Consider the following 120,359-nt stretch of genomic DNA (forward strand, 5'->3'; position numbering starts at 1 on the left):
TGATCCACTGTCCATTTTTGTCAAATTGTGGCAGACAATTGATAGAAAGTTCTTGTTACCTTGCATCAGTGGCAGAGGCATTGGAGCAACAAAGACACCCAGGTACCACAGCCGAACTTGTACTGAAAGAATTTAGTCTTAATTAAAATTGTACGCCAATGTCCCATCTTAAATGCACTCGTTTACTTGGCAAGACATACTCCATATTACAAGTTTATCCTGCAAATTTGGAATGTTTGCACATCATGTTACAAGCACGACATTCATACTGTATTGCAGCCACACATTACGGACAGCGATTTAAACAAATGCAAATATATTTTGAGTACGCACAAGAATCTTTATAAACAACAGACAGAACACTGAAATCTGGAACAGACTGAACAGTAAGAACTGGAAATTGAGCTTTTCACAGAATTGCAGGGGAGGACAATTATAGATATTAAGATTATAAATATTTTCTTCTTCATCCTCACGGAATTCTCCCACCTCCTCAGCAGTAGCATCCTGATACTCTGACACGAGGTCATTCATGTTGCTCTCTGCCTCCGTGAACTCCATCTCATCCATGCCCTCGCCTGTGTACCAGTGAAGGAAAGGTTTGCGCCTGAACATTGCGGTAAATTGCTCAGAGATGCGCTTGAACAACTCTTGGATGGCTGTGCTGTTGCCAATGAAGGTGGCGGCCATCTTGAAGCCCCGAGGAGGAATGTCACACACTGCTTAGCTTAATTTAGCACACAGCGCTCCCATATTCAACGTGATATCTTTTTTTTTTCTTTGTGAATTTTCTCTCTTCCATCAAAGACACTAGTACGTCATTACATGGGTGCCACCCAGTGTTCAGGCTGAGTCATCACAGTTGAATGAAATGTTCACTCAACATGTCAAACTTGTGTTGGCAAAACTAAAATGGACAATGGGAGATATTCCAAAATGTTCCTTGAAGCCTTGCTAAATTAAATTAAATTCTTTGCATTTCAACTTGTACAAACACATATTTTGATTGGGACTTTTTCCTGCCACTGGATATTTTAGCTTAATTGTAGTTATTTATTGATTGTTAGTTAGTTCATATTATTCTGTGTTCTATACAAAATTTGTATTTTATTAAAACATTTATATATATAGATATATATATTGTTATATATATATACATATATATATATATTTCTTTCACATATTGCAATATATTTACAGTTGACCAGGACAGCATACAATTAGCGCTAATCTGCATATATGCATAATGACGCCGATTGCTTTTTGTTATAGATCATAAATTTGCTGATCCGGCTGACATGGTCAGAGATTATCCTCCATGTGGCCCCTGAGCTAAAATGAGTTTGACACCCCTGGTCTAGATGATTTAAAAGATATCGTTCATTATAAAGATAAAGATAAAGATAAAGATGTCCTTTATTAGTCCCACAATGGGGGAATTTGAAGTGTTACAGCAGCAAAGATATAGATCACACAGAGTCGGCGGCGTAATGTAGCCGTTAATGTATAACATTAGCAGCAGACATTCATAAAAAGCATGCAAATATACACAGTATAAACGTATCTAAGTGTAAGGAAACACTCCTAATGCCTGTCCATTATACAGAGGGGGAAACACTGTAATGATAAAAACTACTGAATGATTGAAAATACTGCAATGATAAAGATATTACACTGATAAAAGTACTGTAATGGTGAGAGTACTGAAATGACAGGAAAATACTGCAATGATGAAAGTATTGTAATAGTAAAACTACCGCAATGATAGGAAATACCGTAATTATAAAAGTACTGCAATGATAAAAGTACTGTAATAGTGAACATCCTGCAGTGGTCGAAATACTACAGTGATAGAAGTATTGTAATAAGAATACTGTAATGGTAAACAAAATACATCATTGGTCGATGTTTAAGTACACCATTGGCTGAAAGTACAGTAGTAGTGTATATTGCATCCTAGGACTGCACAATTGCACTAATGCCCTCCTGTTTGTAGGCCTGACCCAATGTTCTTGTTAAAAAGTCTGACAGCAGTCGGCAGGAAGGAGCGGCGAAATCTCTCTTTGGTACAGCGAGGGTGTAAAAGTCTGTCACTGAAGGAGCTGTAAAGTGTTCTCAGAGTGTCATTGAATGGGTGGGCTGGTTTGTCCAGCATTGATGACAGTTTTGCCGTCATCCTCCTGCCCCCCACTGAGTCCACAGAGTCCAGGGAGCAGCCCAGGACAGAGCTGGCCCTCCTCACCAGTTTGTCCAGTCTCTTTTTGTCTCGGCCCGAGATGCCTCCTGCCCAGGAGACCACTCCATAGAAGATGACTGATGAAACCACCGAGTCATAGAAGTTCCTGAGGAGTGTTCCCCGAACGCCAAAGGACCTCAGCCGCCTGAGTAGGAAGAGTCTGCTCTGACCCTTCCTATAGAGAGCGTCTGTGTTGTCGCTCCAGTCCAGTTTATTGTTCAGATGAACACCCAGGTACTTGTAAGTTGAGACCCTCTCAACGTCTGTTCCCTGGATATTCACTGGTGCAGGTGGAGAGTGCCGACGCTTGCGGAAATCCACCATCAGCTCTTTGGATTTCCCAGCGTTGATTTGGAGGCGGTTCTGCTGACACCAGTCCACGAACCCCTGCGTAACCCCTCTGTACTCCCGATCGTCATCGTCAGTGATGAGGCCGACAATCGCAGACTCATCAGAGAACTTCTGCAGGTGACAGGTTGTGGAATTGTATTTGTAGTCCGAGGTGTAGAGGGTGAACAGGAAGGGAGCCAGCACAGTTCCCTGCGGCGCTCCCGTGCTGCAGAGGAGCACGTCAGACACACAGTCCTGTGTTCTCACGTACTGTGGCCGGTTTGTGAGGTAGTTGTGAATCCATGTGATGAGGTGGTGGGCCACTCCCGCCTGCTCCAGCTTGTCTCCCAATAAGGCGGGCTGGATGGTGTTGAAAGCACTTGAGAAATCAAAGAACATGATCCTCACCGTGCCCCCCGCCTTCTCCAGGTGGAAGAGTGAAGTGTGGAGCAGGTAGATGATGGCATCATCCACACTGATGCCAGGCTGGTATGCAAACTGGAGTGGGTCCATTGAGGAGCTGACCAGGGGGCGCAGATGGACGAGGACCAGTCTCTCCAGGGTCTTCATCAGATGAGACGTCAGCGCCACTGGTCTGAAGTTGTTGAGCTCCTTCGGATGGGGTGTCTTTGGAACCGGAACCAGGCAGGATGTTTTCCACAGCTGGGGGACTCTGCCCAGCTTCAAGCTCAGGTTGAACATGTGCTGGACGATTCCACACAGCTGGTCTGCGCAGGATTTGAGGAGCTGGGAGCTGATCCCATCTGGGCCTGCCGCCTTCCTCGCCTTCATCTTCCTCAGCTGGTTCTTCACCTGAGATGTTGTGAGGAACAAGGCTGAGCAGGAGGAAGTGGTGGTTGTCTGATGAGGCTGGGAACTGGAGCCTGTGGAGAGAGAGAGGGGCGAGCATAGGGGCATGAGAAAATAAAAATGGTACTTTAAATGTGGAATTTAAAGCGCCGACATTTGGTTAAAGTTAAATCCCCACTGCCAGTTTCTTCCACTCTTCAACAGCTAAATGCTTCCTCCATGTTTTGTCTGGACCCTGGCCTGGCCTACTTGACCTGAGTCATTGGATATGAGAGCCCACAGATGTAGTCTGGGCCTAAAACGTTTTGGGATTTGGAAATTAGTAGTTTCAAAATCCATTCTGTAACTGACTGTATGCCAATGTATCACATTTCAAATGTGTTCAGATCTCTTAGTCCTGATTAAAACACTACAGGCAGTTTTCCGGATGAGCTGCAGCTGTTTTGCTCTATGGAAAGTTCTGTTCAAAGGTCATTACAGTCAATATAGTCGACTGGAGATGAATTCTTCTGGACTTTGCAGGAGACAACTTTGAATTCTGTTGAAGTTTTTGAGTTGGTAAAAAGATGCATTGGTGACAGCTGTGAGGTGGCTCAAGAAAGTCTCACCTGAGTCTATTTGCACTCCAAAGTTACGAGCTTGGTCAGTGGTTTTCAGGAGCCTGAGTCTTGAGATGTTTACGAATGCTAACCCTCTTCTCTTTACTGCCAAACTGAAGGACTTCTATTATGTCTTCATTTAATTGTAGAAAATTCTCTCCCACCAAGTAGTCACCTGGTGACACACACAAAAAATAAAATTCTGCCTGTATACACACACAATTTTGTCGATCGACGTCAAAACGTTTAGGGATTGTCTACAATTATTCAAAACTTGCCTTAATGCTACGCTTCTGTTTTCTGCCAGGATGGTTTTGTGACGCGCTTTGGAGAGAAACGCAGCCTGGAAGGTCAACTGGAGGAAGTGTGCAGCTGGACCCTGCTGGCTTTAGTCTCTTAGCCATGTGGAGCCAACATTGCCACCTACTGACCACCCCCAGAATTACGATATTGCAAGAGTGCGTCGCTGTACTGTGAAGCGTTATATTGAATTTTAGAGTCAGGTCGAACCACCGTCAGAAGGTCTCTACTTTGTTTGCTCTACCATCAGTGTCAATCCATGTCACTTGTACAGTGCCTTTCTACCTTAGGTACTCATTTCCCCAGTTTTCTACTGATGTGGGTTCAGCATCTTGCTCAAGAATACTTCGACATCGTCATGAGTGGGTATTGAACACACGACATGTTGGTTGGGAGACACACTCTTCTACTCAGTCATGCCACCGCCAACTGTGAGATTACTTACCAATTGTGTATTAACAATAAATGTACTTGATCCAAGAATATTTCACACAGTATATTGATTGAAAAACACTTTTGAGGAAATCGATTGTTTTAATGTTAAAGCTTAACAATTTGTAGCCACAATCTGCACAGTGAGCTTTGGTTTCAAACTCAGACAATCAAAAATGAACACACAAACACACACAAAACTTTGGATTTGACTTGAGAGCAGAGTTGCTGGAAGACTTGAAATAAACTGCTTGTGAGAAACAAAAAATAAGATGAATCATGTTAAGCCATATCTTCATCTTCATCCTCACCAAATTCTCCCTCATCCTCCGCAGTAGCATCCTGATACTGCTGATACTCTGACACGAGGTCATTCATGTTGCTCTCTGCCTCCGTGAACTCCATCTCATCCATGCCCTCGCCTGTGTACCAGTGAAGGAAAGCTTTGCGCCGGAACATTGCGGTAAATTGCTCAGAGATGCGCTTGAACAACTCTTGGATGGCTGTGCTGTTGCCAATGAAGGTGGCGGCCATCTTGAGGCCCCGAGGAGGAATGTCACACACTGCGGTCTTGACGTTGTTGGGGATCCATTCAACAAAGTAGCTGCTGTTCTTGTTCTGCACATTCAGCATTTGCTCATCCACCTCCTTCATGGACATGCGGCCACGGAAGATGGCAGCCACGGTCAGGTAGCGACCTTGGCGTGGGTCGCAGGCGGCCATCATGTTTTTGGCATCAAACATCTGCTGGGTGAGCTCAGGTACAGTGAGGGACCTGTATTGCTGGCTGCCTCTGCTCGTGAGGGGGGCGAAGCCTGGCATGAAGAAGTGCAGACGGGGGAAGGGCACCATGTTGACAGCCAGTTTGCGCAGATCAGCGTTGAGCTGTCCGGGGAACCTGAGGCAGGTGGTGACGCCGCTCATGGTGGCTGAGACCAGGTGGTTGAGGTCGCCGTAGGAGGGAGTGGTGAGCTTGAGGGTGCGGAAGCAGATATCATAAAGCGCCTCATTATCGATGCAGTAGGTCTCGTCTGTGTTCTCTACGAGCTGGTGGACTGACAGCGTTGCGTTGTAGGGCTCAACAACTGTGTCGGATACTTTAGGAGAAGGCACCACGCTGAACGTGTTCATGATGCGGTCTGGGTACTCTTCACGGATTTTGCTGATGAGCAGAGTGCCCATTCCGGAGCCAGTACCGCCACCCAGAGAATGCGTGAGCTGGAATCCCTGGAGGCAGTCGCAGCTCTCAGCCTCCTTCCTTACTACATCTAAGACAGAGTCCACCAGCTCTGCACCCTCTGTGTAATGACCCTTAGCCCAGTTGTTACCAGCACCACTCTGGCCTGCAGGAAACATCAAGATTGAGCTACACAACACTTAAGTTATCTTGCAGGAGAGAATCTTGACGAATACAGAGAAAATTAAACTGCCTGATATTCAATTTTTATCTCAAGAAAAAAATCTCCCTCAAAACTACTCACCAAAGACAAAGTTGTCTGGTCTGAAGACCTGACCAAACGGTCCAGACCGCACAGAGTCCATTGTGCCTGGCTCCAGATCAACCATTACAGCACGTGGAACATATTTTCCACCTTTGAGAGCAGTGAGGTATATCAATTATTACCACAAGATATTTCAGGTATATTGTATCTTACCTGAAGCTTCATTGTAGTAGACATTGATCCTATCCAACTGCAGGTCACTGTCACCATGGTATGTGCCAGTTGGGTCAATGCCATGCTCATCACTGATCACCTCCCAAAACTAAAGCCAAAGCATAAACTGTTAAACTGTTGCAACACATCAATGTTTTAATATAGTCCTATGGCATGGAGACAACCACTCATCTATCTGTGATTAATTCCATTTGTTACCTTTAACACAACATGACGATGCCTTAGTTATGGAGGACTGAAAGTGCAAAAATGAACTAAATCAATGTGAATACAATAAATGTAATTCTTTGAAATTGTCATTAATTTTCATTCATTCACTCATTATATATGGAATTTAAAAAATCGGATAAATAAATAAATGCGCCATGAAATAGGGGTCATGAATCAAATATTATTTTTATCAATTAAATATGAAATTAATTAATTAAATTACCAATGATAATATCTAAAAATGAAATTATTTCTGTATTTAATTTAAATTATTTCATGGTTTCGCGTTTCAGTGTTAAATGCATTAATTTTATCCGTCAAACTCGTTTGGTGGGCAGGTCCTTCCTAACACCTGACTGGTTGGGCTGCTCAAGTCAAGGCAACTCAATTCCAGAATAATGGAATGATGCCAACCGAGTGTCTCGTGAAAATATTCCGATACACTGAGTGACGCTATTCACCTCTGCAATAGTTTGAATACTCAAGCAAAACAATTAAATGCCAGCCTCGACCGATCAATCAAGGTATAGCTAATGAAAGTCATCATCATAGCCGCCGTTTTTGCAACCACTTCGGGCCAACGCAATGGCTTTTAGGCTTCTTTATAGACAGGATTTATAGACACAAGATTATCCAAGATCTGAGTTCGTCAGTGTTTAGCCACGCCCTCTAACTTTGATGGGCGATTTGAAAGATAAAATAAACCCATGAAACACTGCAACGCGGGAACATGAAATAATTAAAATAAGAAATAATTACAGAAATAAATGTATAGAATTTTTACATATGATTGGTAATTTAATAATTACACATGTATTTATGTAATTGCATATTTCATAGATCAAAAATTGTATTCATGAATGGTAAATCTTGTATAGCGCTTATGATAATTAACTAACAATTTTAATTAAATATTTCATGGAGTATTTATTTAATTTCGGCACTTTCAGCCCTCCATACTTAGTTTCACATAAAATGGGACCAACCTAAAGTGCATATAAAGAAAATAAAAAAATGGGCAGCGCTGTTGCTTTATCTTCATAATGACGATACAAAGTCTGTATATTTTCTCAAAACATGTTTCCGGTAACAAAACAAATTATGCAACATTTGACAATATTTCAAGGTGTACTATCCTTTATGAGAAAAGTTCATGGGACACTTTCTAGAAACACATCAGAGCCGTCAAATGCAACAGCATGTCTAATGCTATGCGCTGCGCCATATGATTTGACAAAGGCCAGCTTCCAAAGTTGAAACAAATACAAGTTACAAGTTTGTCTACATTAATTTGGCCATTTTCAGCCTTCAAACAAACATGTTGAGACGAATCAGCATTAATCCAATGTTCCCCTACACTCGAAGTAAGCGTTACACGGGAAATATGGACAACACAAATAGTTGGAGGATGCGCTCGCTTTCAGAGTGTGAACAACTATCGTGACTGTTCGACTTTCGAGGTATTTAAATTAAACCAAGATTTATGATAGAAAAGACCTGCGTGGAGCCATGGACAATCATTCCCGTCTTTCAGAAGGCTCCGGGGGGAATCGAATACCAAATATCTCAAACCAGTAACACACTTGGACAACAGAAACAGGTATTGACTAACCTTAGCACCAATCTGGTTTCCACACTGACCAGCCTGAAGATGCACAATTTCTCTCATTTTTCTAGCGTGTCGAAGTAGAAGTTCCAAGCGATTCTAAACACCGGCGTACAAGCCTTGTTGATATCTACATGTGAGTGTGTGCGCGCATGTGGCGCGAGCGCCCGCAAGAAGTACACGCCCCTTGACTATTTTCTCCACACTACTCAGTGATTGGTTGACTGACATAAACAGATACATTAAACAAAGAGCATAAAGCAATAGCTTTAACCGCCTTGTTGTTTTGGCAGTTGAATGCGGTACTTTGGTTTTCTCCAAAATTAAGAAAAGAGGTTTTGAATGACAAATTTCGATTTGTGGGTTCTCTTTACAGGGTGCTAATATGTGCTTTGGCGGTGGTGGGTCCACAAAGTTCCCATCATGATTTCAAAGCGGACACTTGTAGGCTGTAGTTGGTTAACACAGAAGCGTGTTTATGCTTCACTCTGATCTACAAAATAGAATTTAAATAGCCAATAATAAACGGTTACATGAAACAACCACAAAAAAACAATAGTAGTCAAGTTGTGCATCAGCAATGGTTGAACTTTATATTAGGTAACTGTTAAATGGAAAGACTGACAAATAATGAAATATAAACCGGCACATTGGATAAACTGTCATTCAACTCATCAAGTTTAGATGCATCTCTATTTCCCAACTGTTGGTTTTGTGGGCTATTCCCACATTTTCCCCCAATACCTAAAATTAAAATGAGCAACAACTCTAGCTCTTTTTGTACAAGACACTATTCAGAGAATATCGCCTCACTTAAAACACTAAAAAAAAACATATTTACCATTTAGTACTATGTTTACATGAATAAAAAAATGGATGCACTTCACAGCTACACAAAAGACAGCTCAAATCCAAACTACAAGTTTTCCTTTAAAGTCATCCGCCTGGAAGTCTAACTCGCTTTCCCTGCATTCTCACTCTTCAAGGATCCTCCACAGTGCCATCCATCATCACAGCCATCTTGAAATGACCAATTATTCAAAAATGCTCCCCTTAATCATCCCCTTGCGCTCGCTCAGAGTCAGGTCGGGCGAGTAGGAATGTTGGTCTAGCACGGTGATTTTATTTGAGCATGTTGCGTATGTCAAGATGACCGACATATCACATCACGCCACACACCGAACAATGTCTGTCATAGTACTAAGACTGGCCTATGAGTGTCGTAATGGTGCCACACGATACATAGGCCTCCGGAAAAAATAAAGAACAATTGAATTAGTAGTAGAAATAGAAGCTAATCTGGTAAACACACTGCGGTTGCAAACTCTACTTGTCATTTCCATTGTGGCGATTGTCTTTGGAGACGTGTTATACAATCACTCAGCACAAGCAGTTGCTCTTCTATTTGTGTTTGGTACGAGTGCGAGCTTCAGGTTGGTTCCCAATCATTTACATTTGACTGGATTCTGAGCAGATCAAAATGTAGAAATTACTCTTAACACAGCCCGCACCACTGGATTATAGGTCAGGATAATCTTTTAGAGACATTTGATCATCAAGCCATTGGAGCCTTTCATTTCCAGGATGGGAAAATGCTTAGATTTGGACGAATTGTCAGTATGTGCTTACATTGTGACTTCTTAGAGGGGAATTCATCCCAAAAATGTTTTTAACAAGAATATATTCTATGCAGCCCCTCTAGCCAAAACACTTTGATTTAATATTGTGTTTGTGGTAAGCCAATGAGGTAAGCAGTAAAATCTAAATCAAACAATTAGTGTTTTGTTGAGGTATAATTTTTGTTGTTTCATTCCATCAAAGAGTTACTTTTTGGGTGGTTGTAATCGTTTTATTCTGTCTAATATATATATATTCCGAAATTCTATTAGTATGTTGTTTTGCAAAGTGGACACTGGGTGGCAGCACTGACCTGGAGCGCCACAGGGACTTCGCGACGTACTGCGGAAGTGATGCTCATTATCCAAATTGATGGAGAAAAGCAACAGGTGCCCGATTTCTGTGCATTATTTCTCATATTCACAGCGTACTCCACGACAAAGGATTATTTATATATCTGACAGCGATGACCTGGCCTACACATGCCTAAGTCTCATGAACTAACTTTTTACACAAGAACGTTATACAAAGTACGCAAATTAGTCACCATAGTAAAGATTAATGTACTAGAACTTTGTAGTTTCAACAGTGACAAAAAAAAAAGAATTCTGAAACTCAAGTCGTGCGGCACGGTGGACGACTGGTTAGCACGATGGCCTCACAGTGAGAGACAGCATCGGGCGTGGGTTCGATCCCGGCTCCGGCCATCCTGTGTGGAGTTTGCATGTTCTCCCCTTGCTTGTGTGGGTTTCCTCCGGGTACTCCGATATCCTCCCACATTCCGAAAACATGCATGGCAGGCCGATTGAACACTCTAAATTGCCCCTAGGTATGAGTGTGAGCGCGGATGGTTGTTCGTCTCTGTGTGCCCTGCAATTGGCTGGCAACCAGTTCAGGGTGTCCCCCGCCTACTGCCCAAAGATAGGTCGGATAGGCTCCAGCACCCCCCACGACCCTAGTGAGGAGAAGCGGTACAGAAGATGGATGGATGGAAACTCAAGTTTGGGGGAACGGACAATACGCCCCTCGCGGTTGAAGCATATTATTTCGTAGAAAACACTTTTATAAGTGCGTGATTCAGGCGAGGATCCATGTATGCAGTAATGTAAGCCTCTCAAATAATCGCGGTTTGCATCGCCATTCTGAGTATTTTACGGCACTAACGGCAGTATCGTGAATTGTTCCCCCTGTGGTGTGACTTGTTTTAAGTACATCCTGTTTTATTTTGAAAGTATTAACAGAAAGTGCCTCTGGTGTGATACGTAATTTATGAGATTGGAACAGGGTAAAAATAAATGCGTTCGAGTTACCCCAAACGTGTCGCCTGTATGCCTACGCCCTAAATCACGACACCCGCCAAACTTTCATTTTAGTTCTTTCTTTAATTTTATTGTCATCTATCAACGACACTCACACCGGCACTTAAATTGACATCTGAAATAAACACGTTGTCAAATGACACAAAGATGTATTTTTGCCTCAAATGGAACCCCATACATACCTGTTTAACGTTTGGCAGTTCAATCTTGAACGAAACCATGTGATTTTTTTTCTCATCAGTGGCTAAATTCGCTCATTTTCACAGCATAGTTTTGTTTTCTTTATAATGATGTACAACCAGCAACACTGAAATTCAGAATTATTACAAACCTAACTTTTACTGGCGATACCAACCGAGTGTGATATAGATACACTGCGTGAGTAATTTGGTGAGTAATGTGGTCAACAACAACATACGCGCAAAGTAGTAAAACGAATTGGGTTATCTGTTCATGTGTTTACATCTTTATTTTGCTGAGTTGTGTTTTTTCCGACTTTTTGAATGCATCACGCGATTGCTTGGGCTGCTTTGTGCGAAAAAGAGAGACTGACAGGGATCCGTAGTGCGGATGACGGAGGGAGTTGCACGGAGTTGGCCTCGGTTACGGCCAATTATCAAATCTAAACCTATTTTTTGTTGTTGTTTGTCATAAAGAACTGTGTTATTACTTTGCATCCTTGAAATGCATGATGAAGAAAAAAGCTGTGAAACTTTATAGATTAGTAGAGGAGTTGAACCTTGCCGAAAAATCCAAATCCAATTTCTTTTTTATTTATTTATTTTTATGATCATAAATATTAATTACTTGTATTTTCTTTGTACTGTTCTGTGATACTTTCTCGAGGCTTGTCTGTTATTTATTATATCAATACTGGGTCCTGAGCCCTCAAACGTACTCGTACATTCTAAATCAGCCTGACGCTTGCAAGAGGAAAAGTCCCTTCCTGGTGTTTATGGTCCCAGTGGCACCTCTGGATTTGTCGGCAAGGGATGCCATAAGAGAAACGTGGGGAGCTGCAGGTCAGTCCACGATCACACTGTTTTTCTTGGGTGTGCCTGAGGAGGGGCAGGTGAGAAGGATCCAGGACATGCTGGAGGAGGAGAGCAAGAAATATTCAGATGTCATCCAGATGGACTTTGTGGACAGTTACAAGAATCTCACAATCAAAAGTATGATAATAATGTACTGGTTGACGACCCACTGCCCCGACGCCACCTATGCCATGAAGGTGGATACTGACATATTTGTCAACGTATTCTTTCTCGTCAGATTACTGACCAACTCTCCCAGGAAGGATTACATTTCAGGATCAGTAATAGCAGACGGCAAGCCGAGGAGAGACCGCAACAGCAAGTGGTACCTGTCAGAGCAGCTGTATCCCGAGGGCAGCTTCCCGTCATTTGTGTCAGGTGCTGGGTACGTCTTCCCAATAGACATGGCCGCCAAGATTTCATTAGCTTCCAGGTTCGTCCGAAAGATCCCTCTAGAGGACGCCTATGTGGGATTGTGTCTGCGCGTGCTCGGTGTACAGCCAGTTTACTCAAGAAACTGGCTGAAATTCAGGAACCTCTTTGAAATCCGAAATCTGGATTATGACAGGTGCACCTTTGCCAGACTTGTTCTCGTCAACGGCTTTCAGCCTTCCCGCTTGCGACAAGTTTGGAAGGATTTCTCACTGGGCTATAAAAGCTGCTGAATATCAGAGTTGGATCTCAGTTAGAGTTTCAAACAATCAACCGTTTAAAATTGTATGCTGAGATCGTAAATATAGCCTATTTTTATCCCCTTTGTCAAAAATACACGGTCTAGTTCAGAAACACCATCTCCTCGCTGTTTGGATAGAAACCACGCATGCCATATCATGGTTTATATGATTTTTTTCTCCACTATTGATCTGTGCCCGTGTTGTCTATTATTTTTATGAATTGTCAACCAGTTAAAATGTTGAATGTAGTTGGAGAACAATCTATTTACATTCTTGGACACTTACCTGTCTAGGGTGGTGTTGTAAAACTTCACCTGATGATAAATTATTTGCTTTTTTGAAGTGGCACTGGCTCATGTTGACACTATGTCTTCCAATGACTTTATTCATCATAATAGAATTGTATATTTATATAGTATATAGAATAGTAATTATACTTGATTTTGGATTGACATGTTCATATAATATAGCATTAAGAAGAAGAAGAATCAGAATGCCCTTTATTGTCATTGTACTCAATGTGCAATGAGATTAGAGAGCTCCAGTGAAATACAACAATAATTGTGTGTCACCTGTAACGCCTGCCAGAGGGCAACAGGTCGAACAGGTGTGAGCTCGGGTGAGTAATGTCTTTATTGATTATACATACATATATATATATATGGATATGGATATATGCTATTGTGGACGGTTCTGCGCCTCTTTTATCTTCCCTCGGTGCCTGCTGGGTTTTTGTACTCCACACTGTTATTTAACAGTTGGATGAAGTCACCCATATTGTGTGACATTGCACTTTCTGTAAGGCCTTTACTAAAAGGCGTAATCACTTTATCAAAACTGTACACTTGACCAAAAAAACTGCTGCTTGCTCCGTAGCTGTGCCTTTTTTTTTTAAAATATAACTTGATTGCTGTTGTTTCACTCTGTGGCCATGTGGTGGCAGTGTGGACTGGGAGACTCGCGTCTCTGTATCAACTTGTGCTGTATTGACCTTTAAACTTGAGAGCATGGAAACTGATGCCTTTAAATTCTGCCTCTTTTTTTCCCTCGCTGCTGACTCTGGATATACCAAAGTACCTTATTTAGCAAGTTGCTGGATGTAGAAATAAATTAATATATTTACTTGATCAATCCCTGAGTGCAATTAGTTATCCTGCGCTTGACTGGTGAGCACTCCAGGGTCTTGCCCAAATTCAGCTGGGACAGACTTCATCTTTCCTGCTCTAACCCTTGTCAATATATGTGTTATCGAAAATGTATTAACGAATGAGCGCAAATTTGTAGTTTTACAGTACATTTGCCGTCTTTGACATAATTGCAGTGTTTTCTACCTGCAATGCCATGTCTGTTTTGTTTATGATGTTTCTATTACTGATCTGTTGGGGTGACTTGACAAATTTAGCCGAGAATGTGCTATTTCTGTCCCTATAATAAAAATGATTCATAACTTGGTCCTCAGGGGTGTTGTGACTGATAGGACGCAGAAGGACACAGAATGTAGGTACTGAGAGTATGGTATGGGCTGATATTTGTGCCACTAAAAACTGAATCTGAATATCGATTTGAATGTGAATTGCTTAACTTGAACATTTGAATTGAAAACTGAATTATTGAACTACATAAATAGATTCAAATTAAACAATTATGCAATTTATGTAATTCAATAATTCAGTTTCAAATTCAATAATTCATTTTTCAATTCAAATATTCAGTTATCCATTCAAATATTCAAGTTAAGCAATTCACATTCAAATCGATGATATTCAGATTCAGTTTTTAGTGGCACAAATATCAGCCCATAGTATGGGTCCAGTTCACATTCACGTTACAAAAATTCCAAACATACCAAAATGCAGCAGCACAAACCACATCACGTCACACTTCATCACAAGAATGTAACTCGGAAGTTGGCTGTTGAATTCACTGCCAACGACCGCGATAGCTGCCACATATTTGTTGTAACTATGAGAACAGGAAGTGAACGTGCTAAGACCGTGGTTCTCAAATGGGTGTTCGCGTACCCCTGGGGGTACTTGAAGGAACTCTCGGAGGCACATGAGATTCTAAATAAACCAAACATTCAAAAATCCTTTCAAAATATTTCTCGAATTAATGAAATGTTTCAGGAAAATATAAGGAAATAAAACAAATTTTATTTTCTGTCGGTTATTCAATTCCATTATTTTAAAAACCCAGATTCGCTCCCAAATGAGTATGGTTCGACCCATCTTGTCATGTGTTACCTGTCAATCACTTGAATAGTCAGCAATGTAGTCGTGGTTGTAGCGTAAATCTTTGGAACAAAAGCCCAAACCAGTGTCTGCAAAATTACGGATGTATGTTGAAGATTATATTTTATTTGGATTTACTCTCACAAGTTGCAACAAGCCAGAGGCACTGTTTTGTTTTTCTTAACTTAAACAAAAGCTATCTTAAGACGAAAAACAGATGTCAGGGCTGTAACAAGAGGTAACCCTGAATTCAGATAATCCCAAGATATGATGCAGAAGCCTCTTATGTGGTGTCTTTGCACGTAGCTAAAGCCATGAAGCAATTCACTATCGCTGAAGACCTGATAACAGATCTCTTGTATGATCCAAGATGATTATTCTTTTGTGGACGCATACAAATGAGATTTGAAAGGTTCCAAAGTCTAATAAATCAGACATTGATGGCATGTTTAAAGTTTTTATTTTTTTTAACCCCAAAAATGGTTTGCTGAAAAAATATTTCACAGGGGGTACATCACTGAAAAAAAGTTGACAACCACTGTGTTAAGATAACCTTAAAGGGACACTTCACTGACGTTAACATTGGCACGCATATAATAGGTTTGCATGTGAAAATGACGAGCACTAAAATGCTCCTCCCCGAAAAGAGTAGTGATTTTATTCTTTTTTTTTTTTTGTGATGAGATTTACGACAAATTGTAGAAAAGTGTTCTGCCAGTGGCGGGCCGTGCATTTGGCACGTAGGCCTTCATTCAAGTCATACTTTGTCTGACTTGAATAAATGAACCTCTTAATACCATAATTTATGATACCACGTCTGGAGAAATAATAGACACACATTTACACACTCCTGGGTGTTGGACGACCTGGCTTCTCTGGAATGGTCTGTCTTGAAAATTATATCGCAAGTGTATCTCCAATTAGATCCACGCATTTCCCTCCTTCGGCCATTGTGGTTTAAAAAAGCATGAATATATTTTAGATTTTCGAACGGTCGCCAGTTAAGACTTCCTGGTGTTGAGATTCTGCACTGGCCCCTCATGAGTGAGTATCCAATCACAAATCACCTTCAACGTAAGGCCAGCAAAATGGCCTGTCTGTCATCAACTCGTGATCTGATTGGCTATGGCAACTGTCTATCAACTGTAAAAGTCCCCTTGAGACACAGAACTGACGCCCGCACGATTGTATCTGAAGGCCTCGGACAAATAGTGCGTGCTACTAGTATCATGAAATCTGCCCGGCAACACGAGCTAGCTGAAACACAAGGATATAATATGACATCAATGTGAAGAACATTATCATGATTTCTTGATTATGTTGTGGAGCGCGGAGGTCATGGATTCGATCCCAGCTCCGGCCTTCCTGTGTGGCGTTTGCATGTTCTCCCCGTGCCTGCGTGGGTTTCCTCCAGGTAATCCGGTTTCCACCCACATTCCAAAAACATGCATGGCAGGTTGATTGGACACTCTAAATCAGGGGTGGGCAAACTTTTTGATTGGCGGGCCACGATGCGTTCTAAAATTTGACACAGGGGCCGGACCAGGAGCAGATGGATGCAGTGTTTTGGTAACCTCATTTTATCGGAGAAAAAAAATACATTTATTTTACATGAAAGTAAACAAAAGCATGACAACAAAATATGTCTTTGGCACCACAGACCACAGTATTTAGAAAATTAAACATTAAATGCCCCGCGCCAAGCTATCTTGCGCCGCAGCAGAACGGACTTTATTTGAACATTACATAGAAGTCCGTGCACAGCAGAAGAAACAAGCTACGTGATGGCAAATAAACAACTCCGCAAACAAGCAGCGTTCTCAACGAGGAGCCGAGCAAGGAGGCGCTAAGCGAGCTAATTGCTAAAATGAATTGCTTCGATGTATGCTCGACTTTTAACAGAAGTCTGACTCGAACCGCATTTGGGCGGAGAGCCAGCAGCTACGAACAGAAATGTTGTATTGCAACCATTGCATATCGAAACATCAAATAAGACGACGGCTACGTGAGCAATTTAGCAGACGCTCTCAGGCTGGAACTCCGAAATGGCTTACGTCATCACAATGAAGAGGTTCGACGTCCAACGTATTATAAACATAAAAAAAAAGTAGAGTAAACATATTAAATTTTTTTCTTTATGTTATTTATATAGAATTTTTTTTAAACACCCCTAGTTCTTTTTGTCTTTTCGATATTGTGTACATAATAACTGTTTGGTTTGTTCATGTTAAGTTAAAAAAAAAAAAAAAAAAACGTATAGTAAATATTTATCATCTCATCAATATTTGCACCACAGAGTACTGAGTTTCGAGATCCTAACAATAGGCGTTCTCAAAATGATATATAAATATATTTGATCAATTTAGCTTTGTTAAGGGATATTTTATTGACAATCTAACATAAATATACAAAGAACATGTACATTAGTATGAAATGTAAAAAAAAAAATTGTGGTGGGTAAAGGATTTTATACGATTGACTACAAGTTACATGTATTCAGTTTAATGCAATAAAGATATTTGCTGATTGTGCTTTGATTCGATGTGCAGTGGAAGGTCAATCTTCTGTTGGGTACAGACACGCAGGACTGTGCTGATTGGGACCCGAGCCCCAGATTTGTATTAGATCTCCTTGTCAGAAAGACTTGGGGGGGAACCAAAGTTTTGTTCCGCATCGACGCAATACTAGGACAGGTCTCATAATAAGGTGACACTTCCGTTCCTCTTGCGGCACCCGTTGGTGTGCGTCAACTGATTAAAAACCACACACTCACACATTCATACACATATCTATACACTTCCAATGATATGTGACTCCCCTTGTTGACATTAAAGCATTCAAGATATTCCAGTTTCCTGATTCTACGACCGGAATCAACGGTCCATACTGCCCACTTCAGCCAGTGTAATTTCTAAGATAATGTGGACAACACTGCATTACAATTAGTGGTCCTTCGAGCCGGATTGGAGCAAAGCTAAAGCACTATGGACCCTGCAGCGACTACGGAAGAGACATCGAGTCGGCCCAGCAGAGAATCCCGTCTGCCCCCTCATCTAATGGACAATGAAGTTGGCTATTCAGTCCCCGGATCACATCCTCCAATCACTTCATCCCGCTCCAGCGGCAGACTCAGAAGTACTTCGAGGAGATCCCATCGCTCTGTAACCAACTCCAGTTCTTACTCAGGGAGGCACACAACCTATTCCGTTGGCCACTATCCACAAGATGGACTCTCTCCAATCCAAGCGGCAATTCTGGATGAGAATGCGAAACAACTTCAGCTGGTTAATCTTCAAAGACAGCTGGCCGAAGATGCGATAGCTGAGCGCGAGCTCCAACAACTGCAAGCTCAAGCCAAGGCAGCGCAACAGGCACAAGAAGAAGCTATACAAGCAAAGGAGGCCATTAGCAAATGCCTCGAACAAAGCCGCAGACTACAACAATTAAGAGCGGATGTGGAAATAGCTAAACTGGTCACGTCAATGCTCAGCACGAACAGCACCACATCGAGCACCTATTAGCCGATTCCATCAGCTAGTCCTGCACCAGGCAACTTTGCACCTCCTCACGCCAACTCATATCCAACAATGGGCAAACAACAACAATCCCCCAATCTAGTCCAAACAGCTGCTGCAGCACAACCGTTACCTACGGCAGCGCCAACAACGATCCATGATGGAGCGGCTGCTCCAATACAAAGTGAGCAACTTAACATGACTCACGGCCCGTCATTCCAGCAGACAGGCCAAGAATAGGAGCATCCTCGAGCTTCTTCCATTCCCATCCAGGCTCCTACATCAGCACCTGCCCCCTATCCTGGTCTACAGCCACAACTCGGAGCAGATATGCTGATCGCTTCTGCCTTTGGCATCCCAAAGCCAACGCTACCAATGTTTGAGAGCGGTTGTGAGGGTGACTTTGCTCTGCTGAAGATGGCATTGGACAGTCTACTCAACAACCACACCCACCTGAGTGAGCAGTATAAGTATCAAGTATTACTAAGTCACTTGACGCTACCTAGTGCTCTCCAACTCGCCAAGGCGTATATGCACCATACAAGCCCATATACAGCTGCCCTCAACGCACTACAAGATAAATACGGTCAACCGAGGCAGCTCATCCAATCAGAGCTTGGTGCCATCCTGAACTCACCCGCACTCAAGATAAGTGATGCCAACAGTTTTGACTCCTTCACTCTCTCCATCCAAACTCTTGTGGGCATGCTGAGGACTCTTGAAGGCTACAATGGCATTGAACTTATGTGCAGGTCGCACGTCGACAGACTGTTGAGTATATAGTATAAAGTGTTTATTGGAACGCGGATAGCGGAAATTCAGATGCTGACGGACCTGGCAAACTGGAGGAATCAACGGTCCATACTGCCCGCTTCAGCCAGTGTAATTTCTAAGCTAATGTGGACAACACTGCATTACACTCCTGTTAGGAATAAATCCACTCCTGTGTGGAATTGCCGGCTTCCTGGTCATTTCTCTCTCAAAAAGAGCACGCACAATTGTTGATGAATGTAGGTCGTGTTTGGTTAATTTAATGGAGTCAGATAACTAATTTGAACATTTTGGTAAACCTTTGGTACATTTAAAGTTAATAATTCCAACATGGGGAGCGCAAATTGTTTTCTTCTTGGTAGGGGGGGCGTGACAGGAAATAATTGAGAACCACTGGTTTAAGTAAACCTTCTATAATTATATGCATGCAATTTACGATAGTCAATTCCGTTATAAAATATCCAACGTGGACAATATTGTAAAACTGTTTGGCATTTGCTTTTTCTGCAAGTGCTCAGTGTTTGAGTCTATTCATTTCCCACTGAGTAGGAGTTAATGCTTTGTGCCAGAGCTCCTCATTGTTGCACACAAACAAACGCACGCACGCGCACATATTCACACACACACACACCTCCCCCACTCTGTGCTGTCGTATGTCTGGACACATCTCATCAACACATGCAACTCCGAAGAGAGTTTGTAATCCACTTCAGAAAGTCATCACCAAATATATGTTTGGAGGCATAACAGTGAAAATTTGCATCCGTCCTTCGGCTTGTGTAAGTGAAGAATAGCCCATGAAGCAGCAATCGAGTCTGTTCTACCCCTCCTGCCTCCCTCCTCGTGGGTGGAGTTCCATCCACCGACGCACGGCTGGTGGAGCTGGTTCCTAAGACAACCCATGAAACATGCATCCCACTAGCGAGACTGCTTTCACAGCAGCTGCGGTAAACTGAATCCACCACTCGAAACCTGCGCGTGCGCGCGCGCGCGCGAGAGAGAGAGAGTGAGAGAGAGAGAGAGAGAGAGAGAGAGAGAGAGAGAGAGAGAGAGAGAGAGAGAGAGAGAGAGAGAGAGAATCTAGCCACACTTCCTGTTGTGACAGCAAACGTGAGAGGATATATGATGCAGAAACCCGCCACATAAACTTAACCTGCCGATTACACAAAGAATCATTCAGGTAAGTAAATTATTTGTTTTCATGTTTTCTCAGTGGTCATTAACCTATTATTACCTGGATAGTGATGCATGTAGGCATTGCAGATGAATAAATATCAAACGTGATCTTAGTACAGCGTTATAAAAATGCAGCCAATAAAGTTTTTCCTAAAGACTGCATACTTAATGTTGTGGAAGTGTGCAGAGGTTCAACATTGACTACGACCCCTGAATGCATCACAAGATGTTGGCTAACCATAAGATAATGAAATGTTTGGAGTCCCACATTTACAGCTTGTGTTACGTTGGTGTGTTTCCTGTTTTATGTATTTATTTATGTATTTGTTTATTTATTTATTGTATTTGGGCATCTTAAGGGAAACTCTCGCCACTAACTATTCCGAACAATTATGCTCATACTGTAGCTGGGGAAGCTGGTGATGCATTTGATGACCTTCCTACAAAACAGAAGTCCTGAGCTCTGAAGTTGACCAGAAACAAAAAGAATGCCACATTTGTTAAAAATAAATAAATGGTTATTCAAAATTATTCAACCAACCAACCACAAATTTGACAATTCAACAAAATAATTTTCTTTTCCTCGTATCTTTTGTCTTCTGACAGGTATCAAAGCAAATCGCTGACTAAACCAAATCCTCATGCCAAATCCAGGTCCAGAAAGTAAAACTCTGCCACATTTAGGCTTTAGCCACAGATGGTTTTACTGGACTGACCGAGTTTTTCACTTTCTGGACCTGGATTCTCGACTTCTGCCCTTATGCTGGTGACCACTGAGTTTTGATGTATTGTTTTTAGTGCCGCTTCCTTCGGTTCATGTTTTGTGGAGTCCTGTGACTGTGCTTTGATCATTTGCTGTTGCATGTATGTGGTTCCTCCTCAGTTTCTGCAGACGTCTGGGTTTGTTCCAGCTACCACAAGATGCATATGAATAGCTTACTAAATCAATTGAGTAAGTATTTTGAGATTAAAATAGTCTTCATTTTTTTCTTCAGCGAAAAACCTTTGCAAGATTTGTGAGGAAAATGCTTCTGCATATAGTGCAGTGTTGTGCAATTACTGTAAAAAAAAATAAGTTAAAACATTTCAAGTGAATTACTTATTGGTTTACTCCTTCATGAGACATGGAAAATTGATGGTTGCATTACTTATTTGGAAAAACGTTTTTTTTTTCAGTCAGATTTTGTGGGCCTAAATAACTTAATATTTATTGGATGGCAAATCACAACTGGTAGACAAACTCGGCCCTAATTCAAGTATTTTCTTCATTACTAAAATATTCAACAGTAAGTGCTTTAAATTCAATTTATTGTAAAATTAAAAAAAGAAAACTGGTACATTCATATTGTACACACTCCAATTATTTCGGACAACATTTAAACTTTAAAGTGCTTTCAAATGTTTTGTGCTGTAAATTGAATAAATCAACCTGGCATGTGCCATTGACATAGTCTAATAAGATTCGAGGGACCCGCCTACTTGTGGTCTGTTTGGTCCAATATGGTACCCCCTTTTATAATGAAACAGACACTTGACACAAGAAGCTATATTACAAAAACATCCATCCATCTGTTGTCCGAACCGCTTATCCTCACGATTGTCGCGGGAATGCTGGAGCCTTTCTTGGCTGTCTTCGGGCAACTAGTTGCCACTCTATCGCAGACTAACAGAAACAGTCTACACAAATATAAACTATTCTAATCTTACTTTTCGACGTAATTATTCTAGCCACCCATCGAATGTCATGTATTATATAGATTTAATTTGTACAGTATGAAGTAGATGGATAAAAATCTCAAGATGTTTTAGAACATTTTATATTTATTGCATATTATTGAGAGTTCCTGAATCTATAGTGGTGCCTTGAGATACAAGTGCCTCGATAAGTATTTGGTTTTAGTAGTTGTTTTGACTTCCGAGCTCAAACTTCAGATACGAGTGCTGTTTGGTCGCAGTAAATTCAAAACATTTCACTTCACAATAAGCAGAAGTTTTAGAAATAATGAAAAAAATTGACTTCAACCTGTTCGATGGCACTCCCAGTTGAAGTTTAATGTCAAACAAAACGTAAATCACAGAGAAATACACTTTGTCTTTAAATTAACCTAACATTATTGCCAAAAGAATCCCAGACAAGCAAAATACTAAGCAATAATAGAAACAACCTTTAAACAATGGATATTTGCACACAAATGGTGGAGTATCACATATAGACAGACAATATTACCAATACTCACAGGCACATATTGTACAACTGCAGGGGTCCTCAATCCTGTTCCTCGAGGGCCGGTGTCCTGCAGGTTTTCCATCTCTCCCTGCTGCAACACAGCTGATTCAAATGATCAGATAATCAGCAAGGTCTGCAGAAGCTAGATAACGATCGCTCAGGTGTGTTGCACCAGGGAGAGGTGGAAAACGGGCAGTACACCAGCCCTCGAGGAACAGGATTGAAGACACCTGAACTAAAGAAAATGATTACTGTTACAATGTAGTTGAAGATGAAGCCAATGCACACACCAGATGGAGCAGCACACTTAATTAAATTTCTGCTTTAAATCACAATACACAAACGGGTTAATGCTTTACATTGTATTCTATTTAATTATTATATAAATCTATGTTTTATGAAGTATAATATCATTGAGTGCAAATTTTCCTTATAAGAGAAAGATTTTTTTTTAAATTTTTTTGGTGCGGCAGTCTGGAACGGCTGAACACCATTTGGATTAATTTGTAAGTGGATAGGCTGTTAGGTTGTTGGGTGTGTGGAGGACCCAAGAGCAAAGAGGCAGATGGGTTTGTAAAAAAAGGTTATTGGTTTTATTTAATGAAGGCTGCAGTAGGTGTTGGCAGTTCCAGTGAGAGCAGTCCTAAGTCAAAGAAATGAATCCAAGTTGATGGTTCTTGATGGTAATTGCTTGCACCTGATCCCAGCACCACAGTCTCGTTAGCCCTGAAAGACACACACGGACATAAAAAGGGAGCCCTAACAGAGATAAATTGAAATTGTGTTATCGGTTATTAGCATGGTCATGGAATAAATTAATATATATATGTATATATATATATATATATATATCTCAAGACACCCCTGTATTTCAGAAACGTTTACTTGGAATGTGTAACCCTACTTCAACTGGTATTTCTGCAACCAAGTGTTTGGAATGAGTCATCATCACTGGTCAACGGCAGCATGTTTGGTTTGTTGCGCTCCGTCCATCCATCAACATTTGATTTGTTGGTGGCATGACACTGTCTTTATCCAACTCTTTCTGGTCGTTGATGGCCACTCATTTCATTGAAGCGTGCGCCGGTGACAGATGTTTCATTTGGCTGGATCAACTCTGACGTGGGGGAAGCACTTTATAAGCACAAACTATGACAACAGAGAGCCCAGACTGCTTGAGCATTTAAAGTTGTACATCAACCAAGAATGGGGAAGAATTTCACTGACAAAACTTCAACAATTAGCGTCTCGGTTCCCAAACACTTACTGGGTGTTAAAAATTGGTAATTATGCCCCATCCAAGCTTTGTTGCAGACATTAACTCAAAATGAGTGCATATTTATAATTTGTGTTTGTAAAGTAGATGATTGAAAACAGGATGAAAAGGATTTTCAATTTTCAGTCTTGATACAACACGCCACCCTGTTTCTTATAATGCCGTTACTCCCATAACTGTGTGCTATATACTCAAAAGTAAACATACTGTATTTGGATGAGAATTGCTTTGGGTTTGGTGAATGTCATTATTATGCATTGTTAAACGTTATTCCACATTAATAGCTGCAGTTACGTGTTGAATCCTTGTCTCTTATATCTCCATGCTGTAGTATGGCCTTGAGAAAGCTCGTCTGGTGTACTGCACTTGTCTGGAACTCAACTTATGTTCAAGTAGTTACGGAAAATACACAAATACTTGAAATTTGTCCAAAGCACAACAGGTGAATTTCCCAATACTCAGTAGCCGATCTAGGTCAATGTTTGCTAGCTAGCTTGATGGAAAGTTAGATACTTAATTCATGTTCATTCCATGAGAGCAATTAATAACCACATTTAAGTAATTGCAATGCAAAAAAATCATGAAATCATATAAATTGTAATGTTGCGTTAAACTGGGTAGTGTGAAAATAAAATTGACCATAACGGCATTTAAGTTAATAAAAATTACAAAAGAAAAAGGTGGTCGACTAGTTAGCACGTCCACCTAACAGTGCAGTCTCCGACCTTCTGTGTGGAGTTTGCATGTTCTTCCCGTACCTGCGTGGGTTTTTTTCCGGGTACTCCGGTTTCCTACCACATTCCCAAAACATACTTGGTAGGTTAATGGAACACTCTAAATTGTCTCTTAGTGTGAATGTGAGTGTTTGAGACCTTTTTTCCTCCATTTCAATGTTATGGGCATGCACAGGTCTCAGCAGTGTTTCAATGCATTCACACACCACCCATTTGCTCAGGCGAGGAAGTCCGGTGTTTACAAACCATATGCAAATGATTATTCATGTCAGAAACATGCTTAATAATTGATGATTTCAGTATTTATAAATGCTTAGCTCATGCTTATGAGTGTGTACTTTTTGTAAAGTGTTTCCCACAAATTTTATTACCAGCATTTTCAAAAAAGAAGAAGCAACGTTCCACTGTCAGGTGTCACCACAGCAAGTTATGATATGCTTAGCACAGTTTTTACGTTTGCATTTTTATCCAGACTGGGCTTGCTTAGGGTTACCAATTGGATGTTACTGTGCTCTCTGACCGGGTTTTGAACCCAATCATACGTGTCAAGAGTCCTCGAGACCCCCAACAATGTTACAGTAAATGTAGTCAGTACACAACACAAACGTGTTCAAAATGGTGAATCAGCTCCTCAGCCTGCAAAAATCAAATAATCGACTAAATCTGCTGGGTCAAAATAATTATATATTATATAATCCAATTTTTGGCAAATGAAACCCAATCTGCTCAAAATTCACAGATACACAATAAGTGAGTTCGGAAAACAACCCAGCATTTTCTCGTGAAAATGACAAACAAAACTCCTTTTCAATATCAAGTTATAGTGAGTGCACACATTTAAGTCGGTCTTCTTGTATTCTTACTTGGTCTGAAAAAAAAGTAGTACAAGTGCATCCTTAGTGTAATGTATAAAGGGGTGGTTGCGAATGGAATCTTAATTCCTCATCTGCAAACATCCACGAGACTGGCTATGACATGTGAGTTTAGTTGCGTCAAGCTGAGAGAAAAACAAATCAGTGTAAATTGAGACTCGGCGTGGTAATGGGGACAGGGAGAGGTCAGTGGTGTAGAAAGACACTGAACAAGAAATGTGAACTCTACCACACGGTGTTGGATGAGAGATTTTTATAGACCGGCATAATTTCTGAGGAACTGCACGCCAACGAGACCGACTGACACTGACGAGAGGCAACCTCTCGTGTTAAATACAATAGTAAAGTACAACCCAACTCAGTTTTTCCCCTGTTGCCTTTTAAAAAACCTACGCAAGCATGTATCCTAGTGTAGTGATGGGTAAATGAAGCTTCAAACCTGCTTCATGAAGCAGTTGTAGTATTTTTGGACTCCTGTAGATGGCACTCTCTGTTCAACATTGGGCTGAAAGCACACTGACTTGCCATATTTAACCCTTTATTTAAACCAACAGTGCCATCTAGAGGACTCAAAAATACAACAACTGGTTCATGAAGCGTATTTCAAGCTTCATTTTTCCAGCACTATGCTGGAGTACATTTTAGCATCAAAATGTTTAAAATTAATGAAGTAGATTCTATGTAATCAATGCAATCACTTGCAGTGCACTTACTAACTTTCATAGTTCTTGTTTGCCAAATTGCAGATGTTTACCACATCTTATGACGCTTTCCATGTTTCTTCTTCTGCTTGTAGGTGTGTTGCCTAAATTAGACAATATCATGCAGTGTTCACCTAAACCTACACTTTTAGTTAAAATGAGCAGGTATATTACACGCCAGTCATGATCTAGTATTAAGTTGTTCTTTGTCAACTTTATATGGAAAAACACTGACATAACAGAAATTTGGTGGGAGAGTAGGAGCAAAGTCTCACATGTCGCGGGCAAGTGACCACACTCCAATTATTGTCGCAGTCTGTTGTTCACCATTTGCATGACCAGGTCAATATTACATTAGTTCGGATTGGATTCATAGTCATTGACCCTCGCTAGAAGCTCGCATAGATCTTCACATAGTTATGGCCTCAGGCACAGCATGAAGATGATAATTTGAGATACAGTCAAGTTAAATGGTAGACTGTTTTTTTGCTGTCTGTCATTTCATTAGTTTTTAAAACTGTATAGCCAGACCATTTGGCTTCTGCTACATTCTGCCATGTAATAATTTATGTGCCCCGTTGAGGTGTGGAAATGTCTCGATGGAATGTGGTACTACTTTGAAATAAAAAAGAGAGAGTGCATTCAGAAATAAAAGAGACAATATACATCAGGGATGGGAATCTTAAATGATTTTCATCATTGCTACCGGGAGGCCACAGAAGACCATGGACTTCCTCACCAGATTTATGACAAAAACGCCATTCCTAATGAGGACAACATACATGCATGTGTCTCTTTTGTATCCAACCAATGCACATCACAGTGTCATCATACATTTCTTTTATCATAACACATTTCGCAATGCATGCATCAAAGATCTAGCTTTCAAAAACAAAGGGTTTGAACAATCTAAAAATAACCACAAACTGATTTCAAGTCTAAGGAAGTCAAGTCCAAAACCTTTAAATATTTTCCATGTGGCCTCACTTGCCTAAACATAGTATTCCTCCTAATATTGGGTTTTTGGAACATGAATTAAGCAGCAAAATCCACTTGTTTTTATCAATATCAGGGGACGTCAATTTTGCCACTTGCCATCGACTGAAAATCACATCAAAGTTGCTTAGAGCTGAGGTAACAACCAATCACAGCTTTGCTTCAGAAAACAGGTGAGCCATGATTGGTCATTACCTGAGACCCGAGCAACGATTATGTCATTTTGAGTTGACGGCAACTTTCAAAATGGCCTGGTCCCCTGAAATGGTTAGAAAAGGATGGATTTTGCTGCTTAATTATGTATTCCCCTTATGCAATATTAATCAGAATGCTGTCTGTAGATTAACGGGGCCACATAAAACGGATTATTCTAAAGAAAATTTTGGGGTTCACTTTCCATTTAGGTCAAGGAATTCATTGTGTGGATTTTTTTTTTTTACAAAAATTAATGCAATTAAAAATGTTAATGTTATTCAGGTGCTGTTTGTCCTGCACATCGTTCCAAATCTACAAAATAATAAGCCTACTCATGTTGAACATTACAATACAATACCAATTTATTTATAGGGCAAAAGAAGACCATATCTGCCATCGAGTGTTGAATGATGAAATTACAAGTTAAAACTATAGAGTGGACCCCTGCCAGTGAACAACGGAAATTATATAGATGGTGAAGGGGTTATGTCTCAAAGGGGTAAAGTAATAATGCAATGTGTTGAGATATTAATTTTCTTTATTTATTCATATAACTTATCTAGATTTTGTTTTACTAAGTGTATCTTTAGAATTGCAAAAGACTGATATCCTCAAGGACATTGCACTCAACTGCATTACCGCATTTTCACGACCATAAGGTGAAGTTTAAAATTCCAGATATTCCCCAAAATAACTGAGGGTGCCTTGGGTTTTGACTGAGACCCGCAGATTTTTGAAACATTCTCCAGACCAAGGGACATTATGACCCTTGAGGTATTTTGAGTAAACAAGAGCAATCTCTTATTTTTATTTCTTTTTGGGATATGAATGGCATTGGATGCATGTTTTGTGTCAATTTTATTTCTTTGTTTCATTGTTTTCTTGTATGCTGTTTTGGTTTTGATTTAAAACCGTGACCGTATGTAGTGACATGCCTCCCCTGACTGTGCTCGTGTTCCTTGATTGTTCGAAAGGTCTTGTACGAAAGCTGCAGTGCTGCCAGTGGCAGAGATGTCTGGTTCTTGAAGTGCGCGAGCATGGGCGCGCTAATGTGCTCAGTGTGGGTGTTAAATACAGAAATAACACCCACAACTGACGCTGCGCCTATTGATGGGTAAATGAACCTTCAAATCTGCTTCACGAACCAGTTGTAGTATTTTTGGACTCCTGTAGATGGCACTCTCTGTTCAACATTGGGCTGAAAGCACACTGACTTGCCATGTTTTAAATCCTTTATTTAAATCAACAGTGCCATCTAGAGGACTCAAAATTACAACAACTGGTTCATGAAGCATATTTGAAGCTTCATTTTCCCATCACTAGCTGGCGCATAGGGATATGGCGCCTTTTTTTGGTACGGTAATCTAAACATTTTCAATTCCTTGTATTTTCCAACCAAATGGCATGTTTTTGAAATTTGTAATTCATTTATTGCATCATGACCTAATTTATAGTAATAGTGATGAAAATACCCCCTGCCACCCTTGTGAGGAGAAGCGGAACAGAATGGATGGATGGATGATGAAAATACCACATATGAGTAACATAATCAAAGGCACTGACCAGCAAAATCTCCAGGCAGGGAAACAGCTTCCTTCAGTGACAGGCAGCTGTCATTGGCCTGTTCCATTGACACTGCAAAAAAACTTCCTCCTGCATGCCATGCAGCTTTTGAATTTCACCCTGGGATGGAAATATTACATTCCCTCAACTCTGTACTGTATCACTGTCAACTCTCCCGTGCACCTTTTTCTGGACATTCAATACTGTACAGCAATTTCGACTTTTAGTCTGTGTATTTAAAAAACAAAACAAAAAATGATATGGTTATTTGCCATATTCTTCCGATCTTTTGGATACATGATTAAAATTCAATATTTTCATACTTTTCACATCATTATCATCAGTATTAATAGTAATTCAGCCTGCCTTCTTTGTTTTGTGTTTTTCATTGTAGTGACTACTGGAATCCTAAATTTCCCTTGTGGATGAATAAAGTATCTACGACGGATATAAATAAAACAATACAATGGTGCTTAAAGACAAATAAAAAAAATGCTTATTTATATTGCACAATCATCTATGTATCTATAAAAAAAAAGTACTGATACATTCTATGAGCTTAGTGAAAATTCATGATCAATAACTAGTGTAATTGAGTATCTTTGTTTTGGCTGTGACCAATGTGTCTGGCGCCAGCAAGACATTTCAGCGAGCCTAACTTTAGCCCTGACCCTTGCTGATGTCATATTCACCAATTCATTATAGCACCGATCACTGCAGTCAAAGTAACTAAACTAAAAAAAATAAAAAAAAATGAGTATGAAATCACGGATGAGGAGCAATGAATCACTGTGCAGTGGACAAAGCAATTACAATAACGGGGGCTTGATTCAGGCCTGATTAAATGCTGAGGTTTAACGCATTTAGAATACCAAATACCAAAAGAAAGGAAACTCCGCCCATGCTCACAGATAGACTGTGTTTTGAGCTAGACTTGAAAACTCGGACCGTTTGTGTTTTTCCGTGTACCGGAACATTGTCAAGATCCTAATGCAGCATCAGAATGCATTAAGAGATTATTTTTCTGGTTTCATAACAATAATTCTCTTTATCTGTAAACACCTTTCTAGACCCTCAAAGACATGGTACATGAATAAAAGAACAAACAAAACAGGAAAAAAATGATGCAAAAACTCTTAACTCATGATATATGGGTCTCCTCAGAAGCGTGCGTACAAACACACATGTACAGTACGTAAATACTGCCAAAGTCACATCCGTGTCTAAAGTTTGGAACATTCCTGAGGGAGAGGACTTCTGTAGAAAACTGAAGTCCAGGGGTGAAAAATATAGCTTGTGTGTGAACTGGCGTTCACTGTGAGCAGCATTCCACATTGAAAAGTTGGACGTCAACATGGTGATGGTCAGCTCTGATAGTTGTTTTGTTGGTCTTTCGCATCTGAAATTCTCAGTTGGTTTTGAGCATTTTCTCTACTGTGTGCACGAGTCAGATTATCATCCTCAAGCCGGTTCAACATTCACAAGCTGTTGGCCTGAGGAAAAAATATACAAAAATTAGCTGTCAGATGTATTTAATGAAAAATCATTATTTTATCACTACGTTGCCTGAAATTTAAGATGAGCGGTAAACCCCAAATCCTGCCTTCCCAATCTTCAGAAAGTTTTACCATGATGTCACTGTGTTATATGTATTTTTCACCAGTTTATGATTACTGTGTCATATGAGCTGGTTCGGAAAGAGCCGACAGAGTGCCATAAAAATGCAGCCAAGAAGTTTATGACGAGTGTAATCGTAAATATTTTTAGTGTTATTTTTATTTTTGCTTGACGTGACAAAAGTAAATGCATAGTTGACTATTTCAGTTATTACAGCTGCTATTGGTTAACTAGTACATATGGCGTTTTCTTTTGCAGCATACAAAAAAAAACCAGTCCTAACATTAATAGTCACTTAACACTGCAGTATGTGATTCACCGAACCTACGGCTTTCGTGAGGCAGTTTAGAACCACAAAGTCCATAAATGTACAGTACGTTTACTTTCAATTGTCGAGGGCTTTAAATGTCTCATGACTCATTGTAAAAGTAGAATTTGTTTTGGAACCGAATAAAATATGACAACACGATGCTTGTCACGTGTGTGTTCAACGTGTTTATGCGTGCGAGAGAGTAACTTTTACTTTTGTAGGAGGGACGGACTCGTGAAAAGTAAGTAAGTAAGTAAGTGCTATAAAAGGACGAGGACGGACGGGATGAAGAATGATTATTTTATTAATAAAGACCTAGGGACGATGCCGGAATGGTGACCAGGTCTCTGACAGAGGTCGGATGAAGAACCGGCAAATAGGTTCAAGTGCGGATCTCTGGAAAGGAAGAAACAATGAAAGATAGTGACAGTAGAACAACTAGCGACAGCTTGATGATAATGCTTCACTTGTAAGTGCCTCACTGACAGTGTTGTAACTGAGAGTGTGGCATTTGTTTGAGGGCCGAATGAACAAAAGCAGCATGAGAAGTGGGCCTGAGTGGACACTGCTTGATGATGAAACCCTCGGTCAATTGTGTTAGCGTGTCAGTGTGCGCTTTCCACCGGCATCACTGCAAAGGCTCTTGAAGAAAAAAAAAAAAGAATTAAATTCTCTGTGTCAGTCACACCAACGCTTAGGGAAGACCCAAGTCAAAATTCCATTCTAGCAATGAAGTTGTCACTCATGAGAATATCATTCGGAGCCCAAAATTACAATTTTCTTCAAAAGACAACTGAATGTTTCTCTTATGTGTGGAATATGGAACATTTACAATGCTGTTAAAAAAATAAAAAAAAAATATATATATATATATATATATATATATATACACATTATATCGTCTATGATTTCTAAAAAAAAATTTGAATTGTGGACTCGTCAGACCACAGCACACTTTCCAGTTTGCGTCGGTCCATCTCAGATGAGCTTGGGCCCAGAAAAGCCAAACTGCGTTTTGGAGTGTTGTTGATATAGTGTTTCCGAGGCCGCAGAGTGCAGAGATTTCTCCAGATTCTCTCAATCCTTTGATGATATTATGAATCATGGGTGATTAAATCCCTAAATTCATACCAAACAATTCATCGAGAAACATTGTTCATAAACTGTTGGACTATTTGGTCAAGCGGTTGTCCACATCAGTCGACCTCGGCCCATTCTTGCTTGTAAACAAGTGACCCTTTTGAGACGCTCCATTTAAATCCAATCATGACACTCACCTGTTTTCAATTAACCTGTTCACCTGTGGAACATTCCAAACAGGTGTTTTTTTGAGTATTCGTAAACTTTCCCAGCCTTTTGTTGCCCCGTCCCATATTTTTGGGAACGTGTTGCTGGCATCAGATTTAGAATGAGAGAATATTTGTAAAACAAAACAAAACAAAAAAAAAAACAAAAAAATCACATTTTAATGTGAAGTATCTTGTCTTTGAAGTGTATTTAACTTTCATAAAACCAAGAAAAGAGAAATTTGTCATTCATTTACATCAAGATTCATCTATTCAATTTTGCCCTGCGCTATAATGAGATTACATCAACATCGAGGCTGGTTTGTGTTCAATGACCGGTTCTGTTATCCATTAGCCCAGCCTCTATTTTTGCTCTCACATTATTCACTGGCTTTGTTTCAGGCTGAATACCGTAATGTGATTTTCCTCATCTCTAGAGTTCAGTCTGTGGGACGGTGGTCCCTTTTGTGAGCCTCTCTTTCATCTAAGTGTGCTCTGAGTTATTGAAATGCACAATTTACTCTTTTCAATGGCACTCACTGGGTCACATATGTATCTTTTTTCTAACCAGGACCAATGCGGTCTATCCATAAATTTGATCAAATACACAATATAAATACATCATTTAGATAAAGGGTTGAGCTGGACGCCTTAGTACATACATCTTGACACATTTGGATGAAGCCCACACTGTTTGTCGGACATGTTGGAAAAGTAAGCCCAGACAACATTACACTCACAAGGAGTTTAAATTTATAGAGTCAAAAATGTCGGTTTTGCTGGTCTGTAAAACACACTCACACGATCGGAGATTGAAAATAGTGATGGGTAAATGAAGCTTCAAATCTGCTCATGAACCAGTTGTAGTATTTTTGGACTCCTGTAGATGGCACTCTCTGTTCAACATTGGGCTGAAAGCACACCGACTTGCCATTTTTTAAACCCTTTATTTAAACCAACAGTGTCATCTAGAGGACTCAAAAATACAACAACTGGTTCATGAAACTAATTTGAAGCTTCATTTTCCCATCACTAATTGAAAGCGGTCACCAAGTGCTCTCTTGGCAGCGGCCAACTTTATCTTCACCGATCGTCTGCCCGGACTCCAGTGAGTCCGTTAAACTTCCACCATGTAGCGTCTCCTGCAATAAATTTAAAGGGAATGATCAGAGCAGCTCTGATTAGCCGGGAATCAAGTCGCTGTGTTTGCTCCCACAAATGCACAAACGGCCATTTATCACAATGCATGTCTCAGAAAATACCCCAAAAAATAATACACAACAAAAAAATAAAGCTCCACTGAGGTGCATAGTTTGACTCGACTCCCACGAAAATGAAGCCCTTGGTGTTTAACAAATGGTTCAAATAAATCAATCGTAAGTTGGAAATCTTTTCCTTTAAATGTTGTGTTCAAATTTACAGTAACAAAATAAGACAGCATACGGTCACATTCTTTCAAGTTTAACATTTCTTGTCTCTCTCAGCGAGCATCTCTAGCATGTGTGATGTGGATGTATCAGAGCCCACCAGTCCCACCCTGTATGGTGAGTCTTCAGACAAGTACTATCATGTGGACCGTTGGCAGAAACTCCGCACCGCCGTGCGCAAATTGGAATTCTGGGAAAACTTCACCACTGAGCTAATTGGGAGTGGCTTCTTCTCAAAGGTCTATAAGGTATTCATTAAAGTGTCCTTCCCCACTTTTTTGCCATGTACCAGCCTACATGTGAGCCGCCATCAAAGCACGCTTTGTTCCAGCTATTAATGAGGACATTTTTACCATTCCGTGATTGGCCCACTCACTTTAGAAATTGTGGAGGCACAATACCATCCTCAGCTGGGACATGATGTAATGTCTATTGGGACCAGAAAAAGATGATTTGCATTCCAAATAGTTTAAATGCTTGATTAAATGAATCAGATGGATAGGACAGTATCATAAGAAAAAAATTGCATTGCTCCGGAGAGCCATATCCTTCTCATTCCAACAATGAGTATCGTTTCATTCTTCTACAGAGCTTGTTGATGTTCTGATCGTTTGAATCAGGTGTGTTTTGGGTAAAGAGAGATCTAAAACAGACAGGATATGACTTTCCAGGAACCGGCGTTCCCTACCCCTTGTCATTGATAACACAAAAGAGACTATTTATCATTCTTGAGACATCAATTGAAGCTATAATTGAAATTTCTCGACTATTACAAAGCTTGTAATAACCTTTTCATTTTTGCAAATCAAATACATTATTTGAGAAGCAATTGTAAAATTGAGGAGCAGTTTTTCTTTTTTGGCGAGTCAATCCCAAGGAACTGCATTTTATGGCTTATTTAAGCACTAAAAATATGACAATTTAATGTGGTGGGGGTGGGTGGGGGATTTAAGCACGGATGCAGCTAATAAATACTTTAGTATTTGAGTATCCTACTGAAAATTATGTTGGCTCAGCAAATATTCAGATAAAATATATTTTTAATTATTTAAAGAGCAATTATGAATAAAAATAGTAAAATAAAACACTTTAATTAATGAACAACCAATTGGTTTCCTTTATTAAAAAAAAAAAAAAGTGCAGTTCCTATTTATTAAATTCACATTGTGCATAGCCGAAAACTATTTTGTCAACATTTCAGTTTAAACTTTTGCATTTTGTAGTAGTAGTTTCGTGTGGTTTTCACACCTCCTGTCTCATCCCTGCCATTTCCATTTTTGAGGTGTGTAGTCGAGAGCAAGTTTTAACGCTTGGTTCGACCACCAGGGTGAGATTCCTCTTAGTCAGGCCCCCAGAGTGCTAGCTGCACTCCAGGGAGCCGCTCAAGCCTCCACACGACGGCAACGTGGGAATCTCGGTCGTGGAGGTTGCATTTTGTGTATTGGCAACATAAGTCATTAATCAGAAAATTATGCAACTTCACTTGAGTCACAAGCATTTTTGTGAGTGAAAAACTCTGTTGCAGTACAATTGGTTCATCACTGTGCATTTATGAGCTTGACAAGAAATTAGACAAATAACTTTATATTACTCGAACTCCTGGAGTGTTCAAACTAAAACTAAAACACCTCGTGAGGAAACAAATAAGTCCGTCATTTGACTTCATCAAAACGCTTGACAAATAAAGTCACATGGAGTACGACACTGGACATGCCTAAACTGAGCAAAACGTCTCAGCACAGAAGTCGTCATTGTGGTAATAAGCCACAAATTCAACAACAAACACTTCTGATATTTTGGCTAGAGATAGGAGCTAGAGTGCGCTGGTCGGAGAGTGGTGGGTGCTTTGCTCTGTTTCACTGGAATAAAAAATTCTGACGTGCCAGACTTTGTGTGGTGGCCGTGCGATGTCCTAGGTGCCAAATCTGCACAGGGATAATGTTAAGTTAGTGAAGAACACTAACATATATCGCACTGATTTGTCGAACCTTAATTGTTGCCATGTTGTGGGTTTATGCGGCTTCACACTGGCAGTCTTCGGTAAAAGGCAAGGTCTGTGTTCCAATAATTACACGCCGTGGTGGGCTTCTTGTGTTTTAATCTGCAAGGCTCCTGCACTTATGTCATCTTCCCGCACCATCAACCGAATAGCTTCTCTTCCGCCTTCAACTTCCTTTGCCAGTTTGACAAAAGCGGGTTGTTCCCCCTTTTCAATTTTGCCTTGTGTGTCTATATAAGGCGCAAAATCCACTTTTTGACCCACAAACTGACACACAGACACAGACTGCTTATTTTGATCCTTGCATCATCAGTACTGTACTGCCGAAAGGTCATCACCTTAACTTTTCATCAGGTGACACACACTACAAGCCGCAAGGTGATGGTTGTGAAGATATACAAAAATGACGTGGACCAAGACAGCATTGTACATGAAATCAGCCTTCTTCAGAAACTCTCTCATCCTAATATTGTCAGGTAACAGTCGTCCTCTTTCCCACCAACAATACAATACTGTACTTTGACAAGGATGCACAAAAAGAATAGAGTTTCGTGTTTTCTTTCTCATGTTGTCTTGGTTGTACCGCAACATAGTCAGAGAATGAAACTCTTTCTACTCGACCCACTCCACAGCTCATTGGTCTAAAGCTCATCTGATCACAAATACATACTAGCCATTTCAATCTGTACACCTCAACAATCTTATAATGACAACCAATACAAGACCTGTAGCAAAGCGTTTAGCTATACAATGCTAGATGCAACATCTGCTAAGATATGTCTAATATCGGGGAAGTGAGGTGTGAATGTCATTTAGAAAATGAATATATATTCATTAGGGCTGTCAAAATTAAAGCATTAATTCTGGAGATTAATTCAACTTTTATAACTCAGTTAAATATGACAACTCAGTTAACTCAGTTTCATTCACTTGAAAAATAATTAGCACACTTTAAATTATTGTAGCATATTTGCTGTACATGCACGTCTCAGAACAAAACATGGTGTTGACGTTATCACTGGGCCTTGCAAAGAAACACTGCTGGAGTGTGGTGCATGTGGGCCGTTTTCAGAATTGTTTCTAAGAAAAATGCCTGTCTCCGTTTAGATCATATTCAAGGATCAGAGAAAGCCATTAGAACAGTCTTCGAATTAAAATATACTTCATATTTGGTGGTAAATATCTGTTACAAGTGTCACAAAAAATAGTCGTTGAAAAATGTGATTAATTACGATTAATCATGGAATTTTTTTTGTGATTTCACAATTCCAGGAATTTGCATTTGGAATTTAATTCGGTGCAATTGTGATTCGTTTAGTAAGTAATTAATGTCATTTTAGTAAATGTTTGTTAAAACGTATCCCATTGATTTGTTTTAGAGCTAATTTATACGCATATGTTCTGTCAGTCACAAAACTCACCCCCATTTTGTTCAGATTTCTCAAAGCAAGGATTTTTTTTTCTTCAAATGCTGGTGTCATTGAGACGGAGTAAAATCAAACTCACTGATTGTCTGTACTTGTACTCAACCAGCAACCTGTGAGGAAACAAGAAGAAGACGACTCCAATGGCAATTGTTTTTTTGTTTTGTTTTATTGTTTAGGCACAGCAAAAATATAATAGGCGAGTTAGCAGGCTGCTGATTGTCTGGTTAACTTGTTATTTTGTCCCTTGACATGTACGCATGTTTGTTCTCATCGCGCCTCCAGAACATTCTCATATATGAATACCACAAAGCAGCTTGAATAATATATAGACCGCATTTGCATTATGTCGATCTTGTCCAGGGGCCTTAGAAAATATCAATCAATTAGCGTCATGGAATTGGTAGGCACCACTGCTTCATACTACTCATATTCTACGGTACTCAATGACATCCATATTGCCTTTTGTTCCAGATATCTGGGAATATGTGTTAAAGAAGACAAACTCTATCCAATTTTAGAGGTGAGTCCAACTTTTCATTTGCTTTCTTCTTCTGGTCATTGCACAATGATGCTTTCCTCTGCTGAAAGTGTGCATTGCAAGGACGGGGAAATTCTCCAACAGATTTTGGTGATGGGTTATGTGTCTTGCATCTCCTTAAATGCGGGTACAGTACTGATGCTGAACACAGATGCCCTAAATGCATTGAATATTAACTAAGTTATGTGAAAAACACCTGCAGAAAGAGCCCCAAATGAGCTTACATCACACATGTAATAATAATAGAATTAATTACAATACTACGTTGGATTTATACACATACCCAAAAACTTGTATCTGACTCTGTTGGCTTGCCTCTTATGCTCCATGTCAATACATCAAGGTTTGATCTTCACAGGCGACCTTGTGAGGGCCGAATTTGAAGTTGTCCATAGAGTGCCCAGCTCCAATCAAATGAAGTCACTTGGCCGTTACATTACTCTTTTGAGGAAATTTGAAACCATTTGGAATCTGAAAAAATATATGTTTTCTATATATCTCCCACTGTTGTTAATGCATCCAAAAAGCCTGGTATGCCAATATTTTTGGCGCACTGCAACAGACTGATGTTTTTGTTGATAAGAAAGCGCTGGGTGAGGAGGGATAAGCGTGACAGATATGTCATATTCCTGCGACTTTGCAAACATGGTGTCCCCCTTGTGAGTGAATGCCACGTTTTGAACGTATGTTTTGGATCATTCTAACCGTAACATGATCCAATCACCTTCGTGTGCACTTCAGCGACAACATGGACCTGGCCTTCACGTCGATTTTTTTCATAACATATTAAAGTGGGGAAACTCTGCAAATAAAGGAATACAGTAAAACTGCAAATTTTATAGTGGCCAATTGTCGGCATTAAAAGGCCCACCTCAAATCATCATCTTGATTTGCCACATCTGTGTTGGCTGCCTTATCTCAACAAGGGAACCCAACACTCTTCGGAACAAGTTTGGAAAATTTGTGTAGGATATTTTAGTTCAGGTTTGCATTTTGTTTTACTCTACTGTCTGCAGCCAGTGTCTCAATGGATAAATAAAAGTACAAACTTTTTTTTGAGAGAGAAATGGTCCTTTTGTGTTCATGGTAAAAGTCTTACAACTTTGAATTCTCTAATGTAAAATAAAAACTGCATTTCTGACCTGTTTTAGTACATGAATGGTGGCTGTCTTGAGGAGCTTCTGGCCAGGAAAGATGTTATTCTGGGCTGGAAAGAAAAGGTGGACCTTGCCTGTGATATTAGCAGAGGAATGATCTACCTGCACTACAAGAACATTTACCACAGAGATCTCAATTCAAAAGTAAGAGAGATTTATTTAGTCTTTGCCACCTGTCTAAAGTGGAATCCACAACCTTTTCTTTTATCCTGATTAGGGATCAAGTATTCACTTCTACGTCACTCTTTGACATCTCAAATCACATTATTGGAAAGAGCAAAGACAATAATAATCTGTAAATCACACCTTTGAGTCCTTTAGTCATCTGGAAAAAAAACCCATAGACAATAAAATACAACATCAAGTATGCTGTGCTGAAACCATATTGTGGAGGTTGACTTCAAATTGAGTAAACACACACACACACACACACCCACGCACACACACCCCCGCACGCACACACGCACACACACACTATATATTAATTAGGTAACTTCTGAAGGCTTTTTGGTCTATATTGGTTGCACTGGATATTATTTAGGGGTAAGTACAAAGTAAAAGGGTTTTGAATATTTTTATAAGATGCTGTACATTATCCATTATTTGTCCTTTCTAATTAATCACTTTGAATTTCACAATAAGAATAAAAAAATAAAAATCTGAGATTCCATCCTGGGTGGGCGACTGGTTAGGACGATGGCCTCACAATACGGAGGTTGCGGGTTCGATTCCAGCTCCGGCCTTCCTGTGTGGAGATTGCATGTTCTCCGCGTGTTTCCTCCGGTTTCCTTCCACATTCCAAAAACATGCTTTGTAGGTTGATTGGATACCCTCAATTGCCCCTAGATGCGAGTGTGAGAGTGGATAGATGATGGTTGTTCGTCCCTGTGTGCCCTGCAATTGGCTGGCAACCAGTCCAACGGTGTACCCCGTCGACTGCCCGATGACAGCTGGGATAGGCTCCAGCACGCCCGCGACCCTTGTGAGGAGAAGCAGCTCAGATAATAGATGGATGGAAAGGTTCCATCCTGAATAGATTTTACGTCAGGGTCCCCATGACACAAATACAATTTGAGTCAGGGTGATGACGGAATTTGATTCATACAGCTACATTCAAAATGACCATCCATCATCTGTACCGCTTCTCCTCACTAGGGTCGCGGGGGGTTCTGGAGCCTATCCCAGCTTTCTTCGGGCAGTAGGCGGGGGACACCCTGAACTGGTTGCAAAATGACCAATATTATCAAATGAGGCTGGGGCTATTAGCACTGTAGTCCTAACAATATGATTGATTGAAAATTGAAGATGTGCCTCTAAGTGTTTGTGCATTGAAAAGTTTATGCAAACTGCTACGCTTAGTGTCTTTCACCGTAGATTTGTCTGCAGTTCATTGCCCCACAATAACCACCTAGACTGTTTTGCAGTATACACATTGGTTATCAGAATATGAATTCACTGTTGACTTATTTTGACTTGCTTTAGCTTGGAGTGATAAAGTTAGAAACATATTAACATAGTGACTTTTGGTTACCACAAACAATCTGGGATTAAGTCAACCTCAAATCCAGTTAAGTGGATGAATACTGTATGTGTGAAGCCAACCAACATTTTAACTCCCCACCCCCAAAAAAGGCAAATAACTTTCCATTCACTGCGGGTTAAGGTTCCAAGATTGAGGTTGAGACCCTTAAATTAGTGCTTATGGGTGCTTTCCGACCTCTAAATCGTCAAAGAAATGTTTTCCACTTTGGTTTCCCGTATTGTTGCTTTCTTGGCAGAGGTTGGGGTACATTTAGAAGGAAAGTTCTTATTGACATTTTTTCCCCAAGAGCAACTTAAAATGGCTACAGGGCTGAAAAGACATCTGCTATAATAACATCCAGATGCAGGGATGCAATATGTCTTATGCACATATTAGAAATATTACAAATACACACATTGAATATTGATTTTCCTGTTTCTACATCTACCTTACAAAATCCACATTTGAAGTTAATTGGATAATTTATTATTGAAATACTGTATACATTCCAAGCTTATTATATAGGGAGCCAGGGGAGGGGAAAGTTTGCTAAAATCTATGCCATGGATGGGCTACTGAAATGGTGGAGGGGGCAAACATTTTTCATTAGTTCTATCGGGGCAGCAAATAGAACCACACATTTATGTACAGTAACTAGGCGTATGAAAAAAATATATTTTAAATAATTGCATACATGCATTGCACTCTCTTATTTATTTATCTAATTTATATATTTGTCTGTATTATTGTTGTATTGCACTGGAGAGGGGAGCCCTCTAATCTCGTTGCACACTTGAGTACAATGACAATAAAGGGATTTCTAATTCTAATTCTAATCTAAAATGCTAAATATGTGCTCTTAAAGACCAAGTGTGAAGTAAGTTCGGAAAATGCCAGACTAAATAGTTTTGTTAGTAACATAATTACACCTAATAGAAATAATAAAGCATGAAAAAACGTTTTTTATTTTGTACATTTGACAAAATAATGCTTTTCCCGTAGTGAGATTCTGCCGAGCAACAAACCCTGAAGTGTGACGTCATTCTAAGACAACTTTGGCAGAGCTCAACATGGAAAGTGTATTAAGCCAGTCAGAAATTTACTCACAAAACGAAATCACAAATGTATCTGAGGGGCTCCAGGTATCCTAAGACGTAAATGCCGCTAAATGTGGCATAGAGTTGTGACAATAAGTTTAGGAGAAACGCTACATGCATATTTCAATGCTAAGAATGCAATTTTAAATTTTCTCTGAGCGCTACTTTAAGGTATGTCTACATCATGTTGTCAGAACTATCTAGCCATCATTGCTGGCTTCCCCTCCTCACAAAGGTCGCATGGGGTGCTGGAGTCTATCCCAGCTATCATCGGGCAGTAGACGGGGGGACACCCTGAACTGGTTGCCAGCCAATCGCAGGGCACACAGAGACGAACGACCATCCGCACTCACACCCACACCAAGGGGCAATTTAGGGCGTCCAATCAACCTGCCATGCATGTTTTTGGAATGTGGGAGGAAACCGGGGTACCCAGAGGAAACCCACACAGGCACAGGGAGAACATGCAAACTCCACACAGGATGGCCGGAGCCGGAATCAATCCCACAACCTCTGCACTGTGAGGCCATCTTGCTTACCAGTGGTACACCGTGCCGCCTTGTCAGAACTCTGGAAAATGAAATAAAAGAAAGCCCCATTGCGACTTAATTCACTGCAAAATGTAAACCTAACCTCTACTTGTCACAATTTCTGATGCTGACATAAATACTCTGAATGGTCGGCGTAAACAGGGAAGTTGGTTCGTCGAGAGGCTCTTATTACTCCATATATACTGGCATATAAGTGATTGAGCGTAAAAAAGACAGCAGTTGTTAATAACAGTGTCAACTTAAGATGGCTTCAGCTGCGACTCCGCGAGGGGCCTATTGATAGTCCTGTGATAAATAGGCAGCGTATATTGCAGTCCGGCCCCATATCTGTCCGGCACTAATACTCAATAACACTGGTGGCCTACACTTCATATGCTCTGTATCCACATAGAGGTGTTGTGGCAACCCCTTGAAAACCAGAATCTCATTTGAAGGTGATGAAAATAGCCTTACAAAATTGTCAGTTTCTAATTTTCACACCCCCTGAAATGCTATCCCGTTTTAGGGACCCCGTTTTTTTTTTTTTTTTATCAACAGTACACACACTTCCCTCCATCAACTACTCCCAACTTTCGTATATTTTGGACAGCAGCAGTAAGTATTTGATTCTGTCATGTCTCAAAAATGCAAACCATCACATGTATGGCAAATGCACTGCACAGAGAGCCTTTGCAAACTTCATACAAAGCGTTTCTTGGAACCCACAACGTTTTTTTTTACTCCTGCCTCAAAGTTGCCAAGCATCAGGCTCATGTCTTGCCAAAAGCTGAGATTCTGTTCAATTGAATTCAATTCAGTTTGTGTCAGATCAGGCGTCACATTGGACTCGTGGTTGATCTTTGGGACTCCTGTGTGGAGTGTGCGTCTTCTCCCACAGCGTATGTTTTCTCCGGAACCGCCACCTTCCTCCCACATACAAAAAATGCATATTAACTTTATTGTCAAGAATTAATTGTCCATAGGTGTGAATGTGAGTGTGAAGGGTTGTTTGTCTGTGTCCTATGACTGACTGGCTGCCTCTTGGACAAAGTTAATCTAGCTTGGCGCCAGTTCACCTGCGACCCTACTTGGGGATAATTAGACCTATTTTTGATGTTTACATAGACCATCAGTAACCTACTTCTAAAAAATACCTCCTTTTGTAAAGAGCACTTCACTTATACAAAGGCCATAACAACAATAATGAACACCAAGCAAACGCTGTGTTCGCACCTCTGAGGTCTGCCTCTCTTCACACATTCAGCGCTTAACTCACAGAAACACACCTTTTCCGATGCAAAGAAAGGATGTATGTCGGCCAGTCTTCCCCACTTGATGTGACTGAGGGCGCTTCGTAACACGCAGGCGGCCTTTGTTCTGTTTTGAGCCACTCCAATGATGGAGCAGGTGAATTATTTAGTGCACAGGAAACGTGCTGACATCAGAGACAACCGAAAGATGAAGTGGCATCAGAAGGTATTTGGAAGGCACAAACAGTGATCAGGGAGGGCTGAATAGATGCGCGTTCAAAGAGGAGAAGTAACTGAAAGATTAGTTGAAGACAAGGGCATATGATTTTGTGGTTGTGGAGACCTGCCTCACTCTGCCCTCTGCTGGTCAAATGTTATGATCATTTTTTGGGGGGGTCTGCAGAATTGTCTCATCCGAATGACGTCCCGAGGTCGGGAGGCCCTCGTGACAGACTTTGGTCTTGCGAGAGAGGTGGTGGAACTGCCAGTCAAAGATCCTGTCAGAAAGCTTTCATTGGTTGGCTCTGCGTTTTGGATGGCCCCAGAGATGCTCCGAGGCGAGCCGTATGACCGCAAGGTATGAGATCAGATCTGCTTGAAAAATCCTATACAAAATAGGTATTTATTGCTATTGGTTGGAAATAACTTTAGGATAATTTATTCCAAGATTAATACATTATGTTTGTAATCATGAGACAAACAGGCAGTGTGAAAACAATGTTTAAACAGAATATTTCTCTTCTCATCAGAATGCACACTCTATTATGCTCATTGCTCAATATAACGGATGTGTGTTTTGCATGTGACCTCTCTTAGGTTGATGTTTTCTCCTTTGGAATCGTACTTTGTGAAATCCTGGCCAGGATCCCTGCTGACCCTGAGATACTGCCCAGAACACAGGTAGAGTATCAGCATCCAATTGTTAGTAGTATTTCTATAACCTAAGTCACATGTGATTCATGTATATACAAACAATTCTTCTCTTAAATTTTTAAAAATTCCCAAAATATTTTATTAATATTCTTTATTATACAGTATACCAAAGGTCATGGTCAGAAATTTTTCAGAGGGGTGGCCAGGTATACCAGCTGACTTTGGGCATGAGGTAGAGTTTGCTTTGGATTTTGGATTAGTCGCCGGCGACACGACAATCTCTCAAAAAACAACCATTCACCCTTTCCTACTGAAAATTTACATAAGATGCATATTTTTGAGATGTGGGAGGAAACCGCAGTACCCAGTGAGAACCCACTCAGGCATGAGGAGAGCAACAAGCCACAACTGAACTGTGAGGCCGGTGTGCCGCCGCGTAGTCAACCTGTGCAACAATATAGAAATGACACGTTTCTTTTTCACATTTGTGGTTTTACAAAATGTGGAAAAGTGTTATTTTCCACAATGAAAGCATTTTAATCCTACTAAAGTACAACAATGCATGAACGCCAATAAATGCATTCCCCAAATCACAGAAACACTGTTTGACTGTGTTTTAATAGTGTTTTTTTTTTTAACACATTTCAAGTTATCACTGTAAAACAGTTCACATTAAAAACAAAGAACGGCAATAAGTATTATTAAACACAACATTAAATATCTAATAAACAGGCACAAACACGTCAGGCATACATTTTAGTACAGACTGTATTTTGAGGCCTGCACCCAAAAAAAGTTTAATTTAAATTAATTTTCTTTAATTTAATTTAATGTTTTTTTTTATTATTATTTGATTTTTTTTCCCCATTCCCGTTATCCTGCCAATAAGGTGAGTCCACTGCATTTTATTTCATTGCAATTGATTTTGAGTCCGCGTGGGACCTTTATTCTGTCTGGACCCGGACTGTGGGCCGCTATTTCAAGATGGCTGCTCTAGATTGTCTAAACCAGAGGTATTCAATTAAAAGTCACAGAGGTCCACGACTAAAATTTCTTCCAATTAAAAGGTCCGAATCAAAGTCCAACTTCCCTTAATGTCTCGCCTATGTTCACATTTTTATATAGTTTCAATATTTTGTCATTTTCAACAGAGCGCACTTGTATACTAAATATTTAGCAATGTTCACATTAAACACCTTTGCCAGTCAAACAAATATAAGGCGTTTATTTCACATTCAAGAAAATGTGGCTCCAGAAACCCAAGTTTGCCACTTCCAGAAAAAAACAGTCAAATATCTCCTGCAGAAATATATCAAGTGCTAAGCATTGAATTAACATCTCTTACGTTTTTTTTCTTAAATCAAAGAGTTATCAGCCTAAAAAAAACGGAAAGCCTAATTATCCAAGTAAAACAGGCCAACATGTTCAGTATACAATCAATAAAAATGGCTGTCCTCATGAAAAACTAATTCAAAATGAGCTTTGACACCACCTTTTCTTTTGAATATTTTTTAACATCTCTTAATGAGAAAAATGAGTTTGTGACTTCCCTGCCAGTGACTTAAATCTGTGTTGGAACGAAGTCAGGGCCATTGGGATTTGGTAGATTATTTCACACATCTGGGCTTTGTGTTTTCCTTTAAATAATGTTTGTGCAACCGCATTTAAGCACTCCTTCACAACTTCCCCAGCACTGAATTTTTTTTATGTTTCCTCAAAATCCATGATACTTTTAGTGAACATTCGTTTGCATGCTGCTGGGCTGAAAACGAAAATGTAAAGATCTCGTATACTGCACTCAAAGTTCGATGTTTTTGCGTGCGCTCACCTCAAACTTCAGCGGATAACGTTGCACAAAAGGGCGGTGCTTTGTTTCGTAGTGGCGCTTCGCAATGTTGCGACGGAATCGGAGCATATGATGCACACTGGTTTGGAATCGGCTGCAGCCAGAACGAAACTAAATTTCTCCGTCCATTCATTTAAAACACGCATCGACCTTGCTAACTTTTTAGCACGGCAAACTGTCAGCAGCACTCTCTTCCGGTCTGGTGCGCAATTGGCAGTGGATCGTAAGCAAAAGATTTGATTGGCTCAAATTAGTGACGCCTTTTCCGTATTAACTAGAATTGCAGCGCCAACGTTTGCGAATGCGCCCTGAAAAAAATTCATCGTAGAGCGGTCATGGGTCCGGTCCGAACCATCGCGCGGTCCGGATCCGGACCGCCATTTGGTGATGCCTGGTCTAAACATTGTGAAATGCTACTCATGTTTGGCTATTATTATATATATTTTAGGACTATGGGTTGGATACGAATGCATTCAAGAAGATGGTGACAGACTGTCCTGAACATCTCTTGGAACTGGCATCCAGCTGCTGTATGGTGGGCATCTGTTTTTTTACAGCTTATTTGCCCTTATGGAGGTGATGATTGCTGACTTAACAGCAATTTGATGATGGTGTGGCACAAGTTGCACCGAGTGACAGACTTGTATTTGTTCATGAAATTTGTACTGGCTCTGTTGGGATAGTGTCTGTTGCATCTTGGTGGCCCAATACAGCGCCTTGCAACTTCGAACCATCGGGTCGACGTTAACGTCGCACCCTGCTAATCCATATTAAGGCAAGAACAGCTTTGATTGCTGAGTTCATATACTGACAAACACCTGATTTGGAAGTTCACCTGAATTAGTCGCAATTGGAAGCAGGTACATTTTGACAAAGGGTTTTCCTTTTTTTTTTTTTTGCTTTTTGCTTACGCCGTCTACTGGCATCAACAGTGGCTGCCATTTTGAGGATTTGCCATGTAAAATGAGGCGTGAGGATTTCTTCAATGTAGAAATTATGAGTGTTACTGTTATTATTATTAGTCTGCAGCAGAATTTGATTTGAACCCTCACTGCTGTTCAGATACAATATACAGTCCATCTAAAAATGTGAGGAAAGTTTTGATTAATATTGTCAATTCTCTGGCGTAGCTAAATGAGGTCATCCAAAATATTCAAAGCTGCTTGATGTATGAGTCAGTGCATTAGAATAAATAGATCGCAATATTAAAACCACTCTGGAAGATGTTCTCATAAAACGTTCTGATACAAAGTTCTGTTGCTCTCTCGTGCCAATTAGCTGCTTTTGTCAATTGTGTTTCTTTGTCCCTCAGGTTGAGTCCTTCAGACGTCCAGCATTCACAGAGTTGTTAGATGAGTTAGGAGAATTTGCAGAGAGTCTGGAACCACCGCCAAAATCAGAAGTGGCTTTGACCTGAATTGCCGAGGAGATGAATCACTGAAGGCACTGGAAGGACAACATCACCCCGATTGAGAGATAATCATATTTCATCCACCTGCGACAAGACTGTTCAACACAGACAATGCAAATGTATTGAATGTTTTCGGGAAGGAATATGACAACTTGGCACGGTCACTTTTGTATTGACACAGGAGTGGATATCGTACAAAACGACTTCTGTTTCTTTTTCTGTCCCAATGTCTAATTAGACCAAAATGTAACATGCTCTTTTCTTTTTTTTTCTGTTCTTGATTAAGGTTTTAGTTTGTAACCAACTATACAGACAGTCACGTCTGTTGATGTCATTTATTTCCCTTGCATTTTTATCGGCACACTTCCTTAGTTTTTAATTCTGGCAAGGTGAGCTTTGACAGCTGACATCTTTTGTCATCAGAAATCAGGAGAACATGCACTCAAAATTGCCTCAGAAAACAGCCTTTGAATACAAACACCGGAGCTTTCAAATCAGGAGCAGAAGAGATTGGGCTTTTGACTTTGTGCACACGTTGACTTTGCGGACTTGTCGGCTGGTTCTTGTGATGATGAGACAACACTAGCAGAAGGCTCAATTGGTCTTCTCCACAATACAGAAGATGGAATGAAAGATCAGCAAAGGCATCAGCTATTTGAACAAGTAATGAATAAAATATTTTAGTGCTTTACTTGTTTTGAACCACTGTCGATTTACAACCATATCAATAGATATGCTAGAATACCTTTATTCAAATAATAATACCCCAAAAATACAATTAAGATAATTGACAGAATTTGGACGTGGGGTTCTTTCTCTTCATCGCATAGGTACTGGGTCGATACTCGGTCTCGGCAGATACTCAAAATCAAGTGACTCGGAACAAAAAAATGTTAAAAAAAAATCAAAAGAAAAAATGCAATCGAGACATCTTTAAATAGAAGTGTTTCGTTATTGTCTTGAAAATACACAAGTTACAAAGAAACATGTCTGAAAGACTGGTTTCAAAACAAACCAGTACAAACAAAACATTAGGCATTCATTTATTTCACACTAAAGACCACAACTAGATGTGTAGAAATGAATAACATGCTGTATTACAATCTGGAGTTTACATAGATGTTTTATGGGTTTGGGGATTACAATTCATTTTGGAAAGATTTAAAAAGGGCAGATAGCAGTATTTGGGGTATTTTTATACAGAAAGATTTCAAGATTCATAATTAGGATGTATATAAATTGATCTGCATTCAGAGTGCTTCTCTGTGGTTGCTAATACCGTTTTCATGTTCCAAACTAATGAGCCTTTTTTCATTTGTTTGTATAAGCAAATTAAAAATGTTCTAAATAAAATTTTAATCCCATTTCATACAAAGAAAATTGTAATTGAATTTCTTTCTTTTTTAGTTACTACACCCTATGATTTGTGCAAATGACACTTCAAGATGCGGACCTTTAAAGTTACCAAACAACAATAGGGTGACTTTTCAAGACTTGCATGGGTCTTATCATGGTCCAGTGCGCCTCCTAGCTCATTGATAATAACTTTGATTTGCGTTTGTGTGGTGTCCTGCCTAGTGATGGGAAAATGAAGCTTGAAATTTGCTTCATGAACCAGTTGTTGTATTTTTGAGTCCTCTAGATGACGCTGTTGGTTTAAATAAAGGGTTTAAAAGATGGCAAGTCAGAGTACTTCCAGCCCAATGTTGAACAGATAGTGCCATCTACAGGAGTCCAAAAGTACTGCAACTGGTTCATGAAGAAGATTTGAAGCTTCATTTTCCCATCACTAGTCCTGTCTAATGATGGAAGAAAACTTGTGTGACTCTCATTGAAAGGTGATGTTGAGGAGGAAAGTTTCAAATTAAGGCCATAAAAAACAACAACAACAAAGGGTTGAGAAGTGGGGTAACAAAAATACAATGCTGGGCCAAGTCAAGTTGCACTTTGGCTGAATAGTTTCCAACAGAATAGGTTGGTTGGGAATGGTTTTATTTTGGGATTGAAAAGGTTATAACACACCACTGTAAAATGGAGTGCACCCTGAACTATTTTCGGAATTAAGTAGGGATCTTCCTTGAGAGACTACTCACCAAATGATTGCGAATGTTGAATTTTGATTCACTAAAATTAGACGCGAGAAGCTTTTCTCTGGAAGTTGTTTCTCTTGTCTGCTTAGATTACTCATGGCAATTACTAACAGGTGTGATAATTACTTTCACAGTGGTGAGTATTTAAAGGAAAATTACGAAAGGAGGTTGTGGCTTATTAGTAAACAATTCATTTTTCATACTCTTGACATTTTATAAATCAAATAGAAAAAAAACGTGTTTGTTCATATTAATAAACAGAGCTAGGCAGTCTGTCTCGGGCCGAACGGTTCCGCCCGGACTGATGACCATTTTTGGGTGGGGGTGGGGAGACTGTGGGTGACAAATTAAAAAAAAAAAAAAAGGGTTCCATTAACAAAGGTCGGAGGTTGATTTTTGTCCGTTAAATGGCATCTTGATGTCACATCTATGAGGTACATGGATTATCTAAGCAAAGGAGAAGTGCCCACTATCACAGATTTAGACAGAATTGTTATATATTTTTTCAGTCTAATTTCATTTTTTTGTTGTTGTTGTTCTTGTTGATGTTGACCAATTTTGTAAGAATTTTATTAAAAAAGCAAAACATTTCTCATTTTGTCATCATGCAGTTTTACTGGGGAGTGCAAATTTAGTCCAACTCCCCATGATCAGAGGTGATCTTCCACATCTGCTGCTTACACCGTTAATGTGAGTCTGGATTGAGTTTTGGCTGCAATCTAAAAGGCACACTTAATGTATTTTTTATGACCCCTCTGCTCCAGACCATTATCTTTGCTATAATCACTGCAGTGTAGAGACCATCTATTTCAGAGTTCTGTTGTTTATCAAGAAGACAGGACAAAGTCTGCATTGTGTGCTGCAAGACAGAGTCGTGCAGGGACCACATTAAGTAGAATGCTTCAACCAATGTACAGAAATCTCATTATCAATGGAGGCGCTCCAGGGTCCCAAATCTCCTATCCCAGCTGTCATCGGGCTGTAGGCGGGGTACTGAAACCAACCCCTAAGGCTCGTTAGTAAAAAAGACAATTATGAAGGACATTTTCTTTATAATTGAAATTTAAAGTATCAGCGTCAAATGTAGTTGGTTCATTTTCGTTTTTTTTTTTAAAGCATTTTTGTTATTTTATTTGGTTAACAAAAAATATTTTTCACTTTTACTTTAACTTGCTTCGTTAAGTTTCCGTTTACTAATATCACATTGGGTCCCACAGACTTTTTTCTGTTGAAAAGATGCGATTGATGCCAACCTCAATAACAGGTAGCGATTGAGCAATACACCGACTGTATCTGTCACATGACTTGATCTCCGAGTTTTTGCGCACCAAGACGCTCTTATTTATTCAGCACATTTTTATGATTTCAGAGTAAATATGCTTGGATATGCTCAAGACATTTCACTTGTCACAAAAACTTGTCTTTTTTTTATTAGTTTACTATAATTCGTTATTTTGATAATGAAAAGTAGTAGCATAACTTTATTGGAGCCTTTACACAACGGATGTGATAAAAACAACCAGCATTGTCTTAAACTATTATTGCCCTTAATGAAAATAATAGTCTGCCATAACGTACATCATCATTCATGGTCTTGAAATATTTTATTTTCTAGAATGTCAGCAATCAACAGTGACACATACCACATTGATATTTTCCAGAATCATATACATTGTGTTTGAGAGGGCAAAGCATGACTTAAGGCCAAGTCCATTTATGAGGAAGCAGACAAAGTACATCCTCTTTCCATGGTCACGTAAGGTCACTTCGTTGCTGAGAAATATTTCATATGTTTCAACCAGCATCATCCAAAGTCAACGTGTCCTCCTCCAACCTCAACTTCTCCAGAATGTGGATGTCAGCTCGCCTTTAGGTGGACTGATTTGCCCTTCTCGAAGCAATTTCTATGGGTAGGACATAACAAAACATCACTCAAGAGTTTCTGCTTTCATTAAAATGAAAAAAAAAAATAAAATACATACTGTATTTTTTAAAAATAAATTCAACAAGATATGAGTTTAAGACATTTATTCCAACAAAATTTCCATTTGGATATGATTGTGCAGTAGGCTGCAATTTAACACTGAAAATACAATTTAACATGTCATCAGATGCTATTATTTCTGCGAAGTCTCATCAGATTATGTTAATTTTTGTGTCCACTCTTGTTTTGAGGGTGAAATTGCATATCCTAATTTAGAGATTCATAGATTTCATAGGTGAAAAAAGGTTTAAGCCGAGATGATCTGCGCACTATGTATTCCCGTATAATGAATGCTTTTGTTTTCACTGTAGTATTTTCTCATTTTGAATGATGTGAACACATCTCACCAATCTCAAAGATTGCATCCCTTACCTCAAGGAATAATCTAAGTCTGGAGACAGAGCCCATCTGTCCACTGCTTGTCACAGCCTCAATCCTGGTAAGAGACAGACACACTTGGGTTATCATAAAAGTTCAACTGTCCCTCAACTACCAGTCAATGTGAGTATTTACCTGGGTAAATACTGCTCTTTCAGAAGCAAAATGACTTTCCAGAACTGGCCCTGATAGGTTTTTAACAAAGCGTGACCGCAAACCTGAGAGAATCATACACACAAATGAGGCGCTCAAAAATGACTGTGAATAAATTAGGTTGAAGTCCACACAACAAATGTAGGATGTCCTTTTCCACAGAATAAGGTATAGTGAGTAGGACTCACCTCAAGAAAGTCAAACAGTAGCGTTGCAGTGATGTCGGCAATGGGCTCCATGTTGAGCATCTGAGCCAACCAGCGCCAACCATGATGCAGACCGTGAGGGGGCAACTGAAATATAGATATTACTATTAGTATGCTGCTTCTGCCTTCGCGCCAGTTTAAAAAAATAATTTAAAAATGATATAAGCAACTTTTAAATACATCAAAAGAAATGATCAACAAGATTTGGAACAGAACAATTGTGATCTATGCCCAAAGACGTGACTGACTAAACAAATGAAAGAGTTCCTACCGCATGCTTAGAGTCAAATGGCCACCGCAGTTGGATGATGGCAGCATAGAGACGGATCATGCCGGACATCCTTTTCAGGAAACTGTCTTGGCCTTCAACTCCAGAGTCATCCACACGATAACCAAGAATTCTGTTGAGCAAAAAGCTGCCATTTTAAAAGGCTTCCTTTCTTCTCAGCTACTCTGTGTCCCGCATGTCGTATCAACCTATTCATCTACGTATGACTGCTGTTAACTCGGACGCTTGTTGTGTACTCCTCTCTTAAACATTCTATACTGATTTTTGTACAGTGCACCTTTTTTTTTTTTTTTTTTTTTTTTAAATAAATCGAGCCCTTCTTCATGGCATCCAATTGTGACAGAGGTTAAAAATGAAGCTCACGAATGTTGCAGCTAGGGATGTAAAGATTCATCGAACATCAACTTAATATCGATATAAACTGCTTAAAATATGTATCCCCCCCCCAACCTTCAGGAACCAGCATGGTAACTTTCAAGAAAGTTTAAAACTTTATAAAACGTTTCAACATGCGAGTCCAAGTGATGCTTAGAGTTCGGTTTGACTCCAACATTAAGACGCGGACCTTAAATGACCAGTGAGGAAGCAGCAACTGACCTTTGATATTCATCCACAGATGTGCCATCCTTCATACAAGGATAATGTGGGACGGCATAAGGACATTTTATGTGCAGGTGGGCAAGGAAGAGGTCACCAAATCGTGGGTGCAGCTGCCAGATTCCAGAGGCTGCCACGCCGATGGGGAAGGCTGCTTCATGGTGAGATGCCACCTCTTCCTCGCCTTGTTTCTGCAACAAGATATCACATACTACATCATGAAGTTGCCATCTTCAGGTGTTTTCTTAACAGACCAGTCGAATGACTTAGCACTTACCACAAACTTCTCAGCTACTTTGAAATACACAAAGTCCAAGCCCTGTGGGTGATAGGAGGAGGTAATTGACTTTCCCCCTGACACCACTGCCTGTCCAGACAGCAGCTTGTCCATCTTTTCAAAGATTTCGCGAAGCCGAGATCCAGAATTGGAAGAGATTTGACTGATGGGTATAGTAGCAGCTTTCTGGAGCTCCAACTTCAGTTTCTTGGTCTATATAAACAGAAATCACGACACAGGAAGGATAAATCACGACTTCCAGACAGAGCTAGGTTTCTAAGAAATTGATTAAACTTACTTGGATGTCTTTTGATGAGCCGAGTATTTCAATGGACTGAGTGCACTGAGTAAGGGAGTCCTGCAACTCCTTGTACCATTTCAATGTGATGTCTTCGGCATTGTTCTGCAGCCCTGTTGGATTACATTAGTGTCAAACATTACACTCATAATACCGTCCATACGAGACAGCACATGGCTGTCTCACAACTCTCGCCAAGAAAGAAGCAGACTTCTCGTATGGGCTGTCTCTCTGTGGCTGCGTGTCCCAGCGTGAATTTTGGCTTACTCTTCTCCACAGAATTGTTTACACCTGATTTTGTTACTTTAACTCAATTTTAGGTAGGTTATGATTCCTGCTAAACCAAAGCAACACTGCCACCACATTTGACTGAGCTGGAGGTGGTTGAAATGAAGATGTTGAGATTTTCCTGAGGGGTGACCAGGTTGAACAGGAATAGAAATGAGCTCATAAGAGGGACAGCCAAGTTTAGATGTTTTGGGGACAGAGAAAGCAGACCAAAATTGTTTGGACACATCCAGAGGAAAGAAAGGGAGAAGATTGGTGGATGGGTGATTAACGTCTGTTACCTGTCGCTATCTCGAAGCAGATGTACTGTATTTCATGGCAGAGCGCCCACGACAGCTCTCTGTCACTCAATACGGAAAATGGAGAGAGGATGAAAAACCTCACACTTGATATACAGCCCTACAGCAACACTCTTGAACTGAAAGTCATCAGTTCTTGTGTTTCTATGGAGGAAATAAATCCTTAGTTAGGTCTGAAAAGTCAGTAAATCTAGCATGCAAGTCAGCATCAGTACCGTTCTAAGGGAACATGCATTTGATTGGTTAGCAGCAACAGGTGGGGCGCTGTGCTGGCTAGAAGCAGAGATGAAGCAGAAAAGCTGACAATTGAGGGCAGCTTCTGTTTCACCTGTTTGAATTTACCCACAATGCAGAGAAAAGCAGAGTGAGGAAAAATGACAACTTAAGTTTTTCGAGGAGATTTGACTTTTTTCTAATTTTCCATGTGTTTTCCATGACTGGAAAATCGCTCAAACTTCTCCCCATCTCTTGAAAGATCCCCTCCGCTTCTCTGCTTGAAGCAAGCCCCATGTAGTTGTATGCCGGGGTTGTAGATCAGCATACTAGCGCTAAATCAAATAAATAAGTAAACAATACAAACTTGTGTACTTGTGCAGTTGTCTACATTGACAAAGAAATTATTAGGTATTTTCGCTACGGAAAGACTTTTTTTTGACTGTAATCAAAATCCATCTGCTATTTTTTTTTTCTTTCTGTATTTTAGTGTCTATTCCTTTGGATGTTTCGTACCTTGCTTATGAGCTCTCTCTTTGGCTAACTGCTCCGCCTTCTTTTGTGCTTCCTGCTGTGTCTTCAGCTCCACCAGCTTCCTGTGGGACTCCGCCAACTCTTTCTTCTTCTCCTCCTCCTGAGCTTTGGTTGCCTCTTCTTGCATCAAGCGGATCTGAGTCCTCATTTCATGTAGAGCCCGCTCCGCCACAGTCATGTCTTCCACACTGGGATACTGTCCCTGTAAAGATAGTTGAATGAATCAGATACATCTAATGCTCACGTATCTTGATAGCTTGATTTCTTCACAAACAGTGTTCACTTTTTTAGAAAAACTGTCACGTGTTTGTAAAAAAAAAAAAAAAAAAAAAAGTAATTCGACTTACTTAATGAGGTTTTATATTCAAAAGAGGGATGGGCAACCTGCGGCCCACGTGGCCCTCAATGATTTTTTTTTTTCATAATAAAAACATTCATTCTTGCTGAGCCATTGAACGATGTAATTCCTGTGTTAACCACAGGATGGCAGACTGCCAACCAGGGCCTGCAACCCCAACGCTGGGGACTGTGAAGAAGAATGGGTCATGGCCTCTAGTGCAACATTGATCTCAAACGTACACAACGGTGACAACACTCTTGACAGTTCATTTCTAGTGGATGAGAATTTAGTACATTTGCGACACTCCAAAATGAAGGACATATTCAACGCTTAACACTTGCTTAATTGGACAAGCACACGTTGTTGTTTGGGTTTTTCCTTGTATTGAATGCATATGAATGTTCAGGGGAGAATTTTTATGTATTAATGATTATTTTTTTTGCCAATGCATTTCAATGGCTGTAATTAAACACAAATTTGTGGGCAAGATCTGTCCCAATCCTTAGTGAATAGTAGGTGTTGATTGATGTGTAAATATATTAGTTGGTTAAATAGACTGGTCCACCTTCTATCAAAAATAATTTATTTTTTGAAGGTCGCTCATCAGCGGTCTACTCCAAAACCCTTTTCATGGAAACTCTAGCTGAAATTTCTTCTTTTCTTTTTTTTTTTTAAAGCATTTTACACTGACCTCTACTGTCTTTCGAACGACATCGGACACCTGGGAGCACAGTTGGTTCCCACGAGTGCTATAGGTGGCACTACTTGATAGAACAGTGGTTTGAGTCTGGGTTGAGGGCTCCAGTAGCTGGTTGAGCTGCAGAATCTCCTCTTGAATGGAGTTGAGGTTCCGCAACCTCTCTTTGCCTTCAACCAGCCGCTGTCGTTCCAGCTCAGCCTCCCTCAGTCGCTGCTGCTCCACCTCCCTTAGGCGGAGATTCTGGATCTTTCAGTGAGAGGACAAGACCGCAAGATGGGCATCGTACACTTGTCAAGTTTTTAAAATGTTCGGGTGGAAATACTTGGGTGAAATAAGTCACACTGTGAAAATACCTTCAATCTGTGACGTTGCTCTTCCTTCAGTTTTTCTTGACGTCCAATGCTCTCTTTTGTTCTACAGCAGATACAAATTTTAAAAACATGAAAGGAAAACCAAACAGACACAGTTTCATGGTCAAATAAACTCACTCTCTTTCCATCATATCCCGCATGCTCTGGAACTCTTGTCTCTGCTTCAGCTCCATGAGCTCCTCAAAGCGCTTCAGCTGCTCCGACTCAGCACTCGCCACCACCATCACCAGCTTCTCATGCAGCTCTTGACGCACATTGAACGCCATCTGAGCCACACAAAAGCAACATGCATTGTTCAAACTACATGTGTTGCCCACCACAAAAAAACAACAAAAAAAAAAAGATGTACCATCTTTCCAAATGATTTAACATGATGAAGAAGAAATGTCATCATTTGAACCAGAATGAGGGGGAAAAATAATTCATATCAAACCTTTGCTTTTTCATGTTGTTCCTCTTCAAACCTAACAATACGTCCAGCCATCGCCATGGCTTCAGGGGAGAGCAAGGAGATGCTCTGCGAGGACAAGGGACTGATGATTTCATCAACGTCGCTTTCTGGAGTCTGGTTGTTCCCATCATGAGTCTGATGTGAAGAAAAGATGGAGACAATAGTTCCAAAGAGATTCAGTCAGCCAGGTAATTACATGATATGCAGCTTTATTCAAATATTTTTTAATGAAGTCAATATGTGCGTTTTGATAAACTAAGTAAAATCCCATCTACTAAATAAAACATGCAGAACAAAAAGAGATGCAAAGTAAAACATTGTCAAATAAAATTATTATTTATCTTCAGAAGGGGACTTACCTGTTCTTGCTCAGCCTTCAAAGAGTCACGACTCGATCCAGTGGAGGACACAGAGGAATTAAGTCCAGGACTGGACTGACAAGAGCTAAAACTCAAACCGACAGCTCTCTGTGGGGACCGGAAGTTGAGGTTTTGCAGTATGGCTCCAGATTGTGATGACAAACTGAGCGAATCTTGATAACCTGACAAAATGTCCTGCAAAACATATAGAAAATACACAAAACCGCCTTTGAGAAATAAATCAAGTCCTACACGGTGAAAATAAATAACTGAAATTAACTGAATTAAATTGAAGTATACAGGGTAATCGGAAAGCATGAATGATAGGTGCACTGTTAGTGACACCAAGGTGAATGTGCAAATCACAGAAAAAAAAACGAACATACAAACATAATCACAGAAAAAAAGATGAACATATAAACATAAAACAAGACAACGTAGGGATACAGATATGATAATGACAAAATGATGGTAAATCGCCACCCGACCAACGGCTGAGGTGGGCTAAGCTAAGCTAAAAACAAGATACATTTTCATACTCACCTCACCTCTCGCTGACCAATGAGGGTTGTACGTGATCTTTCCTTTTGGTGAGTTTTTTAAGGCCTGCAACGTTTCCCAACGGAGACGGTCACTCGGCATAGTTAAGGGACGTAAAAAAAGGTTAAAAAGATAAAATAAAGTAAAAGATCCAAAACACGGCAGGAGTCCACGTTAGAGCCTAAACAATCTCGAGCGCTCATGCGCATTCGTTGGGGCATCTTTGAATATCATCTACAGCCTACAGCAACAACAATAGGACAAAATTTGTAGATGGCGTGCATTCGCGAATGTTTTAAAATTAAGTGCGAAGTAAATATCAGGAATGGTAATTCAAAACAAATAGTGTCGCTGTTGAATTATATGCTCTCATGGTATTCTTTAGTTTAAGTAATGATATATTTAATTATATGTCATTATGTAAATTTGGGTATGTGTGTATTTTGTTGAATGTCACATATATTTTCGTTACTGTCGTAAATCTCGCGTGGTTTACGTGATGACGTTTTACGTTTTGTTAAAATGCCTTTTATGGATGTTGGCTGTGGGAAGACATGTTGTGTCGAGTGACTGAAAAATAAACAGCAAGATGGAAACATCCTAAACTTGTCGTGGTGTTGTGTTGGTGCGGTGAGCCGAAAGGAAATATGGAATACGAAGCTGCAAACCCAACAGTCGCAAATAATTTGTTACACAAAACACAAATAATAAAGCAGAATTGATAAAATTGTGTATAGTTGACAAAAAATCATTATCCCTTTGTTCGATCGACAAACCCGGAAGTGTGACGTCATACCAAGGGAATACGGCAGAGCTCACCATTGAAAGAGTACATTGTTAGTAGTAGTAAAAAAGTTTCGATAATACAAGTTGGAATTAAAGGGGCATCACTTTAATTGCAGATCTTTTCACAATGGGGATCTCTATAGTTATGAAGACTTTATGGAAGCAAAAATGTTTCCAATTACATATAAAGAATTTCTTTATGTTATTGCCCACAGGAATACTTGTATGAAAAACATCTTGCTTACGCTACCAGAAGGTTATCCCTTTGATGCATGATCTTGAAGTTGGCGGAATTGATTTAACAGAAAAGAAATGCACCAACAGGTATATACAAGGGGAGCATCAATGTAAAAGTAGGATCGTACCCAGACAAAAATCGTTTTGGAATTCACAACTTGAAGATATCAATTGGAGCAGAGCATGGTTAAGTCTCTTTAAATTCTGTTTCTCTAATCAGTGCAAAGAAATTCATTTCAAAATTTGACACAATATCTGTCCGAGTAAGGTAATAATTTCCAATTTTGTTGATATTTATGTAATTTGTTCCTTTTGCCAAATTGATCCTGACACCACAATTCACTTATTTTGTCGCTGCCCAGTTACATCTAAGTTTTGGAGTGATTTAAAGTACTTTATTTTGACGAGATCTGGTTTGTGATGAGGCGGCATGGTAGCCGACTGGTTAGCACGATGGCCTCACAGTGAAAGACAGCATTGGTCGTGGGTTCTATCCCGGCTCCGGCCTTCCTGTGAGGCGTTTGTAATTTCTCCAAGTGCCCGCATTGACCGGGTAGTCCGGTTTCCTTCCGCATTTCAAAAACATGCATATCAGGTTGATTGCACACTTGCCTCTAGGTATGAGTGTGAGCGCGGATGGTTGTTTGTGCCTGTGTGCCCTGCAATTGGCTGGCAACCAGTTCAGGGTGTCCCCCGCCTACTGCCCGAAGATAGCTGGGATAGGCTCCAGCGCCCCTAGTGAATCAGGCCAGTCAGAAGATTTCCCATAAAGCGAAATATCAAGCGGAACTGATGGGATCCAGTTATTTGAAGAGTTGGAGGAAAAGGAGCTTGTTGGAATTATGTCCAAGTGTGAGCCAGATGTTCAGGAGACCTACAGTCTTGTGCCTGAATGACCAGACATGGAGTGGAAACTAGCGTGATCGAGGCTGGATGAAATGGTAAAATATGTAGCGTTATGGCATTCATCTAGGCTTCTTTTTGAATTGGTTTCAAGTTTTCTATACGATATGACAGTGGTCGGTCTGATCTCAAAAGGAGACGAGAGAGTTTACTGGGAGGAGGTCCAGAGACTAACTTCTTGGGGTGAGAAAAGCAATCTATAGCTGAACACGAAAAAAAAACCGAACGAGATCGTCATCGACTTCAGGAGGAACAAGACTGTTTTACAAAGATATGCATGATGATATTATATACGGCCACATTAGATTTGCCACACTAAGGATGTTTTTAAATTACTTCTTAAACCCATGTCTTCTTTGGTTTTCCTAACTATTCTTAAAAGTTGCAAACAGTTTTTTTTCTCATTATGGTTTCCAGCTTTTTATTATATTTATTACATTTGATTGATTTTATCTTCTGTAATGTTACCAACTGGTTAGACTTTGGATACAGTACATATGCAATTTTATGTTAAGAAATCTGTATTCATGTTGGGAAAAAAATAGACACTGTCTTGCTACAAAGCTGAGGGAGCAGAGGCAAAGAAATAAAATCAGTGCACCACTCATGTTGTAATGTATTCTGCAGGACTGAATAAATCCTGGAAAATGGAGCATGTTAGTTTGTCCCCTATCCACACCCAGTTACGTACACACAATATTTTTATAAAAAAGGAATGCATGAAAAAAATGGCAAAGACTGTCCAATTAATATATTTGTCAAAGTCACTTGAAAGCAGTTGCTAACACAGCATAAAATGTATGTCATGTATTATTGAATTACCCTTCACTGCTATGCAGTTACAGTATCTTTGCATTCAAACCGCACATACATACAGTATACAATCAATAATGGATGTCAAAGTCGTTGAAACCTGGCTGTCAGTCGATAGATAGGTGGATAGACACATCACTTTATTTTTCTCATGAGGGAAATCAAGCAAGATACTGAAGCCTCACTGCAATGTTCTCAATGTACTACTGAATGCAAAGACCTGCATCATTTCCTTCAGCTCTGTAAGCAAAGAGCAGTAGAATAAACGTCTGATTGATCTACCATATGTATGATGATCACATCTTAGCATTTCTTTCATGATCTGGTAATGCATACAGAGTTAAAATGGCAGATTTTACAAATCCGTTTTTACTACATAATGTATTTTGCTTTTTCTTCTAATATAGCAGCTATACCAGTGCTTTTGATCAGTGGACGTCCTAGAATTATCAACCCCCAATGTATAACAATGTAAAACAACTGGGATTTGGTGGTGCATCAGAACATTTTTTTTAGAAAGTGTGTCCTGCGTCATACAGACAGATGGCGTGTTTGTGAAATAGAGCATGAAGGTCAGTTGTGGTACATAGCTTTTTTTGGATCAATAATTATAGGTAAAGCGATGGACTGTCAGAGGCATGACCTACCAGTTCATGGTTGAGTGAACTGTCAGATGTTGGTTTGGATGGATGTCTTGTGTGTTGTGGGGGGTGAAGCTATTTTTAGCTGGACTTGATTGGTGTTCCAATATTGATTGCATATTCGTAAAACAGTTCTGCAACAGTGTCTCAAAGAAACGTGTACATTCCAGCATATTACACATTGATGAAAAATCACAAATGGCCACCAATCATGTCAAATCCCCCCTTCTTAGTTTTCTAAATAACAGGGTGCTTTCAAGTGACCATGTGTGCAGGAGAGTCTTTGTACTTGAGTAATGTAGCGTTTTAATTAATGTCTCAAGGGCCTCTTCAAGTCACAGTCTAATTGTGTTTCCCCCCTGCAAATGTGTGACCCATAAAGTTCTGAGTGAGGAGAGGTTTGTCTTGAAGGGCTTGTTGGAAGCAATCTCAACTTAATGCAAAATGTCGATTGGGAAGCCGGAATGGAAGGGCTCTTTTATGGGTCACTCCGGGAGGTTCAATCGTATAAATCACATTCCAACCCCAAACCCACTTTACAGTCTACAATAACTACATCAGAACACTGTAAAAACTCCATCTTTCACTTGAGGTAGTTTTTCTTACATCATTATAGCAATATATTGTTGGTTGGGTGATCCTGGAAAAAGTCGGAAATTATACTACTGCTACGTTGCACCTTTCTGTTAACAGGATCCGACTGAAGCCAGGACTCAACAGGAATACAGGGACTTGACGACCAGAAAAAAAGCCTCAATGTACCGTGAGCCTGATGAGCATAACTGGGAGTAAATATGCCATGCATTCTCCTGCTAGTAAATGGTGACACCAGCTCAAAAACACAACAAAAACATGTTTTTTTTTAAATTTTATTTCATTTTATTTTTTAAGCACATTTTTGCTGACTTCAAGACAGAGCAACAAAGACAGGAAAGATGAGAGGGACAGCATCTGAGGACATTGTCATGAAGGCACTTGTCCAACCAAATGAGAAATTCAAAAGTTCTGACATTGTGCGCATTAAATGTGGATAAATCAGATACAAACGGAGTGTTGATGTTTGTGAAAGAACATCCTCACACTGTGATCCAAACTCCAGTCATAAACAATGGTCGGCTTACGCAAGCAAAGTTTCCATGAACGAAGATCAAGCGTAGGTGAGGCATCAAGAAAACAGGTCTGATGGTCAACACGGAGGCCACTTATCAAATAATAAATGATCTGCAGAGGTTCAAAGTGTTCGACGATAGGGTCCAAGCAGAGACACAATGGCTGACGGCACAAGATCAAATGGAGTGGCAAAGAGCAGGGGGAGATGTGGAGGTGTACCTGATGGACAACATAGGGCAATGGCACAATGTATATATATATATATATATATATATATATATATATATATATATACATACACATTTTAGAGCAGGGGTGGGCAAACCTCTATGGTGGGCCACAATGGGTTCTAAAATTTGACAGAGGGGCCGGACCAGGAGAAGATGGATGGAGTGTTTTGGTAACCTCACTTCATCGAATTTTGAATGAAAATGAACAAAAGTGTTACAACAAAATATATGTTTTTGACACACCACAGTATTTAGAAAATAAAACATTAACAAGTTTTATTAATTTAATTTTTTCAAGTTCGGCGGGCCGGATTAAAACGTTTAATGGGCCGCATATGGCCCCTGTGCCGTAGTTTGCCCACGCCTGTATTAGAGCTATATAGTTGCAACATCTTCAAGAAAGGCAATTGATGTTCTACAACACAGCGTTGGGACAAATCTCACATTCACTAACACCACATGTTTTTTTATTATTAACACACTTTGCATGGTGATAATGATGACAAATGCAATACATGTTGTAACATGCAGACATTGCATGAGATCATTGGTGTGATTGGTGTTTAGTTACCCCCCCATCTCAGACTGACTACATGATAGCGGGCAGGTAAGCATTGAAATACCTGTTGTTTCCCGGCTTGGTTTGTCCCTTCTGTTGTCACCTACTATTTGAAATGGTGATAATTTCCACCAAATTCATATGCACATTCCTACTCTCGTTCATCTCAACCTGTGAAAATATAAAAGCCTGCAAAATATTTGGGGTTTATTGACATCAAAGGTGAGCTTCTATGAGGAAAAGCAAACGTCGCCTGCACAAAGTCGCAAATATTATTTGTCTGGCCAGGAAATGTCCATCAACTCGCGTGAAGAATTTAAAATTCGATTTATAATTGTGTTTTATTTTATCGTATTAAGTTCTCATTCATTGCAATTTCTGTATGATTAGATTATGATAAGAAACTAAACATGAAAATAATAAGAACTTTTTGTGTAATGTTTGTGAGTGTGTTTGAATAAGTTATTAACTTCTAAGCGATAAATTAATTCAAAAGCTGGTGAATTCGTAGGACAGGATCCCGAGGAGCATACTCAGCAAATTTTTTTATGCCGTGCAGTGTAGTGAGCTGTGCAATGACCTCTATGGTGGTAAACCGATAAGACTTTGTAAAGGCAAAACATCCGTGGATGGCTTTGTTTGGTCCTGAGTCAGCAATTCATTTGCATCTCATGAAGAAGGGATTTTCCTTTGAGGAAATGTTCAGGACTGCAACGATGCAGGAGATTTTTTTTATCATTTATTTTTTTTCATGGTCAAAAGACACACCCTGACACCATGAAGCACATGGAAACCCGCGCAAGCTATTCGTCATAGATTTGCATCTTGGTCATTGGTGGCACCATAGTTGATACCAGAATCCGCTCAGCAACGTCAGGGGAGGGATGTCACTAGTCACCACACTCCTTAGGGTCACGGTTTTATATCAAAACCAAAACTATCACTGAGCAGCATACAAGCAAACAATGAAACAAAGAAATATAATTGACACAAAACATGCATCTCTCATGCCATTCATATCCCAAAAAGAAATAAAAATAACACAAAAAGCGTACTGATGCATTCTGGGAGCCTATCAGCCTCAGCCAATCATATGGCTGGTTAGAGAGATGTGAGTGGTTTGCTTTTTTTTTTTTTTTTTCAGTCTGTTGTCTAAACCTGTGATGTTAATTGCTTGCAATAACGCAAATGATAAGACAGACTACGACATCGTGGATAGCTGCCCTTTTGTCCAGCTTTCTCCCGCACGTAAATACTGGTCTGTTCTAACTGATTTTGTGAAACCATCACCAAATGAGGTATTAACGTCAATCAGCAGATAGAGCTAACATGCACTCTCAAATACTCAAAGGGGTAGTAGGCCTGTTGCCCGTTCTTGACCACTGGCTGTCAAGCGCCAAAAACTATTAAATCAAGTAAACGAACGGAGGTGATATAAGTCAACGGAGGTGGTGGTTGAGGACGTGGGTGAAAATCAAATTTTTTTCCCACGATACCGCAGGCATTGAATTGTGCTAGGTTAGAGTTAGTATGTTCACACATACTGATAAAATGTAGGTAAGCACAGCATTTGAATAATGTTGCAGGATATTGACTTGTGCATGCGCAAATCAATACTCTGTGGCATTATAGGGAAAAAGCAGAATGGATATCATGCACTGCAGACATAAACATAAAACCTTAAACAGTACTAATAAATAGCGTTGAGGCGAGGATGCCTCAAGAATTGTTGCGGCACGTTTGGCAAACTGGTGATACTGTGTTGGCACTGTGTCACGACTGTGTCAATCTGTTGCTGAAGAGGACACTTCCTATATCCCATATCATTGCATTTTAATTTTATTTTTTTTAAATAAATCAAACTATTTCCTCTGTGTCTTTCATATTAGGTATACGCATTTTTTAAAAACACCTTATTGAACATCGAAAATGACAATCTCTCAATTCTCAGTCAGTTGGACCGGTGCTAATTGAATTGTTTGACAGAAGTTGTCGATCCGGCCATTGAGATGTCCATTCCGTCAGAATAGAAGGTTGTAGAGCCATGGAAGCTCATCACTTTGGTTTTGAGTGTCTCTTTTTTGTACTGACGTCATTTTTACATGCAAAGCTATTATGTAAGTGCTAATATTAACATCAATCAAGCATCCCTTTAAAACAGGCCACCAGGTTCAAAAGCCGAAATTAAAATGGGGGAAAAAAAGCAAAAGAAATGTGATCTTCATTTTAGATGTCCAAAGGGTTTGTGGCGCCAGTGGTTCTTCTTATAAATCTGCCAACAAATGTCCCTCTTCACTTGCCAAACTGTGATGCGTCAGTGACAGTCTCAACGGCCAATGTAGGCAACTACACGTAGCCTAAAAAAATGTATGTTGATATCTCTACTTATGCTCACATCAACCTCTGAAAATATGAGAATAATCGCCTGGGAATTATGAAGTTGATGGTTTCCTCTCCATGGATGTGCTCAATATAAAACTTATGTCCCTTAATGAAGAAAACACTTTGTCCAAACACATCAAAGCACATGATTTAGCCTAGTGAGTGTTTTAACATTGACACCTATCTCCAATAATGTGCATTAATGCAAGGCTATTTAATTAATAATTAAACTTTATCCATGCAAAAATAAAGGTTGAATAAGACATCGAAGAATGCTTGGGTAGCAATGACCTTTTGCTACTTGTGCACATCCCACAGAGCAGGAGGACACTTATGGCTTTTATTGCTGTGATTTGAAAAGTCACATTCACTCTTTATGAAATCTCATTTACCTTTTTTATGTTAGCGTTGTTGTCAAGCTGAGGCCAAAATTTATCACAATTGAGATGGTTCAAAACTATTAAGTTGTTCACAATCAGCTTTGTGTTAATCAGAACACAACTGCATACAAATACCTGACCTTTCCATTACTTCTCTGGACAAAATCATGATCCACAAATATCTTCAAATGAATCAATTATCTCGGCATCAAACAGGAAGCGGTTGTGTGGTTTGCTGTAAAACAGCTGATCATCATGTAGAAGTCAAACATAGGTCAATGCTAATGAGCTTTGGACTGGACTGTTTTAATGGTGTCATGACGCCATTGATGAGGATGATGATGAATCCCTTATAGAAACCAATTATGAGGTTGGTAATGATGTGGCCAGGACATATTGAGCTGAGTGTTTAGAATATGAGTGTCACAAAATTCATCACAACTCTCAGGGACTTTCTCATCTCAGAGGTCATCAGCAAATGTGGAATTATCTCATGGCACTCTCTTGTTTACAAATGACAGCCTACTGCCCGAAGATAGCTGGGATAGGCTCCCACATTCCAAAAACATGCATGACAGGTTAATTGGACACTCAGAATTTCCCCTAGGTGGGATTGTGAGCGTGGATGGTTGTTCGTCTATGTGTGCCCTGCGATTGGCTGGCAACCAGTTCGGGGTGTACCCCGCCTACTGCCTGAAGATAGCTGGGATAGGCTCCAGCAGTTTGCGGGGGCAAAACTCATGAGGAGAAGCGGAAAAGATCATGGATGGATGTATGAATTTTCTTGCCTTCAACTTAAAGGAATTATCCAGCAGATGGCCCATTTTTCACTAACAAGCTCAGTTTATATATGTATTTGATCAGGAAACTGAAATCAGTGATCATTTTCTTTTTTTGTTCATTCTGGAGAAATGAGGAAATAAGTGACAACTTCAAAAAGCTTTTACTGGAGAATATGGCTACGCCCAACATATCGACAAATCAAAAGGATTAACATCTCCGTGGCTGATTTATATGAGAATGAGGAAATGTGGATGTGAGCAGATGCACCAGCAGCGCTACATGCTACATAAACAGACCTGATCAAAACCTAAAGTCCAGTTGAAAAATTGTTCAAATTTGCATTTTACACATTTGGAAATGTGGAAATATCTCCTTTTACTTCTGTAACACATAACAGTTTCAGTGAGATATGACACCATGAGCTGCACAGTGTCTACGGACTTCCGGGTTCGAAGGACCCCGTAGCTGTCTCAGGTGCCTTAATTAACTTTGCAACTCTTAATCTAGTTAGCCACTGATGTCAGCCTAATGTGCTGGACAAAAAGTGAAGACTTTTTTGTTAAAATCAATCATAAATACATTCCGGGACTGATAAAACCATTTCTGATTAAAATTTGCTGTTGACCATTTCTTGGTGCCATTTGATGCCTCCTTCGCAAAAACATTTGAAGGGCTGTAGCGTGTGACGTCAAACACGGCAAGACCTCAGCTTCTCACTCATGTTCGCTTCATGGAGCATCACATAAACTTGGGCGTTCTGCTTTCCGTGGATTAGTGGCATAACTTGATCAAGGACAAGAAGATCCAACAAATTGTGTTTAATGGATGTTTAATGAACAGAAACGCAAAACAAGAATTTCTCTCACTTGGTGTCACCAACTATGCAACACATTTACCAATCTATTGTTGCTTTTCTATTAGTTGAGATACAATACATAGACACCTTATATTCAATCAAAATAGGAATTCCAATGCACACAAGAAGTATACCCATATTCTTGAGAACATAATGGCAATAGATATCATACCTAAGCATCCCTACTCATTCAGCATTGCGAAACCTACAAGCATTTTAGTATGTGATACATTGATCTACAAATTCTTGCTTAAACATTGGTTCAGTCAAATGGGAAAATAACTCGATTCAAGTGCTCAAAGGTCAGTCTCCAAATTGCCGCATTGGAGTGAAGGCCAATTGATTTATATTTTTACTTACAACGGAGTCCTACAAGTCTCTTGACATGGAGATCTGCATTACTGCGCACATGTGTTGTTAAGAGTCAATTAACATCTAAAAAGATTGCCAGGCTTTTCTTTACATGACTTTGGAATTACCCTGCATCCAATAATGTTGCAATCTTCTGCATCGGTTAACATCGCCTTATGTTGATGGTTACTTGTACAGAAGCCAAACATTATTCATACTCCGGCCAAATTATGAGTCAGTCACTTTTTACTAAGATGAATGTGTTTTGACAAGAATATGTGAAAAAGAATTTTCAGAAGTACGAATGAAGTACAAATTGTTAGAATGTAACTAAAAATTATGCGTTTTTATTATTCTTATTCCTAACACAGGCACATCCAATGATCTAATTGAACAATATCGTGCAGATGTGTTAGTTGTTAGTAGCTGTAGTTAGGGATATCATGGTTTAAAATTGAGATTATTCTTGAAACACGAATATACTAAAAAAAAAAAGAAAATGAAGATGGGTCCCTCAAAACAGCGTCATAAGATTCTGGATTACATGACTGACTTTAAAAATGGGTTAGAAGTGCCATATTTTGCCTGAAAATACACAAACATTCAATTTGGCTTTTTGGCCCATGTGTGAATAATTTCACCAAACTCGGCTATATGTAACAGTTTTGTTTGGCCTCTAGAGAAATTTTAAAGAAGAAGTGATTTTTGGCTTTTTTTTTTTTTTGTCACAATCATTATTACTCATTATTATTAATCATTAATCCATACGTGCAGTAGCAGGGCTATATTGATCGCATAATTTAAGATGCCACAGCAACGGTTGTGTGGCCAAGTGGTTGGGCTCAGAGACTTGACTTCAAGCGGCAATCAGTGAGCAGAGTGAGCGCAATTCTTAAGCTTCCTTTACTGTTCATCAGTAATGTTGACTTGCCTCGGGCAAGGTCAAACCTCTTAAATGATAATCTAACAATTACTATTATGAAGGTTAACTCAATGCAATGACATGGAATTAATAATCGTGCACTCTGGAAACATACATTTTAGCAAGAAGCAAATACATAAGCAATTGTTAAGGTTGCTCGTTATTGTGAGCATTGTAACAATCTGCGCATAAACATTATATAGCTTGAGGATTTGACACCATGTGACATTTCACAACAGAGATTAAAACAAAAAAATTGTAATAATTACTTGAGTCAACAAGGCTCAGTTAAAAACCTTTGGCGCTACACTTTTTGATTGCAATGTGAGTAGTCTCGACTTCCATAACTTTCTTTGAAACAAAATGTCAAGCTGCCTCTGATGTCAGAGCCTTTAAACATTGACAAACTAATTTCTGACATCGGGAGCCTCCGTCCGGGGTTGCCACTGCTTGTCAATCTGGAGGAGGTGGACGAATGCCCAATTGATCCAACACAAGTTTCATCACCATAAAATAGTCAAGCAGCAGTTTGAACCAAGTTTACATCCAGAACCAGTTGAGCAGAATTTTCTAGCCATTGTGCTATCGATATGCATTTCACTTTAGATATATTTTGTTAAATGGCTCATAGAGCAATGATACTTATGTAATCTGGCTTTTTGACACACTGAGAACCTGTAATGAAATAGTCATAATGGGATATTTTTTTCCAAAAATACAAACCAGTGTGATACAACACTACTTCACATACATGTGATCATTGACACATTTATATGTAACACAATATACAATTTACTTTTCATGTTGACAGTATCAGGAACACAAAAATATTGGTTTTGTACAGCTCTTATCATGTATCCACTTTAAAGGGAATCAAACCAGATGTTTATTTATTCTTTGTCATCTGTCTTGACCTAGAAGAGTCCATACATACTCACACACGCATGAAATAAATAAAGGTGCACCCCGCCCCCACACACTCCCGCACACGCATCGTGCGCACGCACACAAAATGCAATCAATGCATAAAGAAGGTGAATGGGGACAGGGCAATAATCTATTTTCAGACCATCTCAGCAAGGAGAGATGCTGCAATGTACTGTAAAAGTCACTGTAGGTGACACAGCTCCAATTGCCCGATAAAACCAGCAGTTATGCTACACATCAAAGCAGTTTTTCTTATTGTATTGTTATAAATAAATGAATCACTTATGTTTGAACTTACAATATTTTTCTGACGTAGTGTTTGGTCATTTGACACCGACTATTTCTGCTGTACACAAGGCATTGCCGGTTAAAATGGATTCACTTGACTATGTATAGTATACAGTTACAAAACCAGTTTGACCATATGAGGCTACAAGTGTAACATATGGAGCTTCATGAAACTTGTCTCGTCACTTCTCTGCTATTTAAACTGAAATGTGAGCGACACAAGACGATACGTCTGCAATACAAATTTATAACACGCTGGTGCCTCCCTTTATAATGGGAATACAAAACACTGAGGTAATTTTACTTTAGTGCAGATTTGTTATAATTACTATTACTGTAATCACAAATATATGGTAAATAATAGCAAGGAGGAGTCTCTTCACTTTGAAGCTACTCTCAATTGTTCAAAAATAAAATACTCAAAAGCACATATGCTATCATTTAGTTAAAAGTATTAGTGTGGTGCTCTACTAATACAGACTTACTTATTAACTGTGTTGATACATGCATGCAATATAAACACATCGTAGTTAAACACACATCATCAGCCGCTGACCAGCTCCAGAAAGAAGAGTTTGTGCTGTCACAGCAGGTGAATAATATAAGATTGTGATGCTACACAAGATAGGCTACAACTGCCAGTTTGGCGAGGCTGGCAGACAACACATGGATGACCAACCCTGACAGTTGCAACATCCTGCTTGACCGCGCATACTGTATAAAGGCCTTCACTCACTAGCCAATGTTGCAATATGAGCAGTGAATCAAATTCCAACGTATCAAACACTGGCTTTATCCTGAGATAATAAAACAGTCTGTACTAAATTCTAATACATAGATTATTATTATTAAAAACAACTGTTACATTTATGAATAAGACTAAATATTAGTTCATTTTAAAATGCCAGCAGAGCGAGATGCTGGAATTATACTCTGCAATGCTCCAATAAGCACTTGCAAGTTGAAATAGAGGAAACAAGCCTCCACCTTAACAAGGAAAAGGATATTGAAAGGTGAGAAAACAAAATTACTTTCAGGAAGAAGGAGCTGCCACTCTTTAATCAAGCATTCTCCGCACACTCGGAAATCTTACTTGAGTTAGCATGTCCTGACACATTCGGGCTGAGGAAAAGTCCTTTTCTTATACGCCATTTTCTTGTCTTTCTCATTCCATTTTCTCTGGGAGATTAGCTGGAAGGGAACGTGTAGAGAAGAGAGATGGTAAACCGTTATACTCGGCCACTTTGTCCCTTCAGGAGAGAGCAATAAATCCCAGCTGAGCTGGTGCTGCTGCTCCGAGTCAACCTCCGAGCTGCTCTGGGGGCCATTCCACAGCCTCCGTCACAGCACATAGGCTCAGATGTGAAACAACTGGCCGGCAAGCCAGACAATGGAGCTTCGTCATCACAGCAGGTCGTCGTAGTCCAGCATTTTTGAGTGCTGGCGGCTTTTCCACAGGCGAAACAAGCGGAAGTTAAAGTACATCTCAATCATTTCTTTACCTAGAGAGAAAAGAAAATACAGACCAAATCCTGATTACAAAAGTGTCCATGATTTTGTCTTGGTTGGCTTGAGCTTGCAAAATGAGGTACAACTTTCAAGCAGTGACAGCATTATCTAGCTCAAGATAATGTATTTGGTTAATTTCAGTATCCATATCAGACTTATTCAAGCAAAACTATACCTTTATTGACAATCGTTATCTCTATCAAAGGATGTTTATTAACCCAGATATTTGTCACTATTCTTGACGGAGTCGAAAATCTCAATTCTCAATCATGACAAAAATGGTGACGGACGAGTAGCGGAGCAGGAGCGCAATGTGACACACATTGAGTGTGTTGACAGTACACTGAAGCAAATATAGGGATTGATATATTTAAAGTCAAACCCATAGCTCAACTACACATACTTGGGCTTCCGACCTATACGATGTACGAAGAGCAATATTGTACTGTGAGAAAGAGAGAAAGAGAGAGATTATGCAATAGATCCAATACCGATCCTGTGTCCCGCTGCTTGTACTGATTGTAGCAAACAGATGGGCGTTACGTCCCAGGAACGGAATAGTCCGTCCCTCCTGATATAGAATTTAAATATTTTTACTCCAAGCATGATTAAAATATTGTACTGCTGTTCCGTGTACTGGACCTTTTATCTGAGAGTTCATCTCAGAGAGGCGAGTGCAACCAAGAGAGAGAGAGAGACTGAACGAGACTCAAAGTCAGGAAAAACACGGAAGCAATACGAATGGCTGTGTGAAGATGCAATTGAGAGCCAAAATAAGCATGTATGGTTGCGTTTAAGTTGAGAAAAGGGATGAAGTGCAAGGAATACAGCCATCTCAACAGTGCGACCAAGGTCTCGTTTGATATAGCCGCATTTGGCGTTGTTTGGGGGGTAAAAGGTACCTACTTAATACTCCATTTAATAAGAAGAGACCCACGGCATTTTGTCCGAAGCAGCTAATGTATGAACAAATACGTTTTTATGGCAAAATCTAGCTATTGTGGATTTTAATCAGGTGTGTTTTATAGTCCGGAAACTACAGCGAGTGAATGTAAATAGGAAATTAGACAGCTAATAAATAATAAATTGATAATGTTTATGAATTTTGAAACCTGTGCCATTAGCTTCTTGTCATGCATCGATGTTTTTTTTTTTTTTTTAATGTATTTAGTCATATTTTTGTGTGGGGTGACGGACTAGTGAAAAGCAAAAAAGGACGAGGGCGCAGGACAATTAAGATGACAGGAGGGCGCCGAGGTCTCGGAAGGAGGATGGAGGCCGCACCGACAAAATAGGGTAAAATACCCATCTCTGGGAGCTAAAGAGAATCTATAAATGTAAAAGTGGAAAGGGCAGAGGCTTAAGATAACAGATGAGATAATTGAGAGAATAATTAGCATAGCATCAATAGCTGTCAGCAAAATGACATAGCGCAGCAGAGTTCACACTTGCGTTTGCTCGTACTCCCTAATGCACTTTCTTCATCAGTAAAAGGCTTTCTGACACTGACTAATGACAGTGATTAAAATGCACCAGCTGGGATTGTGAGGCAAATCAATACCGTCTGTATTTGTTTTGAAGAGGACATGCTTTGGATATTTGACTGCATTATTGCTTGTATAGTGTACGCAAATAGTTTGGTCTCTGATGGTTAAGATTTGGCAGGGTTGAGAACCAAGGGAAGCAAGGCAGGAGTTCTCTGTAATGTAAAAAAACAAGCCAATTTGTCATCATTAAAAAAGAAGTCATGTCCAAAAAGCAGGTACAAAGTAACAAACAAACAATCACACTAAACTCACCAAGGTACGTGACAACTGACAGAGACTACTGGCACTGGCAACAAGCAAGCAACAACAAAAAAATGAACTAAAGAAAAGTCAAACTAAATACAAACAAACAGACGACACAACAAGGAGCACCTGGACAAGACATGAGTAGCTGAAGGAGGTGATTGGTCGACACAAGGGACAGGGCTGACGAGAACAGGTGAACGCAAAACCCTTACGAGACAGACATGAGACAAAACTAAATATATTCAAACAAAACAAAAGTCCATGATCATGATCCATGTTTTCACCCCTCTAGAGGTGTTTGCTGTGGAACATGGTAGACTGAGTTATAGCTCATCCCAAACAAGGGGAAATAAATACTGTGTAATAGAGGGATGTCCAGTTTACAAACTGGTTCATTGGTTATGTAAAGTGATCTTACCTTGTGCAGACAATTCTAGTGGTGACTTGAATTCAACAGAGGAGGGTCTCATCAGCCTCTTCAACGTCTGAATCAGCTGCAAGAAGCGAGGACAGAAGGAAAATATAGTTTCAAATAAAAACAAAGTGATTACGCAGATACCTAATGGAACGCCTGGAATAGAAAAGGCCAAGCCAGACTTTGGTGGTCTCCAAGCAGCATGAACTGACGCAGTAAAGGTCAATGGGCCACGCTTTGTAATGACATTTTCCCTCAGTAGAGTAATCTGATGTATAGAAAGAGCTTCTGTTTACATAGCGTGCTGGAGTTTATTTGTCAAACCTCACTTTTATCAAATATGATGTTAGCTCATGCAGCAAAACTCTAACTGCACAGGAAAATGCAAATCGAAATATTTGCACAGATCTAAACTTTCAGCACATTTGCACTTGTCCACATGATCAAGAGCAAGTGGATGTCCAGTAAAAATGTCCTTTTTATACATTGTCCTGAGTCACGTGATGTTGCCCCCGATCTATTTTTCGTTGCTAATTTGTAATTTATTATACCTTCTTCTTTTGCCTTCGTAAATGAATACTTTTTGGGAATTTCCCCCAAACTCCTGCATTCCTTGCCTGCTTCCCTACACTTATCCACCACCACACCGAACCCTCCACTCTAAACGTGACAAGCTGATTGTGTAGTTATAAGCGGCATCACCTGAAGACAGCTCACGCTATAAATAGCACCGACCCAGCTGAGCTTGCAGGAGCACGCACAGGCAGCAGCAGTTCGATTGATCAATTATGACAGTGCTAATATCACAGATCTATTCTCTATATCATTTTCAAATTAACACCTTCGACAAGGCAAGTCTGTAGTAATAGTCAAGAAAAACAAAAAAAGCATGATGATGACTGTTTTCGTTCATCACAATAGATTATCTTCAGCTGCCATAACAATGCAACAGACGTTAGGCAGCCACGTGAGAAATCCATTAATATTCCTTGTTTTTATCCCACACAGACACCTTCCTGAAAGATGCAGCTATAAACATTACAAACACCAATGTTTCACTTTGAGAAGGAAAACATCTCAGCGCAAGAAAAGTTATGTCACAAAAAGTTTTCATTGCTGAGTGTAGAGCCTGTTTTAACAAATACATTAATTAAAACTGTCACAACTGCATTCTTCATGTTTAAGATGGATGACAGTCAGAATAAAAAGTCAATAAGAGTGCCGGTGGACTTTTTCCGGGCCAGTCCTGGCCATCACGGCCGCCAGTTAACGATTGTGTTTTCCGTGCAAGACACAGGCGATTATTAATTTTTGCCGTATAATGTTATTTTGATGTGTGGGATCAGTATTTGTTTAACGGTGGCGGCTCAGTCCCACACCTAATTCGGCTTATGAAGCCGCGCCATCGGCTTGAGAGCACAAGCTGCAAAGTCAGCAGCTTTGAAGGCTGCGAAGAGTGAGCTTTTAAAAGATTGTGTGCATCCTTCACATTGGGTTAGCTCTGTTGCTACAAACGTAACATCTGAGCATTTCGTTCTTTAGGCGAGAGAGATGGAGGGGGTAGTAATAGTGTTAAAATCTTATCAATACTCATCCCTCATGGCTAGGACTACCAAACGACAGGAACACAACGTTGCTGCCACCGTAATGCGTTGGCCGAAATGACAAGGGCAGAACAGGAGCACATTAACATCAGAGCAGCTTAACAAAAGCAAAGGGAAAGCTGGTTGTCATAGGAAGGAGTCCATTGACAGGCCCTTGTCTCGGTCTGATCTGAGAACGATCCACCAAGCCAGATTCATTTCCCAAGATAGCTACAAGATCTGGTTTTGTGGAAATCAGCAGAACCATGCAGGGAATAGGTTAACAGCAGATCTACTGCAGTGAGACTTCCTATCTGAGAGGGTCAGAGTGAGGCAAGCAAGAGGACTCTTGATGGAGTTCACTTTCTCAAGGAAAGAAGGTACGGAGGCTGCCGACAAGCGGAAACGTTCAAAATAAGCAGATCTGGTTTTTGAGTGCAGGGAGGCAGGCTGGAAAGCCATCATATGCCCCGTCAAAGGGGGATGCAGGGCCTTCGTTGGCCTGGCCCCAATCCTCGCACTTCCACCTGTCGAGTGAGCGAGTGTGAAGGTTGTCACAATTCTCCAAAGTGCTCCGACACCCTCACCCTGTCCTTGTTGCACACTTCGGTTGAGCCAGCATCCATGGTCCCTCAGCATAAGAATTTTATTCAGAATTGGCCGAGGACTTGACCCAAAAAAGTTTGCTGGAATTCCTTTGCCTGTGCCTGGAACATCTTTTCAAGTGCAAGTATCGTATTAATACATAGAATTTTTATATGTGTAATTTTTTTAAGTCACCAATGTATTTGTTATACTAGTGTATTTGCTGTACTTGGCGACCATCTGTGCTGCAGATCGTGGAGGGGCTGCAAATAGTGAAGCCACAGCTGCCAATTGACTAGAAGCCAAAGCCAGAGTTTTTACTTTCCTACAGCCTTATAACATATATTTAAGCAGCAACTGGCGCTGCCATGATTGATGACGCAGTCAAGTGAATTCTTTCAATGAGTTTTTATTCATTTTCAATTTAGATTAGTTTGTACCCTGAGAGTAAAGCGTCACACTTGCTTTCTACTATCCAAAGTCTGACACAGCATCTGTAAGAGATGATAATAATGTATTTTATTGTGTGGGCATGTGCATGTGCATTATGTGTGAGTAGCCTGCATATGGCAAGTGTGCATTTGACTCTGTGGGGGTGGATGAACAAGCGCATGGAGGAGGTATAAGGGTGCAAGTAAATGAAGGGAGCACGTAATTGCAACAAGGGTCAGTAAGTCCATGTGTGAATTGAGTGGGCATCATTTTCCTGTCATTTCGAAGTGTAGCGTATTGTATGTTTGAGAAAGCACTTTGTCTATTTAATGCTTGTGCTGGTTACAAGGCAGAGGAGATGTGAAAAAGGTCATTAGTCACAAATGACGCACACACTCACACACTTACTTAAAAAAAAATACCCATTGTTTATTATTTTCTGAAGCAAGCTCCTGGGATATATATAGAGCTTAAACCAACAGCTTGCCTGATCATCTTCACACTGCTGTTCTCAGCATATGGCATTTAGAACGCGTTTATTTGCACTCACAGTACACGCCGAGTACGCATGCGCTGTTCGTGCACACATTTGCAGCTCTTTTCATGTTCAAAGGTTGCATGTTTAAGTTCTCTATTCGCAAGTGTTAGTCACGAAACCAAGACTGATTACCTTTTCTCCATTTGCACTCCCTAACACATAGCAGCCCATGATGTGAATGAGGTTGGGCTCAGGGTTCAGCTTACTCATCAACCTCCCCAGCTGCCGCCAGAACCTGCATACAGAAGAGAGGTTCCGAAGTCAATGACAATAGGCTCAAGAGCAGCGGAGGAAATTAGAAAAGAGAATTGGAAAAAAGGCTGAGGAAAATTTATTAATACTGCAATGATCCTCACGAACTCAAATGTGCATATGATGGATGCAATTAAAAAAATATAGATTACTGGAATAATGTTTGGTTGACTCAAAACACATTTGAAGAAATGATAACTTTAACTTCTTTCAGATTTTTAACAGAATTCAATTCGCGTGCATGCGTGCGTGCGTGCGTGTGTGTGTGTAAATACTTACTGGATCATATCCTCCTCCTTTTCCACTTTGGCGAAGGTGGCCACCTTATTCTTCAGAAGATACAGATGACCTGGTCCTCCCTGGCGAAAGATTCAATTTAAAAGTCATGACACAGAGTGGTCAACCAACCGCCTGTATATGTCATGTATGGCATGTTATGACCCAATAATGTCACAGTATTCCTAAAATGTAACTCATCTTGTCACTCACTTGGCAGAAAATGAGCAAGTTCCAAATTTTACAGCCTTTTCTGTAAGCAGTCAGCTTCTTCTTGATCTCCTCTGAGTGTCATGGTGTGAATAAGAGAGAGAGACAACCAGAGAGATGGGTGTCACTTTTCACCACTCAAATGATGAAACACATACGATGTCTGTCCCTTGACAGCATCATGTCAAATAATGACTCATCTCAGTGCTTCAGCAGCTGGAAATATGCCACCTTGTCCTTCTCACCTTCACACAGCATTGTGCCTAATGCTAAAACTGCAAAACATGTCATACTCACCGAGGATGTCATCAAATGTAGCATGTTCGTGGTCCTGAAAATAGGAGAAGAACAAGCATTATTTAACCACTGTCATGATCTGTATTTGGTGTTTTGGGTTTCGTATTTAGTTTCATGTTTTTTCCTAGTGTTTGGTGAGTCTCATCATGTTCACTCTGTCCATCTGTGTTTGTCTACCCAAGCCCCAGTGTGAACCAATCAACTCCTTCCAACCCTTTGCGTCCTGCCCAGGAGCTCCTCGATGCCTCGTTATTTTGTTTGTATTTAGTTCCCTGTTTGCTTTCAGTCCTTGTCGGTGCCTTGTCCCTGTTGATTTTCATGTCCACGTCAGTTGTCCTCCTGCCTGTTTTGCCCAGTCAAGTCATTGTGTTTCGTTGGTTCCTGTTGTTTTGCATGTTTTGATATTATTAGTTTTTTTTTCCAAGTTCCTTGTTTGCCTTTTGTTTTGTCAATTAAAAACCCCTTTAAGTTACTCCTGCCTCATGTCCCTGCATTTTTCTCCTCCTTTCCCTCAACTCCAAACCGACAACCACATTGAACAGCCAAGTAATAAGAAAGGTGCAGCATGAAAATAAAAAAAATCAATCACAAATATTTAGTTCAATGCGTTTAAAGTGCTTATGTATGAAGTTACAAATGAAATGGCGATAAAATAATTTGAATCCATCAGGTTTAGTCCTACATCCCGACCGAAAAGCTGCACTCCATTTATCCATCTGTCTCACTATCAAACCACAAATGTTCTGATTTCTTTGAATCTAAAAAGATGAACAATGACAAGCTCATTCTCCTTGTATCCATGTGCAGCATTCTAAATAAATTTTTGTACTAATCAATAAAAGGATGATTCTGTCAGTCCTGATGGAAGGTCCGTCAATCAGTCACTGATGGACTCCCGTTTCGCTGACGACTGACGGAAACACGCGCAATATGTCTCCCATGTTTGTTTGCGGAGATGAATATAACCCAGGGTTTTTTCGAGCCGACTGCAATGGCTCATCTCCTTCCTCTAATTGGACGTTCCCAGGCCCTTGCTCCTCTGTTTACATGCTAGAACCTCCCACCTGAAATCTCACATAGGAGGGAGGAGGTAGAAATGTTTTGGAGTAATGGGATGATCGCCATCATTTGATGGAGACGTCTGCTTATGATGGTGTCACGTCATTGACGCCTGTCAAAGAAGCACCGCCTGCGTGGCAGAATTTTTACTATTACTGCCACAAATGTCCACAAAGATCTTTGCTTCAAGTGGGTTTAAATTAAAGTTAAAGAAAAAAGAACACTGTTAAGCTTAAAAATTTCACAAATGCTGGCACCCTTATTACTTTTGATTGTTACCAACAGAAATCCTACATTCTGTATCTTTGAGTCTAATATTTTACGGACTATATGTGTATTTATTTGCATGTAAACCTTTCTGGTTATGGTTTTCTGTAATATCTTGGTGAAAGGATTTGGTTTGACAGTATTTTGTCAATTACTTCCAGGTTGGGTCAGATACACTGGATGTTTATCAGACAGAAACGAGACAATTATATCATATGATGGACTTTTATTATCTTTGATTTATTTACTACTGGTTTACAATGCGCACAGGGTGTTATGTATTTTGTTTATTTATTGAATGTTTGAGTCAAAGCGATGCTTTTAAGTTTTGGTTGTAAATATTATGGAATTTCTTTGTTTTAGTTTTCAATGTATGAGGCGTGGCTCAGCACCCTCCCAGTTAGTGCTGCGAATGCGTCTGACATAGTATGTAGTAGTACAAGAAGATCTGTTGATCCTTAAGTGTGACAAACTATAATTCACACGGTGGAGGCGTGCTAAAAATAATGATGAAAGAGTGATGGACTGACGATGACATTCTTGATCAGATGATTTAAAAGAGGTTCAAGAAATCTTTTACAAAGTTCTACTCACATAAAGAATTGGAATGATGGAAGGGTCATCTCTACGAATGATGTTAGGAACATATTCAGCCTTCGGAACCTTGGAGGATACAAGCTGATGGAGCCAAATAAACATGCAAAGCAAGAGCGAGGGTTCAATATAACAGATCACAACATGAAGGGGAATGTTATATTATATACGAACCATATTCATATAATAATGTCAGAGTAAACACTGCTGACGAGTGAATTATGAAACTTACAATGATTTTAGGTGGGATGAAGTCATCTCCTTCACAGGCTACTCTCTCAATCTCTCTTTCATCCCCCCAGTCAGCATCCTCATCCAAGCCTTCATTGAGGGTCCCTGATGAGGTCTGGATATCTCCACCTGGCTCAGACACACACGCACGCACACGCACGCACACACAACAACAACAAAGGGTGAGATAAATGAATAATACCAACAGGATTAAAGAGTACGTGCGTCATTAAAAAATGCTGCACCTGTCGTTTTATTTCTGAATAATGGGGGTGGGAGTTCACAACAAGCTCCCGAATGACCCCAGTTGCAACTCTCGCCTCTACTATACAAATTAACCAGATGGATAACACAGAAATAAACAGTGTGCAGCCATGCAAGATCAAACAAGCATTGAAGGCAATACTGCCAATTATAATGTACAAAAAGGGTGCATTAGTTCTTTATTTGTGTCTTTCAAAATAAAATATATCGTATGTATTTATGCATGCGTGTGCGTGCGTGTGTGTGTGGAGCGGGGTGGTTAAAGTGTGTTAGAATATATAAATTATTTCAAATGGAACTGAATTCCACTAAGGAGGTTCTACTGTTGCAAGAATTCTAAATCACTGTTAGATTTTCAAGCTCAGAACACACTAAACTACATTGCCAACCTAAGAATATTGGGAATTTTAAAATTGTGCTTCCATAGTTTCTTAATATTATCATAATAATCTGAATTATTCCGACAATATCCCACAAGGAAAGAGCCGCATGCATTTTCAGCCTTAGTTTATGTACATCATCTCCATGCATATGCATTTTAAGTAGTGCGTCAATCTTGTTTGTGTAAGCACATTTTCATTGTCCTCGTGAAATATTCGGGTATATTCTTCTGCTTGCATGCAGTGTGGAATAAGTGTTGTCTTGGTTTGTCCGTGGGGGCGAGTGATGGAGAGGGTGCTGACTCACTGTCTCTGGAGTCATGCAGTGAGTCAGGCTTGACAGGGGTGGGGTCACTCCACGAGCGGCTAAAACTCTTGGCTCTGCGATCGGCAAAGGCTGATGATTACAAGAGAAAGACACTTATTTACAATTCGCATGTCATTTCACACTCTGAAAGAGAAGCACAGTAAGCCCAAGAGATCAGATATACTAACCAGCAAAATTTTACTCAATGATTCAGGACGAACTTAATAAGTGTTCCTGAAGGGTAATTGTCTTTCGTGCTTTCAGCTAATGTTGTGCGATAATTTAATTTGTTGAGTATTGATTAAAGATTTACTTTTACGGCATTTAAGCCGATAACAATAGTAAGTTGATGCAAAGCACATTATAGGTCAAAAAGGAAGTATTTGGTTGTGACTTCAGTTAATTATGTGCTGCAGTGCTGACACAAAACTGTAAGTCAGACAAGGCGAGATCGTCACAGCATGAGGTTATTGTCAGGCACCCTGAGGTGTGTGTGCTTGTTTGGGAACCTTGCAGGTTGGTGTGGTCGGCAGCTGGATCCAATTCACCCAATCTCTGCTGCTTCTATTTAAGACGCCAAGACATGCCAAGACATTGCCAGATTGTCTACTCGCTACATGACGTTTGTAGCCATCTCGCTTTCTTGATCGTTGAGTAACCTATTGTGTATTCGAGTAGATTTTGCCTAACCTTTTATCCAACCTCAGATAACATTCTGAGTTGATTGCTTCCTTGGACCACGCACAGCCAGCCGACCATCCTACCCGCCTGTCTACAATCTGCTTGACCTGACTGCTTCGTCTTTCTCACAAACAAATATGGTCTCATCCAAAAATATTATATTTTACCCAAATATCTAAAATATATATGGAGGGACTTTATTCTACAAATTATCCATCCCCCTTGTGTTGCAAACAACTGGAGCTCATCACAGCTGAGGCAAGAACACCTATGGACAATTTCAACTTCAATCTCAGTTAACCTAGCATGCAAATGTGTGGAATGTGGGAGGAAACTTTTTACCCAGAGAAAACCCATGTAGGACCGCAGAGAGTATTCAAAATCCACGCAAAGTTGTACAAGCAGACATATTAACCACTATGCACCGTGCTCTCTCTGTCAACAATTGATGTGACAAAATGGTTTTTCCCCAAAGCAGGATGACTGCGGTAACAGGCAGACATTTTTCATAAAAGGAGGAGGTAAAATGAAAAGGGGTAGTCCATTCTAGCTGGAAATGAGTTATTAAGCTCTTGGGCTCAGTCCTTACACCGCACAAGTACGTTAGTGGGGTGCCAGCATAGTATATGTCACTATGGATGCTTCACGCCTAAAGCCCTAACGGATGAACATAAATCAACAACAGCACTTTCATTTACAAGACACACATTCACTTACTCTGGACCTTCATTCTTCGGCTTCCCACCATCCTAAGGTGTTTGCGGAAGTTTCTATCATGTTAGGGAAAAGACAAAATGACAGACGTCAGGAACAGGCACCATAATGACAGAAATAAAGTACTGTAAAATCTTTTGTAAACACGGATGAACACACAGGTAATGATCATGTTATGTTGCAGCTGATGTTGGGTCTACAAAAATGAGTGCACAGTGAACATACAGCATGGATCAACCCACAAAGCCATAGAAGACCACACTTACAGGAACTGTAGTTGGAAAACTAGAAAATTGTCCAAAAAATATCTCAACTTGGTGAAGAATTGGCGAGGACTAGTCAATCTCAAACCTTAATTTATGACCAATGACCAAATAAAGTTGCAAGTCACAAGATGTATGTTCGTACGAACCAAGTACAGTCAAATATTAGTGGCAAATACAGAGCATATTTGACATAGACTGAGATAAACGACAATTTCAGGCGGTTTCAGTAATCTTGCCAAAAATAGATTTGCAAGAAGCAAACTTTTTACAAAAAACAAACTAAAACAAAAGTGAGTTCTTGTAGTCGCCACTTTCGTTCTTTGTGTGTGTGTGTGTGTAAAAATTGTGCTTTGCAGCGTGTGTACCTGAACAGTCAAGTACTGTACCTGATTACAAGTATGTCTGTAATTTTTTGATTTGCCCCCATCAAAGACCACACTTGACCCAAGTAAGAACTCAATTGAAGCAAGAAATGGACCAGAGGGTCTGCCTTAAGAGGTTTACAAATGGAACATTGCATGGCGTGAAAGTGTTTTATTATTCACCGCTGAAAGTAATTTTTCAGTGCTTTGCACTAACACGTCAGTCAAGTCTGATTCTGTTCTCTCACGGTATGTTTGACTTATTACTGTGTCAATAAATAATTACTGAAATCAGTCAATCAGAAATAATCAGTGTGTGTGCATCTGTAAATTTTGCCTTCTCATAACATAATTCTGTGCTGATTTCAGAAGACATATTCTTATCGCATAAATGCCCTGTTCAAGAACATTATTTTTCAGAAAACTACATGAGTCACAGTAACAAAGATTTTCAAGGCTTTAAAAGATGGACAGCTATGGCACACAAGCGGCGTTCTTGACATTCCTCCTGCTTCAAGAGAGGTGATAACATGCATTCCACCGAGTGTGGAATCAACCTGTTGCATTCTCATGCACACAAAGACTGATGGATAGTTGAATATGAGTTTGGAAGTAGTTAGTTTTTGGAAATATTTCATGACCATAATAAACAGTCCAGTACTTTTTGAAATCAAAGCCATCCTGATGTTGCCGCCCTAATGTCATGAAGTTTAACATTTGATCATTTTGGGATTCTTAGACAGTGTGCCTCTAGTCTATATCGTTAAAGGCATTCCATGTCGGTGCTGAATGTGGGAGTCGTGAATGCGGAGCCCAAAATAGAGGCATGACTCAGAGAAGAGGAAGATCTATCAGCAAACACTTTTTACTGAGTGACAACAGCTTTTAAAATCACTTCACACCCACACGTGTCTGGAGTCAAATTAATGCCAATGTGTGTGCGCAAAGTATCTACTGTGACCTTCTGGAAAAAATAAATAAATAAATAAAGAAATCTTGCATATTCGCCCATGTTTAATTTGTAAAGCTGAATGAGAAGCACCTCTCTGTTAAAAGCATGGCACCATTTTGAAGTCTGATCAGGCACTCACACATGCACACACACACATTCACACACAAGCACACAAAGAAACTTTCTCTTGCCCTGTTTAAAAAGTTGAAAGACAACTCCCCGTCCCTGACATACACATTGTCCACTCTCACATAGACTTGCAGACAACCAGAACCGCAACAGGATGCATTAGGTAAATATACTGAGTTCCTTTAGCCAAAGCTGCACCAAGTAGTCTCCTTCAGTTCAGTTTGTCAAGGTAAATCCTTAACTGGCGACTGTCCAGCAACAAAGCTGGCAATATCTGCATCATCTATGCGCAGTTATATCCTGAACAGTGTTTGACCCTGATCTAAACTTAAAACGGCATGCATTTTGCTTCATCTGTAACAGACATTTTCTAAGTTTTCATTGGAATATTCTAAATCAGGGCAGGTAAATGAGCTCTTGATTTGTGAAGCACAAACTGTGGCAGTGTTTACTTTCTGGATGTTGATCTGACACCTCTGTCAGATAGGAGTATTTGCATTTTTATATTTATGATAGGGCTGTCAAAATTAAAGCGTTAACTCAGGTGATTTGTTTGACTCAGTTAACTCAGTTTGATTTACTTCAAAAATAATGCGCATACTTTGCCAATATTGTGCCATATTAACTGTACATCATTAGCACGTCTCAGAACAAAACACGGTGTTCAAGTTACACTGGGCCTCGCTTGTGGGGAGTTTTGAGAAATGTTTTGAAGAAAAATGCCTGAAAAGATGTCTCCATCCAGAGCATATTTAAAAATCGAAGAAAGTTATCAGAACAGTCTTTGAATTAAATATACTTTATATTTGGTGATTTTGCATCAATTCCAAGATATTATTTAAGTAAATATCTGTTATAAGTTCGATCGTAATTCATCATGGAATTTTTCTTATTAATTAATTAGTTAAAAAAATTAATCACTAAATTACAAAATGCAACCTAGATTATTCCGTGGTGATTATACAATAATATCCAGTAAGATTTCAACATATGATATTAACATTACAAAGTCAGCCGGTGACAAATAATCAACTGAAGTCCAACTGCGTTAAGGGAACTCAACTTTCCCTGCCTTGGTAAAAGCAGACACTTGTAATAGAGTGGAGAGAGTACTTATATTTTGACTGATTCATTTATAGCAGACTATCGTTTTCAGGTTGTTTCATTACCTGACATGTTTCGGCGAGTCTTTTGTCACAGGTGACACTCTGAAGAAGGCGAAAGACTCGCCGAAACATGTCAGGTAATGAAACAACCTAAAACGGTATTGTCTGCTATAAATGAATCAGTCAAAATATAAATAATAATAATAATAATAATTTGCCCTTTATTAGTCCCACAATGGGGAAATTCAAGATTCGAACCCAGGCCTCCTGGGGAGACTGGGTCCTGAACGCGGCGCCTTAGACCACTCGGCCATCCTGGCAGCCAAAGAAGAAGAAGACAAAATGAACTTAATACAAATACTACTGGAGAGTGTACTGCCTGCCTCTGAGCCAGTCAGACTCTGTCCCTGGTCCTGAAGCAGGTTCTACGTTAAAGTCGAAAGGCCACTCACTATAGGGCGGATTTGAAAATACGCTCCGAGCGTGCACTGGTTCACTCCTGCATGTTCGGAAACTCAGTGCGTTGCAGTTCACAAATTCATTGTGCAACAAAAACGGAGTGCCGTGCACGCACTAAGCCCTCCAAATGGGGAGATGGGACGTTAGTGTGTCAGGCCGTTCGGATAGAAAGAGTTGGAAGACAGGCCGCTGATTGCTTCAGAACATAGTTTGCGTTCGGAAATGAATGAAAGGGGGTCGCACTCTGCCTCTCACTTAGAGTAGTGCAAGGGGCGTCAGAGTGGATTTCCGAACGTGCCTGTTACTTGCAGTATTGGCAACAGAGGACGTCACCGCTGCTGCTGTGTTGAGCACTCTGGAGCAGATCAAAAGCGAGACCGTCATCTAAAAGTAATTGTTGCGTGATAAGGTTGCTGTTAAGCGGCCGGTTTCGCTTTACACAGGACAGGACAGGAAAGCCATGACATGGTACCTCTCGATCATGGTGGTTGCATCCTGCTCTCTTTTCCGTCTCTTTTTCTCAGCAATTCCCCGGAAAGCCCTGCCAGAGCGTCAAAGTGTGAAGCGAGTTTGTGGAGAGTTTGGGGACGGTGTGGGGTTTCAAATTTAGTTTCATCGGGACCTGACCCGATGAGATGTTTCTGTCTGAACCCAATCTAAATCAAGGGGTTAAAATGTGAGCAGAGTTGGAATAACAATAGGTTCAGTAGAGGAGAATGAGGTGTTGAGAGTTATTTAGGGATTGTCACAAGTGATTGCGGAAGACACTGTCTACATTACGGAAACACAAACACACCCCACACCCCCACACACGCACACACCCCCACACACGCACACACACTAGGAACACAACACATGATAGCAGAGAGAGACGTGCTTCACAAAGAAACTAAATTTCAAATGTGCCTTATCAACATTATCATTGCTGGGGAACTAAAGAGGACACCAATGGCTCTGACATGATGTCAGACATAATGAGAATCAAGTGGCATTGAGTGTCAAATGTGAAGTCATACCCTGCAGTCAGGTTATGACTGACAATCGCCACCAACGCACTAGTGAAGGACAAGAAATAGTGAATATTCCAACAGGCCAGCCTGTGAATACAACTTTTTTAGCCCAATGGATACCATCAATTTCTCTTCCTCACACTGTCCTGGTCAAGCAAGTTTCATCTTTCATCCAAGAATGTTGACAGCATAACAAAATTGTCACCAGAATACTATTATTTCTGGATTATTTCGAGATTAATGATACATTTAATCCAGTTCCCCACATACAGTACATATTCTAGTATCCATCAGATGCAGCGACGATTTACTGAAGGTGAGATTGTTTCCTCAAATAACCAAACATATGCTCTGACATTATATTTCATGCATAATAATGTACACTCTTTTTATACCAGGACTGAGTATAGTGTTCCATCACTTTTTCTGGGTGATACGAGGATTTTCTATTGTTCATGGTCTCAATTTTTATAAAATAAATTGCTCTTAACAAAGAAAAAAGACAGGTCTGACAGAGAAGGAACAAAAATAACAGGAAAAGCCAAAAAATAACAAGGTGAAACTGCAATAGAATAAGATATGGTCACAAATCAAATTAAATAAAGTTCTGCGATACGAGGGAATTCTTAATAACCGAATTACAAAGTAGCGAGGGAACACTGTATAAAAACTATACTAATAGCATCATTGTGGCATTCCTTGGTTTGTAATATATAAGGAGCATTAACTGTAGCTGTTGTGTCTTTTGTGCACCTTTGTTTAATAATGACGGAATTGGTAATACTCAATCCGGTTAACAATGTGGTTAATGAGGGCACAGTAAACTGAATACCACAGGGGTACATAAGGAAAACATGGACGAAAAAAAATATTCAAGATGTGGTACTTGAAGAGAAACAAACGGGAAGAGAAATGTGAAAAATGTGGGTGGATGAAGGAATTACTCACGATATTCTACAGTCGGGTGATTTGGAAAGCAGAGAAAGAAGAGGAAGAATACAAGATACGAGATAAATTAGCAGCATGGCCAGACAAATATTTAATAGACATGAGTTGAATTGCATCACATGACAGCTTGCAAAGGAGGTCCCATGTGGCATGATCCTTTGCCCAATTATATTTGCTCAGTGACTACGGTGGAGAACAGGGGTGTCTTTGCAGTGCATACCTGATCTTTCATACAGGGTACTAATAAGCAAATTATGTGATCAAAACATCACAAAAAAAATCACTCAATCAATGAAAAATCAATACATTTAAACTGTAGATTTTATAGGATGTGTGAATTATGATCTGGCATCTGTTTGATTTTATTTACTGAAAGACCTGACAGGAACTCGGTAGAAAATTATACACATTGATTCTATGGTGTACTTACGCCTGCATGGTGGTAGTTGCTGTCTGAAAACTCAACATGTTCTCTTTGAGGAACCAGCTCTCAGAATTGTCTTCTGTAATCACAAAAAAATAGAATGTAGAATCACAAATTAGTTTTAGTGAATTGCATGAGGGTCTTGAATTAATTTAGCAGTTTTTCTGTATTTGTTTTAGGTATACTGTATAATCTGATATCCAAAAGCAAGATATCTATGTAATAATGTACTTTTGGAAAAATGTAAACACATCCATCCATACAGTTTTTTTAATTTCACTTGGAGACTATGTCAGCTGAATTTGGGAGAGAGGCAGGACACATACTGGACTGAGAGTCAAACCCAACAGCGTTGCCTGGCAGAAACATCAATCATCGTAAATACAGATAAATTCAACCTCAGAAAAACACGTAACATATATTTGCAGTGATATATTAAGCAACAACTTTGCCAAAATGCAGAAGCATCATTCGTTTTTACATGGGCTGCTAATCAAATACAGTTGTTTAAATGATTCTAATGTTTTTTTGTCAATCAAGGAAGGCTTAAAACCCTGTCAGGCTTGTCAGACTCACTTTAAATCAATGTGGAGCCAAGAGAAAAACTTTAAATGTGATGCTCACATGTAACGCCAATAAACTCAAGAGCTACTGACATCTCAGACTTAAAGGACATCTTACTGCATATTATATTTAAATTGCATGACATTACGACAAGAAAAGACCCACAAAAGAATGGTTTGTATATAGATAGTTCCTCTAAACAAACTTCAAGAACAAGAAAAAGATATGTGAGCGCCATCATTTGAAGTGCAACACAATGTCTTTTTTTGTGTATTGTATACATAGATGCAGTCCTCCATATGAATCCTATCCATTATCCGAGCTGCTTATACTCACAAGGGTAGCGGGCGTGCTGGAGTCTAGCCCAGCTGGTCGCAGTATGCGAGGTACACCCTGAACTGGTTGTCACTCAATTGCAGGAAACATATTCAGACAACGACTATTCACACTCACAGTCATACCTAGGGACAATAGAGAGTGCTCAATGAACCTACCATGCATGTTTTTGGAACCTAGGAGGAAACCGCAGTACCCACACAGGCATGGTGATAACATGCAAACTCCACGCCGGAAGGCCGGAGCCCGGATCCGAATTCTGGACCACTGTATTGTGAGGCGGACGTTCTAACTAGTCCCTCTATATAAAAACTCATTAAGTCATCAATGATGATTTGCCAAAAACCTTAAATAAAGCCAAAATCGCAATGATGTAAACGGCAAAAACGCCTTGAAACCCTCAATAAAGTGAAGTGACATTGCAAGAGGTTATTGCTGCTAGAATTTCCTAATGGAGTTCAATTGTTAACAGTTTCCTTGTGATGCCGAACAGAATAAGCAGGATAGAAAATGGGTGGATGGATGACTATCTCCAACTCCTCAGGAACTTCTATGACTCGGTGGTTTCACCGGTCATTTTCCATGGAGTGGTCTCCTGGGCAGGTGGCATCTCAGGCCGGGACAAAAAGAGACTGGACAAACTAGTGAGGAGGGCCAGCTCTGTCCTGGGCTGCTCCCTGGACTCTGTGGACTCAGTGGGGGGCAGGAGGATGACGGCAAAACTGTCATCAATGCTGGACAACCCAGCCCACCCACTCAATGACACTCTTAGAACACTCCACAGCTCCTTCAGTGATAGACTGTTACACCCTCGCTGTACAAAAGAGAGATTTCGCCGCTCCTTCCTGCCGGCTGCGGTCAGACTTTTTAACAAGAACATTAGGTCAGGCCGACAAACGGGCGGGCATTAGTGCAATTGTGCAGTCCTAGAATGCAATACACACTACTACTGGGCTTTATCCAATGCTGTACTTAAATACTGACCAATGCTGAATTTTGTTTACCATTACAGTATTCTTATTACAGTACTTTTATCACTGCAGTATTTCTATCATTGCAGTACTTTCACTATTACAGTACTTTTATAATTGCAGTATTTTCTATCATTGTAGTACTTTTATATCATTTCAGTACTCTTACCATTACAGTACTTTTATCATTGCAGTTTTTTATCATTGCAGTATTTTTATCCATTTACCTTTGTCATCAGTAGATGTTCTATCCTCACTATACATCCTCTCCAGTTTCCTAAGGTGCTTCCTCCCATTCCGTGGTGAGGTATCCAGGTCCAGGGAGCGCTGGCTTTGACACGGAGCACGGATGCAGGCCACACAGTCTGGAGTGCTGTCATCTCTTGAGCCCGCTTTCTTTATGCCCCAGTCTCGGATATTACTGGCACTGTCAGAGCTCTGCAGTGACTGAGATGATGACAAAGGGTCTCCCTGATTCTGGTGGACATGATAATGGCCACTGCGGTGATGGCTACTACGGTTATGGCTACCACGCGTAGATGCAGAAGATCGCTGGTCGGTGCAAGACGAATTGTAGTATTGCGCTTGAGAAAGTGGGTCGTCCTTGCCACCCTTTAGCACCTCCAATTCAAGGCTTTCCTCACTGCCTTGGCCCAGAGTCATCCCGACCTCTTTTGTGATGGTGTACACCCTAGCTGGCTTTACTGTCACACTCCCTTGTGAGTCTCTGACTCTTGGTGGGTTCTCTGTGGAGAGGCTCCGCTCAGTAGAGAGTCTACGTTTAGAAGGTGCCTGAGCTTTGGGTGGATTAGCCTGAGGTTGGGCTGGTATCTGGGCACTATGATTGGATTGCCCAGCCTTGCTTGATTTTACTATGGGTAAAGAGTGGCTCTGTGGTGGCAGATTGTTGTTGTGCAAGTGACTGACGTCTGGAGAGTCACAGCATTGGCCAGGGAAGGTGTCAGACAACAGATGATCTATAGACAAAATGAAAATGAGAATAGGAAAGTCAGTGAATGTCATCACAGATAAAACCTTCTTGGGGTGTGATTTGATATTCTGAGTAGCAACAGAAAATGGAAGACAATATGGAGTTGGTAAACCCATTGGCCTACCAATATAACAGATTGTAACCTTCCTTACCGAAGATTTAGGAACGTGCCTTTGGGAATGTCCATTCATCCAGAAAAAACATTTGTGAGGTTTGAGGTGAATTATGTTGGATGAAGTATCCAGGTTCACGACATCTGTCCTAGGTTTTCTTTCATGTGTTTAATGGGGTTGAGAGAAGGCCCAGTTGAGTTCAACCATCACCAAAATCATTCAACCATGGTTTTATGAATCTTGATGTGTATACTGATACACAGTTATTCCACAACAGAAAGCAGCCTCTCTCAAGCAAGTAAAAGAGGGTAAGCATTGTCTAAAATGAGTAAAAATGCATTTTCAAACCAAGTATATTTGCTCTACACCTACATGATTATTAATGTATTACAAAGGGGCCATTTCACAGATTTTAGTCCATACGTCGCAGTCGAGAGCAGCGGTCCGTGAAATATAAGCAGCCTTTACATTGTGAAAGGAGCTCATTTCAATCACATCAAGAATAATTCTAATTTAGAGAAAACTAAGTTTCTCAACAAAACCCCGATAGATTGAATAACAATAACAAATTTTGTCCACATACTAATTATCGGTGACAATTAAATCCACTTTAATGTTGCATGAATGGTCACACTTTACAACTGAGTTTTTAAAGAGAAAAAACAAAAACATTTGAATCCACATAAACAACATGGTCAAATGACCTCACCTACCTGCTCTGTTGCGGTTCTCTGAATTTGTATTGGACAAATATTCTCCAAATGCTCTGGCTGCCCTGTTAAGACACAATAAGCAGAGCATGTAAAATAAAATGAACAGCGCAACTGTCATAACCTAAGTTTTGATTTTATGAACACCATCACACTTTAAAGAAGTGAATCCCCTTCATCAAAGGTGGAGAGACACTCTGGGCATGTCATCATGCAACGGGCCTCCTCCTCACAGCCCCTGTCTGGGAGCGGCGGCTTGGCCTGGGAAATCAGGTGAGGTTGCCGAGCATATCGCAACATCTTCATCAGCCCTCATGTTTGAAGGGATGAAGCATGACTGACAAACTCTGCTGAATTATTAATAAATTATGTATTTCAAAACTGTTTATTTATAAAATCCCCATAATAATGGTTGTTAAAAATGTTAACACCCATGAATATACATTTTGATTAATTACCTTCCCCGATGACGATAATGATGCCAACATGCAGTGTTTCTGTCTCAGTTGCTGTTCTCTAATTGCATCAAAGCCACTCTAATACCGACAGTTCCTCTCTCTCTCTCTCTCTCTCTCTCTCTCTCTCTCTCTCTCTCTCTCTCTCTCTCTCTCTCTCTCTCCTCTCTCTCTCTCTCTCTCTCTCTCTCTCTCTCTCTCTCTCTCTCTCTCTCTCTCTCTCTCTCTCTCTCTCTCTCTCTCTCTCTCTCTCTCTCTCTCTCTCTCTCTCTCTCTCTCTCTCTCTCTCTCTCTCTCTCTCTCTCCCCCCCCCCCCCAAGTGGAGGAGAGATTTATTTATTATAATCATTACAGGATGTGCAAGAGGATGGGTGTGCGTCATGACTGGGGGAGCAGAAGCTGCCCTTACACCCCCCCATCAGCAGGGAGCTTAGCCGTTGGAAGTCTAACACTCTCTCACCTTGCCTTGCACACACACACACATGTATGTGCAACCACTGTCCAACAGACATTGCCAAATATTAAGAATGAATTTTTTTTTTAATACATTATCTGGGATTTGGTCAGAATTCACAACACTCATAGGTTGCTTGGGCATCTGACCCTGTAAATTTACTGTCGGTGAATCCGGTTCTTCCGTGGCTCAAGGATAATGATCTAGGTACAACCTCCCACAAATCACCACAAGACCTCACTTGTCACCAGGTCGTTAAAAAGGCTTGGACGGTATAGGTACAGTGCATGAAGTCACTTCCCTGCAATTCATTGGGTGGTGTCTTTTATGGAACCTTTGCAGTTCCCTGAGTGGCAATTGTCATGTGCGAAGTGCTATCGAGTTGTTGTACACAGGGAGCCATTGTAGCTAGCACCGCCACTGCCTCACACCATAACGGCATCATTGTAAGCAAAATTTCCCCTGCCGTAAATGTGATTCATCTGTTTGTTTTTTTTTGTTTGTTTTTTTGCTGCGTTGACCACTTGGGAACGTTTTGGGTCTTAAGCCATGTTTGCCTAAAGCTTTGAGCAAGACAAGCAATCATGCCTTTTGCATTACATTCTTTTTGTATGCAGAAACAAATATATGGTCATTCATTGTACCACTGTGGCTTTGTGATCTGCATAATAATTAGGATGTTTCAAGTTGTGCACTACCCCAACTTTCTATTTTCGAGCTCCAAAATAGGTTCGGCTTTACAGATAATAGGTACCTGCATATTAGTGAAGCCACAGGCAAGTACGTGCATAAATTTAATTTGGTACCATAAAATCTGAACAGAGCAAAGCAAATCACATCAGACAAATTTCTAGAGAACAATGCTTGACTCTTGACCAGTATTAAATCCAAACGTGCTAGATGCGTGTGTTGGTGAAAGTCTACATTTATAATGAACAGTGTTAAGTTCAAGTTAATTCCAAAATGCAATATATTACGTATTAATAGTTACTTGCATGTGAAACTAATACATTCCTTTACACAATTACAATCTCAGTAAAATAACTGGTTACTCAACTTTAATATATTTTAAATTACTTTTTTTTTCATTAAATCGGGGAGTAATTAATTTAATAATGACTTTGCACTTCAAAAGAAAATTGATTGATTTGCAAGCATACTGTAGCTTGTAATCAACTTATAACAAGGATGTTTAACTCTAAAGTGTGGACTATAATATTAAATGTTTTGTCACGATGTTGGTTACGAACTTTGATCATTTGTTTCAATAAGATTTATTTTTTAAAATACCAATATTGGATGAGATATTTTGTCCAGTAAATAAATAATCCCAGACTGTAAACTACAAATTAAATTATCAACATACTCAAATTAATTTCCACACAAATAGTGATAGAGGACGTATTGTTGATAATTGGTCTAACTAAAAACGAAGATAGATAGATAAAAATAAATCAAAATTCACGTTAGTTGTAATTCTCTTTACTACGTGGAGATAAAAGTTTGAGGTGAAATGAGAAAAAAAAAAGGAAATCAGACTGTTAATTTAATAGGGTGTATTGTAGTTTGTCCTATTGGAGGTGCTGTAGCGTGACGTCATAGGACACCGGATGTCTTTGGCTCCGAGGCATACGATTTGCACTTTGTAAAGCAAAATGAGTGTTATTTCTTCGCAATGTATTCACTGGTTTTTACCTAGGTTTGTTCCTGCTTATATTTCTAGTATATATTTTGTATTGTATTTGTTGGTGTCACAACAACCAATCATGGTTCATCTTCAGAAAACAGGTGAGCCTGATTGGTCATTACCTGTACCCTGAACAACTCTTTCACTTTCAGTCGACAGAAGGGACAAAATGGCCGCCCCTTAAGATTAATCAGAATGCCATGTTTAGACTAGTGGAGGCACATAGAACATATTGCAAAGAATTGTTTTCAGTTGACTTCTCCTTTAAGCCATTTCATTCTGGTAAGTACTATCAGCATTAAAATCCCCATGCACTGTGGAAAAGCAAATGACCACAATTTCCTATCTGTGTCATCCTCATGTCCCCCCCTCGCTACACAAACGTCATTAAAAACGTAATTAATCTTTACCGTCGTGTCCCAGCAGGATTCAGTGTTTCAAATACATTTTCAAAAAATAAACTTTCTAGTGAATGAAGTCCAAATCATAGCTTTCCACATTGACTCCCCCATTAAAAGTTGGTCGTTGAAGATATTCCCTTACCCATAATGCAGTGCGCGACCTGGAGATCTGCAAGTGTCCTTGATCCGAATACTGTAATATATATTTGCCCCCTAAACCTGAACTATGTTGTTCAACAAATGATCGTATCTCTTGAAATTAATTTTCAATTTGCAACAATTAGTGATCACATTATTTTATCTCTAAATTTATTAGAATTTTGTCTTGATTATCCCTCTTGACGTAGCTACAGTCCTGACAGTCAAGGACACATTCGGCAATTAGTAAAGGCCGCACACACACACACAAACACATAATGACTAAAGATCTTACATCTATATATCCTTACACAGTTGTATTGAGCAGCACACATAAAAATAAATAGGTTACACATGCACTTCAACAACAGCCTGTCGACAAGCACACAAACACAAATCTCCTGGGGCTTCAGTCAAATGGAATAGCTGTGTTGCCTATATGCCTTCTCGCTATGACACTCTAAGTAATTAAATATGAGGCTGCACGTGCAGTAGCGTCATTTTCCATGAAGACTCCCCTCCCTGCTTGGATGAATCGAGGGGAGAAGGAGGTAGGACACGAGGAAGAAAATGCAATCATCCCTAATCTATCTGCATGACTCAGAGCACTTCTTATAAAAAATCCATATGCTACACTCTGAAGAGTGATGTCAACATGCTCACAGCCCATTTCAAGGAGAACAAAGCAACGCAATGTTCAAAGTCAGCTTGTAGTGGACTTTATGAGTTTTGTCTTGTTCTGAATGCAATGTCACTGTACTGCCCGACAGTTTCACATGGGGAACGTGAACTGGGTATAAAAAGTACACGGAAAGCAATATATAGAAGAACATTTTAAATGACAATTTTGATTAAAAAAAAAATCTTTCTTCTCTCATTTCATCCATAAATTGTATCATATAAATGAAGTCACAAAAAAATGAGTCGTGAACTCTGTTTGAACCAAAAGCTCATTGTCATCGCTGAATCTGTCCAACTGAATCACATCGGTAAGGGTTCCCCTTCGTTTTCAGCACTTAGTCTGTGATGAGTGGCACACAAAAATGAGGAAATACAGAATATAGACATACGATTGTGACTGTCCGACTGCCTCATCGAGCTACAGCTGAGTGCAGCTGCACTATCAGCAGCTCTGCCATGTGCTTTTGGATTTTTTTTCTCCAGCATGTTTTCAGCCATGTGACATGAAGGAGGGGGAGGAGGGAGCACAAGAAATACGGCGACAAGCGTCTATAAGACCAAAATAGAAAGTAAGCGCAGAGTGGGAAGTGGGATGATGATAGGAAAAATCGGCAAGGAATTTGTTTTAAACAAGTAGAGAGGCTATAGAAGAAAACAATGATCCAGAAAGTGAATGCTATTATGTGCTTGAGAGATGCTCAAATGAGGTATATATATGCTTACTCCCCCCTATGATTGTGTGTAAATTTATACACTGAACTGTGTAGCATATAGATGCTTGGCAGAAGGAGACATCAATGAGGAGCAATGGTGCAGAGCTGGAGGGGCAAAAACCGTATAGGAGCCTTCGTGATATGAGAGAAGGGACAGAGATCTTTGCTTTTGTGACTACTTTTGTGTTTGCGCAATCTTGTACATGAGGTGCTTTTTTGGTGGGGAGAGGGGTAATGCTTTCATACAATGGTACTATATACACACAGGCACGGGGAGATCATACACATGCCACACACGAAGGTCAGAGCCGGAATCGAAACCACAACCTCTGCACTGTGAGGCCGTCGTGCTAACCAGTCGTCCACCGTGCCGCCTCGGCACGTCGTCTCAGGACAAAACACCATGCTCAAGTTACCACTGGGCCTTGCAAATCAACACTGAGAATTGTTAAGAATAAAAATGCCTGGAAAGACGACTCTGTTAAGATCATATTCAAGGTTCAAAGAAAGCTATTAGACCAGTTTTCGAATTGAAATATACCGTATTTTCCGGACTATAAGCTGCTACTTTTTTTCCTAGATTTTAAATCATGCGGCCAATAACAATAATAAAAACCACTGCGGCTTTTCTGTGTATTTTTCTTTCACAGGTAGGTGCGCTCAATAGTTAAGAAAATACGCTAAATAAATCTCAATTTCTCCTCTTGGGTCTGTTCTGTTTTAATTAGCAAAGTTGTTGGCGGGTTAACAATCTGCTTAAGTACCTTTATGTGCATTCTGAGTACAAAATCATTTTGTACAGGCAGTAAACAACTCATTTTTTTCAACATAGAAAACTGCGGCTTATAGCCTGGTGCGGCGAGTATATTGTTTTTTGGTTGTTGTTGTTTTTTCCCCAAAAAGAGTTGCTGTGGCTTATATACAGGTGTGCCTTATAGTCCGGAACATACGGTACTTCAAATTGGGTGATTTTACATTCATTCCAAGATATTATTCAAGTAAATAAACAGTTGTTGAAAAATGTGATTAATCACAATCAATTCCGGAATTTTTTTGCAATAAATTAATTTTAAAAAATGAATCGCCTGACAGCACTAATATAAATTTTAAATTTGAATTGACACTGCAAAAAATACACGAACATAATTATCCACTGGTGTGGGCTGTAACAAGTGCCTTGTTAAGGAAAGGACGCTACAGTGGACACACACGCTGCTCTGTAGTAGGGCTGAACAGATTACTCGACTAATCACGCCGACGTTGACGATCAAAACTCAATAGTGGACGCGTTGTTTATCTATATATTTAACTATTAGGCGCTGTATTTTTCTCCCGAAAAGGCCTTGTCTTCGGCTTCTCCCGCTGGTTGTATGCCTGTCTGCAACGCACATGCGCAGTCGTAGTTGTCCGGGTCATCTGTTATGTAAAACAAGCATAGAGGGTACCGTAATTGAGTTAGGGCCATGCTACTGTTAGCAACAGAGTCTGAAAGTCTGGGCTAATTTCACCAAATTACTAAATGCGATGTAAACCTCTGTTGGCAGCACAGCAGTGATAAACGAGAATCTAAAAAAGGAAGCATGTTGTAGCTGAAGCCTGACTTCATTTCGGAAATAGGGACAGTTGTTTCTGGAAGCTAGCTGTAGTTTGCACACACAGGCTACGGTGCATGTCGGATGGAACACCACACTCAATGTCATGTTATGGTACGCTAACATATTGTAGCGTCTACTGTGGATTATGGCGGCATTAGTCAGCCATGGCACGTTTATTAAAAACAAAAAAACTGTTTCTGTATAGCCGTGTTAGACATCAAACAACAGCACATGTGCTATACCTCCTGGTCAGTCGCGAGTTGCGAGCGAGTGTCGCATTTATGAACTCGGAAATAAGTAAAACAACAAGCTATTTGCCACAAGCCCTTAATGGCAACACATAATAATAAACGACATGACCTACCTAGGTCGAATATATACATTCAAAGTGCTAAAAATATATTTTTTTTCCCCATTCCAGGTGCATACCACATTTCGAATGGCGGGTCATGTGTTTTTGATCGGCAATGAACGATATTGATTGACATATGCCTATTGACGGAAAACGGCCAATCATGATCGGTGGACGATCAACCGTAGCACCAATAATTCATTTATTAATTCTTCTTGTATACACTGATTTTAAATTACAACATTATTACCGTAAGTTGACAGGTAGGCAATAAGGAAAGGACGCAAATAAAGGATTTTTACAAGTATGTCCACATCCAAGCGTGGCTACCCAAAGCTCGGCGTTGTACACATTATACGACATTATCACCCTCGGTTTCAGCTTTTTCTTTCCAGTGTTTCACTTAGCCAATGGGTCAATCAAATTGAAGCATCCACCCCACGGATGCTTGTTTGTCTTGGTTTGCCTAGGTTTGCTTTACTCTGCGGCGGTCATCATTTGTGGATTTACACCATTGAAGTTTCTTGCTTCTAAGGACACCAACTAAAAGACACATCTTGACAGTAAAACACGTTTTTGATCATTTACATCATCAGCTAGTGCCCACTGCTAGCAACCGCTACTTTAGGCTAATGAACCACAGATCATCCGTGTAGCGGCCAAGCTAGCAGCCGTTATGCTGTGGCTCAGTGGCCTCGTTAGGCCGATTTTAGGGGGGCTGAAGCCTCCCTAAAATGTTCCCCAGCCCACACGCTAAATGATTTGGTTGTGTGTTTTTTTTTTTTTATATTTTCAACAAAAGAGATCAATATGAAGAGCCTGTAAAAGGTTGTGTAATTATCCCAGCGCTTATCCTGTACAGGGTCGCCGGAGGGTGTTGGAGCCTATCCCAGCTGACTACGGGCGAAAGGCGCACTACACCCGAACTGGTCGCCAGCCAGTCACAGGGCAGACGTAAACATCGTCACCGCGTGGGAACTGAACCCACGCTGCCCAAACACAACTCAGGCGGATGTAAATGACTTACCATTATTCATTTGAATATGATCATAAATCTGTGCGTCTTCACTTTTCTTCTTGTCATGTGCTGTTATTTAATCCGTTCCATTTTACCATATTAAGACTATTCATATGACTAAAACTCAACTCCAGGTTTTCTTTGCGAACTTGCTTGCAGTGCTAAATGCTTCTTTGAGCGTCTGGGTCGCACAAAGAGCAGGCCAAAAGCAGTGTCAGGAAAAGAATGTGAAGGATGGATGGACTATTATTATTCACTTAAATATGATCATAAATCTTCCTTCATTCACAGTGTAAGTCGAGGGTGCCCAAGTGCGGTGTTTTAGTGCAGTCTTTACAATTGCGTTCTACTACATTGTGTGTAAATTTGATTGATTGTTCAGCCCTACCGCGAACCTTTATTCTGTGGATATACTGTACATCAAGTGTTCAACATGTCTTCCTCCCAAGCCATTCAACTGCCTCCACACACACCTCCCTCGTAGAACTCTCACCCCTGTCCTCCAAAAATGTCATGCTTTGATTCCAACACCAAAACATATTTTGTCTACATGTAAAGTATGACCTCAATTTAACTGGGGGTGGCTGACCCTTGTGACCATGTCCAAGTGTCCTGAAGCAAGAAACTGAACCCAAAGTTGCCTGATGCTGCGTCATCAGTAGATGAATGTGATGTCAGTGTGAAGTGCTATGAGTGCCCTTATGGGTGGAAAAGCGCGAAACAAGTGAAGGACCATTTGCCATTAACCTTTTTAACCTTCAACTCTATTCTCCACATAATCCTTTCAGTGTATAGGGCCAGTTTCAAGACTCTTATTAGCATTACAATAAAGCTTTATGCACAGGATACAATGTCATGTAAATCAGACAGTTTTCCAATACATTGTCATTAGATTTATCCTTTCATAGCCGTTATGTTATAATGAGTATTTGACCGCACCTGGATGTATAGAAGGTCATCGATTTATGGTGTTGGACTCTATGTGGTACAGCCATGTGTGGGAAAACTACTTCCTTGCATCGATCCATACCACTAATCTTCACTAGGTTCGCAGGTGTGCTGAAGTCCCAGCTGACATTGGGAGAGTAGCGGGCTACACCCTTATTGACCAAGATGGGCATTCCTCATTTTTTGGGACAAGACGAGAGGTTTTTTAAAAAAGGATGGAATGAGCAAAGCTTGGAGTAGATTTCCATCCGTCCCTTAAATTAAATTTTTTCCGGTTTCACAGTCTCCAACACAACATTTATTTAACATATATTTCTATAGCACATTTCAGGTCACTGCACTGAGACAAATGTAATATTGCTCACTTAGTCAGTTGTGTTGTCTAAAATAGCATCCGATCACCACAGAAATGCAAATGCACATTGCTACTCTCGTCCACTTTAACCTGTGAATGTATAAAAGCATTCTGCACAATTGTTTGGATTTATTGACATCAAACATGAGCTCACGTGATCACCTCCACAAAATTAAAAAATACCTACATTTCTCATTAAAAGTTTTCAAGCCATCATTTATTTCTTAATTTATACAAAATGAATGGATAAAAAAGAAAATGATAAAAAAAAATATATATAAATTGAGCTTGCTAGTGAAAAATGGACCATCTTGGCTTTACAGATACTTTAGGGTGCATTTAATTTGAGCTAAGGGATGAAGTGCAATTAATATAGCCATCTCTACAGTGCGACCCCGGTCCGAGCTCATCTGGAACTTGACAGTCTGAGAAAGGTTCCAGTACGCTGAGTAACAATAGCCGCGTTCTGCATTGTTTGGTGGGTAAAAATAATCTCCCAGTGTTTATAATATTTGATAAAGTCTAATAACTTGCCATTTTTTATCCGAGGCAGCTAATATATGTAAAAATCAGTTTTTATATCTAACCTATTGTGGCTTTTAATCAGGTGTATGTTGTAGTTAAGAAATGACAGTGAGTGGATGTGAATAGGAAATAAGATAGCTAATGAACTTTAAATAATGTCTATGAATTATGAAACCTCTGCCGTTACCCCCTAGTCATGCTCAGATGTTTTTTTTTTTTATGTTTCAACGGACTGGTAAAATGCAAGGACAGACGTGTTTTAAAAGGACGCAGGGTGGTTATTTTATGAAAAAGGATGGAGGAATGATGACAGAAGTGTTCCCAATTCGCAGGAGGAGGACGGACTGGCAAAATAGGGTAAAGTGCCCATCTCTGATAATTGAGCTGGTCATGCAACTTTTATGTGTTTATATATTCACTAAATCATTCAATCAAACTGGTCACCAAAGAATCGAAGGACACATAAAGAAAAAAAATATTCAGCTGACATTCATGCCTATGGACAATAGTCTTAAATCAACTCGGAGGAACCCGGAGTACCGTGAGTGAACGAATGCAAGCATGAGGAGAAACCCGGAGTACCGTGAGTGAACGAATGCAAGCATGAGGAGAACATACAAACTCCACACGGGAAGATTAAAGCACAGATTTGAGCCCACAATATGACTGGCTGGATGTGCTGACAGGTCATCCACCATGTTGTCGGAAAAAAATACATAAAAGTGTGAAAGAGAAAAGTAAAAAAAAAAAAAAACATTTTAAAAATAAGCGACAAATGTTTTTGATGTTGCTTCCTTTGCACTACACTGAAACATTTTTGTATTTTTCCAGCAGGTAAATTACACAGTCTATAAAAACATCAAATGTATTTTTAATGCACCAGATTACTTCAATGAACAAGCAAGGTTTTAAATATTTTATCTGATCTGCATTTTTTATGTACTTCCCAGTATTAGTAAAGTATATAAATGAATCAAGTATATAAAATATATGCGGCTTGGTTGGTAAAGCGGGTCATCAACTGATTGAAGGGTCGGTCGTTCAAATCTCAGATCTGACTCTATGCTGTTGGAATGTCCTGAACTCCGAATAGCTTCCAGGTCAGCACTATAAATGAGAAACTGTTCCCAAATAGCTTACCTGGTTAAACAAACAATATGTAAAATTTGACTTCTCGGATAAAAGTCAGCTTTTCTACTGCCATTCTCTGCAACAATACATTTGTAACCTACAGAAGCCTTGATTGGGACATTATCTGGGATTTAAAGACACCACTATCGTTTAATTGCCATTACACATCTTAATTAATTGTAACTGATGGACAGGAAAATTTGAGAAACACATTGTCCTTGACTGAAGCCCACGTGACAAACACGGAGGCTGCGGGATTCTGTGTGTTGCTTCTAATTGTTACAATATTGGGAAACACACACATTGGCATTTGCATACATTTGTTGGCCAAGCTGTTGGGCAGACTGAAAAATAACCAAATTCAAATGACTAAAATCAGATCGGAGGCTTCTTGAGGCCGATTCGGCGTTCACAAGTCAAACGGCATCAGAGACGGCTTTTAAAGTGAGAACAAACTGATCTGACACAATGACCTTTTGTTGCAGTCCACATAAATTCAAAGTGAAATTACAATTCGTGCAAGTCTACTGGAACCAGCTGTGGGGGTTGTTGCAATTATCAGTTAAGCAATTCAAATCAAAAGTATTGGATGTGACAGTAAAATATAAGTTTTGTTTGTTAAGGTCGCTGCCTCTATAGACATTGTACTTTTTGGGTTTCATGGCTTTTCTCTAGGATGGTTTCCTCAGTTACTGAACTTTAGAACTTTTTAGCACTAAAAAGGTACAATAATCCAATAATTAAGAAATTACTTTAGTGGAGGTGTAATTACCATGTAGAAATTTCTGCTCTTTCAAGTTGTGATAGAAGTGTAATCGCTTTCCATGTTCAATTGATGAAACGAGAAACGAGTACTCCAGTAAATCCAAACTATTCTTTGCTACCGTATATTATTCTTCCATGCATGTTTAAATGTGATGAGGTCTCTTCGTAGCCTGCTAAATTTAAGGCAAAAACAAAAACAAAACAAAAAACCCACTTAATTAATTCTCAAGTCACCAGCACATTGTTTTTGTCCGAGCATCACTTGAAGCTATCACACTCACTCGATATTCTCCAGCAGTTCACATCTTGTAAAGCTTTATTTTCTTTCTTTCCCCGCGGATTGACCGACGATTGTAGTTACTCACCGAACTTTTGCGGCCACGGATGATATCGCATCACTCTTCAGATTCTTCCTTTTTGACGCCGCAGTTCCCATGCTGAAATGGACAGGACCCGAGGAGAAAGCGCCGACCATTCCCCAATGATCGACGAGAGAAAATAACCAGGAAAAAAAAAATAAAAAGGGGCACAGGCAATGAGTCACAATTTTAAGTTTTCACATTTGACCTAATTAAGTGGAGTAGCAGCTGTTCTGCTGCTGACTGGGAGATGAGCCGCGTGCGAGAGACGTGATGCTCTGCTCTGCACTCATCCAGCCACGAGCCCGGAAAGGAAGCGACGACCATATATGGAAGAGCAACCCGCCCATCTCGTGCGCACGTGCACCGGTTCGGCGTGGGTGGGCACAAGCTCAAGAGGATGTAAATACAGTGGTACCTTGACTAACGAATCTGATTCCTTCCTTGACCGAGATTTCAACTCAAATTGCTTGTATATCAAATCAGTATACCACATTGAAAACGTTGGATCACGAGTGATTCAAATTGTCACTCTTAAGACAAAGAAAAAAAAAAACGTGTTTAAAAAAAAAAACAACAACTCATAAGTCAAGGTTCCACTGAACAGTACAGGGAGTCCTCTGTTTATGACGAAGTCACATTCCTGTGGTGGTGAATATGTAAGTAAATCTGTTACTAATATATCATATAGAGAGCTGCAAAGTAATAATTACCGCAAATATTTAGATTAAAAAACTTGCATTGATGTAAGACATCCAAATCAATGTCAATGTTTGGCAGGGTTTGAGGACCAAGTGCAGAGGGGGTTTGGGAGACATGGCAAGAGTCCTCTCAAAAATGTATTTTCCACAAACCTAAAGAGGAATACAAGAAATTCTGAAGAATATTAACTCAACAAAATCCAAAAATATCAAGGTTCAAAGTACGTAAACACTACGAAAAAGACAAAATACAAAACAAAATAATACTTGAATTGGACAAGGACTGAGACAGCAAACACAAACAATTAACTGACAAGGACAGAGACAAATCAGGGAACATATGCTGCATCTGAGGAAGCTGGGAAGTCTGACTTTTCCCACATCCGACAAGGAAAAGTCCACTAGTACAAAAAAAAAGACGACAAGTTCACAGGTCAACTTCAATATGAGAACATTCAACAATGATGATCCCCGTGGAGACACAGACTGCGAATGGCAAATCATTATTTACAAGTTTGTAATCATATATTCATCTATCTTTATTTCTTAATGATTTATTTGACAGGATTTCACAAAATACAAGGTAATGTGAACAGACTCCCAAAGATATGCCATTATCTCCCTGCATGAAGTTCTTTGGTGAAATGAATGAAATTCATTGAAGATAAAATATTCCTTCTTTCAATCCTGACTAATTGCCTAGTCCTGGCTGAAGAGAAGCATCCACATAACATAATGCTACCCCAACCATGCTTCGCAGTAGGCACAGTGTTATGTAGAAATAACTGACAGACTACGACGTGACGGTTAGTTCATTTATTAACGGCTTTCTCTCGGTGTACACTCTTGTAACCGCAACCTCACAACTGTCACCGTGAACTCTCTCTTCCGGGGTCCTTCCCCAACGAGGCTTTACAGGGCTGTCCCCACTTATGCCCGTATGTAACATTTACCTCCCCCCTGAAAGAAACTCTGAAAGTCAGTGTGAAACTTGAAAGTCCCGAACCCTAAATGAGCTGGATGATATCAATGCTGGTTGACGTCATAACACGTGGATTATCCTGTCACCAACCGGCAACACTCAAACCATACCATTTAGGGTTGGAATCTAAAATATAGTCTCTCAAGTGCCTTGGTTTCATCCTCACACGAGTTGGGCAGGCCTTGGGGCAGCCTCCAGCTGTTCAGACGGTTGCCCGGCTGGGGCCGTCAGCTAATCATCAGGGAAGGTACAGTCCTCAAACGTGGACGCCGTGTCCTCCAACCCTGGGTCCCCGATGGGGGCCGGTGCCACTTAACGAAGACGACTACTGTTCCAACCTAATCTGTCAGTCAGCTGAAAAGTGGCTGGCCCGAGTTGGGTGGTGACCTGCATCGGTGCAGACCAGAATGTGAGTAGTTTGTGGTCCCGGTCAGGCCGGAGAATCTGGACCCAGTCCCCCGTTGTGAATGGAGTTATCCTCACCCTCCGAATCTTGTCGAACCGCTGCTTCATCTGACGCCGCATCTCCGTGACTTTGGTGCTGTGGCAGGGTGCCGTCCCTGATCTGGTGACCACTGGGGCCTGGATCCGAGTCAGAGTAGTTTCCAGCCCATCATCAGGAGTGCTTGGGAGCGGCCGGTTGTTGAGTGTGGCATTGCTCGGTAGTGGAAGAGGGTGCGGAACTGGGCGGAAAAGAACTGCAGTCCATCTGCCAGGTGGACCCTGACCCCGTTCTTCAAGGAGGTGTTCAGACGTTCAACCCCGCCATTTGCTTCCGAGCGGAAACAAGACTTCCAAATGTGTCTGATCCCTTTCTGCTCCAGTAAGGTGGCTGAAATGAACTGTGGGCAATTATTCGTGGTGATAGCATTTGGATGGCCCACCAAGAGAACAGAGATGAGAGAACGTCTATGACCACCCGAGTTGTGACCGACCCTGTGGCAACCATCTCTGGCCACTTTGAGTGGAGGTCATATGCCACGAGGAGGAATTGTTGGTGGTGTGGGACACTGTGAAGCTCGCCACAGATGTCAAGGTGAATGTGCTCCCACAGAGTGGCAGCCCATTCGAAGGGCTGCAGGGGTGGGGTGGACTGTGACCCAGTCTTCCCACCAACCAGGCAGGTCATGCAGTCCTTCACCCTTTTTTCTTCATCACGGTCTATACCTGGCCACCACACCAGGTCCCTGCAGCGGCACTTCACTTTGACAATCCCCAGGTGGCCTTCATGTGTAATGGCCAGGACACGTAGCCTGAGGTCACTGGGAATAACTGTGTATAGCACCCAGGCCATACAGACGCAGTTCCAACAGGTCAGCTCATCTCAGACCCGGTGAAAAGGCGCCAACTCCTCCAGGACTTTTGCAGGCCACCCCTCCCGGATGTAAAAAAAAACATTTGTAGGAGTCTGAGTCCTGGAGTGGGCATGAGAATGAGCTCTGACTCCATTGCATCTGGGCTTGAGTCAGACTTGAGGTTTGAGCTATTGAGTACAGGGATGGGGGTGGCATGTTCGTCAACAGAGTGGTGAACTCGTATGTCTGGGGCCTCTCTGACCAGCGGTAGATTCTCAACGGCTTGCAACCCGATCCCAATGTGGTGAGCATCATGAGACAATTTGAACCAAGCACCCCCTAGACTGCGAGGCAGATGTCTGATTTCCTGCTAATTTATATTACACTATATGGAAGGTGCTTTGTTAAAGCTGCAGCTGTTGCGAAATGCACTATCCATCCATCATCTATACCGCTTCTCCTCACTAGGGTCGCGGGGGGTGCTGGAGCCTATCCCAGCTATCTTCGGGCAGTAGGCGGGGGACACCCTGAACTGGTTGCCAGCCAATTGCAGGGCACACAGAGACGAACAACCATCCGCGCTCACACTCATACCTAGGGGCAATTTAGAGTGTTCAATCGGCCTACAATGCATGTTTTTGGAATATGGGAGGAAACCGGAGTACCCGGAGGAAACCCACACAAGCACGGGGAGAACATGCAAACTCCACACAGGATGGCCGGAGCCGGGATCGAACCCACGCCCGATGCTGTCTCTCACTGTGAGGCCATCGTGCTAACCAGTCGGCCACCGTTCCGCCGCGAAATGCACTATATTAATAAAATTCTATTTTATTGTACTGCTTAGTGCTTCTCGCTCGCCCACTGAGTACTTTTGTTCAGCCATGTTGAGTGACGTAGAAGTGAACGTCAGGCCGGGGTCCTCTCCCAGACAGCGTCCTGTTTCAGGAGATTGCATAGCGGGGTTGTCGTCTCAGAGTATTGGGTAAGGAAGGAAAAGATGACAGATGAGCTGGAAATTGATTGCTTGTACTTGAGTAAGTTTATAGTGGTATAGATGAGGGGGCTGAGTGATTTTCCCCTTTAAAAAGCAATATAAAATGTATCTTACAAAATGCCCTGCCAGTGTATGTTAGAAATGATATAATTTAGCATGCAGCGTATAGCAATAAAATGAAAAAAAAATCCACAGTCAGGAGGTCTATGGCGATTTCAGAGGGAATCGAGCTTTTTCGGTTATCGGAATGACCTTCCATTAAATGTAGTGGCGGGCCGTGTATTTCACACGTAGGCCTTCATTGAAGACCTCATTAGTCCTTCTTGAATAAAACCCCCTCATATTATCATCATTTATGACACCACAGCTGGACAAATAAAGTACAGAAACACATTTACAAACAACTGAGTCTTGGATGACTTAGCTTCTCTTGAAAGGTCTATCTTGAAAATGGCCTCGTAAGTTTATCTGCAATTAAATACACACTTTTCCCTCCTTCGGCCATTGTGGTTTAAAAAAAGCAAGAATATACTTTCGGTTTTCGAACAGTCGCCAGTTACGACTTCCAGGTGTGTTAATTCCGCATCTCCTCACGAGTGAGTAGCCAAGCACAAAACACGTTCACCACCTTCAGCGTAAGGCCAGCGAGAAGGCTCACTGTAACCAACTCGTGATCTGATTGGCTATCGCAACTGTCTATTAGTGATGGGTAGATGAGGCATCCTGTATCGTTTCGACACAGTGACACAATGTATTGACCCATCACTAGACAGTAGTGATGGGTCCAGCGACACTGAGGCGTCGATGCGCGCGCCGAGCTTCCAGGGCAAACCCCGTGTCGGTGCGCGTACTGCTTTGAGAAAGTCACGTGACCACTACCGGAATCGTGTCGACAAAGCGGTCGCGCGCCAAACTGTGTTCATAAGAAAGCGCATCTGTCAACAGGATGGACGCTCAAAACAAGCATCGAGTTATTGGCGCGTTACTTTGCATTAAATATCCGCAAGATGGAAGACGTCACTGTTGATGCGCACTCAGAGGTGCAGCGCTATATGTCAGCAGGACACGTTGCACGTACGGAAGACCCGCTCTTATACTGGAAGTCCATGGAGGCAACGTTCCCTCACCTATTTATATTGGCCACACAGGTGTTGTGCACACCGGCTTCTTCAGTGCCTTGTGAGAGGATCTTCTCAAAGGCGGGGGAAATTGCCTCAAAAAAAAGAAATAGACTGAATAACAAAACGCTGGAGAAACTAATTTTTTTTGAATAAAAATCTTTAATTACAATGAGTCCATTGTCATTCACAACACTTTTACTTGGGCATTCAGACAGATGTTCTCTTAATTTATCAACTGCGTCTCGAATATCAAATTTTTTTTTTTATGAAATTGCGTGTATGTAAAAATAATGTGAAAGCAAATGCCTAATCAGAATCAGAAATCCCTTTGTCATTGTACTCAAGTGTGCAACGAGATTCGAGAGCTCCTCTCTCCAGTGCAATACAACAATAATTCAGTTAAATATATAAATTAGATAAATATGAAAATAAATAGTGCGATGGAATGTAATACGAAATAGGATATATAAAAACACATCACGTCGCTAATCAATGGAATTGGATAAAGTTAGTTTGACAGATCAGTGTCAGATGACCCTGTCAAATGTTTCCTGCAAGTCCACCAGGTGTCAGTATTCAGCAAAACAGTGTCAACACAGTGTCACTACATTGTGTCACTGTGTCGAAACGATACAGGATGCCTCATCGACCTATCACTACTACTGTCTATCAACTCTGAAGTCCCATTGACTTTGACGGAACAGATGCCCGTACAATTGCATCTGAAGGACGCAGACGAATAGTGCGTGCGACTGGTACTGTGAAATCAGCCTGGCAACACAAGCTATCTGAATTCTGATTGGATAAAAACTCTCACGAAAAATACAACACTAGGATATAATATGATTTCAATGATTTCTTGATTATGTTAGGCCACAAGAGAAGGCCTTGAAGTCCTTGAGCGCCTACTAATGATTAAATGTTAGGCAAGCCTCCTCTGCCCATTTTTAAAACTCGTTTGTAGACTGATTTTTATTCTTTGGCTTTCGACGTAATTTGAGTCTGTTCACTGTTCTGCTGTTTTCTGGTTTCTACTTTGTAGCGTTAGTATCATTGATTGGTACTTTAAATTACTGCGGAAGGCTCCCGCACTGACCCGCAACACTGTACAGGACAAGCATTGTTGAAGATGAGACACATGTTGCAACATGTCTATTGGAAATTGAAACCATGGCCTTATGGAATGATGGAAATTGACTGGTCAAGACTTTTTTCTTCAGCATCATTTTCATTCTCACTTGCAAGATGGGATAAAACTTCCCTACGGTCGGCACAACTTTCACATGATTGTATTTGAGTAAAAAAAAAGTTACAGCATAACTTGGTTTCCAATTGAGTTTTCTATTACACATTATTAAAAAAAGATTGTCCCACATGAGTTGTGATGTCACATGGCCTTCCGGAAGTAGTGCTACTCCATTGCTCGCTTCTGTGGAAATACACGCAAGAAAACATCAAAATCATTCTGCACTCACATACATATATGTTTTGTTTTTTTTCTTGTCATTTCTTCAGCCCCTTGTTTCACTCTCCTCGAGTGAGTGTGGACATTCGGCAAACATCAAAACAAATCGACTATGAATATTTAAGCTGCCATCTGTTTTCTTCTGTTTCAACGTGGTGTTCATATCTTAAAATGTTCAATTTGTTCTCACCAAGCATGTCTACTCACTCAAATACGGTATATGTTTATTCTCACAGGATGCTGAGCCATTAGGAGAAGTTGTGCCTTAAGCCCCAAGAGTTGGCGATGGATTTAGCTGGTTTGCATACAGCCACAGCTAAAATACGCACACAGCATGTTTGACACTGCCTGAGGCATGAGTAAAACACGAGTCAGTGAGAGTGCGAAACAAACCAACAGCAAATCAACTTCTAAAATATGACATTTTAAGTTCACATTAAATTATATTTTGCAATAATTATCAAATCATTATAGTTTTAATTAGACATGCGACCAGAAAAGAGCAACAAGATGAGATAAATGAAGCCAAAAATGATTGAAAGTATCATAGACAGCCACTCCCCGAGAATGAATTCAGTAACTTTTTGTGAGACAGCGTACTTGCTCTTATTTAGCAGACATTCACTCAATTTGCAACTTGGGGTGAGGGTGTGGTGCATAATTTAATTCCGACACTCCAGACAGCAATCCTTTTATTTGAATATATTTGCGTAGCACTGCTTCTCCGAGTCAATATCCTTGTGGCAAAGTGAAGCTTTTTGCAAAGATGTCTCGTTCACTTGCTTCTTGGAGATGTATCGTCAAGCAAGAACTCATTCAACTATTACTGAAGCATTGCTTTTAATTGCATTATGTCATTTTAATTCCATGTTACCAACATTATTTGCCAATCTAGATGGCAAATACAATCGCCACATCCAATATGGAATTGCTTTGAAAGTACCACAGGTGTCTGCTGCAGAAATTTCAAGAAAAAAAACAAAATAAAAGGCAAATCAATCTTCATTTTAAATATGCAAATGGTTTGTGGATTGTGGGCCTGGTGTTTCTTTTTCTGAAGTAGGTTTTATTGGCTCTTTAGCTGCTGACACTAATTTAATGTCCCCCCTTACTAGCCATACTTTGACATCCCTCTAAACACGTATTGTCCCAAAACTATTATAATAGTCATCAAACATTATTTTTAGATTATACTCACAGTATGCTCACATATTTACCAACGCTTCTAATCACAAGGGTCACAGGGGTGCTGGAGCGTATCCCAGCTGTCTTCGGACAGTAGACGGGGTACACCCTGAACCAGAGTCGGGCCGTGCATTTCACACGTAGGCCTTCAGAGAAGTCCTACTTAGTCTGATGTGAATAACCCCCCCTCATATTTTACCAGAATTTATGACACCACGGCTGGATAATTAATATACAGAAACACACTTACGCACGACTGAGTGAGTGTTGGACGACCTAGCTTCTCTTGAAAATTGTAGAGCACACAAAGACCAACCACCTGCCGCACTCACAACAACATGTAAGGACTATTTAGAGCAGGGGTCTCAAACTAAATTTACCTGGGGGCCACTAGAGGCAGACTCTGGGTGAGGCTGGGCCGCATCAGGTTTTCCGCAAGAAAAAAAAAAAAAAATCTAATCTTCTCAAATGTCTTTATCTTTATTTTTTAACACAAAATAAGATTTAAAAATAAATAAGGAATTAATAAGAAAATAAATAAGGAATTAATAGGAAGATTAATCAGTAATAAATAATAATAATAATAATAATAATAATAATAATGAGTCAAATGTCTGTATTAACAGTTCTTTAATCTTCTTCTGAACATGAATTGTCCTGAACATGAGTGGAACATTCATCAATCAAACCCCGACTAAAACATCGAAAACAAATTACAATCCTACCCTCGTTTTAAAGCTGAAGATGTGCCCAACAATAATCCGCGGTTCAATTTTATCCACTGTGATCAGGTAATCCTACGTTTTATAATTAGTCCCGTCTGTGCTAGTGCTGATGCAAAGCTCCGTCAGACTGCACATCCTGTTCGCGCATGGGTCTCCTGTCAATCAAATCAAAATCTTGTCAAATAGCAGAGATCCTAAGCATAAACCATAGTTCTGGGATGAGTAGGCCTACTTCTGTAGTTATAAAGCTTTAATTACAGTGTCTGGCACTACAGACTGGCACTTGTGCCAGTCATATCAAATTCGCGGGCCGCACGAACATTAAACTTTCATAATAAGGCGGGGGCCGCAAACTGTCTCAATCTCGCGGCCCGCGGGCCATTTGCGGCCCGCGGGCCGCGAGATTGAGACCCCTGATTTAGAGAGTTCACCTGCCATGCATGTCTTTGGAATGTGGGAGGAAACCAGAGTACCCAGAGAAACCCACGCAGGCACGCTTAGAAAATGCAAACTCCACATAGGACAGCCGGACCCGGAATCGAACCCACAACCTCTGAACTGTGAGGCCATCATGCTAACAACCAGTCGTCCATCGTGCTTCCATGTCTTCATGTATTTGCTTTCATTTTGCTTTGTTGGACTCTGCTGTCGGAAACCAGGTCGGCAGATGTGATCCGTTGGCAATTGCCTTACGAGGTGGAATAAATGTGGCAGGTTAAGTTCATTAGATTTCTTTATGGGGTTTAGTTTCTTAAAGGCTAAGTACATGCTCAATTAGGACCTTGAAATGCATCTTCAAGTGCATTATCCCTTGCCTCACCCTTTTCTTTCTCATGATCTAAGTGGAACCCGTTCAGTCACATAACTCATCTCAAGCCACTGCATATGTCAGCCACCATATTTTCTTTTGGATGGATAATTTACACTTTAAAAATAAAGAAAAAAGAGTCTCCACATCAACCTAATGGAACCTATCCCTTACAATATATCTACAGAATAAAGTTGCTTTTTTGCGGGGTGATAATAATAGCGACCTTTGTCAAGGAGATACGATCCAATCCAATCTCCATAAGTCAGCAGCTGTCATGTGATAATGAGTGGCCAATTACCTACAAGTGCCCTCCCCCCACAACACCTCCTGGTGATAGATCAGGTTCCATTGTATTCCCAAACACACACACCCAACACTTAGTTTGTGGCCAATCATGGTGAGAGACTGGATCAGAGGACAGGATGCTGACACAAGTTAAACAAGGAGGACATTTGGGGGATAGTGTTTGTCAAACCCCACCAGGACTTTTTGATCAATCAGTTTTGATGGATTCAAAGGTCTGTGACCGCGTACTCAATTGCGGTTAGCCATTTATCATAAAACAAAGTCAAAGTCTACTTGACATTGTCTGCCTTGACCAGCATCCTCTCCTCAACCTTTCTCACTGCGTATCCACCAACACACCCCCATCCCCAAAAAAGAAAAAACACACAATCAGAATCATCAGATTTTAGAGACAGGACAAGTTATTGGATATGTCAAACTTGTGTCTCAGCGTGATTCATATTTTCAATATTACCAGTGTGACTTTCAAGCGTCTGCATCTCTTTTGAGATTTGCCAATTAAATTAGGCACGTCTCCAATCAGCGAGTGCTGAGCCTCTCCCTGTTTGTCCTGGGAGACTCTCACAGGATGCTCTTGACCTAAATAACTCAATGTAGTGTAGTAGTCTGCCAAAGGAGAGTAGCATGGGAAATGCTGATGATTCCTGGCTGAATTATGGACGACATGTGACAAGATTTTGAAAATTAATATAGAAAATCAATTTAATCAAATTTATAATATAAATGTTCAGTTTAAAATATCACTAAAATGCTATTTTTTAAATGAGGTCACTGCATACCCGAGTGCTTTTTTTATGGGACATTTAGCAAGAGGACACATGTAACTCATGCCTCTTTTGTTCTGCATTAGTGTATTTATGTTTTTTGTGGTTATATTTTTTTTATAAACACTTGTATGTGGATAAAGGTTTTTTGACCACAGGTTTGGGAAGAGAGTATTTTTCTTCTTTAAATACTGCCTTTAAAGCATCAATTACAAAAATAGTTTAGATCTCAAAATCATACTGGGAAATCTAATCTGCAAAGGGTCATATTTGAATTTTTCTTAGTTAATCAGTACTGTGCAAGATATGGCTTTTTCACATCATTATTAGCCTAGGTGTGAGGGCTGGGTGTCTGTGGAGCTGTCAGTAATATGAGTGTTGTGCAGCTGTTTTTAGATGTCTGACGATGAGGTGACGCACACCAATGGTGGTGTTTTACTCCTTCACATCTTTTCTAACTACTTCTAACTTTTAGGCTGTTTTGATGTGGCTTAGACTGTCTACTATTTATATCTATAGTTTAGAAAGCCCAGCGGCAGGACATTCACCACAGTCCAAAGCGTATCAGAAACCCAGAGGAAGATCAACCAAGCACAGATCCACCAATGGACATGAGGCCGGAATTTTACTGCTGATATTCTTTTTCCAGAAAGCTTTATATTAATGCCAATGTTCAAGACAATCAAGTCTCCTTAAGGGTGGGAAAAGGAAAATTGGTTACTTTGTTACATTTGGTAGAGTAAAGCAACTTTTGTTAGGTTACGTTTGCTTTTATATGTAAGAGAAAAAAATGCCTTTATGAAGGGGCTTTTTTTTATTATTTGATTGTTCTCGCATCTCCGGTTGAGTGTTTTGTTACGCCAATAGAAAATACCTAAGTGATTTAGAAAAATGTTTTTTTTTCTTGCTTCCCAAAAACATTCACAATGACTTGGGTAATTATGCTATGTGGCCGACGATACGCACTTCCTTTTGTAAAAGATAGCTCCTGGTTATTGCAGTGTTATTAATGTAACACTCTATTTCCTGGGAATGGTGAGTGTTATTCTCTATCGGAATCCGTGGGTGAAAGGCCAGCACACGGAGCGGAAATAGCTCATCATCACCTTATTCGGCCGCCTGCCTTTTTCTTAGAGACACACACACACACACACGCACACATCACCTCTGAACCTTTACACATTCGTCTCCTCACAATCGATATTCCTCCGCCAGTGCAATTCCATAACAATAGTTCCCCGAAATAAGAAATCAAACAGATCCATTCAAACATCTAAATAAAAATAAATCCTTTTACATAAATCAGAGAGGCACCATTTTGGTCATGTTTACCAAAGAGTACACATTGTATTACACTGCTTTTAATGTACCAGTAGTCTTGGTGCTATACATACTAAGAGTTAGCAGCTGTGGAAATAAGTAGTAATTAGAAGTAATAGTAGAAGTAATTATTGTGTTCTGCCCACAGAATTTTAAAAAGTTGGATTGATTGGAGCATGACACAAATTGTGATGCAGTCACACACAACAATTCGGAGTAGATTGTCCTAAATTGTACCCAGTGGAATATCTGACATTCAACAATTTGAAGTGAGTGAGATTAATGCACTTGGTGAAGCATCAACTGTGAAAGGTTTCACAATAATCAAAAGACTAGGCATACCGAAGACGCCATAAAATACTGGCTATCTAGGATGCAAAAGTGTGTGGCTGGATGATAAAACATAAGATTCAGGGACACTTTATGTCCGAGAATGAACAGGTCACTTGGCACATTGATTGAGTCCCTTCAGGAAAACGTGCCTCGTCGCCACATGTCTGATGTCTTGGTAGCTGACAATACGTGACCATGTGGCGAAGCCAGAGGGAATTACGACTTCAGCTGCGCAATGACCCACTTACCTGTATGACCTGTTTTTATTATACATCGCAAATGGATGGCACAAAGGGCTAAAGACACTCAGAGGACAGCTAAGATGTGCCAAGATAAAATGACAAAAAAAAAAAAAAGTACTTTGAAATGTAAAGAAGCAGGGCAGTGACACAGACTGAATCTGTAATTTATCCGAGGGCAAGTTGAAGTTTGAATTAGGTACATAAGTATTTTGATCAGAGACCTTTCACGGTTTTGTTTTTAACTTGTAAATCACCACAATGTCATTCTCTCCTTGGTCTGTATTTACATTTATGAAGGCATCATTCATTGTAGATAGTGATGGGTAAATGAAGCTTCAAATCTGCTTCATGAACCAGTTGTAGTATTTTTGGACTTCTGTTGATGGCACTCTCTGTTCAACATTGGGCTGAAAGCACACTGACTTGCCATTTTTTTAACCCATTATTTAAACAAACAGTGCCATCTAGATGACTTAAAAATACAACAACTGGTTCATTAAGCAAATTTTAACCTTCATTTTCCCATCACTAATTGTAGATTATTAAAATAATTGGCCTACCATTTCAAGAGTATGACTAATATTTGTGTTGTGATCTGTTGATGCCAAACCAATGACCAGCCACAGAGAGGTATCTATTAAAAGTTAAAAGGGCCAGTCCAGGACAGAATAACCCAAGTCAGTTAAATTCCGTCCCAACGATTTTGTTTTCATCCACTGATCAGCAAATACAAATTTTAAAATGATGAAATGATGAGTGTATGGAAATTATGATAAATACATAAATCTTTTGTACCTAAAAAGGGACAAATGAATAATCTAGAATACGTGTGAAATAAACAAAGTTGCCAATTTATTCTAGATGCAAATTCTGAAGTCAAAGTAGTCAAATTTATGTCACCCTGGATGACAAAAAAAATGTTAGAGTATACTGCACATGTGTAATCTGCCCCAAAAACATCATATTGCTTATATTGCATATGACAGAAGCAACATTTAGTCGTGACGTGGATTTCAGAAGTGCATTTTCTAATTTGTCTATCTTTCTAAAGCTTAGTACGAAGAATTTCCACCACCTTTTCGGCACTTGGGCTTGACCCAGTTAAAACTAAATGTCCAATCAGAGGACTGCAATCACAGCTCAGCATGAAGGTGATTGCTCTCGGCAAGTGTTTGACAAGTGATGGTTTTTGTCCGAGTCAGAAAAAAGGTTAAGCAAAAGTAAAATTCATATCAGAGTCCTACTTTCGAACATATCTTAATACCTGAAAGTTCTTCTATGCGGGCTACATGACTAAACTGTTTTTCAAAAATAAAACCAACATTGTTTACTTCACAGAACAGGTGAGGGTGGGTACATGCGTCAACCGGATAATTAGGTTCAGCTCCCTCTTTCCTATGACAGATCAAATTTGGGTCTACCAATTCGCATGTTGATCTCCTGCTCCATTCTTACCTCCCCACCTCATGAATAACACCCCAATATACCCCAACTTCTTCATCTAGGGATGCATATCATTCCCAACCTGGAGAGGACACTGTGGTGTCTGGCTTGGTGCTTTTAGTGTACACAACGCATGCAAATTAGCATGAAAATAGATGAGTTAGAACAAAAGGGGGGGGGGGAAGCCTACCGATCAGCACCATGGATAGCGACACAAAATTTGCTACTGGGAGAGTTCAAAGTCCGGCCAAATCTTTCCGGAGGCGACTCCCAGAGCGCACACATGTTTGCAAGGAACTCATACACGCAGCATACGCGTGGGGCATGTGCAGCGTTAATTTTATATGTCAGATCCAAGGACCAGTCAAGACCCTTTCAAACATCACACACAATAACTGAGTCTAAAAGACACCAAGATGTACGCCTTGGAAAGCACACCACAAGCAGATACTGAATTCTTAACCGAGGCCTTTCGAAAACTCACAGCAGACAGATACGGACATCTTTAAGCAGGGTCAGCGGCAGGTTGGCTTCTTTCAAAAGAACACCCTACAGGCGTATGTGCAGCCAAATGAGGAACCAACATAAGGATCATTTATGTGACGACAAGTGCCTTAAAAAACCTCAATTAGAACTATTATGCCTGGTCATATGGTTGCAAGGCATTGTTGAAATGACTGTTTGATTAATGCCTCAACACGTGATGTGTTAAACTAAAAAATTTTACTGAAATCACGAATAAAAGAAAGAAGATTGTGTAATTAACACTAAAAGTGTGATACCAAAATAAATAAAGTTAATTGGTAAAAAACAGGAAAAAGAAAATAAAGACATACTGGGACACCACCTCAGACATGTTTGCCTTGGTAATCCAACCAGGTTCATAAACCCCCGGCAATCAAATCATTGAGACACACAAACCCTTTAACGCTGGCTCAGGGAGATCTCATTAAGATAATTTCATTTCAAGCAATCTTAATTAACTGACATTTAATAATAATAATTCACTGTGTGCAACGGATCTAGAACCCCCTGAAACATGATCTTCGACCTCCATGTGTCATCATTAAAATGCAATGAAATGACAACCCTCCTCTAAAGTGTTTAGCTGTGTTTATTTCCATTTCATCTTGCACATGTACATACAGTGAAACATGCATGCCCCATGATTTGGTTTCATAAAACATCAAAATTGAACCGGTAAGTGCATATGCAGAAATAATAAATGAAAAGAAAATGCATTGTCCAAATGTGGTCGATTTTACTTCATCCATTCCCGTGTTGCGTTCACTGCACATTCTGCGAAGTACCAAAAGCAAAGAAAATTCGAGACGATTCCAGATGAAAGGCCAAGTACAATAGAGACAGATCATCAGGGATATCTGCAGGTTGTGAATAATCCATCCATTTTACGAACCTCTTATCCCATGACTCTGTGAGTCTTTTCTTTTAATAAAAAAAACATAGTGGTGCAAACAAAGAAAAAAATTCCATTTAAAAACTCATAGCAGAATTCCAACTGAGCCTAACACATATGCAGAATCTTTACGTTTGCAGCTTTATCCAAGCAGATTGAATATCTTGGTGAGAAGCATGAAAACCTTTTAATGGGTTGTGGTATTTTCTTGCCGACAAAAAGCCCCTTCCCCAGATGTTTCTTGAGATTTCATGATATGTCATGTGAGATATGTCAGTAAAAGACTGAAGAGTAAGTGAGGGCTGTGTTGAAGATCTCACACCAAACCATAGGAAACATCCATCAGGCCTAGCATTCTACCTTGAAGAGATGATAAGAGATGATCATTTCCTGGCTTGGCATGTTGATAAATGTTGAGAACAGCCGCAGGTGTCTTATCAAGGCTGTCGGCACGGAGATGCTTTCAAGTAATGTCACCCTCATTAGCGGACCTTCCACATAGCCACAGGCATTTAACTACTACTCAACACATTCATCCAAAGACAAGCCAAGTAATGCGGTTTGATGGCTCAGAGTCCTATTGCTGCAGTGGACACCTTGAAACATTTATCATTCATTTAAGCGCGTGGTAAAATAATATTAGTGTAAATCACTGCGCATGTTACAAAAGGCGAGGGTCATTTTCTTTCATATAATTTGATCATGAACATATATGACTTCATTTCGTTTTTAAAATCTATTATTTTAATTTCAAACTTTTAATGTCAAAATGACATTATATCCCAAATGTAGTTTGATGAAGCGTAACATGTTTTCTGCGGGTCGATGTGGTGATGAAGGAGCTTAACCAAAAGGTGAAGCTCTCAATTTACCGGTTGAGCTACATTCCTATCCTCACCTATGGGCACGAGCTGTGGGTTGTAACCCAAAGAACAAGATCCCAGATACAAATAGCCAAAATTAGTTTCCTCCGCAGGGTGTCCGGAGTCTCCTTCAGAAATAGGGTGAGAAGCTCGGTCATCCGGGAGGGGCTCATAGTCCCAGCCAACAGTCTTCTCAATGTGCACTATAAAATATTCTTCTGGTAGTTATCAGACATGAACGAGGTTTAATAAAGTAACAGAATCGAATCACAGGTAGACGAGCTGTCTCTAAAAAAAACAATCGGGAGTCGAATCTGCCTCCCCATCGGGGGTTTTGGTAGGGATCAAAAGACTAAAATGTTTTAGGTGTTGGCATTGTAATAAGTGAGTTTGAATATTCATACCGCTCCATGTAAGAAAACAGACACAGCAGGGGGGGACAGGTCGCAGTCTCCCATGGAGGTGTGGGTTCAAGTCTCACTTCTGGCACGCACGCCATTTTGGGGGAATTCTCTTGACATCAGCATGTGACCAGAATAAAATCTTGATCGAACCTAAATGGCTGTGTCAGAGAAATTAATTTTGATCACCAATTCAGCCTTGCTCAGCAGCCTCTCCAGAAGGTCGCTGAGACAAACCCACTCTACAAAAGCAAAATACACTAAACCTTGTTTGTCCTTTGCTTTTTTTGAGCTTGAAAGCTAAGCAATGCAGGGCTTTCAGGATTTGGTCAGCCAAGATGGCCCATTTTTCACTAACAAGCTCACTTCATATATTTTTTATCAGGAAAGCTGAAATTACTTATCTCTTTAATCCATTCATTTTGGATAAATTGGAAATAAGTGACGACTTGAAAAACACCTTCTTTTAATAAGGAATATGGCCAAGCACCCCTCCGCTCTCTCCGTGTTTCACTCTGAGTCACCTTTCAAGACAGCCCGGGTGTTCGATAAGGTCTTTCAAAGTTCCAGTATAAGTCAGCTCCAGGGTCGGGTGGGCGCCCGGCTGCAGCAGCCTTCTGCGTCCTGAGAGTTGACACAACTTTATTGTAGCTAAATATTAGAAATATAACAAGTTGGGGTTCGTGTGCCAATTCAAGCTCTTGTCCGATTCAGCCTGTGGAAGTGCTGAAGAGATCAGGACAGTTGTTTTGATTTTG

The 120,359-nt window shown here is 40.2% G+C and overlaps 5 protein-coding genes and 1 long non-coding RNA gene across 9 annotated transcripts; 2 read left to right on the forward strand and 4 right to left on the reverse strand.

Annotated features, from left to right (window-relative positions):
* Positions 1 to 4,923: 4,923 nt before the first annotated feature.
* LOC148344689 (tubulin beta-1 chain-like) lies at positions 4,924 to 8,391 on the reverse strand. Its single transcript, XM_088301603.1, has 4 exons — positions 8,206 to 8,391; positions 6,363 to 6,471; positions 6,189 to 6,299; positions 4,924 to 6,050 (listed from the first exon to the last, which is right to left on the reverse strand). The coding sequence occupies exons 1-4, from the start codon at positions 8,260 to 8,262 to the stop codon at positions 4,990 to 4,992; spliced, it is 1,338 nt and encodes a 445-aa protein (XP_088157729.1). The 5' UTR covers positions 8,263 to 8,391; the 3' UTR covers positions 4,924 to 4,989.
* A 1,550-nt stretch (positions 8,392 to 9,941) lies between these two features.
* On the forward strand, positions 9,942 to 12,834 carry b3galt8 (beta-1,3-galactosyltransferase 8). The gene is made up of 2 exons (XM_088307941.1): positions 9,942 to 9,946; positions 11,982 to 12,834. The coding sequence occupies exons 1-2, from the start codon at positions 9,942 to 9,944 to the stop codon at positions 12,832 to 12,834; spliced, it is 858 nt and encodes a 285-aa protein (XP_088164067.1).
* Positions 12,835 to 20,375: 7,541 nt separating this feature from the next.
* Positions 20,376 to 48,770, forward strand: LOC148344691 (dual specificity testis-specific protein kinase 1). 3 transcript variants are annotated; one of them, XM_088301604.1, is made up of 10 exons: positions 20,379 to 20,540; positions 21,420 to 21,488; positions 33,798 to 33,988; positions 36,094 to 36,215; positions 37,638 to 37,686; positions 38,856 to 39,005; positions 43,664 to 43,837; positions 44,077 to 44,160; positions 46,428 to 46,514; positions 47,292 to 48,770. In XM_088301604.1, the coding sequence occupies exons 2-10, from the start codon at positions 21,458 to 21,460 to the stop codon at positions 47,394 to 47,396; spliced, it is 993 nt and encodes a 330-aa protein (XP_088157730.1). In that variant the 5' UTR covers positions 20,379 to 20,540; positions 21,420 to 21,457; the 3' UTR covers positions 47,397 to 48,770. The 3 variants fall into 3 exon arrangements, with proteins under 3 accessions (XP_088157732.1, XP_088157731.1, XP_088157730.1); XM_088301606.1 differs by lacking the exon at positions 43,664 to 43,837 and having other exon boundaries at positions 20,376 to 20,540; XM_088301605.1 differs by lacking the exon at positions 21,420 to 21,488 and having other exon boundaries at positions 20,378 to 20,540.
* On the reverse strand, positions 31,340 to 34,171 carry LOC148344692 (uncharacterized). The gene is made up of 4 exons (XR_015844545.1): positions 34,117 to 34,171; positions 33,364 to 33,455; positions 31,514 to 31,669; positions 31,340 to 31,423 (listed from the first exon to the last, which is right to left on the reverse strand). It is a non-coding gene; the product is annotated as an uncharacterized LOC148344692 (long non-coding RNA).
* A 2,295-nt stretch (positions 48,771 to 51,065) lies between the features above and the next one.
* gle1 (GLE1 RNA export mediator) lies at positions 51,066 to 58,100 on the reverse strand. Of its 2 annotated transcripts, none has more exons than XM_088301608.1 (15): positions 57,766 to 58,100; positions 57,218 to 57,412; positions 56,841 to 56,993; positions 56,525 to 56,673; positions 56,390 to 56,450; positions 56,028 to 56,282; positions 54,979 to 55,198; positions 53,663 to 53,775; positions 53,365 to 53,577; positions 53,088 to 53,278; positions 52,473 to 52,602; positions 52,184 to 52,288; positions 51,978 to 52,060; positions 51,837 to 51,900; positions 51,066 to 51,384 (listed from the first exon to the last, which is right to left on the reverse strand). In XM_088301608.1, the coding sequence occupies exons 3-15, from the start codon at positions 56,895 to 56,897 to the stop codon at positions 51,316 to 51,318; spliced, it is 1,710 nt and encodes a 569-aa protein (XP_088157734.1). In that variant the 5' UTR covers positions 56,898 to 56,993; positions 57,218 to 57,412; positions 57,766 to 58,100; the 3' UTR covers positions 51,066 to 51,315. The 2 variants fall into 2 exon arrangements, with proteins under 2 accessions (XP_088157734.1, XP_088157733.1); XM_088301607.1 differs by having other exon boundaries at positions 57,761 to 58,096.
* A 10,381-nt stretch (positions 58,101 to 68,481) lies between these two features.
* Positions 68,482 to 103,518, reverse strand: nsmfb (NMDA receptor synaptonuclear signaling and neuronal migration factor b). The gene is made up of 14 exons (XM_088301609.1): positions 103,237 to 103,518; positions 91,657 to 91,718; positions 90,067 to 90,816; positions 87,975 to 88,047; positions 82,316 to 82,368; positions 80,918 to 81,007; positions 79,968 to 80,095; positions 79,736 to 79,819; positions 77,816 to 77,849; positions 77,522 to 77,592; positions 77,312 to 77,391; positions 76,913 to 77,015; positions 73,646 to 73,721; positions 68,482 to 71,427 (listed from the first exon to the last, which is right to left on the reverse strand). Exons 1-14 carry the CDS (start codon positions 103,344 to 103,346, stop codon positions 71,330 to 71,332), a joined length of 1,812 nt encoding a protein of 603 aa, XP_088157735.1. The 5' UTR covers positions 103,347 to 103,518; the 3' UTR covers positions 68,482 to 71,329.
* Positions 103,519 to 120,359: the final 16,841 nt, after the last annotated feature.

The sequence above is a fragment of the Idiotropiscis lumnitzeri genome, chromosome 1 (assembly GCF_059441095.1).
Source record: "Idiotropiscis lumnitzeri isolate Australia: NSW breed Sydney's pygmy pipehorse chromosome 1, RoL_Ilum_1.0, whole genome shotgun sequence".
Lineage (NCBI taxonomy): Eukaryota > Metazoa > Chordata > Actinopteri > Syngnathiformes > Syngnathidae > Idiotropiscis > Idiotropiscis lumnitzeri.

Coding starts and splice junctions, on each gene's coding strand:
- nsmfb (XM_088301609.1), bottom strand. CDS start 103,346: ATGGTCGGCGCTTTCTCCTCGGGTCCTGTCCATTTCAGCATGGGAACT. Junction 82,369..87,974: donor GCAACTACCACCATGCAGGC/GTAAGTACACCA, acceptor CTAACATGATAG/AAACTTCCGCAAACACCTTA. Junction 79,820..79,967: donor TCATCCCACCTAAAATCATT/GTAAGTTTCATA, acceptor TGGCTCCATCAG/CTTGTATCCTCCAAGGTTCC.
- gle1 (XM_088301607.1), bottom strand. CDS start 57,859: ATGCCGAGTGACCGTCTCCGTTGGGAAACGTTGCAGGCCTTAAAAAAC. Junction 56,451..56,524: donor CGGGATATGATGGAAAGAGA/GTGAGTTTATTT, acceptor TATCTGCTGTAG/AACAAAAGAGAGCATTGGAC. Junction 52,603..53,087: donor TCTGTGGATGAATATCAAAG/GTCAGTTGCTGC, acceptor TTTGCTCAACAG/AATTCTTGGTTATCGTGTGG.
- LOC148344689 (XM_088301603.1), bottom strand. CDS start 8,262: ATGAGAGAAATTGTGCATCTTCAGGCTGGTCAGTGTGGAAACCAGATT. Junction 6,300..6,362: donor CTACTACAATGAAGCTTCAG/GTAAGATACAAT, acceptor CTGCTCTCAAAG/GTGGAAAATATGTTCCACGT. Junction 6,051..6,188: donor ACCAGACAACTTTGTCTTTG/GTGAGTAGTTTT, acceptor TGTTTCCTGCAG/GCCAGAGTGGTGCTGGTAAC.
- LOC148344691 (XM_088301604.1), top strand. CDS start 21,458: ATGCATATGAATAGCTTACTAAATCAATTGA. Junction 37,687..38,855: donor AACTCTATCCAATTTTAGAG/GTGAGTCCAACT, acceptor GACCTGTTTTAG/TACATGAATGGTGGCTGTCT. Junction 39,006..43,663: donor ACAGAGATCTCAATTCAAAA/GTAAGAGAGATT, acceptor GGGGGTCTGCAG/AATTGTCTCATCCGAATGAC.